Below are 144,179 nucleotides of genomic sequence, written 5' to 3'. Positions count from 1 at the left end.
AGTCCGTTTCGATGGTTGGTATAGCTGAACGACCGAGTTTTCATCTTGCTAAAACTTTCTTCTCTATCGAAAATTGTTCATAACCTGGTTGGTAAAATGAATCTTAAATCATATAGGGATCACCTAAAAATTAATTCTATTCACTCAGTATTTTCTATAAAAATTCACTCCTGAATAATAAATTGGTGCTTTTATTTCATTTTTGTACTTCCTCGAGTTTCACTTGCTCATTTTTTGATCATTTCACATGAAATTTTTGAAAAATTTTGAAAAATAATGCAGGAAGTTTTAATAAGGAAGAATTATGTAAAAATTTTTCAAGATAAAAGCACACCTTAGGTAAATTCATGGCAGTCCGTGATCTAGCTTCTAAATTATTTCTGACTATCTCACCTTATAAAACTATGATTAGGGCAATGAAAAATTACTTTAAAAATGAATATTATCAGTAGGATATTTTTAATATAGAGACTGGTATTACCATAGCTGGCTGCTGACACCAGACACACCCTCTACATGCTCATGAGGGGAACCATTATCTCCATTCCCAGCTCTAACTACAAGCCATAAGTCTTCACACTATTTTTTTCTAATCACTACTTCCTACTGCGGAACGTTTCAACTGTATTAAAGCATTAAAGCAAAAATTTGAAAATATTTTTATATCAATGAAAAGTTGGCTCTTTTCTGTTATTGCCCCCCCACGTCCGTTTGCACCCCCCACTTATACATGTTATAGCATATTGTTTTCATTTCATACACTAACATATACAATTATATACAAACGGCATTTACAATTTAATTGTGCAGCCAAGTTTTGAAATTAAGACGTATACGGTAATCAAACTTTGCTTATAATGTAAGCAGACAAAGAATAATCGTGTTTTTAATATTTTTTGCCTTTCTTTTGCAGGAATAGCTCTATGGTACTAATTTTTTTGACAACCAGAAACAAAAATTCATCCATTCGTCTACCGGTACCGGCAATTTATTATAAATAAAATAAAGGATCTCTAAGGACCAAAAAGAACATATTTGGGAGTGCAAATAGACTGGCTATATAAGGCTGGGGGGGCAATAACAGAAAAGAGCCGAAAAGTTTAACAACTTATCAATTCTATCAAATAGGAAAAAAAGATAATTTGAAGACTTTCGTTAAAACTAAAACGCTTGATTTCTGGATTGGGATTTTTAATGAGAAAAAAAGATAGAGCAAGTTAGTCGACTAAAGGATTATTGAACAAATCCTTTTGCACTATCACGTTGTTGGCTCGGCCAGTCAAATGCACTCAAATTCCCTCTAAAAAATAAACAAGTAAAAACACAAAAAATATATATACTTTTTGGTGATCCAAAACAAATCTATATGAAACACTATAGGAGAACATAGTAATAGGAAGAGACTATAATAAATAGAAGGTAAGAAATAATGCAATTCATAAAAAACACAATGATAATTGTTAAGGCGAACGCAAAGGAAGCCGAAGTGAAAGTAAGCCGACAGAAAAGCAAGCCGAAAGTTATGTAATAGTTATCAGAAATATTAGTAAGTAATCTATCAGAAATATTACATTGTTAGCCGTTACAATCAATACTGCTAGTAGTATTATAGTGCATAATGTATTCCAATGCACCAAAGAAACAAAAATACGTCAATTTTTAGACATCTAGTTGGTACGGGCCTCAGCGGACCGCAGCCCATGGCCATGCCTCTCATCCGCTGTGGGATGTAATCCGGAAACCGCGGGCCGGTTATCGCGGCGAAGCGAAGCGCGCCCACTAGCCCGCCAGGGGCAACTTAAAATACGGGTATACCAAAATTTTTCGGCTTACTTGACCTCATTTTCAAAATTCGGCTAGCTTGCCTATCGGCTTGCTTGACCACCACCAATTCTTAATTCTAATGGCTTAATTAAATAAAGAAAAGTATATAAAAGCTGGTTAACATTTTAGTTAGGCTCCAATTTTTATCAGTTTTTGCTCAACAGGACAACAACCAGTTCATATTGTGCGTACTAAATATGTATTTGTTCTCTATAAATTCAATTAATTTCTAAAAGCCTTTTCTTTCATTCAATTTTCAGCCATTCTGAAGTGGTTCTCGGGAAAATATCTTCATGAGATAAAAAAAAATAACGCCCCAACAAAAAAAAACATCAACAACAACGACAGAGCTCAACGGAAACTTTTCTGTGAAATGGTTATATGCATTTCAAGATATCACGGGGTACTCTTTTTTGCATGAACCTGACAAGAATTTCTTTTCGGCTTCCAAAATGTTTATGTCGTACATTTCTGTAGATGTTCTGTGGAAATACCTTTACATTTGAGGAATATAGAAATGTTTTGTTATAATAAGATCAAACTCAGCGTGCGTCAAATTATAAAAATGAAAGGTCATCAGATTAAATCACGCTAGTTAGTTCTGTAATCTTCTTTGAGTTCAAGTTGAATAGTTTTAATGAAGAAAAATGAATACAAGCAAGCCCAACTGAAACTGAAAAAAATGCTTAAAAATGAAAGAAAGGGGATATTTTTCGTTGGTTTTAATAATAGAGGTATACAAATAAACTATAAATATACCCTGATAACAGAATAGGCCGTTTTGCTTCTATGAACAGGTTATGTAAATAGTAATGACGTTTCCTAATTAACTCGGGCCGCAAATAGGGGGTTCGTGGTAATATTATTAGCTGTTTAATTTAATGTTTGGGTGGTTATACTGCGTGGAACGCTCCTAAGAATGAAGACAAATTAGCGTAAAAATAGATGCTCGTATTTGATTGGATAAAAATGGACGCTTTACTTCCTTAGCTGGAAGTTCCCGACAGAAACTTGATCGGGGGATATTAATCTGTAGGGGGATGGATAAATGTTACATCCTCTCAATTGTCACCAAAAGGAAGAAAAATTAAAGTCCTAACGAAAGCTGCGGGTAATATTGTTATAGTTAAATCGCCCCTTGTTCCCCAACTTTTTAAATGAAAAACCAAGTTTAGGGCCACGGAAGCTGGTTCAATCTTCTGGAAGAAATTTGCAATGGTCATCATTTCTTGATTTCTCTTATGTGTTAAAATGTTTGTTTTCATTTGATAAAGAAACATTCAAATGTATTTTAATATATCAATAGTTCAAATAGATATTTTATAAGTTTGCTCTCTCGGGGCAGAGGAAGACTTATTCTCTCGGGGGAATTAAAAAGTGAAAAATAGAAGAAACCTAATCAAAACTCCACCCATACGAGTTATCCCTCATTCACGCCTTTAAAAGGAAACCTTTAAAGAGCGTTTTTACAAAGATGTTTAGGTCGGCCATTTGAACTAACAAAACCTCTCATTTAAACGCTTCTGTTTACTTCTACCCCCGGATCCCTTACATTAGATTATTTCAGACACTGGCTCAGTACTGACAACCATCTGAAAGATTGTACATGGAAACAGCCAAGTCTCAGCAAAACTTGATAAATGATGCTGCCATTGAATCAATAACTATCTTGTTACTAATATCATCCCAATTGTTATAGCCGAGAATTTAGAGGTGACATGGTGACATTTTCATGGTGATCTAAAATAGACTCAAACATTAAACTGCTGGTCACAGACTCAAGGGAGATTGTGTTTAATATACAGAAAGAGCTGAAATCACTATGTGCACATCGTTATGGTTAACTGAGTTTGACTTGTTTTAAATGGTTAATGTCGTCTTCTAAATTTCTGCTAGGCTCAACAGTGAGGGAACTCTGTCGCCCAGAAGATCGATCAAATAAAATAAACCAAGGGTTTTGAATTGGTGGAGCAAGCGTTACTTTGTTACTCTGCTATTTCCCCTCTTCCACTCTTGTATGCTGTTGCAAATTAGATTGCCTTGAAATAAGTTGTTTCACAATGGGGCTCATATTATCAATTCTAGTTATATGGATAATTAATGTAAAAAAATTACTTGCACCTCAATTGAAAGGACAAACTTAAGACAATTTATAATAGTATAATTAAAATAATAATAAAAACAATATCCACGATTCACTTCCAAATTGAACTAAACCAAAAAGAGCTCACAGTATCCCAACTGGTTAAGCAATTACAAACTTCCTGAGTTCAGTCTCCTCTCTGCTTTTCACACTAGCTTCTAAAGTTTAGTCCCACTAAACCAACCACCTTCTCCCGCTTGTGCGCAAATCTCTCCTGTGTTCAAACTTCTGCTGTGTCTAAACAAATCAATTCGACCCTCTCTGATCTCTCTGCGCGTCATTTCAATTTATGTTTAACCAATACGCTCTTATATTACGTAAACAAACCCTAATCTTTTAAGGAAACATTGCAACCTACACCTGAACTCTGTCACGTTCTGTAGAAGGGCTTTGTCTGCTATGCAAACAAACCAAAATCAAGTTACGCTCTGTCATCCAACTGCGACTAACTATTGTTCAACTTTCTCCTTTTCACAAGTACACGACATTTGGTTTCTTATTGAATGTGGCTCTTTCTTCTTCTCTATTTCCGCTATCAAATTAACTAGCTGCAACCAAACCCTGTCAAAGCTTGTCAAAAATCATGTGATGAAAAAATAACTAAACTCAACCCCAAAGCTAAGAGCAATCGCCATTCTGAGCCTGCTCAACACCTCATGCAATTCCCCAGTTAAAAACTAACAAAAAGTCGAATATTCCTAAAAACCCACAATTTGACCTCTAGGGGTCATTCAGGGCTCAATCATCCAAGATTCGTGGTCAAGTTGATAAAAACTAACTATTGTTATGGAAAATCCTATCACAGTTGCTCCTACCCAAAAAATTTCCAGGCCTAACTCCCACTAGAATACGAGCCATGACCGCGCAGACTTTTCATCTACCTCCCGGATAACCCCAAATTTCAGAACGAAATATCTCGGGAAGTAGTAATCAAAACGTCTTCAGATAAAAATTTCTATTAAATATAGGGTGTCAACAACTTGCCTGCTGAGTGTCATGACTAACGGATCAGCCGTCGCCAGTTGTTTGCAATTTTAATATTTTAAAAGAGAAGTGGTTTCCGAAATCCGAAAAAATCCGAATTACGAAAAAGTGATCGGGGTGGGTATATTTTGTCACTGACTGTCCTGTGTTGTCATATTTTTATCATATCAAACAAATTTGGGGGCTAGAAACTCGTATTTTACAGTTTTCCGCTTTCTGGTTCCCGCATTCTGGTTGTCGGAATCTGGGGTTGAAAATATCAACAATCGAAAGCCCTCGAAAAATTACACTAACTCTCCAAAAAACTTTAAGGCTACTAACAGGACTCCTCGAGCTATTCGAATTTTACGTTCCGCAGAACGGGAATGCACTAGATCCGTGGGAATTGATGTGAGTCAAATTTAAAATTGAAAAGTTACACTAACCCTCCAAAAACCATAAGGCTACGACCAGGACTCCACGAGCAATTCGAATTTTACGTTCCGTAGCCCGGGCGTGCGCTAGTTCCGTGGGGATTGTTGTGGGGTCAAATCTGACATTAAAATCGGATTCCTTGTACCCAAATTAGTCTAACCCCCAAATTTCAGGTCAATCCGAAGTCAACTTTTTGAAAAAAATACTATTTCAATTTAGGTGCTAACTACCTTCCTGTAATAATTATCAATATTCTCAAAAATTGCCATTTTACATCCTAAACCCTTCCCAATATCACGCAAAACCTTAATTCATACTTGCATGTCATTACGACTGATTATTCCCATTATATCTTACCCAAACACTCATATCTCACGGTAACATACCTAAAAACCTTCAAATCACACTACTTCCGGTGTCAATAACGGGAGGGTGGGTGGTCTGATTGGCCTGAAACTTATTCCCGCATTAGAGGACAATTAGGGGTTCCTCCCATCATTGATTGATTATCAACCAATAACTTCTTCCCATCCCAGGGGGGGTTCGGACAAATTTTGTACCCAGGGCATTTCCAAAAAGTGATAAATCGACTTTTGTTATTTCAAAAATAAATTGAATTTTTCGCACAACTTTTGAAACCATTCCCAGGATCACTCAATACATTGCTGCAAAAGTGCATGCTAGTACGACTTGTTTATACTGTTATTTCATCCATTATCTAACAAATTTCTATTTAAAATATCAAAAACCTTCGAATAACATCACTTTCATTGATAATAACTCAATTCAAAAAACTGTAATCGGCCGCGCAACCCTATTATATATGGACAATTGTTAGTAGAACATGCCCACAAATTTTCAGAGTCCAACGATGAAAATAACCTAAATAGTTGAGGGGTACCAGGTTTGTGGGTCCCCATTATTTTTTAAAATCGAAATTGTACTTTTTTAACTTCAAACTGAAATTCCAATTCTGTTCAAAGTATCTAGTTCACTTGATATGTTCGCTCTCTAATTTACTTCTCAAATTCAATCAATAATTTCGACTTTGTCCTAATGCACAAATACAACTTCACAAGCTCTATGCTTTTGTTCATTAATTTGTTTGTTTAAAACATATCTCTCATCTCCCCTCTCTGGCGCCTTCAAAACAGTAACCCTTTAATTACAAAAATCTAAACTCAAATAAATAGCTTAAACTAAATTACTTGACTTAACACATCTATCTTAATCTCCCTCTCCCGTGTCAATTACAAAAATTATGGATTACTACACTCCTTCCTCCTAAATTTTTATTCTCCCGAATATATACAAGTGGTTATTCTGTGACCCCATTATGATACTTCTACCTACTTTAACAATAGCCGACCTAGTGAAGTGAATCACTTTTGTTTAGCTCCACGTTAATATAAACTAACTGCACTAAAATATGAATGGCGGTTTATGAAATCAGATTTGAAAACATTTTCGGCTTTTCACATTTTAAAATTCTACCTAATTCATCAACATTGATTTTTGATCAAACTCTATTGCCTCTGTCAAACATCCTCCCCGGGAAATTCCAAAAATACTAAAGAGAAAGAAAACAGATCTATAAATAGGTCTACCAAAACTACACATTTCCCTATATGATCTTTTTGAAAAAAAATCCTTTTCTTAGGCTCTAGTGATTGATAATTTTGTCCTAATAAACCAAATTAAAACAATGTAAGCAAAAGTTGGGTAGAAAAACTTAGCTGTCAAGCTCCCTCCCATCATACACTTGTGCACCTGTACATGAAAACTTTCTTCCTCTGATGCTTGAATGAATTTCCACCTCTTCTTCCACTGTAGCTGCCATTTCTCCTGTAACCCTGACATGACTGCTGTCTTAATGCTTTCAAACGGCTCCACTTCTATTTCCGGCTCAACGATCAGTTCTCCAGCAATAGCCTTGCAATCTCCGGAAACCGCGATGCAATCCTTCTCTCCACTTTCTGCTCAAATTCCAACGAAAACCCGCAAGAGCCCTACCTCCTAGGCTGTTGATCATCATGAACTCAACAGTGCAACATTGTAGCCGCAGACTTCTGATCGGATTTCCTGGTTCTGTCAATTCCAGCACTTTCCCTTTGATGCTAATCCGTTGGTTCGACCGAAACACTACCATTGAGCCGACTTTCATTCAGTCGCGATTGCACCCATTCCTCCAGCTCTTTTCCCAACTGTGCAAAACTACTTCGGTCACCTGCTACCATGCCGTTTTGACCCTTCTGTGTTTCAGACACTAACTGCCAATCAATTCCTCCTGAAGTTGTCCAATGCTCCAAAGTGTCCACAGTGCACTCAGTTGTACACATTGGTGTCTAATCAGCCACGTGTGTTACATTCCGGAACTTCTGGTCCAATTTTCTTGTCTTTAACTCCATCAAGCGCCAGGCTCCCAACATATCGTTTCTTCTAGCTTTGACACCAACCGCAAAATTTATCGCTATTGCAGTAACATTGTCGCATGCCACTGAGTTCAAACTCACCGCAATACTTGTCTCGCTTCTCGCATCGTTGACATCAAGTTCCTCTACATCCGAAAAGTCTGTATCCGATATATCTTCGAACCAATAGTCATCATCCGACTGTTCACCGCTTAGCTCTTCATTCTCTGGGGACAGTATATAATCGTTTCCCATAGCATGATGCTCATCAGTTCCAAAAGACTCCACACTCCGGTCAATGATTTTATCTTCTGTCGGAAGTTTTCCGAAGCCACTGTGTTCATATTTTCTTAGCGCTGCTCTATAGTTTTCTTGATTCATTTGATCATAAACTTCCTCCGTAAACTCGACCTCAGTTCCAGTTTGCACTTTCTCAGCAATTCTCGAATCTTCCACTTCTCCAAACAGATCTTCACTGAAAGCTCCTTTTCTTAATATACCACAGCTGGACCCAATGCCAAACCCTTCTGAACTCTTGCCATATTGCCAAAATCCGTCCATTAAAGAAACATCAACGCTTCTACTTGTATCAATCACCTGCATTTGAGTACACTGCTGTCACGTTGTTTGATCCACAATATCACTGGTATCCTGATTTCACTCAAAGAAACAAATTGTAGATTCGCTCATAAAAAATTGGATTGTCAGACAATCGTATATCAAACTGATACAGCGTCTCTGTGAGTGTTCATGCTTGCTTCTCTGGAATCGACCGCCAATAACCTCTTGGTAAATCACTTACTGCATTCAAGGCCCACCCACAAAATTTTGTAGGCAACCACTTCATCATCTCTTCTTCCGTCCATCCCAGCTTCATGCCAGTGCTCGAATAATGGTCACGCCAAACTCTCCAAGTTTCGTATCCTGGTGAAGGAAAACGCTTCACCAATTGATAAGCAAATATAATCAAACTATTGGTAACCAAATCAAAAAATTAAGTCGACTTTCGGTGTGTTATCAGCAGCTTCTCCGACGAAAAAAATGCACGTTCTCAAAATAATTGGAAAATAAATCACAGTAAAAAGTAACAAAGAAATGAAGCCCACTCTGGAGCGCTACTGTCGTCTTCAGATTATCTGATAGGCTCAACAATGAGGGGACTCTGTCGCCCAGAAGATCGAACAAATAAATAAATCGAAGGTTTTGAATTGGTGAAGCAAGCATTCTTTGTTACTCTGCTATTTCCCCTCTTCCACTTATGTCTGCTGTTGCAAAAAATTTTGCCTTGAATTAAGTCAATTCACAATGGGGCTTGTAATATCAATTCTTTTTATATGGATAACAAATCTAAGAAAATTATTTGCACATCAATGGAAAGGACAAACTTGAGGCAATTTATAAAAGTTATTGATATAATAAAAACAATATCCACGGTTCACTTCCCAAAAGAACTAAATCAAAAACAATCACAGTATCCCAACCGGTCTTGCTAATACAAACTTCAAGAGTTCAATCTCTTCTCTGCTTTCAACACTAGCTTTAACGCTTAGTCCCACTAAATCAATTACTTTCTCTCGCTTATGCGCAAATCTCTCCTGTGTTCAAACTTTTGCTGTGTCTAAACAAATCAATTCGACCCCCTCTGATCTCAAACATTAAACTGCTGGTCACAGACTGAAGGGAGATTGTGTTTAATATACAGAAAGAGCTGAAATCACTATGTGCACATCGTTATGGTTAACTGAGTTTGACTTGTTTTAAATGGTTAATGTCGTCTTCTAAATTTCTGCTAGGCTCAACAGTGAGGGAACTCTGTCGCCCAGAAGATCGATCAAATAAAATAAACCAAGGGTTTTGAATTGGTGGAGCAAGCGTTACTTTGTTACTCTGCTATTTCCTCTCTTCCACTCTTGTATGCTGTTGCAAATTAGATTGCCTTGAAATAAGTTGTTTCACAATGGGGCTCATATTATCAATTCTAGTTATATGGATAATTAATGTAAAAAAATTACTTGCACCTCAATTGAAAGGACAAACTTAAGACAATTTATAATAGTATGATTAAAAAAATAATAAAAACAATATCCACGATTCACTTCACAATTGAACTAAACCAAAAAACGCTCACAGTATCCCAACTGGTCAAGCAATTACAAACTTCCTGAGTTCAGTCTCCTCTCTGCTTTTCACACTAGTTACTAGCTTCTAAAGTTTAGTCCCACTATACCAACCACCTTCTCCCGCTTGTGCGCAAATCTCTCCTGTGTTCAAACTTCTGCTGTGTCTAAACAAATCAATTCGACCCTCTCTGATCTCTCTGCGTGTCAATTCAATTTATTTTTAACCAATACGCTCTTATATTACGTAAAAAAACCCTAATCTTTTAAGTAAACATTGCAACCTACACCTGAAATCTGTCACGTTCTGTAGAAGGGCTTTGTCTGCTATGAAAATAAACCAATATCAAATTACGCTCTGTCATTCAACTGCTACCAACCCTTGTTCAACTTTCTCCTTATCTTAAGTACACCACCTTTGGACTCTTATGTAAACAAATCTACTCCGCTTTATCTCAAATATGCACTTGACTTGTCAATATTTGTTTGCTTAGTAAACATTGAACGTGGCTCTGAAAAGTTCTTACTTCTCTATTTCCGCTATCAAATTAACTAGCTGCAATCAAACCCTGTCAAAACTTGTCAAAAATCATGTGATCAATAAATAATTAAACTCAACCCCAAAATTAATCGAATGTTCCTAAAAACCCACAATTTGACCTCTAGGGGTCATTCAGTGGTCAATCATCCAAGATTCGTAGTCAAGTTGATAAAAACTAACTTTTGTTATGGAAAATTTTATCAAACTTGCTCCTACCCACAAAATTTTCAGGCCTAATTCCCACTAGAATACGAGCAATGACCGCGCACACTTTTCATCTACCTCCCGGGTAACCCCAAATTTCAGAAAGCAATATCTCGGGAATTAGTAATCAAAACAACTTCGGATAAAAATTTCTAGTAAAAATAAGGTGCCAACAACTTGCCCGCCGATTTTCATGAATAACGGATCAGCCGCCACCAGTTGTTTGCAATTTGAGTCTTTTTAACGAGTCGTGGGTGCCTTCCTGGCCTTCCCAAGATGGGTTGGGTTTATTTTGTCCGGTGTTGTCAAATTTTTACCATATCAAACAATTTTGGGGGCTAGAAATTCGTATTTTTAAGTTTTCGGCTTTCGGGTTGTCCAGCAGATCCGGCGTGCGGTCGGAATTTGGGGTTGAAAATATCACTAATCAAAAGCATTTGAAAAGTTACACTAACCCTCCAAAAAAAATAAGGCTACGACCAGGACTCCACGAGCAATTCGAATTTTACGTTCCGTAGCCCGGGCGTGCGCTAGTTCCGTGGGGATTGTTGTGGGGTCAAATCTGACATTAAAATCGGATTCCTTGTACCCAAATTAGTCTAACCCCCAAATTTCAGGTCAATCCGAAGTCAACTTTTTGAAAAAAATACTATTTCAATTTAGGTGCTAACTACCTTCCTGTAATAATTATCAATATTCTCAAAAATTGCCATTTTACATCCTAAACCCTTCCCAATATCACGCAAAACCTTAATTCATACTTGCATGTCATTACGACTGATTATTCCCATTATATCTTACCCAAACACTCATATCTCACGGTAACATACCTAAAAACCTTCAAATCACACTACTTCCGGTGTCAATAACGGGAGGGTGGGTGGTCTGATTGGCCTGAAACTTATTCACGCAATAAAGGACAATTAGGGGTTCCTCCCATCATTGATTGGTTATCAACCAATAACTCCCTCCCATCCCAGGGGGGGTTCGGACAAATTTTGTACCCAGGGCATTTCCAAAAAGTGATAAATCGACTTTTGTTATTTCAAAAATAAATTGAATTTTTCGCACAACTTTTGAAACCATTCCCATGATCACTCAATACAATACTGCAAAAGTACATGCTAGTACGACTTGTTTATACTGTTATTTCAACCATTAGCTATCAAAGTTCTACTTAAAATATCAAAAACCTTCGAATAACACCAATGTCTTTGCTAATAACTCAGTTCAAGAAACTGTAATCGGCCGCGCATCCCTATTATATGTGGACAATTGTTGAGGGGCACTAAGTTTCGGGGTGCCCATTATTTTGCGAATTCACAATTGTACTTTTATTAACTTCAAATTGAAATTCCGATTTCTAAATTTCTATATATTTATATTTCTCAATATTTAGAAATATATTTTTATTTCTAAACTTAAATCAATCATTTCGACTTTGGCCTGGTGCACAAATACAACTTCACTAGTTAATCAAAATATTTTGACAGGTCAATATGCTTTTGTTCATTAATTTGTTTGTTTAAGATATATCACTCAACTCCCCTCTGTGGCGCCTTCAAAACAATAACCCTTTAATTACAAAAAGCTTAACTCAAATACCTAACTTAACTTAAATTACTTGACTTAACACATCTGTCTTAATCTCCTCTACCATGTCATTTTACAAAAATTAAGGACTACTACAGTTAACTTGTTTTAAACCATCTTTGTAGCGCAACTTTTATGCCTAACATGGCGCTGCAAACAAACCATACACAACAACTACAAATACCCCGATTGATTATATGTTTCAGTCAAGAGCTGAAGAATATTGGGAAAATTTTCCTAGGAGAATATTGAGAAACCTAGCAGAATATTGGGAAAATTTCTGCCGACTAGAACCAGACAGAAAATTGAACACAATGATATCTGGAATCTTGGACGCGGACGATAAGAAAAAAAAACAAGCACAATATTCCATCCAAAAAGAGCATTTTTATGGAATTTTGCCCCAGTAATCACAGAAACACTGTAAACCAGATACTCTGGAGATAAAATGTAAAACAAAATTCTGGGATTTGGACAACAGATTAATGGAAAAAACCCGGACTATTGATATCTAGTTAAGGTGAGAACTATATCTCATGAAAGAAAAAAGGTTTCAGACAGAATTTTGGTATACCAGCAATGAGAAAATAACCATATGCAAATTGATTGAATAGAAGCAAGATGCAAACAAGACAACTTATATCAAACTATAATCCTAAATAGACTAAGAAACAAAACTCAAGTAGAAAATTACCGCAATATGAACAAATCATTCGAAGAAATCCAGGTACACAAACAATATAACATCAACAAGGAGGCTCGGTAATGTGCGTTCGCACATTAAGTTCCGACCCCGCTCAAATACAATTTTCACTTAATTGTCTACCAAATGAGGAAGAGATAAAAAAAAGATTAATATATCAACATATTGTTCAACAAACTACCAAAAGAATAAAACAATCTACTCTAGATGGCCTACGAGACCTGTGGCTACCATAACATGACTACCAGAAAAGACGGCAATAAGAATCAAATAGTTATAAATTTTAATTACGACCAAAACTCCTTGTCCATTTTTTGAGAACTACTAAAAACGAAATCAAAATGGCATCAGATAAAAAATATTTTCAGAAGATTAACCGGTTTTTTTAGGAACAAAATTTGGGACTTTTCCTCAATGTGACGTGGCGACAAGTCGACTAGAACTGAGCAAAAGGCGCAAAGCTTATTCAAACACTGCTTTTTTTTAATAAAAGAAATAAATTCGAACTGATTAGAAACATTACGCATCAAAAGAAATCATTGAGAGAGTCTTTCCGCAGTAGAGGGCGACTGAGGCCTTTAATTATCCAGGATTTGTCATAAGACTACAAAATGAACGACAAATACAAGCAAAAACGAAAAATTTGCACGAAAAATTATGCATAAAAACGATGTCCCCCCAATCAATTAAAAATTAAGCTGATCACTAAAAACAATAAAAAAATCGTTTGCATTTTTTACAATTGACAACATTTGTAATTCAAATGACGCCCATTATTGTGATACTGTGAAAAGAAAACAAAAACCTACAAAAAATGGGCAAATATGCAAAAGTCACGAAAATTGGTTTTCTGAAACCTGGTTCCTCTTAGAAGAAAGACCATTCGAAGAAAATAAACTGTTTTGAAGAGCAAAATTTATTTCAATAGATAAATGATGTGAATTGTATATAGAGATGCTTAGCTCAAATTTAACAGAAATAAAATTGGCAGATCTCAGAAATCTAACTCTTTTTTATTAAAAACAATTATTTACAAAATTCTTAGCCAGCAAAAGCGTTCAACCAAAATAGTAGAAAGTTTGTCTTTCAACTGGTTGGAAAACTAATTGCGACTGTTATTAATGAGACTAAATCATAAGACTATTAAATAACATTAAATACAAGCTGAACTAATAAGTTTCACAAACAACTTTACGAAACCACAGTTTTGAAGCCATTAAATTTATAAGACATTAATCGGGAGAATATAACATCTTCATTTGCGTCTCCTTTAATCATCATAATATCCTTTTGTAAAACGACTATCACAAAATGACACCAAAAAGAACCACAGAAACTGAAAAGTATCTAAACTTCACAAAATTCTTCTGAAACAAATTGTCTAAGCCCTTAAGACATCATTTAAAACTTTTAAACAACAGAAAAATTTTTGTTTGATTCAACAAAGCATTAAAAAGAGCTCTAAATGATGAGGCTAATTTACGAAGATGATACAACATTGTAAAATAAGAAAAAGAAACGCAAAACACTACAAAAAGCTGAAGAAAACTATTACTCTTTTTTTTAATTCGAAAGTCAAAACAGTCATAAGCTGTTTACCAAAATCAGTTATCAATTTCATTTCTTTATCTATAGTTGGCCACTGTGAGTGTTAATTACACAATATTTGGCATATGACAACAAAAATTATCAACAAATGAAGGGAAATAATAAAAAAATTCTAACAATTTCTTCAAGAGAACGGTGTCGCAGCCCTTCAAACCATATGTTAGTAAAACAAAAAATATGTTCAGTTTCAAATGTTACAATTTTTTTTCAGTTAGACTGTTGAATAATGTGAGAATTTACAAAAGAAACAAAAACAACCGCAAAAATGAGCAATTTTGCACAAAAATCAGAAATTATTGTATGAAAACTTGTAGTACCAAAAGCAAGAAAAACTTCTGTCAAAACAATCGGCCACAAAATTATTTTGTGTTCTATAAGGAGGTAGGGTTGACCTGTACATACTGAGAATAAGCAAAATGTTGACTCAAATAATATAAAAAATTGACAAGTTCAAAAAATCACAGAAATTTCCTTAAAACAATCACATTCAATAACATAAGAGACATTAGGTAACAACCAAATGAATAGAAAACCTTCACATGCACCTCTTGAGGAAGAAATTTAGATCTTTAAGTGGTCAACTTTAAAAATCAGTCTGCCAAAAGAATAACAATTGAAGGCAAAAACAAAAATTCAGTTAAATTTTAATAAAACTCTTACTCAAAGCCAAAAAAAACCTTTTGTTCTCTGAAAACAAACTGTATCTTCATTGGGCCTCGAATTTACGTAAATTGGAGCCCTCATTAATGGAGCTGTGAATAAAAAATATTGTCAGTAATTAACATAAAAAAACGAAAAGAAATTATTTTGAAGAAATGCAGCATCAAAATAAAAACTAAAAATTCTCTCCTTCTAAGAATCCATGATGTAAACGAACCTCTCCCTGATTTTGTCGCGCGCCCAGCAAACTGACCAGGTGTTCCAAATGTTTGCGAATTAGACCAATTGTTGAGTGGAATTCTTCAAATATTAAAAAAACAACTATGCATTTTGTATATTTATCGAGTTAAATCTGCAAAAAATGGAATAGTTTTATTTCATTCCAGAAGACTTTCATGCGGCAGCTAATTGCAAGTAGCGCTCTTTTTGAAATTAGAAAATCTGTTTTAAGGTTTCTAGGTCACTAAGTCTGTCAAAGTTTAACTAAGTGGACCAAAAAAGCATATTTTGTGCCATTTTTAATGAAAAAAGTTTGAATTTTGAAAAATTTATCAAAAATTTTAGCCCAAAAAAACTTCAGCAACGCTCTTCTATCTGTAACGGTAACAACAACACTCTGCCGTTAAAAATTTTTAACTTATTTTGAATTATATTAGCGAAATTGTGCCAAAATTCAGCAAAAATTAGTGAAAGTGTGAACAAAAACAGTCGAATGTTCACAAAACTTTAAACCTCGATAACTCGCTATAAAAATAATTCCGTATTCTACGCGGGACGGTAGAATACGTTTTAATGATACCACTCACAATTCTCTACGATGAATATATCGATCGGCCAAAATTGACTGAACAAAAAAAACAGTTGAGTATATAGTTCCTCCCTCCCCACTAAAGTGGGGGTCGGAACAAAAACATCGAGCGAAACCTTGAAACAAAGGAAGCACTGATTGCAAATATTTTTCAACTAGAATACCAGATGCTACAAATCCTTAAAAAATATACTTTTTTTCAGCAACAAAAGGCAGGGGGCGAGAAATGTTCCAAATGCAGAAAGATTGGCAAATTCCGCAGGCTTGCATGAATACCAGAAACTAAACAGACTATGGAAAAAACCAGAAGTAAAAATGAATAATTTGTCCAAGAAGAAAAGGAGACAAAAACAAATCACACACAGACAGCAACACTGAACACACTCGGAACTACAAAGGAAGATATAGACAAGAACAAGTCAACAAAATACATAAAGCTAAAAATAAAGACAAAATCTTCCAATTAGAAGAATTGGAAAACAACAAAAATGAAAACAAAAAGACCCTCTGAAATATTGTACGTGAAGTCGAAATTCAAGTTAAGGGAGGAAAGACAACTTCAGATTGAGCTTATAATAAACGGATTAAATTTAATACCATTTTGGCGACATGAACTCCATTATGCAATTGACCACTGGAGTAAGTGGAAAGTTTTAGCAGTCAATGATACTTCTTTTAACGACACAAAAGCGGACCAAATTTTGTAGTTTCAAACCTTAAACTAACTAAAACTTTAAAACGGCCATCTTCGAAATTACTCTATAAAACCAAAAACTAAAACACTCAAGTGATGGATAATAGACAACAGAGCGACGCGGCTAATAGGCATACAGTATAAAACACTTTTATACAAAAAAGCGGTCCACACAAAATGAATGAACAATAAACCAAAAAGACCGAACGGGGAACTCACCTAGATGATCAGGAGCAAAAATTACAACTAAACCACATTGAGCTTGTTATTGAAAACAGAAACGTACAAGATTTTACTCACATCATAAGACTCAAAGATTAATACCAAAAGTCCAAAAATCAACTAGTACCCGACGTGTGCGCCCTAAGTCCAAAAATCACTTGGTAAATTAGTAGCCGACTGCTTACAACACAAATTAAAAACGAAAAAGACTAACTAATAGATGAGGGACCAGCCATTGGAGAATAAATGATAGAAGTCCGATTTGTAAGCCCATTTGCTATTCGGCAACAAGGTGATGATTCGGTAAGTCTTTCTCTAGACGCAACCAACTTAAACCCTAATATGGTGAGCAGGATTGCACAGATTTATAATCTCAAACATTTAATAGCACATATCTCCATCAAAATCTTAGAAAAAACAAGGAGGAGTACGCACATAATGTTCCGACCCCACTCATCCACATTCTTGACTTAATTGGCTACCAAATGATGAAGAGATGAAAAACTTTCAAAAACATACACATCGTTCAATAAACAACCAATGAAAACCATAATGCCACGCTAGAGGGCCGATGAAAGTTTTTGATAAGAGGACTACTAGAAAGGACAATAAGAACAATCAACAACAAACATTATTTACGACTAAAACTCTAGTAAAATCGAAAATGAAATATAATAACAAAACCTATAATAAAAAAATCATAACAAAATCAAACTCGCATCAGATAAAAACAAAAACAATTTAACGAGGACTTCATTAGAAAAGATATGCGACCTGTCTCCAATGCGACTGGTTAATAGGTAGACAAAAAATGCAAATAGGTGCGAAGTTTAAGAATAAGTTTCCATGTTTGAAAACAATTAATTTCACATTTATTTTTTTCATTAGACATCAACTGAAGCAACTAAACTGTTCATTTACATAAAAAAGGAAGCAATTTAGACATGCCATAATGCAATGTTTGATGTTGTAAAAAATTTAGGCCAATGGCACCAACGCTTATTGTTTTAGCTTAAAAAGAGACCAAAATTTTTTGAAAAGTAAAAATAAATTAAAATCTAACATTTTATGAAATTTCGTAATAGCAATAGATTCAAAGCCGAGAAACAACTGTTTGAAGCTAAAACCGCTAAAAAAATAGCTCATTGGAAACGCGTTGTGACCTGTGTTTACAGAGACTGAGCTATAAATCGACCAAAAAATTATCTAAAAAAACAAAGGAAGTAAATTGGGTCGGTTAATAAAGAGACTAAGTCAAGAGCACCACAAAAAATCAAATTCAAGAAGAAGCCAAAACAATTTTACAACATGACACTGTTTAAAGCACTATAATGATAAGATATTTCTTGCAAGAACTGTAAATCATCATTTTCTTTTCACCTTAACATTAGCGTGTCTTCTTTTTAAAAGGACTACTTAGATATGACAACGAAAAGAAATCCTAAAAATGAACAGTACAGAAATCTCGAAGTTTTTCTTATGAAACTATATGATCGAAGCAATCCGTCACAACGCACAGCCAAGCGTGGAAAAAAATGTTGGAGTCAAAAACGTGATTGACACTCCGAAAGAGTGACATCGAGTTACATTGTGTCGAATATAAGAGCAAAAAATTAACCGATGAAACAAGTCTTTTTTTAACTTAATTTCAAAAATTCGTTAAAACAAACAGCTATAAACTGAAATATTCAACTCGATCGGTTTATACGCCTGGGGAAGCAAATAATGTCTATCGTTATCGGGTATGTGGCGTACAACAACAAAAAGAAAGAAAAACTTAGGCAAAATAAAAAACCCAAAAACTTTATAAGATTTGTGTCTCAGCGCAAAATCATGAACAATTCAACAAAAAAAATAACATATCTAGATACGTTTTTTTTTCCAACGTTGTGCATTTCCACTACATTGGTTTTTCTAATTGGACTCTTCAATAATGTGACCTTTTGACAAGAAAACAAAATGAACTCATTAAAAATGCAGTTTTGATAAAAAAAAGAAATGAAAAACTGAAATCTTGTATTACCAAAATAAAGAAACCATTAACTGAATACAAAATGGTTATCGACATTAATTTGTACATCACAGGAAATCTGTTTTTGCTCAGAATGCGCCCGAGTTTGAGAGAATTAGGAACAAATATTTGCCAAGTTCAAAAACTCACCGATATTTTCTCAAAAAAATATATATTCAAAGTCTTAACAGTCATTAGATAGCAACTCAAAAAAATGTTTGAGTTCTTTTACATTTTCTTAAAATTAATTTGATCAATGATTGGGGACGCTATATCATTGAACTACAAAAATCATAAGAAATGAAAACAAAACGCAAGAATTCCATAAAATTTTTACGAAACCAATTGGTCAGAGCCATAAAAACAATGAGCTTAATTCTGAAATCATAAAATCTCATCGGGTATCGTTTATTGTAAAGAGTATCGGAGCCCTGATTTGAATATTTTGTCCGTAATTTACATAAAAATCCTTTACATAGCGGAAGTTTTTTGAAAAAAAGGTCGCGCCCCAATAAAATCTAAAAAATTTTAATCATAGAAAATCATGGTGAGATCAAAATCAGCTCATATTTTGCTGAGCGTCTAGAAAACACTCAATTGTCGAAACGGTTGCAATATAGATCAATTCTGTACCAAATTTTTCAGTTTCTCAAGAAATAAATAATGCGTTTTGTATAATTATCGACTTTAAATTTGCAAAAAATGGCAGAATTATACTTCCAGAAGACTCTTAATTCCAGCAGGAGTACAACTGGCTGTTTTTTGAGATTAGGATGAATATGGTGGCAGTTTAAAGGTGTGTACTTCCAGCAAATTTAGAGCATGTCGGCTAAAGAGCCATTTTTTCGACGAAAAAAGTCTGAACTTTGAAATATTTAGCATCAATTCTAGCCAAAAAAAACTCGGATCCATCAGTTCAGCAGCCCTCCTCTATCCTTAGAGATAAAATCAATTATATTTAACAATTTTAAAATATTTTAGCAATGTTGACGAAAATTTGGTCAAAATTGATGAAAATTTGGTCAAAAATGTGAAAAAAAAAACAGCTGAATTACTTCTAATATTCACAAAATTTAGACCTCGATTACTCCCAATAAAAAGCAAAAAATGAAAAACACTTTTTAAATTCGATATTCTACGCCAGACGGGCTTTCTAATGATACCACTCACAACTCTACGATTATTATATCGATCGGTCAAAATTGTCTGAACAAAAAAAACCCATCTGAGTATATAGTTCCTCCCCCCTCAGAGAGGGGTCGGAACAAAAAACCTACGCCGATGTTTTTCAGTTAACAAACTGAAATATGCTTTAGGTCAACTAGAACACCCCCCAGACATTGCACAAAAACTTTGAAATTTTGCGACAAAGGATGGCAAGATTACACGGTTGTACAGATACATCACTAGATTTTACGGCCTACCAGCTTTGCTTGTCTTTTTCAAAGGAATCACAGACATGGAGTGAACTTGGGAACAAACAGCAGAAGTTGCCCCGAACAAACATAAAGTGTGAAAATTATCATGACAAAACTAAAGAAAATCAAATAAGCATCAACTGGCTTAGAGTACAATATCGACTCAAACAGAATTAGACCCGAAACCGATTCAGAAAAGGAAAACCTTAGAAATTTCTTCCCAAAAAGCACTTAGGCAAATACTAGAGAAATCAAGCAAAAGATGAGATTGGGGTAAAGAAAACCAGAGGCATTTGAGAATACGAATCACGAGATTAGAGAATTAAAGTAATTTTTCAAACAATATACAGGAAAAAGGTTTCATTGGTTGACTTAAGCAGAATAGGGGTCGGAGCCGAACTGTGGTAGATGGAAAACTTTGTTTTGAGATCGATAGCATTCTGTAGCCGAAGAAATACTGGATGTACACCTCCATCCAATCAGAGACTGAGAAGACACTATTCTCTTTTATATAGAGAGAACTCTACTAACTGTAGACAGTCTATTAAATAGATACACCATGTGTATACTCTTGACTCCCGTGCTGTACTTTATTACCACCGTAATAATAGAAGTTTATCTTCAGTGTTGTACAGAGTCGGTTAATCTGAGAGATACAGGTAACCATACTTCGCGCGCAGAAATAAGTAGCACTAGCTCTTAATACATTAAGGCTGTAAAAGGAACCCTCATCGGGTCTGCCTTAACTGGTGCCACCAGTGAGTTAACAAACTCTAACCGTAAAAAGAACTCACATAAAACACACTATTCTATCTTGAGGGAAAAACTTAGAACTAGATTACATAGCTTTTTAATTTTTGTATACTTAAAATTTCGGAAAAGGGGGAACACATTCCCTATAAAAAAAAACAAATTATTCATATTTAAACACAGAAACATATAATATGGACCATCACGTTGATCAACTTTCTTCTAACGTCCCAACACATTCGGACAAACTACAACTAGCTGTTCTTACACAACAGAACAAATTTCTAACACGTTAACTCTTACCCTCTGAAGATAACCAATATCAACACCAAGATGAATTAAATATACTCTTAAACATAGCAAAACAACACAATTACCACTACTTTGCAGTGAACAACAGCCTATCCTCTCTTTACCAGAAAAAGCATGACAAGTTTCACGAACTGCCTTTCTTTCATATTTGGTTAAAATTAATGGAGCTCAACTCACAAAGGGCTCAGTTCTTCAGTTCTTTTCGTTTGTGAACCACTAACCAACACATATACCTTTCTCATATTTGATAATTTTTTAATTCACTATCGGATTTTCTATCTGATTTCCTTCACGGAGTATGGTCAGAAATACAACCTTCAGACAGAGAAGGTGTGTTTCGAAAATCTTCCTATGAATTTCTTAAACGTCTTGCACCCACCACTAACGTTAATGCATCACAATCACGAACAAAAAGCGTACACAAAATCGATCGACAGGAAACACGAGGCTTTACGCACCATCTTCAAAATAAACATAAACTCTGCAAAAGATGCAGACCTAAACAATCAAGAAATTTTTGACACATTTACGATTTTAATTTGGTATATACACAGATTTTAAAAAGCTTAGTAGGACACATCTTTCCAGCCACGAAGCTGATAGCAAAGCAGTTTTCACAAATAAACCCAAACTACCTGAGACACTCCATTATATTTACGACCCAGATTGGTTTCCACAGATTTTCATAAACATTCTGGAGATACCATCCGAAACTATTCAAAAATTATATATCAATCATCAAAATATAGAAATTAAAAACTATAATGCAGAAACACAACCATTTACTTGTACAAATGTTCCAGAGAACACAACTACTTCTCTCGAATCATCACCAATAGAAAATATGGATACCATAATTTACTCTCAACAAACAGACACTCGTATCAACGAAACCACAGAAACAGATTTTAACTCAACATTATTAGATGATAGATTTATTAGATGATTATTTTTCATCACATACGGTAAACACACTAATCGATCTCGAAAGTAATGATCAAAACAATGTTATAATAATAACAATAATGTTACTAATGATACTACTAATAACACAAAAAATTATCAGAATACCCGAAATAGACAACCTATGCACTCAACTGAATTGACACAAAATTCAGATGCGTTGAACTCAAACCTACCTACTCTACCCAATGTTAACACATCTTTACCAATTTTACACAGACAGAACTCTGTCCATTTAAACACTGAACCAATTATTTCAAATAACTCAACACAACCGACACTGGTTAATAACCAGATTATTCAGATAACTCCACAACAATTAGTAAATATCGTTAGACAACTTATTCCAAAAATTTCTCAAAAGACCACAAAGGTTCCAACTCCTTATTATCTACAGGCGGGGTCCAAACAAACACCATAACTGGTAGTTCGCCGAAACACTCAAATGATATACGCTTATTTAGGCGGATCGGTACCCATGCAGCAGTCCTTAAGACCGTTCGATGGTACTGATCCTACTTATACAACAGAGGATTTTTTAAAAGCTATCACAGCAAACATTATAATGACAGCAAGACCAGAGCTGACTGATTCACCATATCATGAAGCCTGGATTCCCAAACGAATTGCCATGATACAAACGGCCTTAATCGGACCAGCACAACAATGGTACCCACGCCTTCAATTTGAGATAAAAAAGAATTGGCAACCGTTTTGCCGTGAATTTCAGAAACATTTGATAACCAACACAAACACAAGCGAAAAAACTATTAGGAAGCATAACACGTGCCTATGGAGAACAATTTAAAACATCAGCACTTAGAATCGAGCAGATGAATCGAAAATCAAACGTTAACAACGCTCCAGATATGCGTAATGCGCAAATGAATGACGCACTTGTCAAAGCACTTGATCCACAATTAACCAGAATAGCATTAAAAAAGATTGCAAATCACAAAACAACTGCACTGGAACCATAAATTCCAATCGCACATTTGGAAAAAAAACACCAAGAAGATATCACAAGAACACTAATAGATAGACATAAATTAAACATAAATTCTTCTCTTTCTCCTAAATTAATAACTTTTGTTTTGATATTGATCATCTCACAAACAATGATATCCATGTGATGGAACAAGATATTGCATATGGGATCAATGTAGTACGACACAATTGCTCAAATGCATTTCTACATGTCCTGATAAAAGATATAAAAGAACAATCGACAAACCTAGTTTTAAAAAACAAGCATTCAATCAAGCAATGAAAACAAACCAAAACCTTCTAAACAAACAAGTCACATCAAACAATATGACAGGTAAACCACTACCGCTTTCACATCAATCTAGAAGTAACTGTAGAGAACACCGTAATAATTCAAATAAGTTCTCACAATCTAACTCAAAGTTTTATCACGATAACAATCATTTTAAACCACCGAGTAGAAACGGTTCACCGTACCCAAGACCGTCAAACTCTCAGAACAACTCTAATTATAGCTCTAGACCACAATCACGTTATTATAATAGAGATGGAAATCGTTCACGATGACTATTATTACTTAATCGACTTTGCAACGTCAGAAAATATATTAACTTGCTTTTAGACCAAGAACAAACAGACAGCACAGTGTCTAACATTGAAAATACGGACACATAGAATGTCTCTGAGGAAACACTCATCGAATAACAATTTAATTACTTACTTTTAGAACTAAATCAAGACAACAAAGATGAATATTTTAATTGCCAAGAGGAATGTAATACTCTCACAGATGAATACATTCTTTCTACATTATGTAAGAGTAATATCTGGGTACTACCACTAAAAATTTATACACAACAAACACTCAATCACACGACAACAATTTCTCCGCCACCTCTTGAAATCGAGTTTTTCGTAGTTTCCGGTGCAACACTTAACGTAATAAATAATGACACTTTGAATGAAATTATGGAATATCACAAACTACGGTTGAAAGCATCAACATTTGTCCTCTCAGCAGAAAAAAGTTCTCGGTTAAAATCGAACGGTACAGCAAAACTTTCTTTTTATCCAGATGTATCAAAGAATATAAATCCTAGAAATACTTCTTTTAAACTCATTTTCTATGTTTCTAACCCAAAAATTTAATATTCTAGGAACACCCTTCCTGGAAAATAATGTTGATTCAATAAAATGCTCAACTCACACACTTGAAATCAACGACAATGACGAGATTAAATCACTAAAATTTTACGACTCTTCAATAAAACCAGTTCCATATTTTTCACGCTTACTTCCAATCATTAATGATCACTCAATGTACTTTAAATATTTCGAACATAGAATTTTAACTTACTTTTTAACCGCATACGATTGTGAACAAAAATATGCCGACGGTACTATTCTTTATGCATCTAAATTTTATTTATACCACTACGAAAAAATGTTCTTCTCTATAAGGGATATAAACAATCTTGAATATCCTTATCAATCACTTATCCAAAATTTACTCCGAAATCTCTTGAACCAACCTCTCACACTTGTAAAAAGATTAATTGGATATGCGCAACAAGACTTCTCACTTAATGATTTCCAAACAACAAAAATACCGCATTAATGATCTCAGAGAGTTCATGGATGCTTATAAGATACTACAATCGAAGATACTACAACAGACACTATATTGCAAACACTTGATCAATATCACACTATACTTAAACACGAAAATCCTAAAGCCGCTACAGATAAATCTATTTTTTCTGTACTACGTTAAATTTTTAAGACATCAAATACAAAATAATCACATACACCCACTAAAAATCAAAAATTGGCGGATTTCTAAAATTACAACTACCAAAAAATACGAAAGAGATCCAAAACTATGTTTAATTTCTCACATTCATTTCAAAATATATTTATAACTCAATATTATTCTGAGACTTTTCTCTCTCCAACTCCGGGATACATCCGATTTCAAATAGACTCCAGAACTGCAACAAACAATTGGCAGAGTCAAAAAGAACTTACAGACGGATCACTTCTTCTCGCAAATCGTAATTCAGGAAAACCATTTTAAATTCTCTGCGATACCTCTAACTATGGCATTGGAAAAATGGAATTAGTGTTATCAAACTCCCCTTTTATTTTCTACCACAGAACTTAGATTCTCAACCATTCATCGCGAACGGTCAGCGATAGCCTATGCGCTCTCAGTATATGAATTGCTTATTCAAGGATCCAAACACCCTATTATTGTTTACACTGATCACATACCAATTCTTTTTTTCGCACAAAAAAGACCCAACCACGGAGATTATAAATTTCAGCTAATACTAATGAAATTTCACAATTTACACATAGTTTAGAAGGAAGGAAAGAATCCTTCACTTACAGAATCTATTAAGTCGTTCACTGACGACAACAACATAAGACGAACACCGTCTTAGAACAATTGAGATTCCAGATTCCATTAAATTCTTTATGACACACAATCAATATACCCAACCTATACAATGTCACTATGCTGTACCAAAAAATATATTAACACAGTATAAACAGACACTACTGTAGAATCACCACACTTTAAAATTTACCTACAGTTCAAAGACAACTATTTCAAAGTACAACTAGAAAATGATATCTATATTCCTGTCTCGTATAATGAATTTCAAAATAAAGCCCAACTTTTACAACAGATACATCAAAACAAAATACAACAATCTAAACACAACCACTTATTAATAGAAACTTATCCCGTTATACAACATACGGATGTCACAAAAAAACACAAATAGAACACAACCCTTTCTACAAACTACTCAAGATGCAAATTTTGCCGAATTAATAAAGACCATAAAAATCTCACTCCCAGAAATGGATGATATCATACCAAAATCTCCAGACCTTTACAATTATTTCTATAGCGAACAAACGGATCTAAATGACACACTTCTTTTTGAAGCACAACAACAAGACCCAGTTCTTAGGCAACTTCTCCTCTGGAAACGATACAAAAACACCATTCCATTTTTTCAATAAATATCCCGGCAAACAATGGATTGCTACACTATTATTGACGTTTCAAAATTAAAGTATAAACGAAACGAATCATCTCTTGTACTACATACAAGATACACTCCCACCAAAAATTTGTCTACCATTTTTTTCTTCTGTTGGTAATACTTCACGTCGCACATTGTCACGATCTTTCAGGTCACCGTGGTCGTGAAAAAACATACGCTACAACCACAGAAAACTAATTTTTCCCAAATATCCGAACTTGGGTTGCAGTACTTACAAAAGATTGCTTGAATTGCCAAACGAGAAAACCCATGCCAAACCTCCTCATGGCTCCACAACAGCCATTCTTAAAAGTTTCACCATACTTTAATCACCGTATTTCAATGAACACAAAAAGCCCAATTTCCCCGTCTCCGGATGGTCATTTTTACGTCTATGTCATCGTAGACGCATTCACACATTACGTTGTACTTTACCCTTCTCCCAAAAAAATGCCACAAATGCACTCACTGTGTTATTTGAATACTGGATTGTCAAATTTGGAATACCAGGCATTTTAATAACTGATAACGGAAATGAGTATATTACGGAGATTTTTCACACTTTTGCCGCACCTATATTATACAATTTAAACCACGAACGCCATAATTAGCTTGGTCAAATTGACTTGTAGAAAATAGTAATTGCCAATTAAACACATTCCTTTGCACAGTTTTAGACGCACAAAACGATACGTGGTCACCGAAGGTAAAAATTTTTCCTTGTGCATTCTATTCACAAGTCAGATCCAATATGAATCTATCATCATGTAAACTGGTATTTGGACAAAAACCAAAACGGCCCATAATGTTTAACCTATCTTCCACTACAGATAGCTTTTGAAACTGTAAACCTTCACTAAATGCACCCTTTAATTCCTAACCCATGCATACACATACTGATCATCAACCGCAAATTAAAAAATTACAGAAAGGAACCTTTGCACATTGGTTTGTCAATCGTGAAAAGATACACTCAGAAGTCTATAACGAAGTTCACAATTATTTAAACCGAAATAGACATTTACGCACATTAAGAAACCGCTGTTTCGGAACCACTTAAGATTAATACTTATTATTAGTTGTAATAAAGCCACACAAGTATAAAAATCAAAAAATATCCCACCACAAAAAATTGGAGCCTACAAAATAATCGACAACCCACCTTGGTAACATATAAACTAGAAGATTTCTCAGGTAAACAAATCACCTGTCACAGAAGTAACATTGTAGCATATTATCCGAAAGAACTTTTCGTGCAAGATTAAATGGAGAAATATTTCTCGGATAGTTCATTATTAGGACTCTATCCTAAAAAACCGACTATCACTTAGTCGAAACATGTCCCGATCACTCTAGACAACTCAGACATACCATCCACAAATGAGCCTCCCCCCACCACCTTGTAGTTTGTCTGACATATCCGGAAGCCCTTCGGAAAACTACACTACATGACACACTCGTCTTCGACGCCAACCGATGAAACACTACAGAGTCTCTATACCACAGTCAAAATATTCGGCTTCGAGAACGACGAACGTATAAGTACATATAACCACCATTCTTAAAATACATAAAATCAGTTCTCTCGCTTTAGTTAGTCGAATACAATTTAGCTCAATACACTAAATACCTAGTAAAAATAATTCCAATATAAATACAATTCCCTCGTCCTCCTATACGAGAGGGATAATTCGGATAGTTCTTTCACCCCTCTCCCCCGTAATACAATTATATTCACTGGGAAAAGTTATCAAGCTCTTTAATATATCAAACAAAGAACACGAACTAACATTTCAAATCCTACCTTAGCAGAACCACAAAACCCTTCTATCAGGAAATGAAAGGAAGGGGATTACAGGCCATTCCCCACGACAATATTAAAAAGGAAATTAACCAAAAATAAAAATAATAAAAACCGACCCACGGTTCGGTCCGGGAAAAAATTCCCTAATCTCAATTCTTTGCCAAGATATGATTCTGTAACTTTTTCTAACAAACAAAAAGTCGTGAGCAGGCTATATCACATCGTCTAACATCACTTCTCAGTCTACCACTCTCTCAACCTAGTTGCTTCTCAATCTTTGATTCAAACTTCTCTCAACATATCTCAGTTTTCAATACTTAATATCTTTCTTCACTCTAGTCTCTTTAAACTTAGAAAATTTTATTTCTAATTCTCTCCCTCGACTTTAAACTTAGAAAAAAATTTCTTTCGAAGGCTCTCTCCTAACTCTAATCTTCAATTCTTCTCTTCTAATTTCAAGAACTGTTGCACAGTACAGTCCTATTCCAACTAACCTCTTCGACGCTATCTAAAAGACTTCGCTCCACGCAGCACTCCAGCTCACTGCTAACAGAAACACAACTCTACACCTTCATTCTCACAGTACTGAAATCAAACCCTTATCTTCTATAATAATCAGGTATGCAACTTACTTCACAGCACAGACTGGAAGTACTATTTAATAGAACACCATACGCTGATACTTTCCGCTGCATTCCGATTATTAAACCTAAGCAAATTCGTTTTCAAGATATTGTCTACAATATAGATCATGTTTCATATTCACATACTTGCTGTGAATGGGTTGTCTATATTCGACACTTTAACGACGAACGTATTGCTTTTTTCTATCTTCCTATTTTTCCACCACAAACAACACCTAAATAATCCGAACTTCTCTATACAGACATTGTATACATTGTATCTTGTCGCTATCCAAGCCTCGTATCTATGAAGAGATCCTGCGTACCAAATAAGTTCTCACAATCTAACTCCAAACCTTATTACGGTAATAGTAATTTTAAACCACCGAGTAGAAGTGGTTCACCATACCCAAGACCATCAAACTCTCAGAACAACTCTAATTATAGCTCTAGACCACAATCACCTCATCATAATAGAGATGGAAATCGTTCACGACAACCATTCTCACGTAATCGACTTCGTAACGTCAGAAACTGAATCAAATTTTTTTGGACCATGAACAAACAGACAGCACAGTGTCTAACACTGAAAATAAAGACACACAAAATGTCCCTGAGGAAACACTCCTCGAACAACCATTTAATGATTTACTTTTAGAACTAAATCAAGACAACCAAGATGAATATTTTAATTGCCTAGAGGATACATTTTAACTCTCACAGAAGAATACATTTTTTCTACATCATGTAAAAGTAATATCTGGGTACTACCACTAACAATTTAAACACAACCAACACTCAAGCACATGAAAACAATTTCTCCACCAGGTCTTGAAATCAACGTTCTCATAGATTACGGTGCAACACTTAACGTATTAAATAATGAAACTTGGAATTGAATTAGGGAATATTACACACTACAATTGAAAGTATCAACATTTGTCGTCTCAGCAGCAAATAACTCTCGGTTACAATCGAACGGTACAGTAAAGTCTGTTTTATATCCAGATGTATCAGAGATAGAACTCTTAGAAATACTTCTTTTAAACTCACGTTCTATGTTTCTAACAGAAATTTAATATTCTAGGAACACCTTTCCTGGAAAAATATGTTGATTCAGTAAAATGCTCATCTCACACACTTGAGATCATCGACAATGACGAGATTAAATCACTAAAATTTTACAAATCTTCAATAAAACCATCCCCATATTTTTCACGCTTATTTCCAGTCATTATTGATCACTCACTGTAATTTAAACATTTCGAACATAGAATTTTAACTTATTCTTTGACCGCATACGAATGAAAACATAAATATGCCTACGGTACTATTCTTTATGCATCTGATTTTTCATTTATACCACTACAGAAAAATATGTTCTTCTCTATAATGGATAAAAACAACCTTGAATATCCTAATCAATCATTTATCCAAAAATTAATCGAAATCCCTTAAACCACCCTCTCACCCATGTAAAAGAAATAATTGGATATGCACAACAAAACGTCTCACTTAATGATCTCCAAACAACAAAAATACCGCATTAATGATCTCATAGAAATTATGAATGCCTATACCGCAAATAACTTTACACAAGATGAATCGGAAACACTCAATAAGCTTTATTGTCTTAACCTAACTAAACATCAAAAATACGAATACAAATCACAACAAAAAAATCCATATACCATTTGATGTCTCAAAATTTACAGAATTAGATCAAGAATTTCTCACTATGTTCAATTTCGAACATACAAAATTAACACAAACAGAATTTGAAGAATTAGCACAACTTCATACACGATTTAAACAATGCTACGGAACATCTAAAACTGATGTCGGAAAAACTAAAGGAGAAGTAAATCCTCCCTAAAAAGCACAAGCAGTATTCAAAAAACAAAGAGCTACTCGTATTCCACTATAATTACAAGACCGAGTACAAAATTTAGTCGATATATTAACACATTTTGATATCATAGCATCAGTAAACACAGATTCCCTCACCACGGGAAATACTTTCATCAACCCAGTTATTATGCTCAAAAAAGGGGAATCAGTAAAAATCGTTTTGAATGCTGGTCAATTAAAAACAATGATTGACGAAACAAAATGTAGATTGCCCATAGAACCAATTCAAATCATACAAACACGTATTAAAGGACAAATTTACTCCATAGCTGACATGAACAGTGCATACAATCAAAGGCCACTTGATAAATCACCACAAAGACTCACAATTTTTGTAACAGCAGGACAGCAGTACTGCTTCAAACGCTTATTTTATAGTGTTTCAATTGGCCCCGCAGCTTTCTCATCCTTATTGAGCAGTATCTTTATGAAAAAAAATTATCACATACCTCGATGATGTTTTCATCCAAGATACTACAACAGACACAATGTTGCAAACACTTGATCAATACCACACTATATTTAAACACGAAAATCATAAAGCCAGTCCAGATAAATCATTATTTTTCTATACTCCGTTAAGTTTTCAGGATATCGAATACAAAAGAATCACATACACCCACTAAAATCAATAATTGACGGATTTTTAAAGATACAACCACCAAAAAACAAGAAAGAGATCCAAAACTATGTTTAATTTCTCACATTCATTTCAAAATATTTTTATAACTTAATATTATTCTGAGACTTTTCTCTCTCCAACATCGGATTTCAAATAGACTCCAGAACTGCAACAAACAATTGGCAGAGTCAAAAAGAACTTACAGACGGATCACTTCGTCTCGCAAATCGTAATTCAGGAAAACCATTTTAAATTCTCTGCGATACCTCTAACTATGGCATTGGAAAAATGGAATTAGTGTTATCAAACTCCCCTTTTATTTTCTACCACAGAACATAGATTCTCAACCATTCATCGCGAACGGTCAGCGATAGCCTATGCGCTCTCAGTATATGAATTGCTTATTCAAGGATCCAAACACCCTATTATTGTTTACACTGATCACATACCAATTCTTTTTTATTCACACAAAAAATTAAACCCCACCACGGAGATTTTAAATTTCAGCTAATACTAAAGGAATTTCACAATTTACACATAGTTTAGACGGAAGAAAAGAATCTTTCACTTATAGAATCTATTAAATTGTTCACTAACGACAACAACATAAGTCGAGCACCGTCTTAGAACAGTTGAGATTCCAGATTCCATTAAGTTCTTTATGACACACAATCAAAATACCCAACCTATACAGTGTTACTATGCTGTATCAAAAAAATGTATTAACACAGTATATACAGACACTACTGTAGAATCATTTCACTTTCCAATTTACCTACAGATCAAAGACAAGTTTTTCAAAGAGCCACTAGAAAATGATATTTATCTTCCTGTCTGGTATAATGGATTTCGAACTAAAGCCCAACCTTTACAACAGATACACCAAAACAAAATACAACAATTTAAATACAACAACTTCTTACTAGAAATTTATCCTGTTATACAACATACGGATGTCACAAAAAACACAAATAATACACAAACCTTTCTTCAAACTACTCAAGATGCAATTTTTGCCGAATTAATAAAGACCAAAAAAATCTCACACCCAGCAATGGATGATATCATACAAAAATCTCCAGATTTTTACAATTATTTCCATAGTGAACAAACGCAACTAAATGACACACTTCTTTATGAAGCACAACAACAAGACTCAGTTCTTAGACAACTTCTTCTCTGGAAAGGTTACAAAAACACCCCTCCATTCCTTCACTAGATATCCGCGCAAACAGAGGATTGCTACACTATCATAGACATTTCCAAAATTTAAGTATAAACGAAACGAATCATCTCTTGTACTACATACAAGAAACACTCCCGCCAAAAATTGGTCTACCATGTTTTCTTGTGTTGGTAATATTTCGCGTCGCACATTCTCACGATTTTCAGGTCACCGTGGTCGTGGAAAATCACACCCTACAACCACAGAAAACTACTCTTTCCCAAATATTCAAACTTGGATTGCAATACTTACACAAGATTGCTTGAATTGCCAAACGAGCAAATCCATGCCAAACCTCCTCATGGCTCTACAACAGCCATTCTTAGAAGTTTCACCATACTTTAATCACCGTTTTTCAATGGAAACAAAAGGCCCAATTTCTCCGTCTCTGAATGGTCATTTTTACGTCTATGTCATCGTAGACGCATTCACACATTACGTTGTACTTTACCCTTCTCCCAAAAAAATGCCACAAATGCACTCACTGTGTTATTTGAATACTGGATTGTCAAATTTGGAATACCAGGCATTTTAATAACTGATTACGGAAATGAGTATATTACGGAAATTTTTCACACTTTTGCCGCACCTATATTGTACAATTTAAACCACGAACGCCATAATTAGCTTGGTCAAATTGACTTGTAGAAAATAGTAATTGCCAATTAAACACATTCCTTTGCACAGTTTTAGACGCACAAAACGACACGTGGTCACCGAAGGTAAACATTTTTCCTTGTGCATTCTATTCACAAGTCAGATCCAATATGAATCTATCATCATATAAACTGGTATTTGGACAAAAACCAAAACGGCCCATAATGTTTAACCTATCTTCCACTACAGATAGCTTTGAAATTTGTAAACCTTAACTAAATGCACTCTGTAATTCCTTACCCAAGCTTACACATACTGATCATCTCGGTCATCATCCGCAAATTTAAAAAAAACTACAGAAAGGAACCTTTGCATATTGGTTTCTCAATCGTGAAAAGATACACTCTGAAGTTTATAACAAAGATCACAACTATTTAAACCAAAATAGACATTTACATTTACGTACATTCATAAATTGCCGTTTTGGGATGGCGCAACCACTTAAGTTGAATTCTTATGTTCTAGTTGTTAATATGGCCACGCAATTAGGAAAATCAAAAAAAAATCCCACCACAAAAAATTGAACTTTACAAAATATTCGACACCCCTCTCTCACTTTGGTTACTTATAAAGTAGAAAATTTCTCTGGTAAACAAATCACCTGTCACAGGAGTAACATTGTATCATATTATCCGAAAGAGTTTTTCGTTCAAGAACAAATGGAGAAATATTTCTCGGATAGTTCATTATTAGGACTCCATCCTAACAAACCGACTATCACGTAGTCGAAATCTGTCCCGATCACTCTAGACAACTCAGACATACAATCCACAAATGAGCCTCCCCCCACCACCTTGTAGTTTTTCTGACATATCCGGAAGCCCTTCGGAAAACTACACTACAAGAGACACCTGTCTTCGACGCCAACCGATGAATCACTACAGAGTCTCTATACCACAGTTAAAATATTCGGCTTCAAGAACGACGAATGTATAATCACATATAACCACCATTCTTAAAATACACAAAATCAGTCTTCTCGCTTTAGTTAGCCGAATACAATTTAGCTTAACACACTACATACCTAGTTAATATAATTCCAATAAAAATACAATTACCTCGTCCCCATAAACGAGAGGATAATTCGGATAGTTCTTTTTCACCCCTCTTCCCCGTAATACAATTACTTTCAATGGGACAAGTAATCAAGCTTTTTAATATATCAAACAAAGAACACGAACTAACTTTTCACCTCCTACCCTAGCAGAACCACAAAAACGCCTCTATCAGGAAATGAAAGGAAGGGGATTACAGTCTATTCCCCACGAAAAAAATAAAAAGGTAATTAACCAAAAGTTAAAATAATAAAAACTGACCCACGGCTCGGTCCGGGAAAAATTCCTTAATCTCATTTATTTTCCAAAAAATGATTCGGTAAATTTCTTCCCCCGAACAAAAACCGTGATCAGGATATATTACATCGTCTAAAATAAATTCTCAGTCTACTGCTCTCTCAACCTAGTTGCTTCACTCTCTTTGATTCAAACTTCTCTCAATATCTCTCAGCTTTCAATACTTAATATCTTTCTCCACTCTAGTCTCTTTAATTTTAGAGAAAATTCTTTCAAACTCTCTCCCTCCTCAACTTTAAACTTTGAAAAAATTTTCTTTCTAAGCCTCCCTCTCAACTCTAATCTTCACTTCTTCTCTTAGAATTTCAAGAACTGCTGCACTGTAGAGTTCTTTTCGAACTAACCTCTTTTCGACGTTATCTAAAAGACTTCGCTTCACGCAGCACTCCAGCTCACTGCTAACAGAAACCCAACTCTACACTTTCAGTCTCAAAGCACTGAAATCAAACCCCATCTTCTATAATAAACAGGTATGCAAATTACTTCACAGCACATACTGGAAGTACTATTTAAGAGAACACCATACGCCGATACCTTCCGCTACATTCAGAATATTAAACCCAAGCAAATTCGTTTTCAAGATATTTTCTACATCAGTAAGATCATATTTTATGTTCACATACGTGCTGTGAATGGGTTTTCTATATTCGAGAATTTAATGACGAACATATTGCTCTGTTCTATCTTCCAAATTTCTCACCTTAAACAACACCTAAATTATCCGAACTTCTCTATACAAACGGATTTCGACAACAAATGAATCAAGATAACACTAGGAAAGAAGCGGACTCAAAGGTATATTCAATCAAAAATCTAAGTGTCTGTAAAGTAAGTTATAGACAATTGAAACTACACAACCCGCCAGCATGTAAGTAATTGAAATAAAAAAATGTACGGGAGCTATTAATGCGGAGTTTTAAGACAATCAGAATTTTTGACTTTCAATAGATTTACGTTTTGGAGCAGCAATTAGAGATTGAAGAAATGTAAGGAACAGTTTTATGACATCAAAACAGAAATTGCAGAAAATGTCAATTAAATGACTTAGAAAGTGAACAAATCAGAGACGAATTCATATTTAATACTTGTTATCGTGACATTCAGTGGGAGTTACCCAAAGAAATGGCTAGCCGCGAACAAAATCTACAAATACCAAAGAATTTTGGACTGGGTTTTGAAAATCTGAATGCATTAGAAAGTGGCAGAAACAAGTCAATTTGGTAAAAAAAAGTACCTTTTTGAGAAAATCTCACCACGCAAAATGCCAGCTTTGCTAAACATTAGCTTCAATAATTTACAACACCAAACGAGCTCCTCCATTAATAACAGCACGAATTGTGGTCTAAGCTTAGAGAAGAACCACAAACTAAGTTCTCCGGCTATAAGTCAATGGTACAGGATACGCAAAAAGGGCAACCATTGTGCACAGTCATCAGACATTCAAAACAGAGTTTTAAACAAGCATGCCACACGTTTGAAACGCTAATCGAACTAAAAGAACACAAAGAAGGTACCTACCTTTATTTTGAGATGGTGCTAGTTCGTAGAATTTGGCTACAAGGACAATGGACTTTGTAGAAACAAAAATCCCAGTAATTAGTTGATCTGGACCTTTGTCGCCTTACCCCACACTCTGAGGTCCTTTTTACATATATTAAGATACCTTTTGTGGAATTAAAAAGGGAGAATTCTTTGGTGGGGGCGCTGACATAATCGATGGTGGTTTTATTGATTCTGCAGGAAAATATACTATTCAATCTTTATGATCAATGGATTTGTATGTAAACTGTTTACTCAGCTTGTATTTCAGCCCGAGAAATTAACGCAACCAGTGCGGAGGCTAATTTTGTATCTCAGCGCATTTTTGAGTTGATGAATTGTTGCAAAAATACTACTGTTCACCTAATCCAATGGACAGGAAATATATACTGGCTCTAACAATAATGACGGACACAGGAAATATTGGAGAAATAGTATTGTGTCAAATGTCATCCGTCCGTATATGTAATAGCATTTATCCTGTTAATGCCAACCCCAGTCGAGACCAGATGGTTATCTTGCAAGATCTGGCAGAAAAATGGTTATCTTGCAAGATCTGCCAGAAAAATTTGTTATCTTGCAAGATCTGCCAGAAAAATGGTTATCTTGTAAGATCTGCCAGAAAAATGGTTATCTTGCCAAATTCTTGCAAGTTCGTTCCGGTCGAGCTGTCCTCTTATTGGCTCCCATTCATGCAACACATTTCATTTTGACCAGAAATTTACTTAAGAATTAGTTGCGTGTTTTTTTAAGAAAAATAATATATTTAAATAGATTTTGAATCTGGAAACATGAATTATTTGAAGAAAACAAATTAAAATCTGCCTTTGAGAACTGTTAACACAAAATAAATTACTATTATAAACAGTTTTTTTTCAACTTTATTAAAATTTACAAAACTACACGTCTAGATTACCTTTTCTAATGAAAAAATTATGTGATATTCTTCTTTGCATCTTAAACAGTTTCCTTTCATTTAATTCAACTCCTTGCACTTAAGTTTTCTTGCCAATGCCCGAAAAGTGTGGCTTGCCATTTTTTTGAGCTTCAAAGGACTTTAGAACAGCTTTCGTGCAAATCTCTTGCTGTCAACTACTCGCATCAATCAATTCATCTTGTAGGATCTTGTGCAAAAAAGTGGATATATTAGAGGATTCTGACAGAGAAATGATTATTCTGTAAGATTCTGGCAGAAAAATTGCTATCTTGCAAGATTCTGGCAGAATGAATGGTTATCTTGTAAGATTCTGGCAGAAATCTGGCAAGATTATGCATAATCTTGCAAGATTCTGGCAGAATCTGCCGGAATCTTGCAAGATAACCATTCGAAATCGACTGGGGAATCTAATCTGTAGTCGTGTCTTGGGTTGCTCCAAGGGCAAGCTGTCATTTCAAGCAGTATAAAAAAGATAAAAATGGATTCAAAACCAGTCCGAGTTTACCACTATATATGAAAAGTACTATAACCATAAAATGCCATAAAATGTTTAAGTAAGAATATCATAAGTTCTGTTTTAGGTTTAATTAAGATAATTTTAGATTTTCAATTTCATGTTTAAGTTTTGTACCATGTTTTATCCTTTTTATTTTTTAGTAAGATACTATGATGCCCGTTTTTTTTTCAAGTGTGGTGCCATGTTGTCCGTTTAATGTTTAAGTAAGATAACATAAGTTTTATTATTAAATAAGATGATGTCATATTGTCCGTTTTATGTTTAAGTACAGCACCACTTGTTTTATGGTAGATATCTCATATCTATATCATTTATGCTGAGTAAGTTTGGTCAACCCGCGATGAAAATCACACAGTAAAACCTGTTGCTGTGATGTATCGATGGTTGCTGAGAGCAGTTGTGTTAAAGCATTTTTAAAAAGTATATTCCATTTTCAGCTTTTCATCTTATTTTTACTAATGAATTTTTAAAACTCCTGTTAATTTTGTACAGAGAAATAAATGATATTTTATTCTCAGTTAATTTTTTGACACCTCTGATTACCCCGGAAAAGGTGTACTGTGCGATCCAAACCAGCTCTGATCAGACTGACTTGCGTTGTGAAAAGAGGATATTGGACCATCCAGGCCGAAACCAGTTCTGATGAGACCAACTTGAGCCGTGCCCCTGCGGTATCAGACCCATTTGGGTCGCGCACTGGGTTGTCAGACTCCCGGGTCGAGGTTTGGTCAAAAAATAATGTAAGATTAGCGGTGATTAGCGGTGAAAAAAAAGTTTTTTCACCGCAAAGCGCCCGCATCTTTTAGCGTTCAATGCGTTCATAGCGGTGAATTTTTGTAAGATTAGCGATTAATTTAGCGGTGAATTTTTGTAAGATTAGCGATTTTAGCGGTGAAAAAATTTTTTTCACCGCTTCGTGGTAGCGCTGAAAAATTTTTTTTCACCGCATTATGCTAGTAGCGGTGAAAAAATTTTTTTCACCGCTTAAGCGGTGAAAAAAATTTTTTCAGCGCTACGAGCAGAATGCGGTGAAAAAAAAATTTTCAGCGCTACCGTCAGAATGCGGTGAAAAAAAATTTTTAAGCGCTACCACGACTCGGGCGTTTTCAAAGCAACATCATTTTTTTTACATTACCTGAACCAGCACCCCAGCTGGTTTCTTGACAATGACAATCCAGACAGCTGCAGACATGGATTGACAGCTGCAGACAGTCCAGACAGCTGCAGACAATCCAGACAGCTGCAGACAGCTGCGGACATTCTTGGATTGTGTACAGGAGATGCGAGACTAACTTGGGTTGTGCACTGGGGTAGCCCAACTGACTAATCATTATACTAATCATTGTTATAATGTAATGTTTTCAGAAAATTGGACGTCATCTATTGCATGGGATTTTGGAATGCTTCAAAAAAAAATAGTTCCTAAGGAAAAATTTTCAGCGTGGTAACAATCTCTGGGCGTGTTTCTCATCACACCCCCGGACTGAGGTGTACACCCGTATTCCACCGTTATTAAGCGAGAATAAGGGTGTAAAGCCGATTCCACTCCAAATTAGCAGGGATAAGAGTGTAAGAGTGTAATTTTGGGAAAATTACACTATTTTGTACACTCCTTACACCCTTTAATACACCCCTATTACACTCTTAAAAATTACTTTTGATTACACTATTTAGTCCAATTTTTAGCGGGGAAACGAGTGAAAAGTGTAATTTTCACGCGATTACACTCTTAGAAATTACACTCTGAGAAGTACACTACAATTACACTGTTTTGTCCACTTATTTCCTTCTTTTCAACGGGTGTAAATCTTATCCAGGCTCCGCACAAGAAAAAAGTCGAAAAAAGAAAAAGGTTGAATTTCACAAAAAATGCTCGTTATCAAATTTTTGACTATTTGAAGAAGACGAGTTACAAAGTCTATTTTAGGCCTACAGACACTGAAAAAGGATCTGCTAAAACTATACAAATCGTAACACAAAATTATCCAGACTCTAGATCAAACAAAGATCTGGTTTTCCAGACCACATGACTGTAACGGCTGCTCTCCTTGTGTTTCACAAAGAAAGGTTTTCACCGCCCAGTTCGTTCTGAGTGATTACAAAATCTGTCCGGATACTTCGTTGATGCAGTTTGCTTTTGTAACTGTATGTCCGCTCTGCTGTACTTACTGTTGCATTAAATAATTTGACTAACTTAGTTTTCGATGTTTTATCAATTGAACTGGGTCCACAGATCACACAATACGGGATCTCTTTATGTTTACCAGTTCAATCGTTTTGATAAAACAAATCAAAGGTAAAAATATATGCCTAAGAAGTGTTATGAAAAATTGGTTTCTAACTGAATCATGAGTGTGTGTGTGTTGCGATTTTCGCAGAGTACTCACGAGTTGAAGACTGGAAATCAGGACACAGAAAAATGAATTCACTGCTCGAGACGTTTTCGATACAAGACACAATATTTGATAGAATATTGCTCAAAGCAAATCTTTGTTATCAAGACACAGTATAAATTTAACAAATATACTGCTCAAGGGTTTGGTTTTCAGCAAGACACAGTAACAAATATACTGTTCAGGACTATATTATTTCAACAATTTTATTGCTGAGTTTATTTGCTAGCTCAAGTTGCTAGGTTGACAAGATATTGAGATTGTGAGTTCTTATTTTTGTTCAGTTTGTTAACAATTTTTGTGCTGACGTGGCATACGTGGCTGTTTCTGACTTGCTATACACAGTTTCTCGCTAAGGGGATGGATAATCGGGATAAAAATAGAACACAGTAATAATAGTTTTCGGCATACGCAATTTTGTTATTCCTTAAGCTCAGCTCCAACATCGCCGGCCCTGTTTTCCTTCGTGAAAACATCATCGTCAGTTGGTAGCACTGGAGCGAGCTTCACTACGGGCCTCTTGTTGTATACATCCTGTGTTCGGATTTTTGCTGATCGAATCACTCCGTCGAAGCCTTCAAAGGTTTCGGTTATTCGACCCATATTGTTATATCCACGTTTGTCACTGTCTTCCACTAACCACACAAGATCGCCCTGCTGAAGACTTCTGTCCGTTGCGGTCTGCCATTTCTTTCGACTATTCAACGTTGGCAGGTATTCTTTACGGAATCTGTCCCAGATGAGGTCTGCGTAAGCTTGTGTTTGTCGGAAGAGCTTTCTATGATCAACAAATTGCTCTGCAACTAATAGATACGGTAAAAAAAGGTTCTTGTTGCTAAGTAGGAATCGGTTTGGAGTAATAGCTTCTAAATCGGTAGCATCAGAACTGACTTGTGTCAGCGGCCTAGCATTCAGCGTCTGTTCAACAAGACACATCGTGGTTGACAGAACATCCTCCGTGACTGATCGATTGCCCAGCACTGCGTACATTGCCTTCTTGCAACTCCTAACCGGTCTGTCCCACACTCCTCCAAAGTGTGGTGCTGCAGGTGGGTTGAACTTCCATCTGATACCTTGTTGAATCAGATGTTCTTCAATTCGCACCTTGTTCCATACTGCTATATACTCTGCCAGTTCTTTTTCAGCTCCAACGAAGTTTGTCCCGTTATCGCTAATCATTTTAACCGGTTTGCCTCTTCGTGCAATGAATCGCTTAATTGCGTTCAGACAACAATCATTGTCTAGTTTTGGTACAATCTCTATATGTACCGCACATACAGTAAGGCACGTGAATAGACTGCACCAACGCTTTTCGTTTACTTTAATGTGAATGGTCCGAAAGAGTCTACGCCCACATTCGAAAATACTGTTGATGCGACTAATCGTTATTCAGGTAGATCTGCCATTACTGGTGCCGTTGTTTGGGCTCTTCCTTTTCGACATCTAATGCATTTGTTTTTGATCGATCTCAAAGCATTTCATATGCCTAGGATCCAGAATTTCTGCTGAACTATGTTTCTGACATGTTCAGTACCTTCGTGATGATTATTCTTATGTTCATTTTGCAAGAATAATTCAACTACATGGTGCTTCCAATGTAACAGTATTGGATGCTTGGTTTCGAAGTTCAATTGACTTTTACCTATTCTGCCCTGGGCACGAATAAGTCCTGGCTGGTCAATGATTGGTGAAAACTGGAGGATTTTGCTGTTTTTTGGAATTTCCTTTTCAGCCTTGAGAGATTTCATCTCTTCAGCAAACTGTTCTCGCTGCAGTAGTCTGAAGATGCTTGCTTGTGCACCCTCTTGTTCTTCACCATTTAGTGTTTTTGTTGCCGGGTTGTGTTTTATAAATACGCGCTGTACGTATGCCATTGTATTTACTAGTCGATTGAAACTGCTAAATCGTTCCCGCTGAATCATCGGCTTCTTCTCTTCAACCTTTGCTGAGAAGACCATTTCGTCGTTTTGTTCGTCTGAAGCAAATGTTAAATTCAACTGTTCAGGCCAATCGTTCTCTCGTTGCTTCAACCAGGTTGGCCCAGTGAGCCATTCGCTTCTCTTAAGTTCCTCAACATTGATCGCTCGTGTCGCGATGTCAGCTGGATTGTTTATACCACTCACATGATTCCACTGTGAAACATTAGTTGTATCCAAAATCTCAGCCACTGTGTTAGCAACAAACAGCTGTTGCTTACGGTGGGAGCTATTGCAGAACAGTAGTGGAGTCTTTCCAAAAGTTACAACTGTGACTCTTCGATTCGTGTTCCTTCACTATCTGTTCTTTAAGTCTCACCGCCATCACTGCTGCTTGTAGTTCCAAGCATGGTATGGAAAGGTGTCGCATCGGTGCGACTCAGCACTTTCCGATTACAAATACTAAGTCTGCTGAGTATTCTTTGGGCTTTGAACGTAGGTATGCCACAGCGCACATTGTGTCTTCAGATGCGTCGGAAAACAAAAGAAGTTCCCATTTGTCCTTGCCTGTGCTGAAGTATCTTCTATCAGTGCTGGTTTCCGCTACTTCTGGAAGCTGCGCCTTCCACTTCAGAAGCTCTTCTTCTTCTTCGTTAGGTTCTACTGAGTTGTCCCAATGTTGTCCATTTTTGGTCCAGATGCTATTCAGGAGTCGTCTCAAATGGACACTGAATGGTGCAAACAGTCCAAGAGGATCAAACACTGAAGAAACTAGAGATAAGATATTCCTTTGGGTGATTGGGGTCTCAACTTCTTTGCTTGTACCTCTACAAACCTGTAGACTACCATCGGTAATCGTCCACTGAAGCCCAAGCACCGATGACCCTTCCTGGCCGGGTTCTACTGCAACCTGCTTTGTTTTGCTGATTGATCTTCAGTCCTCTGGGATTGCGTTGGTTACCACGTCGCTGTTGGTGATCCACTTCTTCAGTCCAAATCCATGTTTTGAGAAAAGAGGTTGCAGTTGTTTGAAAACCTTGATTGCTTCTTCAGGTGTTTTGACTGACTTGATGAAATCGTCCATGTAGAAGTTGTTTTGGATTGTTTTTGCTGCAATTGGGAACTCGTCTTCGTTATCGATCGCTACTCGCTTCAGAGCGTAGTTGGCACATGTTGGTGAACTCTTTGCTCCAAAAACATGACGCTGATACTCGTAAATTTGCACAGGTTCGTTCATTAATGGTCGCCACAGGAATCTCAAGCAACTTTTATCCCGATCAGGAACTTGCACTTGAAGAAACGTTGATTCAATATCTGCGGTTAAGGCGATTGGTCCTTCTCGAAATCTGAATATTGTTCCGATCAACCCGTGTAGCAGATCGTGTCCGGCTAACAACTTGTCACTTAGGCATACATCCTTGTATTTTGCTGCAGCGTTGCAAACACGGCGAACTTTACCCGGTTTGTTGGCGTTTAGTACTGGACGGTGTGGCAAATACCATTCCTTTCCGAAAGTTCCTTTGACTTCCGATTTGCCCAGGATCTTCACAAATCCCTTTTCAAGATCTGTATCAATTGACTGTTGATACAAGTCCCTTAAATTTGAGTCTCGTTGGAATCTTCGTTCCAGTGAGTAGAGCTGACCAATGGCTGAGCCGTAGTTGTTTGGGAGATTGGGTTCTGGTTCACTCCAGAGCTTGCCCACTTCGTACCGCTCGCCTGTAAACTTTGTCGTGCTCTCAAGAAATTTCTGAGCTTGCTGCTCTTTCTTTGATTGACTTACAACATTTATTTTGGAAGCATAGGTTTCTATGACCCACCATGATTGGATATTTTCTGCCACTTTCACATCTTCTGTGAAGGCAAAATGACAAACATTTTGACTTTTCTTGCCTGTCATGGGACCACTGACTACCCATCCTAATTCTGTTAAGACGGCAAAAGGCTCACTTCGTGTTCTAATCTTATAGTCCAATGGACGTTGAATTTCGTAGGCATCCTGTCCAAGTATGATGCCTACTTCAATCAAGTTGAATGCTCTGTTAGTGAGAACATTAAGGTGCCTGAATTTGTTCTTCAGTTCCTTGTAATCATATGTTGTGTTTCCCAACGAGATTGATGGGTGTGCAAACGCTTCAATCGAATGCACCTTTGAATGTAGTCTTTTTATTGTGATAGGAACCTTCTCTGTCCTCAAATCTTGCGTCCCATGAATGCCAGCTATGTTCAAGGTAACGTCCGTGCCTTTGGCTTGTAGTTGATCCTTAACGCTTTGATCGATGAACGATACTGTTGAACCACTATCGAGGAAAGCGAAGGTAGTCAACCTCTTACCACCACTCTGAACCGATACCGGAACTAATTGAAGAAAACTAGTAACTTGGTTACTCTGTTTGATTGTTGCTGCGCTTACGTTAACTGCGTGACTACCCTCGTCCATTTGGTTTTCTGAGTGTAGCAGTCTGTTGTGCTTTTTAGTACATCCATTTATACCGCACGGGTGGACTTTACAATGTTTGACTGCAAGCCCTTTCCCCAGACATCCATAACATAAGCGTTCTTTTCTCACTGCTGCATAGCGATCGGTGACATTCATATTCCTACATATTGGACAGTTCCATATTTTATGAGTGCCATCCGCTAGTGGACAGTGGTTGTTTTGCGTCTGCTTGGTTTCTTGCAGGTTTGAACTTGCACTGAAGTTCGAGGTCTTCGAGAGTCGTTTTTCTCTATTTGTGTTGCGTCGGTGTTCTTCTTTCTGTTCCCCTTTAAACGATGAAAACCCTTCATGCACGAATGCCATTCGTGATAGCCATTTTTCAAACATGATTAGATCAGGCCAGTCCTCGTCTTTGTCATCGACGTAGAACCACCATTTTTCTTCAAGAACTTGAGGTAGCTTATCAACTGCCATGTACAATGTCGAACTTGATTGCAAATCACCAATATGTTTGTGCTCTTTGAGCACGTTCACGAAGTTGGATACAATAACAGAAAAATTAATCAGGCTGGTTGAATCATGAGGTTTCACTTGATTAGCTTTTCGTAGGCTCTCGAGCTGCGCATCTATAATTACATGCGGTGTTCCAAATTTTCTTTCTAAAATGTTCCAGGCAGCACTATAAAACTGTCCAGAATAGCCCATTCCCGAGATTTCAGATTTTGCTTTGCCTGTTAGCAGTGTCTTCAAATGGCTCATTTTCTCTGAGTCGGGAATCATGCGTTTATCTACTGTTGCTATGAACATGCTAGACCACTCAGGCCACTCCAGCGGTTTTCTGTCAAAACTTTTCAACCTCAATTTTGGTAAACTACCGCCTGAATGTCCAGTGTTGTAGTGCCTTCCAGCTATCGGCGATATATCCCGCTCTTCAGCACTTACTGAGCGTTCACGAGAGTTTGGGTACCATGGGTAATGCCTATGCTTATTTCGTTCAGGGCTGACGTCGAAGCGAGCTCTTGGTCGAATTGGTTTTTGCGTGTTGTTCATCGAATTCGCCCACTCCGAGACATCTCTCCCTTTTGAGGAACAATTGAAAGGTGACTTGTCACGCGCCTTAGTCGATTGAGAACGTAAGTCATCTTTCTCCAATGCTGTTCTTTGCAATTGGCGCTCTAGGTCTCGCTCCTTTTGCCGAAGCTGATGTTGCATCTCTAGTTCTTTCATTTGCATTTCTAGCTCCAACCTCTTTCGATCAAATTGGGCTAGTTCGATTTGCAACTTTCTTTTGAATTCAATTTCAAATTCCTTTATTCGTTCTTCAACCCGACGTTTCACTGAAAATGTTTCCGAAGCGTTTTCTGTATCCTGGTTGATTGTCTGCACGATTCGTGTAACCGTATTCGTCGTTGCATAGCTTGTGCTATCATGGTTTTGGCTAAACTCTGGAGTTCCAACGTTTTGTTCTAACTGATGCACATTATTCGCCGGCGGTTGCTCTTCATTGGCATGAAGAGTTGACTGGTTTTGCTGGCTTGACATGTTTGTCTCTCCGTGGATATACGGTAACCACTCTGCGTTCAAATATTGAAAGTATTTTTCTGTCTCAAGTTTGCGTTGTAAAGAAATATTTGGGTCTCGGAGAGTCTCAGCTTTCTTATTCACGAGTTTTTGAACGCTGTCGTACATTTGCAGTATCTGCTGATAAAGAGTCTTGAGCTTGCTTGGTCGATCTCGATTCTTAAAGAGCTCAAAACCTTCTTCCTGCTTCTCAATCCAGTTGTTTCGCAAGTTGTTGATCTGTCGATCCAAAACGCTTTGACTCTGTGACGGAGTCACTTCTTGTGTACTTCGGGACTGCAGCTTGAATCTCTACAGCTCCTTTGTTTGTTTGCTTTAATTGAGTTATGCTTTTCAACGTTCCTATGTGCTTTGCCTAATTGGTTTTGCGTTGTTGAATTGCTCGGTGAGTTTTGTTCTCGTTCGTCGATGACTTCGTCACTTCGACTGTTGGGTTGGACAGCAGTTTATTCCACTGTCCGGGTCGGCGGACCAAATGTAACGGCTGCTCTCCTTGTGTTTCACAAAGAAAGTTTTTCACCACCCAGTTCGTTCTGAGTGGTTACAAAATCTGTCCGGATACTTCGTTGATGCAGTTTGCTTCTGTAACTGTATATCCGCTCTGCTGTACTTACCGTTGCATTAACTTATTCGATTAACTTAATTTTGGATTTTTTCTCAATTGAACTGGGTCCACAGATCACACAATACGGGATCTCTTTATGTTTACCAGTTCAATCGTTTTGATAAAACAAATCAAAACCAAAAATATATGCCTAAGAAGTGTTATGAAGAATTGGTTTCTACCTTAATCCTGGGTGTGTGTGTGTGTGTGTGTGTGTGTTGCGATTTTCGCAGAGTACTCACGAGTTGAAGACTGGAAATCAGGACACATAAAATTGGATTCACTGCTCGAGACGTTTTCGATACAAGACACAATATTTGATAGGTTATTGCTCAAGGCAAATTTTTGTTATCAAGACACAGTATAAATTTAACAAATTTACTGCTCAAGGGTTTGGTTTTAGCAAGACACAGTAACAAATATACTGCTCAAGACTATATTATTTCAACAATTTTATTGCTGAGTTTTTTTGCTAGCTCGAGTTGCTAGGCTGAGAAGATATTGAGATTGTGAGTTCTTATTTTTGTTCAGTTTGTTAACAATTTTTGCGCTGACGTGGCATACGTGGCTGTTTCTGATTTGCTATACACAGTTTCCTCGCTAAGGGGATGGATAATCGGGATAAAATAGAACACAGTAATAGTTTTCGTCCTACGCAATTTTGGTTTTCCTTAAGCTCAGCTCCAACAATGACCCTGATGAGACCTTCCACTCCTAAATAGTCTGCCAGACTCTGTGGAATAATCGTGGTTTACTCCCTTGCGCGACCCTAGTCGGTCTGATCAGAGCTGGCTAGGGTTGCGCACCGCATCCTGGGTAGTCGTGAATTTCTCCTCAGAGAACATCCCCTCTTAAGGAAAACCGTTCAAGAAAAATTGTTCTGAATGATTTAATACTTTCCGATGCTGAAAAACTTTGCAAACATTTGCCAGGATTTGGTGACAGTGGGATCCTAGTAAACACTAAGCGTAATATTTCACTCTGTATACTTCTTTCTGCAGTATTTTTTTAATGTAACACGTCGTATTATGACTCGCATGTAAAATACCAAATTTCTCAGTTACGACGAAGGACCTCATTCGAGCAAAGAATTCCACCCTGCAGAAATATCAATAATTGTTTTGATTGTTTCTTCAAATCTTTAATACCAGTAAATACGTTCAAACCAATATAAACGAGAACAATTTACGGGGAAAAGTCCTGATAAACACACATGTCTGCATATGTATGAAAACACGCGTAATTTGGGCAAGGAAATAGATGCAGAAACTTTCAATTGACAAAAATCAGTTCAAAATATTTACATCTCTCCTTAAATCTGGAAGTTAGGCTTTTTCTTCAACCGATAAAAAAATGTTTTTTTAAAAATGAGGAATAATGTTTTTGTTCCACCATTTTATTGTCAAATAACAAGTGCGGAAAAAAATTCTATCCCGGTTCGTAAAACTTAAGCAAGCAATCGATTTTATGGAGATTTTCTAAGGCTAAGACTACATTTTGCCAATATATCGTGTATATTTAAAGAAACTTGCAGCTACGATAGCAAACAATTTTTTACACGGATTTAAAGCAATTTAAGAGTTGTCTTATTTTCTCGCGACCGATTTTTAGACAATCTTTTGGCTTTACCATTTTTTCTTTCCAGGTTCAAATCGAGATCAAATTGAGACCATATCGAGACCAAAAGAGCAGAATCGGTTAGTTCAATTTACACTGGCTATAAATTTATTTTTGTTTTGCTTTACAATTTTTTTTCCAGGTCACAATTGAGACCAAATCAAGACCAAATGAGAACCCATCGAGACCAAGAGAGCAAAATCGGTTTGTTCATTTTACATCGGCTATAAATTTTTATTTGTTTGGCTCTACAAATTTTTCTTTCCAGGTGAAAAACTAGACTAAATCGAGACTAAATCGAGATCAAAAAGCAGCCCAAAAATCGAACAGTTCAGTTTGGATTTTTTAAGTTTCAATTTAACTATTTCAATTCTTCGTGATTTCAGGCAAACGATCTCCAAAAAAACATATAGGGTTTTTTTTACTTTTTCTGTTTTCTTAACCTAATGACCTGAGCAATTGCAAGAAATGATGATTTTGAGGGATATATAACACTTCATTTAATCTGAGCTTTCGAGTTTATATAGTTCTTCTGCAGTTCGGTGAGTTCATGTTCAATTCATTTTTTTATTGGTTTGGTCAAATTTTAATATGAAACCTTGTTTAGAGTCGAAAATTAATTTTGAAGAATGAGCAAATTCAATCTACCTTCGACATCTTCTATGCAGGTTTAATTCATTATTTTATTCAAAAGTTTTGCTAATTGATATCGTTTTGAAAATTTTTTTAAGGTTTTGAAGCATATTGTTCTCTATTTTAGATGCAGATATTTGTGTTCTTCATATGAGCACTTGTTGAGCCGAAAGACTTGCTGTTGCGAAGGTACTGCATGGAGTGGATGGACTGAACTTGATGGAAAACTGATGGACTTGAAATTTTCAATTAAAACTTTCAAAATATTTTGAATTGTTAATTTAAACTTAAAACAATATAACGGTTTTCACTGAGCGAAGAAACTATAGTAAAAACAGATTTAATGGAGTTTCGTAGCTCAATTTTCAATCCATTTCAAAGGTTTTTAAGCATTTATAATCCATTTTTTCAACGGAATTAATTCGACTTAAGAGGATTTAAATCTTTAAAATGGTCCCTGATTGAGGCCGTAGAAGGGATTTTGTTGATAACATTTTTTAAAATGAAAACCGCTTTAAAATTGTTTTTTATTCAATTTTTTCATTGCGGGATGCTCTATAACTCTCTCCCGATCTTTGACTTTAAGATAATTAAAAATTCAAGAAACTGAGGGACCAATCAGCTATAAAAATACATCGTTTTTTTTTCTTGATAACATTGTAATTGTTTCTGCATTACTGAAATATTTTTGTGGTAGCGACTCTTCCATCCAATTTTCATAAATCATATCCCAAATGGAGCTTCATTTTTGACGTTGAGTGTGATGTGCGTGTGTATTTGTGTGCAAGTGTGTGTGGGTGTGTGTGTGTCTGTGTGTGTTTGTGTGTGTGGGTGATAGTGCGTGTGTGTGTGTGTGTGTGTGTGTGTGTGTGTGTGTGTGTGTGTGTGTGTGTGTGTGTGTGTGAGGGAGAGAGAGAGAGAGCGTGTGTGATTGTGCGAGAATGTGAGTCCGTGTCTGTGTGTGTGTGTGTGTGTGTGTGTGTGTGCGCCTGTGTGTGTGTGAGTGCGTGTTTTTGTGTGTTTGCGCGTGTGTGCGCTGCGGATGCTGAGAACTGTCAACCCAGTTTTTTTTTGAAAAAAAAGTCCTCAGCTTTTTCTGCCCCCCCCCCCCCCAGTAAATGTGTTTGGAGTGAGTCGTGCTGTGCTATTTCATGGTGTTGACTACTTATGTCTGTTTTCATCAAGTAACACTCGAGTTGATTGTTACTTTTCAAATAATATCCTTAATTGTTGAACAACAACTTCACTTGCAAAGTATATTACAAGTTTGATTTTTTAAATGCGAAGTCAAATCTCTCTATGAAAAGTAAATAATTTTCAACGCATACCTCCAAAAGATCAAAAACGTACATGTGAAAAGAAACGACTGCGTTCTTGTTAGTAATTACTTCTACTTTTTAGTCAGCTGCTATCATAAATTCTTACCGAAACTTTAACTATATTGTAAATATCAATCGTAATAACAAAATTTGAATTCGGTGAGTTTATTGTTTATTACTTTTTCCTGTTGAATTGTTGTGGGGAAGAGTATACCTGGACCCTGGAATTGAAAACCCGGGTCGAGGTGTCACCGCTAAAAATCGGTAAAAGATGTAAGATTTGCGGTGAATTTGAGTAAAAATGTAAGATTTGCGTTTTTAAATGTAAGATTTGCTTAAGCGGTGAAAGAAAATTTTTCACCGCTACCAGCAGAATGCGGTGAAAAAAAATTTCAGCGCTACCAGCAGAATGCGGTGAAAAAAAATTTCACCGCTATCAGCAGAATGCGGTGAAAAAAGTTTTTCACCGCTAAAATCGCAAATCTTACAAATATTTACCGCTAATTTCAACGTTTATCTTAACTTTACAGGAAATTTCAATAAAGTGCGTGACAGATGGCGCAGTGGACGAACAAGTTGATGACATGCAAGAGATGAGAGGTTCGAACCCGTGTAGGGCAGTTTCTTTTTTAAGAAATACGGTGAATGTGGTGAAAGAAATTTTTCACCGGTAAAAGCTCAAAAATTCACCGCATTCAACGTTAAAAGATTCGGGCGCTTTGCGGTGAAAAAAGTTTTTTCATGGCTATTCAACGCTAATCTTACATTATTTTTGGACCAAACCTCGACCCGGGAATTATGTGACCAATCTCGAATGACCTCAATGACCGTATAAACAACAAGGTCAATCCGGAATTTCAGCATATTCATTTCATTTCCCAATATTTTTACTCACTTGATAAAAATTCTGCTAACGAAATTTTGATCGTGCAAGATTTTATAAGGGGAATTTTTATGGTGTTAGATCTGAAGTTCTTACACCATCTCTTAGTAGGCGTCTCATCCAATCGTTTCACACAATACTACTCGCACGATACCCAGGTTGAGGTCCAAGACCGAAAGTCCATATGTCCGGACTGTCCCAGACAAAACATGACTATGTTAAAACTGCCCTAGACGGAACGCACATATTTCCATGCATTCAAAAATATTTCTGCGTTCTTCGTGCGTTCAAGATAAACTATCTCCAGATTGGTCTAAATTTCTAGGCGTGACATTGACAAAAACAAAGAAAAACGTTGAATGCGACTTTTTCTGCGTTCGATGTTTTGCAACTTTTGCACTCAAGTGAGTTTAGGTTTTCTTCGTACAAAGCTTTCACTTGAGTGAGCGCTCTTATAAGAGTATTCAGTCAAACATCGGCTCATCGGTGTTTGGCATTCTTGCTTCCATTCAGAAAATTTTCAAGGGTGCTCACAAGGGTCACTATGATCAGAGTTTTGTTCGTTCAAAGTTGCCTATGTCCAGACCTTCGTGCGTTCAAAGTTGCGTACTTTTGCCCAGAGCATCGTGCGTTCAAATTTACTTATGTCCATACTATCCTCCGTTCATTCGTGTTTCCGGAGCGCGTTATTTTGAAGGCACTACACCCCCTGTGCGTTCATTTCGGTCTGGACATATGGACTTGAAATCTGGGACCTCAACCTGGGTCCTAAATCACTAGGGTTACCAAGATAACCATATCGTTAAAGTCATCAAAATTTTTGCAAAAATGGACTTGTTTTTTTTATTCAAGTCTTAAAGCGCGGATCAAACTACCAAAAAAAACTTAAAAATCGTTTCATTAGATTAATCTTTGTCTAATGGAAAACAATGTAGATCACTCTTGTTATTGAACAAAGAATTCATGTCTGCAATAACCGAATAGAAAACATTGAATTCTGTGTCTTTCAAAAGAATTTTTTGGTTAAAAAACGCTCAAATAAAACGCATTTTTCCGATAAAAATCTTCTACAAAAAACGGTTTTTTTAGGTTTTGAAACACTCCAAAACATAATTTCCTGAAAATAATTGACAAATATGGTAACTAATGCCTATCTACGATTCAAAAATGGTCAGTTTTTATTTTGTTTCGGACAAAAATTCGACTCAGATTGAACCAAATTGAACTCCCAGTAAACTGAAAATTAAAAAACTGTAAAAATTTATGAGAATCGATTTAACGATTGACAGAGAAACTTTTATCACGAAAATCTCTCACTTGATATGTTCATGTTGCGACAAAATGAGAGTCAGAATGTCACAATTTTTTATAAATTTATAACAATAATTCAAGATAAATCTTATATTAAGTATGATTGATGTAGTTATTGTGCGTCTGCGCATAATGTTCCAAACCCGCTCAAACTCATTTTTGACCTAATTATCTGATAAATCAAGAGATTAGATCAGTTGCATACAAGTTATTTGGGTAAAAAAATGTTGCGAACTCAAACTACTAACTGAATTAGAAAAATTTCTGCTGCATTAGAAAATTTACGAGTCTTGCCATTAATGAAACTAGGAGACAATACAAATGACAAAATTTACAAAAAACAAAGGAAACTTTTACGTAAAAACTAAGAAAAAACTTTTTAAAGCATATGGTAACAAAGTTAATATAACATCAGATGAAACCGTAAATGCTCAAAATCTCTTGTGTTTAACTTGAAAGCAGATGCGACCGGTCCATAATAGGACTAAAAAAACGGTGTACAAAAAAACCCGCAGTTTGAAAATTGATCAATCTTTTTAAATCAAACAATATCAAACTCATGAAATACATTACGGACAAAATCTTGGTTTTTCTATTTATAAGTCCACACAAAATTAGGGGGCGGTTTCTTTGTTGATACAGAATTGGAGACGCTTTTAAAAACATTATATTGAATAACAGAGTATTGAAGCTATTAAAATTATCAGCTATTATCTGAATGTTAAACGCTATAATTTCAATAATAATTTCTGTAATTTCAGTTACTTTATAAATGAAAGCATGTATACGTTTGGTTGAGTCTCATCTGAAACTCAATGGAACTTGTAATTAACTCTAATATTCTACGCACACAAAAAGAAGCACAAAAATCACTTATTAAAATTTCTAAGAGAACGCTTAGAGTTCAATTTATAAAACATCGGTTGTATCATAAAACCAATAAGAAAGCTTAAATTTATATCACAAGAATTGCGTCAGATTTCTCATTGATGAGACAGAATTTGCGAAAGTAAAAAGAAGAACAATAAGGTAAATAATGGAAAAATCCTGAAAAAAAGTAAAAGATATAAACGAAATCAACACAATCATTGGCTATTAAGCTATCAGATGACGGCAGTGAATGATTTATTTAACCAAGTAAAAATTGATGCAAAGATTTTGAGATCTGTCATTAATAAAGAAAACTTTTGGCGAAATAAAGAAAATCAATACTAGCCAAAAACCAAAAGTTTAAAAAAAGGAGGGAGTGTCTAAGAATGAGTTTGTCAGTAAAAACTTTTGGCTACTCTGGATAAATTCTCTCCTCAACGACTACTGAATCTCCAAGTTTTGTAATGTAACTTAAACAACGGAAGTTAACTAATACAACTCACTAAATTCTAAAGACCACTCGTAGTATCAGATCTAATAATATCAATAGATTTCATAGTAACACATCAAGCACGTTAATTTATTCCGCAATTGGACGCTAGGGAGATCTTTCATTAATCGGAACAAGTCTTACAACTATTGAAACAACAACAATCACTCGCAAGAGTTGAGAACTCAGTGGAAAGCGTCATCAAGAAACTGTCGAGATCATAAAAAGAAAACGCTATCGTCCGTTAAACTTCTCCTTGATGAGCTCTGAACTTCATCAAGATCTCGTAACGTCAATGGTTATTTTCAATTGTATGACAGCGCGACAAGAAATCAAGAAAGAACAAACGTTGCGAACCAAACTTCAAAAGGCATTCAAAATTTTTTTTAAACTAGTAGCTTCTTTGTCAAAAGCATAAGAACAGAAAATAAAGTCATTGACCACATTAACTTCTTATTTAACTGAGAACATGGGACCTGTCATCAGTGGGTCCGATTTATGAGTCAATAAATGAGATAAAAAAGCAATTTGTTTTTTTTGATAAGAAATTTTCCTTAAAGCATACTGGTTAGCATTCAGTGCTTTAGATTGGTTAACTTATTCTACATTAAGAAGCCAATTGCATTTTTAACAAACAAACAAAGGCATAAGACTGCAAACGTGCAACAGATTCAGGCGAAACACCAGCGAAAAACTACGAAGAACAATAAACTCATGAGCTATGGTTCTCCAAAAAGAAGAAAATGTTTTTCGACCTCATTTGATATATGAATTTTGTCATTATTAAAACCTTGATGAAATTATTGAAATGTATCCGGATGACATAAAAAGACCAAAAAGACTGTAAAACGTATTTAAAAAACAGTTCTACAATATAAATCGAACTCTTTAGATTGTCAGTTCTAGTCCAGACCAAAAGTTCCCGTTAGCGTGTTCATCGCTGCTCGTTTTTTATGAACAATTGAATTGAAAAGGTCCATATGTTATCGTAAAAAAAACATTTTTTAATTAATAATTCAATATAAAGATTCTAAATTTGATTAGAGATGACGCAAAAAATGGATTAAGAATAACACCTAAAAACTGAATGTGAATGTTCAAAAAAATTCAAAACTTAACATTTCCTCGAATAAAAAGAAAATTCAGGAAATATTTTACTTCAAATTTCTACGTAGAATGAGTTTTCTTCATGATACTACTCACGATTAATTACAATGATTATATCGATAGGAAAAAATTGACTGGAAAAAACGGTTTTAGTATATAGTTCCTCCTCCACTAAACGGGATCAGAGGACAAAGAAGAGTCTATGCTGTTTTGCGGTGCTTATTGTAACAAAAAAATTAGAAATTGAGTAATTTTCCTTTAATTTGCTCTCAGTGACAAATAGTTTTAAAAATTAATTCAAGAATATAATTTTATAATTAAAACCTGCACTTTTTTTGAGAGAAGTTCAAAATCTGAGTTTTGAATTAAACTCAGAAAGAAGATGCCGTCAGATTTTATTTCTTATAATTCAAAAAAATTGGAAATGAAACGCATGAAAAATTAGGATACGAAACGCATAAAAATTTTTTGAATGGTTTAGGTGCTGACCAAAAGATAATGGCTGTTCTTCGAGAGTGCAATAAAAACATACCATTGTTTATCGAGAGAGCAAGAAATTGAGACGTGACAAAAATTTCTGGGATCAAGCAAAATTTTTGTTCATGTGTTGCATTCTAAAACAGGTTTTTTAAAGATTTTTGCAGAGAATTTTGTTTTTTTTGTGACTTCCTTCTTTTTGCAAGTAATTCAATGCCCTTATTAGTCTGAATGAATTTGTCTTTTGGCTTTTGTTGTATGTGACCAAAATTGTGCATAGATCTTGCGACGCAAAAATTGTGTAGAGATGTTGCGACGCACGAGAATTTTCAACGGTAGGTTTTGCCTGGTGAAAAAAAATTTTGCTTTTCACAGCAGTATTTGATAAGAGGTTTTGATTAAAATTAATTTAGAAGCTTGTCACAGAGAGCAAAACTCAAGTGAAAGAAGTTATTATACACGTGGCACAGAAACAACGGAAAATGTGGGAAGCTATCATCATATAAACAAAAAAAGCGCATGAAATCTGTCTAGAATTTAGCAGGCAATCTTAAATGGTGCAAATTGAACTAGAATATAATTACCGGTTACATGACAAATTACCCAATTCCATTTTACCCAATGCCATTTTACCCAATGCCATTTTACCCTACACCAATTTACCCAACCTGCCATTTTACCCAATGCCAATTTGAACTCAAATATGAACTCAAATAATCAATTATGAACTCAAATAATCTTATCTATGACCTACGCATCAGAATGTTATTAAAAGTAGACAGTTTAAAAATTTCAAGGAAATCTTTACAAGAAAATTAGTAGTTGTTCACAGGTCAAATTTATGGTAAATTATAAATAACTAAAAATTTTATTTTTTTGTAGTTTTGCATCTATCAGTTAATTATGATCAACTTTATTCGGCTCGGTTTAAAATGCTGAAGTCGATAAAAAAATTGCCCGGTGTCGAAGTTCAAGAATCTTAGATGCACCGGATTTGCGGGTCGGTACGAAAGACTGTTCGAAATGCTCTGTTGTGTAGGAGCGTGTTTCATTCTTTTTTTGAAATGTTGCTTCTTAATTAGTGTGGGATTTTGGATGGCACCTGCTTTCGTCGTATTTTAGGTTGAGGATCGGTTATCATAGGATTGAGCGAGTTGTGAAAACTCCCACAGTAATTCGGACTTTTAAGAACTTATGAAACCTACCATTTTTTGTGCTCCATTATCAGGGTCAGTTAGTTTTGTCGGATATACAGCGGGTAACACTTGCTGAAGGGCTGATGGGGAAGCAGTGTCTGAAATTGGGTGATCTAATTGAGGTGATGTGGTTCGTGCTGCTTATTTGTAGAAGAATTCGCGATGTGAAGAAAATTGTTTTCTTGCGTAGTCTAACTCGTATTGCGTGTGCGATATTCAAAACGCTGGAAAAACGATACTCAGCTCATTGGTTCACGTCTCTTGTCGCTTTCTGCTACGAGTGGACTCTTTAATGTGGCTCTGTATCTTTTCTTCAGTCATCTCACAATCCACCCATTTGTAGTCTGCAAACATTGCTTCGGGAGTAGCTGAGTCCTCCTTTAAATAAATATTAATTATCCTTTCACTAGTTAAGTTGTTAAGTGTGACAGATTAGTTATAGCACATATTGTGCTAAGCCAGGTCTTTGCTTTTCCGCTAAGGAGTGCTTCGATGGGCGAAATCTGTGTAATCTTTTGTTTGCATATTCTTGGTTGCTTTATCAGACTTTAATGGATGTTTCATGTTGAACAACATAGTAAATTTTGTTTCATTTTTAATGCAATAAAATCGCAATTTAAGGCATCGATTATTTTTTTTTTGTAGGGTTACAGGAAATATTAACTTGATTACCAATCAAAGTGTTGGCTTGATCAAGACGACTTTGTTTGATCAAGACGAGGAACGCTGCGCTCTTGCATACTCATATCAAAAGATGTAATTACAATAGAATTAATAGTGTTTTCGAAAAATTATGCATTCGGATAATTAATGGATTCGTCTACGGTGGCTAAGATATAAATTTTGTTTCATTTTTTTAATCAGAAATGGGTCCACCAAAATATAATTGTTTTCCCTGATTGGGTTGAAAGCATGATACGTGTGGTGATGATTGCCTAACCAGCTTAATTGGCATTAAATATTTACGCGATCGCTTCGCAAGTTTTAACTTCCATTAACTTCACTACCATTTTCTGATTCATGTATAGCTTCAGGCAATGTGTGGCCACACAGATCAGAGCCCACCTGCCCGGTTGGCTAGCATGAATATCGTGTACAACAGTTTCTGGCAGGGTGTCAATTTTTTTTTATCCACACAGAGTCAATCTGATCGTACGTGGGGGTCCCCAATGGATTCAAGTATTGATATCCTTCTAAATATTTCTCGGTTTTCTACAGAACACAATCTCGCACTTCTTTATGTGATAGATAAGGACGCCCTATCTCGCGCGTCCTTATCTGTCAAGGATGGTACTTTGCTGAAGACCTTGCCAATTATGTTATCGAAATTTGTTTTTCGGGTGCTCTCTGTCATTGGGACTATGCATGGATGGTGTGAGAATCGCGGTTAGTTGTTAAAAGATGTTCGCTTGGTGTGAGCAAGCTTTCTAAGGTTATAAAATCTTCTAATTTTTAGAAGATTTGGATGATTGAATTGTTAGTTTTTATATGTAGTGATTTCTCGAAGAGATGAGACTGATTTGCGTGACTGGGTCGCGAAAGTGTCAATTGAATTACTTGAATTTGAGTCTGTATTAATTGCGTGTTGATTTCGCGCGGCTGGTGTCTATAACTTAAATATTCTATGTAATTGAGATGCACATTGCTCAGATATCAATTTTAATGAGTTAGCTGTGGCCGCAATCATTTCAATTTTGCTTTTATTTATCCTTCATCATAAGATGAGACTTTTGGGATTGTTGATAATATTGTCGAAAATTATAGTTAACAAGACGGATTTTTGCTCCCGGGAAGCGTTCAATTGAAAACAACCACCTGCGTAAGACGGCTACTACATATTTTTTTCTGAGTGATGTTCTTTTGGATGGAAAGGAAATCTCCCTGATCCGTTATTATGGTCAAATGTTATCAATATAAGTAGTTCTTAAAATTTTTCGATGACCGATTTGCGCCCAAGCAATTCTAGATGTTTGACACTATACCTTTCGAGATGCGAATTTAGAAAACGAGATGCAAATGCTATGGTTTTCCATCCATCCAGAATAAATTGCTCGCGAGCTACTCCTATGTCGAACACGAAACATCACATTCGAACCGAGTGCCACATTGGTGCTGAATTTGCTATTCGGGTTATATTTCTTGAAAATAATTGTTTTAAAATAAGTATTTCTGTTTAATTGACTTTTTTTGATTTACACAGAAGTTGACGAAGTGGGTGACAAATTTTGGCCAGTTTGAGAATGTTCAATTGCAGGAATCAAATGAGATCAATTAAAATTAATTTCAGAAAATACTGCCTTTCTCTTAATAAGAGGGAGGTGTCGTAATTAAGAACACAAACTTCCCCTCTTTTTTCAAAAGTGATTTTTGGTTTTGGAGATGTTTTTCTTGAGTTACTTGGATTTGAAACAAGATGGTGTGAGAAACAGATAGGGGGCAATTTTTGCAATTAGTAATTTTCCGAATTGCCACCTTTTCTAATAAAAGGGCAGGTAATTTTTTTTACAAAATTCCCCTTATTCTTGACAATTATTTGCGTTTTGCATAAGAGTGTTTTCTCAGTTTTTAAAAAGTGCTGAAATTAGAGTCATTAACACTGGTGAGAAAATCAAATATACAGGTTCAGTTTTAAACTTCACAAATTTCCCCGCAAAACAATAATTTCGCAAAATTCTCAAATTAGCTTTAAACTTCCGAGGCTTATATTATAGAGTTCTTTTTTTACAAAAGTTGGATTATCTCAAGAACTTGAGCAAATTTTGATGTGCATAAAAAAAAATATTAAGAAAACAAAACATTCCCCTTGTATATGGAATTGTTAGGCCAAAACATTTGCGGGTCGATGTTGATTTCCTAGCTCATGCTTGGTTACGTAGCTTTTAGTTTCTTAGCAATTTTTTGTACAGCACAGATTTCTTGGAGTCGGTTTTGCATTTAGATTCGTGTTGTTAGTGCTCTAGGGGAACAAAAACAAGATGTAGATACACTCGGGTTGGTAGAATGTTAGATGAAAATTTGTTTGTAAACAAAAATGAAAAAAAGAATATCAAAAAGTGCATATTTAAATTTTACTTTTATTTAATAGTTTCATCATTTATGTGCGAAACTATTACCTTTTCAAAGTTTGAATCAAATGTAAGGGAGCCAAATTTTGCTGCTAATCCAAAAACGCTGTATTTGGTTTTATCTCGATAAAATTTTTGAACTAATTTTGTCGAAATTCGATCTAGTCGCCCCTGATTATATAAATTAACCTCAATTATGGGAGAGTTGATATTTTTGCTTTTAATCATGGATTAAACATGTAAAAATATGTCACAGAAAGTTGCTTCGTATGAAGAACTTTAGTTTTAAAAAGTAACAAGGCGGCTCGGTAATGTGCAGTGGCACATAAGGTTCCGACCCCGCCCATCCACAATTTTGGCATAATTGTCTACCAAATGAGGAACAGATAGAAAAACCCAAAAATTATTTTTTGCGAATCCCAAAAAAGCCCAAGTCTTTTTCAAAAAATTCTGTATGAACGATAAGATAACCTCCAAACCAAATAACTCAGTGGAGTAAAAATTGATGCATTAGATTGCTGTAATATGTCAATATTAAGAAAGCGAGTCAAAACGAACAGCAAAATCAAACAACAACAACAACAAACATTAATTACATCAAAAAATTTATGTCCCTCTTAAAAACTAAATTTAATAACAAATTCAACATACCGTCAGATAAACCTGAAACTAAACAAAAATAACCTATAAATCACCAGAAAACATATGCGACCAGTCCATAAAAAGGTTTGGTAACAATTATACAAAAAAGAACAAAAACAGTAAAGTAAAAAAAAAATTAACTTATTTTTTTGAAACAATTAACTTCAAAGTAATAAATACCATTAGGAAAAAATAATATTACCACAAATTTGCGATTACCACTGCTTCTATAGAAGGGCATTAGGACCTGACCTTATTCATTTTTTATAGCGGCTAAAAAGAACAACAAAGAACAAACAAAATTTCAATTGAAACTTGCCAGAAAACGCTTTCAAAACCGTCAAGCCAAATTTTGGCACTCAAAATATATTTGATTGCGCCTTCTTCAAACAGTTATAATGTAGTACGTGGCCATTCATTAGTAAGACTAGGTAACAAATAGACAAAAAAGCGAAGTGCTAAAGCATGTAATACTTTTAATTTTTTTTTTCGAAACAAAATTACATTCAATGTCATGAAAGGCGTTAATTACAAAAAGAGCTATTTAAATATCGTCGTTTATTCATGAAAAGGAAACCCTCGAGACCTGTAATTATCCAGAATATTTCTTGCATCTACAAAAAGAACGTCAAATATGACAAAAATCAAATTAATTTACTTTTTTTGTGGAAAAGCGGTGTCGAAGCCAGTAAGGTCATAACAAAATCTTTAAAAAAAAGATTTTGGGACACCAATCCTTTTTATTCCCTTGACACCCATAATGTCATATTTGACCTGTAATCAACTAACGAGATTAGTTAACAAAAAGAAACATAAAAAGAACAAAATTGCGAAGTTAAAAAAGTTTTTTTTTTTAATTTTGGAAAACGATGGGTATGAAAGTCATAAAAGCCATCAGCTATCTGCTAATATCAGAATAACGGTTTTTCTATTCTTCCATGAAAAGCCAATGAAAGCTATCACTATACAGGAAATTTCATACGACCGAAACGACAAAGTATAAATGACAGTTAAGACAAAATTAAAAAAATTCAATTGATTTCTTCAAGAAAGAGGCGTCGAGGCCATTAAAACGATGATTTATATCTTTCAGGATTTTAATATGTTCAATTGTGCTGTAATTTGAATGCCAATAAGGTGACATGAGAACTGTCAATAATGTGATAATGTGACAAACTTAGAAAACGTGAAAAACTGGCAAATATCAAAACAAACAAAAATCTAAAATCTTGTAGTATCAAAGCCAGAAAACAATAATTTCAGGCTTAAAACTGCAACCGAGAATAAGTGTTAACTCAGCAGAAAGAAGAAGCAGTCTTTTTTTGCTGACACTAAGCTGGAAGTTGAACAAATTAAGAAAAAAATAGAGGAAAAGTTAATTAAGCCATTATTTATTGAAAAGTCAATTATTTTTAAAAAAGAAACGACCATAAACTTTCAATTAAAAAACTAAATGCATTAGCCTGGAGCTGTTTAGCAAGCGAATTGGTTGGACCTATCACTCCTGAGCTTTGATTTGATGTGTTCTGTTCTTTATTATTAAAAAAAATTCTTTTTTTTTTAAAAAAAAAAGACCGACTGATTACAACCCGATTTTTTTTGGATTGTAACAGTCCAAGAATGGCCCAAAACTACCCCTGTTAATACTTATTGTCCGTTAAGAACAATTGATTTTTCGAATGTTGTAGATATAGATAATTTCTGAGTTGAAACTCAAAATAAATTTTGCATTTTTGATAATCAACGAGTAAAGTTAGCAAAAAACGGCAAAGTTTTAACTACAAGGCACTCTCTGCGGACTCTGAAGTAGAAATAGCCCCCCTCTGAGTCTACAAAGATTGTATGAGTGTTGTTTGGAGGTGTACTGTAGGCAAATTTAATCAAAGTGGACTAAAGTAGCTTATTTCGTGCTGTTGTTGATGAAAAAGGCTAAATTTTGAAATGTTTATCCAGATTTTTTGACCAAAAAATTAAATCAAAACAATCAACAATGCTTGTTCGTCTTCAAAAATAAAATCAACGACACTATTCTTAAAAATTATAATAAATTTTAGCAAAATTGACGAAAATTTAGGCAAAAATTCCGGAAAATGTGAATAAAAACAACGTGAATTCACTCTTCTTTTCTCAGAAGTTTAAGCCTAGATGACTCCCTGTAGAAAACGAAAATTAAAAAAATCTTTTTAATTCTATATTCTACGCTGGACGAGCTTTCTAATGATACCAGTCTCAACTCTCTACGATGAATATATCGAGCGGCGAAAATTCACGGAACAAAAAAAAACCCAGTTGAGTATATAGTTCCTCCCCCCTCAAGAGGGTTGGAACAATAAGATAGAACGTTGCGCAACTCATGAGCGCAAACCGCAATTAAAATTACAAGAAATCATTCAATTCGATCAAGAAATCAATTTACACTAAACAAAATCATCACAATAGCAATTTCAAATGAGAATTACAAAATTTTGTAAATTAACTGAAATTACAAATATCTGAACCCTTTTTTTCGAGATTGCGAAGCTGTGGTTCTATGATGGAAAAGTTGTAGCCGGCTTTAGTCTCCGAAGCTACTTAAATTCATCAGATCTGAATGTTAACAGTTTGTTAATTTAGTCTACAAACTATTCATTTTAATTTTATGCAGGGGAATAATTTAGATTTTTTGTCTATTGCAGATTAATCATATAGCAGTTTTAACTTACGTTACAGATCTTGAAAAATGACATTTAGAGAAAAATTATATTGTGCTTCTAACAATAGAAGCCAAAATGGCAATTGCAATTGCAAATGCGCATAAGACCGATTTGAATTAAATCAAATTTAATTAGCTTTACCTTTGAATTAGTACAGAGAACATATTTAATCAAGTTGTGAATTGGTTTATATGATTATCTGGTTTTTTAACAGCAATTTTCTCATCAAATTGGCTATACAGAACATTCGTTTGTTTATTGTCTGTGGAAAATAAATGGACCGATAAATTAGGCTTCTTAGTTTTTTCATCACATCTTTTCCGCATTGACTTCCAAGGCATTGCAAAGCATAATAATTTTTTCAGCTTTCGTGAGAAGAACCACCGACGTCAGAATTTAGAGAAGAATTGATTTAAGATGTCAGACAGTGATTCCGATGACAACAGGCTTGTCGCTGCTTCCTTTTGACAAAAATAACGACAAGCTTTCCAAAAGTATGGGAACTTTTAACTATCGTAACTGGCGTGTACTTATCAACAGATAAACATATGAACCACTTTTTTACAGACATGAAAAAACCTTGCTCGACACTAATCTGTTATCAAAAGACTGAAGCTCTACTTTAACTAGGAACCTCTACTTGTAATTTAGTCACTATTGCCCCAACCCCCCCCCCCAAAGACTTTCAAAGTCTTTTCATAAGTCGAGGTCTAGACCTGGGGCAGTTACTAGAAACAATGATCAAAGAACTCTCCTTTAATACGTATATCAATTTCAATATTGTAACGAACCAGTTTGTGGTATATCAAGCTAACATGCCTGTTGAATTTTTTAAGACAAAAAACAGACCCATAAAGGCACTTCTCCTCAACTCATTATTTGGGTGAAGCAAAAGTCGATGATCAATTTTCGGTCGGGTCCAGATGAAGTCCAGATTAGGATAAATTTGAGCTAAAGTCTTACATGGTCAAATTGGGTCCAGCATGTTTTTATACCAATTTTTGGTCGAGCTTGGTCTGTTCACAAATCGAGATCTAAACCTGGGAAAATATCTACATAGCAGAGATTTGATGGAATGGTAGCATAAAAGGCCGCGGTTCTGGCTCTAATAATTTATCAGTATATAGAATTACCTTATTCCACGGTTGAGTTGTTACGTCATATCTGCAATTATTATGTCAAAAAAACTGTTAAACAAAAATTTCAGAGGCTTAAAAGAGTGTTGACGGATGCTTCTACAAGTCATAACATTCTGTCTGCTGATAAAACTGCCTATGATCATTTTTCTCTCCGATTTGGATTGAGCAAGTTTGCTTTTTGAGTTCTTAAATGTCTACCTACTGGGTCTTAAAAAAAACTTAAATCTTTGTTGATTTGAGCAAAACTTTAGAAAATATTCAAGTTTGTAAACTTTAGAAAAGTTTCTTGATTTGTTTTTAGACAACTGAGAGCAAGAAAAAAAATTAGAAGTTTGGACAAATTTTTCTCAAATTCATCAATTTGAATTGGTAGCAAATCGTTTTTGATTTTAGCAAGATTTCTGAATATAATCAAGTTTAGAAAAGTCAAGAAAATCTTATTGATTTATTTTAATTAACTGAGAACGTGAGAAAATTTAGAAGCTTCTCAAATTTTAGTCAAAATCATCAGTTGGAATTGTTAGACAATTTTGTGAATTTTGTTCAGAAAAATGTGATTGCCAAAAAAATGTGATATCAAAAGTAAATCTCATACATAATGATCATTGATCATTTATCATGTAGTATATTGATCATACATAATGATCAATATACTACATTGTGATATGTGCTGCTTTCGGATTACATTATGCTATTACCATATCAAAATGACAATCAAATAAGAAGTTGACTGAATAAAATATGTCGGAAGATTTCATACCATTTCCTTTATTAATGGTTACTTGGCCTAATACGAAAACATTACGGGCGTCTACCGGTACAAAATTTTTGAGTAAATTCAATCTTTTTAGTTACACGGTTTCATTTTTCCTATGTTAATACATTGTGCGTGTGAAAAACTTTTGAAATTTGCGGACAAAAAAGCTGTGTCCTGTCTTATATGGAAATTCCAGTCATTTTAATTGGAAGTGAAAACTTGAAGTTGAAAAAATAAAAACTGCTTTTCACCGCAAAATATGTTTGACGGAAGCCAGCGCGTTCCGCAAAGAATTCTGCCTGTAGGTTAATTGCAGTTTGATCCCTCATTTTGAAGCATTAAATTGTAAAATTGAGCGGCAAAACGATTAGAAGAATTAAAATTTTGTGAAGTGTTGTTACAGCCAAACATAAGTACTTTTCACAATATATTTGATCCTATTTTTCGTCTTAAGGCTCTTAATTGTTTCGTGGAAACCACGTTCACAAAAATTTAGGGCTTTCCTCATTTAACAGAAGTTGGCAACTAAAAGCGCCACCCCTTTCTTTGGAACTAGATTTTTCGGTGCCAGTTGAAGCTCGTAATGAAAACCGCAGTTGTTTTCAGTTGAATATAGAAATTGGTTTATGTTTGAAACATTTTTTGTTTTTCTAATTTTCTCAGAATTGCGTTTGAGACTGTTTATTAGTAAATTAAGTTTGACAGTTAGTACATTTTTTTGGAATTCTTATTGCCAACACGAGTTACAATTGTGGTACCATCAGCTTAGATGAAATTTTCCTCCAACATAAATTGAGACCAAAAAGCCTATGGCTCACATTTATTTATCAAATTGGATTAGATTTTTGGATGATTCCATTCCTCGTTGTTCTCCTCATTTTAGAAAACTCTAATCATAACCAAAATGGCTTATTTTTATTAAATCGAGCGCCTTTGCAATGTCGAAATAAACGGTGGTTGGAAGCGCGTTTGTTGAAGTGGGACTGCAACCGCAAAAAAAATAATTTGGAATTCCTCGGTTTGTTTTAAGTGTCAAGTGCGCATTTTGCTTTCCCTTTCGCCGATAGAATAGCATCTGTAGTTTTGTTTTACACCTATATAATTGCTATTTTGTATTTTTAATGGATCGTCCTTAGGGTGGTCTTTTCATGTGCGATTTTGGTCGAAAATGATCATATGTCGTTATGTCTACTCCAACACTTCCGGCCTTGTAGTGTAAAAATGGATTTCAAACTCGTATCTTAAAGGAAGCCGCGTCTTCTCCGGCAGTATTGTGCACACTGTATTGACAAGATTGCAGAAACTATCAACATCCGTGGAGACAGAATACGAACAATGCGACCGACAAGAACAAATATCGAGCGAACTTCAAAAACGAATTAAAGATGGTCATAACAAACTAAGCGCTGCTTCCAGCCCTAGTCGCTCCAGATATGCAACTCTTGAACTCAATAACTGGGGCTATCAGAACGAGCGAAAATTAACAAAACTGGAGAATGAAATCAGAAAATTGAAGCGGTCAGCAACTTGTAGTACAAGTCTTGCCGAATTCGTTGTAACTAACAGAAGTGAGTTCACAAACCACAGTGAAAATGGTCTCAAATTTTACCAGCTCAAAGCGGAGACAGTTTTTGCAGACTATTCCTACAAAACAAGACGGGTCATTGTCGATTCGACCGACGAATGGAAGCAAAAAGGTAAAAATATTAAATTCTCGGATTTAAAAAAAATTGAAAATCAAGCTTCGTGTAATATTATTTTGAGGAATTAAATCTGCCATCTCTTTCAATGTGCTCCTAACTTGCTTAAGAATTTTATAACCAAAGACATTTTATGACATTAGTGGCCTAAATATAACAATTCCATTAATACTAGATTTTTTCAGTATTCTCCATATGTTCTAATGAAAGATGGCAGCTAACACTTAACTTACTGATTATGCTTGTGCATTAGTTTAGTTTCATTTCGGCTTGCTTCTCTTTTCACTTCCAAGTCAATTAACTACATGTTTCAAAATATTCTCATTTTGGTTATTTGTTTTCAACTGTTAATCTTGAATTTGAAGCAAGGAGCTTATGATTCAAGGTGCATAACCAGTGTGCCCTACAAAGGGCTGTATTGAATGGTCCTTCGATTACTCAAAATCATGTCGTTTATGTCGCTTTTTGTAAACCTTAACTTATCAAAAGGCTTTAACAGTCTAGTAGGAGGTTCATTATTGACAATAAGTACACGGTACAGCGTCACGGTTAAAGTGGAAATTATGTTTTTCCATGGGCCACACTTGGTCTTTTTATACCCTTTTATGGTCGATCATGGTCTTTTGATAAGTTGAGGCTTAAACTTGGGGCCTAAACCCGTGTCCTTTTTTGTATTATTCGACTTGAAGCTTGTTTCAAAGCATATGTCTAGAAACAAAGATGGTGTTGTTGGTGGGTGTGACTGGATGTGGTAAGACGCTTTTGCTGAACAATATTGTGAACTACTTCTTTGGGGTGGACTTGGAGGACGAGTGGAGACTGAAATTGGTGGACGAATTGGACGAGATTGAGGAGAGGCAACTGGGACAGGAAGAGGAAGAGGATAATGAAAAAATCCAAGATGAAAATGTGGGTTCAGCTTCTAAGAGCAGATTTGGCACAGAATATGTTAATTGCAATGACGGTGGAAATTTTTCCGAACGGACTAACCGCAGCGAAAGATTCCGAGCAAGTGCCAAAAGCATGACGTCATGGGTTACAGGGTATGAGTTGAGGTGGCAGCAGGGCGCAAGGTTAGCAATTAGAACAAATGTCATCTGTTTACGAAGTCGTATCACGTAGAATGGATGACCGATACTAGTATTGAAAGGTAATGCACAAAACAACCAAGTTAATGACGACATTTAAAACAAATCATAGTTCGTTAATATAAAATCAAATTTGTGCAGAGCTCATAGCTTAAAAAAACGTAGGTGAGTATCTATGAAAGTTTGCTTTATTGCATAGGTGTCCCTGGAACCTGTACTTGGTAGACAGTCCAGGATTTGGCGATGATCGAGGTCTTGAACAAGACGCTTTCATAGCCTCTCAGATGCAAGCTTTCCTGGACAACAATGAAACTTGTATCGTAAACGAAGTGGCATCCGTAGCATTTGTCATGCGTGCATCAACAACCCGACTAACAAAAGAGTACAACTATGTCATTAATGAGGTCCTCAACTTGTTCGCCAAAAACTTGGAACCAAATATGAGCATCATTTACACTTTTGCCGACGCGGCTGATCCCCCTGCATCGCGTGTTGTAGCCGAGAGTGAGATTAAACACAATCATAGTTTCAAACTGAATAACTCTGCTCTTTTTGCAGACAAAAACGAGGAATCGACACGTTACATGTGGAAGTTTGGCTTCACGACCTTGAAATCTTTTTTCGATCATTTGGACACGATTGCAAGTGTGAGTTGGGACGATACAAGGTTTGTGTTAAACGAGCGAGAACGTCTCCAGACTCTTTTGGACGATGTGAGAAATCGGGTGAACGCGTCTATTCAGTTGCTGAGTGCGATGGAGAGGAACATAGACCAAATTAAGAGATTGAGGCAGACTCAAGTGGACTGTGATAGCTACCTGGTGATGGAGACCAGTGCCACCCTCTCTATGGTCGAGGTTGACTTCAATGTCCTCAATTGCAACAGGTTGTGTGTGTATATATATATAATTGTGTGTGGCTGTATCTGTATGTTTGTTGGGTGTCGGTTGAGGGTTTGTAGTGACTCTGAGAGTTGTAGCTCTGTTTTTTCTGAATAAAGAATGCGTGTGATTTGTGTATTGTGTGTGGATATTTTTGGCTGTGTATTGAGTGTGGATATTTGTGGATATTACAGCATTCAAAAACCCTTTTGAAACTTCCCGCCATATTTCTTCCCAGTGCGCCGATTCCTGGAAACCTTACCAATATTCCAAAACAATTCCCGACAAGATATAGGGGAATATCCGAAGAAACTTATCAGGAATCCTACCAGTGATCGTAAGATATGCCAAGTTTGGGCAAGGTCCCGCATCTTCCGCAGAGTTTGCGGGGAACATAAGAGTCCTGGCAGGAAACCAAGGAAAATAACTTTTCTGGCAGGAAACCAAGGAAAATAACTTTTCTGACAGGGAAAGAGGCGAAATTATTGGGAAACTTATCAGGGTATTGCGAGAAAATTAAGATTACCGACGAGGAAACAGGGGAAAACCCAAATCTTATCAGGGTTTACAGGGAAAAAACAAGATAGGACAGGAGAAACGGCAAAAACATGAAACAAAATTGTTGGTCCTGCTGACGTATTCCTGTTTAATTGGAAGCTTTGCCCTTGTGTGCACAGCACACAGTTTCTCTGTAACGAGAAAACTTCAACTGTACCAGAGGTCCGATTCATTCGATTTGCAATGCTGAGTCAGCACCCCAAAATCCTAGCGAAGTTTCCATTAGCGCAAAATAACGCACACGAAGACTATCTGACCGGGGAGTATTAAAAAATTGCAAGTTTCCTACGAAGAAAAAGCATGCTTTGCTGTTTAAAAATAAATTTAACACCAAGAAATGAAAGAGAAAAAAGACCTACAATTTTCTCTAACAAGATTTGCAGGTAAAAAATTTAAATGTATGTTTCCGATTGGCAGTTTTTGGGAATTGTTCCGTCATGAAATATGCAGATAAGAACTTAAGGTTTGCAAGGGTTTTTCAACAAAGATATATTTTAAATGAACATCGGAATCTGAAAAAACGAGTTTTTTTAATTATTAACACTCATTTTGAACAAATTTTACTGAAAAGTCTATTTGACTTGTGTGTTTCCTATCTTTTACTGAGTTTCTAAAAAAATTCCGGGATTTCGCTGCAAAATGTTGAGGGACCCATCTTTCCCGGTACGTGCACCGAAAGAGATAAAATTCTCGGCATTCCGCGCTATTTTTTCAGCTAAAGTTCAACATTCGCAGGTTTACTGCAAAGATTACCCGAAAAGTTACAACTCTCAGGTCTGCTGTCCGCAATACCGGTACAATTTATGATTACCGCGACAAGTTACCTGCCGGTTTTTGAGTGAACTATAATTAGGTAGAACAGAAGCAAAACAAAGAGGCTCGGTTACGTGCCTTCCCACATAAAGTTTCGACAACGCATCATTTGGATTGATGAGTAAGCTGTCTAACAATTGAGAAGAAGTCACGCGCCTTTAAAAAATTTAATTTTATGCAAAACAAGACAGTCAAAAATATCAAATAAAAACAACAATCACGACCTGGCGCAATGTCTATATTCTTTAAAAAAGTTAATGACAACGCCAAATTAGCCGTGGATGAAACCTCAACTGGAAAAAAAATCAACTTGTTCTTAATTTAAAATGATATAGGATTAATTTTAATTGTTAAAGGGACTATATTTTAGATAGAACATTTAAAAAAGAGCCGGAGTAAAAAAAATTACGTATATAATTATGAAATCAAATAATTTTAAAAGTCATTATCAATAGTCTTTAACTTTAAAAAGTGTAGATAGAATAAATTTTGCTCCCCAGGAACCCAATGGAGCCATAAAAACAATTGAGCCGTAAAACTACAAAAAAATGAAGACAGGCGACATTTTCTCATAAACAATGATAACCAAATACAGCGTTGAAGCCATAAAAGTCCGGCCATGATTTTGCTGTTCATTCATTATATTCGATCAAAATTCAGGCGACCAGGTTAGTTGCAAAAGTCCGTGTACCAGAAACAAAAGATGACTTTTGAGTAATTTTCAAGTAAGCCAGGCAGCAAAATTAAAATCCAGAACTCTGTTATAAGAATTGAACATGTTAGCCTTCATTGGAATTTGAGCAGACTGTGTTTGCATTTTTTATGTTTTTTTTTCCTGTAAATTAAAAAAAATGGGGTCCGGAAGCGTACTCGGCGCCATTTTTGAATAAAAAAAGTCTCTTTTTAAAAAGTTTATTCAAAAAATTATGAGTTATGAAATTTGGATGAAACAAATCAGCAACAATCTTCTGTAAACATAAAACAAATAACAACAAATCTTTAACAATTTTAACGTTTTTTTTAAGCAAAAGTGACAAAATTTTTAGCAAAAAACATTTAGTGAAAATAAAAACAGCCTAACTCAGTCAACTGTTCACAAATTTGAAACCTCTATAACTCCATGAAAAAAATACAAAACTAAGAATAATATTAATTGTACTAATGGACGGGGGTTTTAATGATACCACTCTTAACTCTGTACGATTAACATACCGATCTTCCAAAATTGACAGGACAAAAACCAAGTTTAGCATACAGTTCCTTCGCAAGTAATTTGAGTCGGATCAATTTTGGTAGCAAATGTCTCCTGGGAATGAAAAATTGTAGCAGTGTTGTTTCAATATATTTTTTTGATCAGATCGCTAATATTGACTTTTCCGTTATATTCGTACCCCGGTACTCATTACCCAAATTGACCCAGCAAATTGGACCTATTGTGGATTTGCAGAGTCTTGGCCAAGACTTGGATTTAGAATTGCCAAGTCTTAAATCAGACTTGGATTTAGACTTGGCAGGTTTTAAATCAGACTTGAATTTAGACTGCCTAGTGTAAACATTGACATGATCATAGCTCTGAATGAGAAATGAAATGAGCCTTGTCCCGTACTGAAGTTGACTTTGCGTTAGGTACGGTTCCATTTTGGTCTCATGCGGTGAGCAATTGAAAAGATTTTGTTTTGTCATCTAGTTTAATGGCCTCCGCGGAATAAGCAAGCTACCGTAACTAAAATTATGAAAAGTTGGTTTTGGTTATTTAAAACTGCAAACCCCGTGTGCGACCCAAGACGGTATGATAATAGGGCAACGTCTATAAAGCATCGGGTTTAGTAATAGTTTAGTAATCTTTGCTCTAATAATGGATATAGTAACATAGAATGAGCACATTGTAGGCTTGTTTAAGGTGTCAGCATTCGTGCAAGTGGCCCTACAAAAACTACCTTCCCTTCTACTTCCAGGGGGTGTTCGATCGCAAGGGACAATGTACAGTGTGTGATCAAAAGTGTCCCAGACAACAACACGTTATTGAACCCAAACTCTATCAAGTAAAACAAGTTTACGCTTAATTTTAAGAATAGACATCAACATTCGTCTATAATAAAAAGCATCCAAAGTCAGGCTTCAGATTGATAATAGTTCAGGTCATTACCCCACAAGGCGTGCATTTTGTTTGAGTAAAATTGCTCGAATTAGTTTGTGGAGGATGGTGACAGAGCAAATCAGCGTTGAATCCGTCTAATTACGCACCGTTTTTACTGCATGGCAAGTATTCTTTTTTCATGTCCCAATTTACAATGGCTAGTCTTGAATTTTGATTAAAATTTATAGCATGAAAAATAATATGTTCAGCATAACTCGAGCCTACACGTCTTGCTTAATATACGACTCCAACTTCCACAAGGGCACTTATAACAGTTTATTGTTCCGACCCCACTTGTGGGGGGGGAGGAACTATATACTCAAATGGGTTTTTTTTGTTCCGTGAATTTTGGCCGACCGATATATTCATCGTAGAGAAATGTGCGTGGTATCATTAAAAAGCTCGTCCAGCGTAGAATTCGAAATTAAAAAGATTTTTTTGCATTTCGTTTTTTTCGTGGAGTTATCGAGGTTTAAAGTTTCATGTGAACACTGGATATTTGGTTCACTTTTGTTCACTTTTACCGTAATTTTCGTTCGAATTAACGTTTTTTCTACGAAAAATTTTATTCAACACTAGATTTCACGCCAAAAAGTAAGTCAATTTTAGGTTGTTAATAGACGAAAGGAGATAATAAAGACTAGTTCTAGTCTTAGAGGGAAGTTTAATATATAAAAAAAATTCGAACTAGGTTTGAGAGCTCTTTTTTTTAGAAAATTTTGCAATTTTTTTGTTTTTTCAAGTCACCTAGAGACTACTAGACACTTTTAATATCGAAGTTACGTTAATGACAAACCTCTTTTACGATCAAATGAAGCCCAATGAACAAAAAAATTGTTTCGAAGGGATCGCTCATGTTTTTTTTGGATTCGTATCTCAATTTTCGTAATTTCAAATGAAATTTTGATTTATTTTTTGTGGTTTTACTAACGCTTTATAATCCTATGGCATAAAATTTTTGACTAAAGGTGTAATATATTTGCTAATGAGCAATAAGTGAACCTATCTAGTGCTGTGAGTGGACAGCTAATGGCTGTTAAGACTTTGAAAATAAATTTTCGAAATTTTTTGTAAAATTAGTAAATCATAAACTTATTTTTGTGAGCTGTAAGTTCGTCTCAGTAAAACAGGATTGAACTCCTTCAACTCCTTCATGCCAGTGCAACATACGTTAATCTCATTGGCGGCTTTATCAAATAACTATTGGTTATACGTCTTTAATGCCACAAGATTTCAAATTTTTTAAAAAATTTTTTGGACATTTCGTTTTATTGGTCCATTTTGAAATCTTATCACGTCAACCTAATACTGATGGCTACATCTTCCTTTAGTGAAGACGTCCAAAAGATCATAGCTAAAACTTTCTGAGAAAAAAATATGGTTCAAATGGCTTCAACACTTTCTTCTCCCATTTTTCTAAAGAAATTTTTGTTTTTGCCTGTATTTGTTGTTTTTTATAGTAATAAGACATATTGTGATGTCTTATTGATAACCTAGGCATGATAAACATCTTTGTATTCACATAGTGGCATAGCTGAGCGTATTCATTGAATTCCTATGAAAGCTTTTGAGATTAATGGCTGTTAAGACTTTAAAAATATTTTTTTTTTTGAATTTTTTTTGAACATAAATCAATCTTAAGCTTATTTTCGTGGATTGTAAGTCAGTCTCGGTAATGACAGAACCGCTTTTTTTCTGCATCAACAACAATTTATCTAGTTAGCGGTTTTGTCTTCTAACTATTGGTTTTTTTTACTTCGGTGCACGAGTTTTCATAATTTTTATAATATTTGGAGTTTTTTTTAGTAATTTTGGTTCCCTTTGTAATCGTATTACATTATCCTAATATTGATAGCTCCCATTGGCTTAGTGAAGACGTTCTATGGATCGTTGAAAAAATTTTCAGAGAAAAAAGCTTATGGTTTAAATAGCTTCGACACCTTCTTCTCTCAATTTTCTACCGAACTTTTGGATTTTGCCTGTTTTTGTTGTTGTTTTCATAGTCAATGACTTGTTGTAATGTCTTATTGATAAATTTTGAATGACAAACATCCTTGTCGTCACATCATCTAGGTATAATTTAGAGTATTAAATGCCTTCCGTTGAAAGCTGTAGAATTGAATTTGATACTATGGGTTTTCTCAAAAATTTCGTTGTTTTGATGTATTCTTCTTTGCCATACGACTTATTGTGATGAGTTATTGATGTCACATGAATGAAACCTATGACTGCTATTTCATCGAGGCAGAATTTAGTGTGTTTAATTAACTGCGTTGAAAATAATTGAATTTAATGTCTTTGATACTAGGGCTTTTCTCAAAAACTTCGTGGTTTTAATATCTTTGTTTATTTTTGTTGTTTTTCAAGTCATTTTGTAACAAAAGAAACAATCACCTTGCTTATAAAAAACTAATTGAAAAGAGAAGAGTTTATACTGAAAAGTTCATTCTCTAATGGCTTTGAAACTTTTCTCGCTTAATTTTTGTGAGTTTGCGGTTTTTGCTTTTTTTTATTTTTAGGTAGCCGTAAAATCCTGATCGGTCTCATAAACTTTTAATGTTGCCTGTCATGTTGCCCATAAACCTGTAATGAATGATTTTACCCGAATCAGTCAGTTTAAAGCCAATAGTCTTAAAATTTATGATATTATACATCTTCAAAGATTTTTCAAACTTTTCAGTTTTTTTTGTTCTTTTCGTCAACTTATTCTCGTCATTGAGACGTCCACTCCATTTCCTTGAATTTCAAAAAACAACTTATCTACTAATATTATGTCGTAACTGATGTTTTATTTGGTGGACATTATGCGTTTTCATAAAAAATATTGTGAGTGGTGTATTTGTGTTTCATTTTTCTCTTCTTTTAGCTTATTCAGGTAATAACAGATCCCAATGATTTTCAAATTTGGCCAAAATGAAGGAACTTTTTTTCTCTTTTAGTATAATTTTAGCTGAATGAGTATAAATTTAAACTGAAATAAAAATAAATAAAATTCAGATAATAGCTGATGATTTTAATGGCTTCAATAATTTATGTTATTGTTCTTAATTGTTTGAGATTTTCTGCGTCTGTGTGTAAATTGTTCGTTTTTTTTGAGATTTTCTGCGTATTTAGTTTATTCCTATGGTTTAGTCTCAGCAAAGACAGGTCCCATTAGTTTCATATTGACTTTTTTGTAAATTTATCAAGAATTATTTTGTTAAAAATCTAAAGATTTTTTTAGACTTTTGAAATTATTTGGTTTAAGAAATGTTGATTGATCTTTGACTTTAACCTCATTTTTTTCTCTATGTCAACTTTTTTACCTAATCTCATTATGAAAAACATAAATCTGCTGTATAGTTAGCAAAAACTAAATTTGTGGAGTTAAGGTTTTATCTGATTGCATTTTGACGTTGTTACTAGGTGCTTTTAAAATTATATATTGGGTTTCTGCCGTGAAAATTTTGTTTTTGCATATTTTGTTGTTTGCTGTTTTTTCTCGTAGTCTTTTTATTGGTAGATCTCGTGAGCGCTGTAATGAGAAATGGCATTATGTAATTCAATTAGTATTTACGTTTTGTAACGTGTTTTTTAAAGTCAAACATCTATTTTTGTTATCTCTTCATTTGGTTTACAATTAATTCAAAAATGTAGATGAGCTCAGGTCGGAACATCATGTGTAAACGCACATTAACGAGCCGCCTTGTTCGCGTAGAAACTCGTAACTGTTAGCCTTATTTAATACCTAGTAACGTGCTATATAGCAACTCATAATTTGTAAGTGGGTGCGAGAACTGGGGAGAGAGAGAGACCCGGGTCAAATGTCCTCCCTAAAATCCTCCCATTTTGTTGTAAGAGTGGGGGGTAATTCTTCTATGGGGGTAAATAGTGTAAGAATGAGGGGGTAATTTATTCAGAGGGGGTAAAACGATGTAAGAGTTGGTATGCCAAGGGGGGTAAAATGGTGTAAGAGTGAGGGGGTAAAAGACAAATTAACCCCCACTCTTAAATGTTTTTGGTCTGTCAAGGGGGGTAAAACGATGTAAGAGTTCGGGGTAATGGAGAAATTACCCCCGAACTCTTACATCGTTTTACCCCCCTTGATAGACCAAAAAGATGTAAGAGTGGGGGTTAATTTGTCTTTTACCCACTCACTCTTACACAATTTTACCCCCCTTGGAAGCCTAATGCAGCCCAAAAAGATGTAAGAGTTTGGAGCTGCCTTTTCCTAAAAAATCTTCCCATTGCAGCCCCACTCTTACGTCATTTTGGGCGGAAAAATTGAACCCGAGGAGAGAGACAGATCCAAAGTTTTGCTTCAGATGATATCAGAGGCTGAGTTGGTATCCCTGGATGATCTCTACAGCAGGTACAGGGAGACAAATGAAGAACAGATGGACAAGGAGAAGCTACTGGAGAGAATGAAGGAAGCATATGTGGAGATGGAGGAACAACTCAGTTACGTCATCATCAGAGGCACCAGAGTCTATCGCAACCTCGATCTCCTGGCAATGCGCAACTCCAACATCTCTAACGTCGACTATATACGACACCTCATTGCCATCGAGATGAAAAGTTGGAATTTTCAAATATGAAATTAGTTCAACATTGACTATATGGATTGCGTATCAAACATAGCTCCTACACCACATGATTGTTTCCTACCCACAAAGAACGCTTTACTGGTTTCTTGTTCAGTCAGTTTTGGCTGATGAACGCTGAGTGGACTTTTAATTGAGAAAGTTGAGAGTGGTATCATTAGAGAGAGAGAGAGAGTCAAGCGTAGAATAGTTCAATTTTAGTTTTTTTTTCATTCTTTTTCTTCGGGGAATTAAGTAGGATTAAAACTTGCTTAGCTTTTATCTTATTCATCCACTTTTCAATGATTTCCTTTGAAATTTTTCAAAAAATTTTTTGAAATGTTTTCCGAACTGTTTCGTTTTTTTTAAAAAATTTAAAAAGGTGATAAAAGTTGCTGATTTGCTTAGCTTTGCAAAAGCACAGTTTAAAAATACATATCAACTGATTCTATTTATGCAAAAAAAATTGTTTTTCTTCATTCACTGTCTTGCACTGATTATATAATTTGCTCAAGTTTTATAATTTCCTGCTACAAGTGATTATCTTATTTACTTTATTCGAGGATACAGACTCGTTAATTCGAATGTTCAAGAACTTTTCGGTCAAATAGCGGAACTTGAATCAAGGAAAAATCCGCGTTATTTCGATTCACAAAACTGAAGAACAAACGATACATGAAGAAATTCCCGACAAACAGTAACGAATGTTTGCTAAATTATCTCGAAAATTCTGGAAAAACAATCAACTCTGCAAGACTTTTACCTCATGGACGCATTAAATTGAAAAAATGTAACACAAAATTGTAGGAAAAAAATAAAATCTGAAAAACTTTCGTTGATCCCAAAAAAATTAACAAAGTTCCGGGGGAAACGATTCGTAGTCTAAAAGTTTTAAACTCATACTTAAAGGACTCGTGCACGAGTACAAAAAGTTTTATTATTTAAATAATCGAATCCAAATTGGCCTCACAGTAAAAAAAATCACATTCATTTATAGTCGCTATCAGTACAAAAATTTACAGAACCGTCTAATTACAAAGATAAACTGATAATGGTTGGTTAATTTACACCTGAATCATGAATCATGTTTTTGCCCTTGCTGTATTTGGCAAGTATTAGTGCAGTTTTTGCACTTAACACTGTTCTCCTAGCCTGAGAACTTGAAATTGGTATCTACAGGGAAGATCATCGAGTTGGTTTATGATCATCACTCATTATCGGAAGGTCGAATTAATCACTCAAAAAATTGTTTTACGTAACCTGATAAACTTGTGGTATGAACAAATTTGAATGAACGATAAATTAGTGGCCACTATTCAAAAAAACGCTTCACCAACTTCTTGTAAAAAAAGTTTTGTTTATATCGAAGCTTTATCTTCAGACGCTGATCTTTGTTATATAAAACTTCCTCCCTCTTTTTGAATCAAGTTTGTAGTGATGGCTTCTCCAAATCTTTCTGGTTGTTTCTTATTTCTGCTTGAAGTTTTTGTTGCCCCCTGAAGGTTGTTCTCCTTCTGTTCCTTTAGTTTCTTCAGTGGAGGTGGGTGATGCCAATAATGATGCCCTTGTTTTTATTGTCACTATTGGTCTTTGATTGTGAGTCGGTAGATTGCTGATCAGTAGATCCAGTCCTGATGTCACCAAGGGACGGCCGTGCAATCTTGTTGTCACTAACAAGCATTGTCTTGTTTGAATTCTCTGGCTTGATGAATGAGGTGTTCATTCTTTTGCGTAGAATGAATGTAGCAGGAACTGTTTGTGATCTGTTCGTTGGTTTAAAAATAACTGGATCACATAGATGAATGGCGATGACTGCTGCAAGTCTCACTTTCCGTCCTTGCAGTCGTTCCACTGGAGTTTTGCGCCTCGTCTCGGATGTGTTTCTGTGTGTCATCAAAGCCCGCTGTAGGAAAGCGCCGAATGAGAAATTCAGATTTGGACTCCAGGCCTAAATAGCCAGTTTAAGTGTTTGGATCGCTCGCTCAGCAAGTCCATTTGCTCTTGGAGGTTATATGGGTGACCCCATCACTTCAATCCCCAATGATTTACATCTCAGTTTTAGGTCAGTGCTTAAAAACTCGGGAGCATTGTCTGATACAAGCTTTTTGGTATCTCAAATCTTGCAAAAATTTAACTCACGTACGTTAAGGCAGACCTATTGAGAGCTCCTTTTACAGCCTAAAACTATAAAGAGTTGGGGCTACTTATTTCTGCGCGAAGTAACTTTACCTAGATCTCTAAGACTAACCGACTCTACAATACAGCCCTCGAGTCAAGAGTATACAGATAGTGTATCTAAACTAACACACGGACTACAGCTAGTTGAAATATTGTTATATATAAAAGAATAGTGTCTTCTCAGTCTCTGATTGGCTGGAGGTATACATCCAGTATTTCTATTGCTATATCCATCAGAGGTTAAGAGTTTTAAGCCAGAATGTGTGAATGATAGCAGAAATATGTTGGATGTGTCATCCTCGTTGTTTAGTGGATTGACTAATTGTGTTGTTTTCAAAGTAGGGTAGTGACTTGTGCCGTTGTCTGAAGTCCTTCTTAGCAGAGAGCTGATTAATGTCGTCAGTGAGTAGTCCACCTCATGGAGGCATTAAATTTGAAAATTGTAACAAAAAATTGTATAAAAAAAATAAAATCTGAAAAACTTTTGTTGATCCCAAAAAGATGAACAAAGTTCCGGGGAAACGATTCTCATTCTAAAAGTTTTAAACTCATACTTAAAGGACTTGACAAAATTTTTGTCGTGGTCTTGTGCACGAGTAAAAAGAGTTTTATTATTTAAATAATCGAAACCAAACTGACCTCACAGTAAAAAAAATCACATTCATTTATGGTCGCTATCAGTACAAAAATTTACAGAACCGTCTAATTACATAGATAAACTGATAATGGTTAATTTATACCTGTATCATGAATCATGTTTTTCCCCTTGCTGTATGTGGCAAGTATTAGTGCAGTATTTGCACTTAACAATGTTCTCCTAGCCTGAGAACTTGTCATTGGTATCTACAGGGAAGATCATCTAGTTGGTTTATGATCATCACTAATTATCGGAAAGTCGAATTAATCACTCAAAATATTGGTTTACTTAACCTGATAAACTTGTGTTATGAACAAATTGAAAGCAACGATTGATTAGTGGCCAATATTCAAAAAAATGCTTCACCAACTTCTTGTAAAAAAAAGTTTTGTTTATATCGAAGCTTTATCTTCAGACGCTGATCTTTGTTATATAAAACTTCCTCCCTCTTTTTGAAGCAGGTTTGTAGTTATGGCTTCTCCAAATCTTTCTGGTTGTTTTTTTCTGCTTGAAGTTTTCGTTGCCCCCTGAAGGTTGTTCTCCTTCTGTTCCTGAAGTTTCTTCAGTGGAGGTGGGTGATGCCAATAATGATGCCCTTGTATTTATTGTCACCATTGGTCTCTGATTGTGAGTCGGTAGATTTCTGATCAAAAGATCCAGTCCTGATGTCATCAAGTGACGGCCGAGCAATCTGGTTGTCACTAACATGCATTGTCGCGTTTGAATTCTCTGGCTTGATGAATGAGGTGTTCATTTTTTTGCGTAGAATGAAGGTAGCTGGAACTGTTTGTGATCCGTTCGTTGGTTTAATTGATAAACGGCAATGAGTGCTGCAAGTCTCACTTTCCGTCCATACAGTCGTTCTACTGGAGTTTTGCGCCTCCTCTCGGATGTGTTTCTGTGTGTCATCAAAGCCCGCTGTAGGAAAGCGCCAAATGAGACATTCAAATTTGGACTCCAGGCCTAAATAGCCAGATTCAGTGTTTGAATCGCTCGCTCAGCAAGTCCATTTGCTCTTGGAAGCTATATGGGTGACCGCAACACTTCAATCCCCAGTGATTTACACCTCTGTTTTAGGTCAGTGCTTACAAACTCGGGAGCATTGTCTGATAAGCTTTTTGGTATCTCAAATCTTGCAAAGATTTAACTCAAGTACGTTAAGGCAGACCTATTGAGAGCTCTTTTTACAGCCTAAAATTATAAAGAGTTGGGGCTACTTATTTCTGCGCGAAGTAAGTTTACCTAAATCTCTAAGACTAACCGACTCTACAATACAGCACTCGAGTCAAGAGTATACAGATAGTGTATCTAAACTAACACACGGACTACAGCTAGTTGAAATATTGTTATATATAAAAGAATAGTGTCTTCTCAGTCTCTGATTGGCTGGAGGTATACATCCAGTATTTCTATTGCTATATCCATCAGAGGTTGAGAGTTTTAAGCCAGAATTTGTGAATGGTAGCAGAAATATGTTGGATTTGTCATCCTCGTTGTTTAGTGGATTGACTAATTGTGTTGTGTTCAAAGTAGGGCAGTGACTTGTGCCGTTGTCTGAAGTCCTTCTCAGCAGAGAGCTGATTAATGTCGTCAGTGAGTAGTCCACCTCATGGAGGCATTAAATTTGAAAAATGTAACAAAAAATTGTATAAAAAAAAAATCAGAAAAATTTTTGTTGATCCCAAAAAGAAGAACAAAGTTCCGGGGAAACGATTCTCATTCTAAAAGTTTTAAACTCATACTTAAAGGACTTGACAAAATTTTTGTCGCGGTCTCGTGCACGAGTAAAAAGAGTTTTATTATTTAAATAATCGAAACCAAACTGACCTCACAGTAAAAAAAATCACATTCATTTATGGTCGCTATCAGTACAAAAATTTACAGAACCGTCTAATTACATAGATAAACTGATAATGGTTAATTTATACCTGTATCATGAATCATGTTTTTCCCCTTGCTGTATGTGGCAAGTATTAATGCAGTTTTTGCACTTAACACTGTTCTCCTAGCCTGAGAACTTGTCATTGGTATCTACAGGGAAGATCATCTAGTTGGTTTATGATCATCACTCATTATCGGAAAGTCGAATTAATCACTCAAAATATTGGTTTACTTAACCTGATAAACTTGTGTTATGAACAAATTTAAAGCAACGATTAATTAGCGGCCAATGTTCAAAAAAATGCTTCACCAACTTCTTGTAAAAAAGTTTCGTTTATATCGAAGCTTTATCTTCAGACGCTGATCTTTGTTATATAAAACTTCCTCCCTCTTTTTGAAGCAAGTTTGTAGTTATGGCTTCTCCAAATCTTTCTGGTTGTTTTTTTTCTGCTTGAAGTTTTGTTGCCCCCTGAAGGTTGTTCTCCTTCTGTTACTGAAGTTTCTTCAGTGGAGGTGGGTGATGCCAATAATGATGCCCTTGTATTTATTGTCACCATTGGTCTCTGATTGTGAGTCGGTAGATTGCTGATCAAAAGATCCAGTCCTTATGTCATCAAGTGACGGCCGAGCAATCTGGTTGTCACTAACAAGCATTGTCGCGTTTGAATTCTCTGGCTTGATGAATGAGGTGTTCATTTTTTTGCGTAGAATGAAGGTAGCTGGAATTGTTTGCGATCCGTTCGTTGGTTTAATTGATAAACGGCAATGAGTGCTGCAAGTCTCACTTTCAGTCCATGCAGTCGTTCCACTGGAGTTTTGCGCCTCCTCTCGGATGTGTTTCTGTGTGTCATCAAAGCCCGCTGTAGGAAAGCGCCAAATGAGACATTCAAATTTGGACTCCAGGCCTAAATAGCCAGATTCAGTGTTTGAATCGCTCGCTCAGCAAGTCCATTTGCTCTTGGAAGCTAAATGGGTGACCGCAACACTTCAACCCCCAGTGATTTACACCTCTGTTTTAGGTCAGTGCTTACAAACTCGGGAGCATTGTCTGATAAGCTTTTTGGTATCTCAAATCTTGCAAAGATTTAACTCAAATACGTTAAGGCAGACCTATTGAGAGCTCTTTTTACAGCCTAAAGTTATAAAGAGTTGGGGCTACTTATTTCTGCGCGAAGTAAGTTTACCTAAATCTCTAAGACTAACCGACTCTACAATACAGCACTCGAGTCAAGAGTATACAGATAGTATATCTAAACTAACACACGGACTAGAGCTAGTTGAAATATTGTTATTAAAAAAAATAGTGTCTTCTCAGTCTCTGATTGGCTGGAGGTATACATCCAGTATTTCTATTGCTATATCCATCAGAGGTTGAGAGTTTTAAGCCAGAATTTGTGAATGGTAGCAGAAATATGTTGGATTTGTCATCCTCGTTGTTTAGTGGCTTGACTAAATGTGTTGTTTTCAAAACAGGGTAGTGACTTGTGCCGTCATCAGAAGTCCTTCTCAGCAGAGTGCTGATTAGTGTCGTCTGTGAGTAGTCCACTTCCAAGTGTGTTATCAGTAAAGGTACCAGTTAAAGTGTGTGCTGCTGTGAGCTGATTTGACTCAACTTGTGCTTCTGTGAGCTGTATGATTTGTTGCTGTGAATTGTCTTGATACCTATCATTTGGAGAATAAGAACTGTACTGTGAGACCGTTCTTAAATTAGGTAGACAGTGAAAATTGAATATGAAAACTTCGAATTTTTTGAGTTAGAAAGGAAAGAAGTGGGAGAGATAGATTTTACACAGAGAAGGTAAGAAAGCTGAGAGAGTGAGAAGTTTGAAGTTAGTGTTTTAGTCAAAGGCAAAAAGAGAAAGAGAGATAACCAATTTGCAATCTTCTTCGTGAAGAAACAAAGTTCCCGAATCATATGTCGTTAAGTTAATTAGATTGGGGAATTGTTCTCAGACCGATCTAAGGATTAGGTACTAACTTATTTTTTGGTTAATTTACTTCCGTTAAAAGTCGTGGTGAATGGCCTGCAATTCCCTCTCTTTCATTTCTGGGTTGAGGGGTTTTTCGTGGTTCTGCTAGAGTAGCAGGTGGTAAGATAGTCAGGAGGTATGCTTTGTTAGCTCAGTGGAAGATCCTTGTTATCTTTCTCGGTGAAAGTAATTGCATTAGGAAGGAGAGGGTTGAAAGAACTACCCAAATTATCTCTTTTGTGTGGGAGAACTGGGCAAATACATTTTTAATGAATTTCAATTTATGGGGTATATACAGCATTGAGCTACATTGTGTTCGGCTTACTAAAGCAAGAGAAGCCAATTTTTGTGTTATAGTAGTGGTTTATAAATATATGTTCTAGAAGTACGATGTTCGTGAAGTCAAAATTTTCAACTGTGGTATAAAGACTCAATAGTCTTTTGTCGGCTCTTTTCGTAAACGGACATCTCTAGTAGTGTAGTTTTCCGAGTGTGTCTCGGGTAGTCCAGACGGATTACAAGAATGTGATGGGAGGGTTCATTATTTAGTGATTGTTAAATGATATGCCCGGGCTGTCTAGAATAAACGAGACGGACTTTGACTTTCTGAGAGTCGGTTGCTGAGGGTAAAGTCGTAATAGGGAGTTATGGGAGAAGTAACGCTCAATCTTTTCTTGAACGAACGAATCTTTTGGATATTACAAGACAATATTACTTCGATTGCGAGTTGTTTTTTCCCCTGAAGAGTCCTCTAATTTATATGTTAACGTTGTGGGGATAGCAGATGGTTTACAGGGGCCAATTGTCTGTGATTGAATCTTTTTTGAAATTCCAATTTAAGGAGCTTTAGTTACAATTAAAACATAAGTGTTATTCTTTAGTTGTTGGGCCGTTCCAAAACTCAAGTTACAAACAAGTTCTTAAATGCTTTTTTTTGTGGTGGTGACCGAGATTATCAGTGTGTGTGTGTGTGTGTGTGTGTGTGTGTGTGGGTTTTAGAAAAGAATTGCGTAGAGAATAGTGAGATAGATTACAATTCCCAAAACTATCTGTAGCGGAAAATAGATTAAACGTATTTGCTTTTTTGGTTTTATGCCGGACATAAGTTCATATGCTGAGAGATTCATATTTGTTATTACATGTAAACTGAAATCAAAGGGGAAACATTTTACTTTTGGTGATCATGTGTCATACAGTCTGAAATTGTACGAAGAATTGTATTCAGTTGTCTACTTTCTATTAGTCCGTTTAACCAAGGTGCGTACGGTGTGCGTGGTTTCAATTGTAGGTTATTTATGCTGCAAAATTGTTCAAATTCGCCGTTAAATTTTTATTCTTATTGTCAGTTACTAAAATATCAGAGATTCCGAGTTTAACCATCCAATGGTCGAATAATGCATTTAATGCATTTGCTGCGTCATTTCAGGGAGAAAGAACAACATAGTGTGCAAAAATGTCTACTGTAACATAAATGTAGGAGTTTTCATCTGAGGACGAAGAAATTGACCTTTTGTGTCCGATGAACTACGACGATTGAAGTATGGTGGAACTTCTAAAAATGGATGTTCAGGAGCCATAAAGAGTTTGGGCATGCCTTTGTTCATTTGGCAATTCAAACAATCTTGTGTAAGTACTGCTATCCATTTTTGTATTTATGAATTATAATTATTTTCCGTTACTCTAGCATAAATCTTTTCACGACCAGGACGGCCGGAAGGATCGTGGGAGTGTGCGATATCGAAAACTGTTAAAAAAATGGAGAATAATGTTAAACTGATTTTTGGCGATTGTGTTTCTTGTATGTACAAGAAGAATTGATTAGTTTCGTTCACGCTTAGGTCTTGGAAGTGTCTATAGTTATGTAGAAGTCCCTCACTTGCTCAAATTCTTTAAAAAAGGATATTAAGGCGATTTTTGTATTATTTCCAAAAAAGGATTTGACGTAAAACAGGGTCTTGTTGTTGTGTTTCTCGGAAAAATATGTCAGTTATTTCCATTTGTTGACAGTAGAAAATTTTGTATATTTCTGGCGATTTAGGTATGAAATCATCCATTGCGGGGTGTGAACATTTTATGCTATTTTAAGTTCGGCTTAATTTGCATTTTGAGCTTCAAGTGTGAATGGTTCTGTTTCAATCGTGTTTAGTGTAACATCTGTGTGTTGTACTTTTGGATAGCAAACTAGATAAAGTTGATTTTGTTTTAACTGTTAGGTTTTGTGGTGGTGCACATGTTCTAAAGGTTGTTCTTTTGTTTTACACTCGTTGTGCAGGACAGGAAAGTAGAAGTTGTTTTCGAGTAGTACTTCAATATAGTTGTCTCTGATCTGGAGACATACTGGAAAGTGTGTTGATTGTACAGCATTGTCTGTAGTTACTGTGTTAATATATTCCTTTAATACAGCATAATGGCACTGTAAAGGTTGTTTTGCTGTCGTAAAGAATTTTATCGAATCAGGGACGTCTAATGTCCGTAGGCGATGTTGATTCCACTTTTTAGTAGGTCCGAAAGTGAAAAGTTCTTTCCTTCTGTCCAAACTATGTGTAACTTTGGAAAATTCGTTAGTATGAGTCGGAACCTGTAAACTCTGTGATTTGGTTTATTCTTTTGTGTGACCAAAAAAAAATTTTGCTTGTAGTCAGTATATGGAATAATAGAGTGCTGTCATCCTTAAATGAGAAATTCTTATTCCAAAAGTGCATTGATTATGGCAGAGCCTTGCCGAAAAATGGTTAAGAGTTTGAGTTCTGTGGTAGGAAACAAACAAGATTTCGCGGAAACTAGTTCCATTTTCCAAAATTGATTCTTTTGAGAGGGGCAGTTTCGATGCCATATGTTGAGGCGTGACATAGAATATCGGAAAGCTTTTCTGAGTTGAGAATTGCGAGACGTGCTGTTTTGTCTTTAATTTGTTCTTGACTCTATCAATCATTTGTTGCAGTTCTGGTGTCCATTTAAAGTCTACTGTGTGTCTAAGTTGAAGATAGATATGTCTCAAGATTACTTATAAATTGTACATATATTTGGAGATTAATAAAAAAAATCAAACGTAATTTTTTTATTTCTTTTTTGTTTTTAGGCGGTTGTAGCATTAAGAAGCCGTCTATTTTTGATTAAGTGGGTGTAGGTGAATATTTTGGATTTGGTGTCCTAAGAGTTTGACTGATTCCACGAAAAAAGAATTATCTGGAACCGCTTTAAGATTTTCGGTTTTGAGAATTTTGTGACATTTGTCTAATGATTGTAACATTGTGTCTGTTGTGGTATCTCGAAGAAAGACATCGTCAAGATTTGTGATGATCTTAGTCCGTCAAATTATTGGTTCAAACATAATACTCATAAAAGATGAGAAAGCGGTTGGGTCGATAGACATACCGTAAAACAATCGTTTAAAACAGTGTTGTTGTCCGGCAGTAACAAAATTTGTAAGCTCTTGTGAAAATTTATGTAACGGCATTTGGTTATATGCACTGTTCATGTCGGCTATTGAGAAAAACGGTCCTTCTATCCGTGTGAGTTTAATTTGTATGGGCTTTAAATTCGCATTCTTTTTGCTTGGTAAATTTTAAGCAATAGAGTTTCTTAAGTGTTACTGATGCACCGTGTGCAAGGTAATTGTGCAGTATAGGCATCTTTGAAATCAGTGAGTACATTTATGCGATATTTCGTGGTTTGTAGGTTCTATAAGTGAGATATCTTGCTGTGTTTATCCATTTAATCATTTTACAAGTGTTAGTGGGTGGTTTAAAAATGTTGAACAAGAATTTTAATAAAGCATTGAAAAATATATTCCAATTTATTTATGTCCATTATAGAAAAGAACATATCTTCTTTGCGTAGTGCTTCAAATGAGGAAAAAGGATTTACAAATTATAATTACATCTACAGATTTGCTTTTGCATTCGATTGCATTGAGTGAAGAAGTTAATATTCTATGCTCAAGTGGTTGGAAATATAATGTCTGATATCCGATGACGGGAAATAACCGTGAACAATATGGTGCTGATTTTGTAGAGGATTCAAAGATTTTTAAGAAATTTTGTTTGTAATTATATTTGATTTCTAGTGTTTCAGATGAACATTTTATAGATTTTACACATTTTTCTAGGAATGGTGTTCCTAAAATAATAAGTTTAGTATTCGAAACATGGAAGCTTAGTGAAAAGATTGTGTTCTGATAGGCTCTGTGTTCTGTTACGTTTCAGTGGACTGTAACGTCTCAGTGGACGTTTTACAGTTCCGTGTGACCGTAATTTAGAATTATTTGCTGCTGAGAGAACAAAAGTTGATGCTTGTAACTGTAATTTGTGATATTCTTTAATTTTATTCCAAGTATCGTTATTTTTTACGTTAAGTGTGGCCCCCGAGTCAACTAAGAAGTCAATTTCAAGATGTGGTGGTGAAATTGTTTTGGTTTGGTTGGGTGCCTGTTGTGTTAAGACTGTAAGTGGTAGTACCGAAATGTTACTTTTACATGAATGTATGCTTCTGCGATAGTGTTAAAATTTTCCTGACAGTTGAAATATTGATCTTGTAAATTTTGGATTGAGTTCTAAGAGTAAATGGTTAAATTGTTGTTCTAGAAGTTGTTCTTCTGAAACATTTTGCAATTCCGTTTGTTCAGTGTTAGACGTTGTGTCGTCTGTCTGTTCTTGGTCTGAAAAAGAATTAATGTAGGTTCGTAATTTTGAAAGGCGGCTGCGTGAAAATGGTTGTTGTGAACGATTTCCATCTCTATTGTAATTAGGTGATTGTGCTCGAGAATTACTAGAGTAATTTTTGTTATTGTTTTAGTTTGGTTTTTTCTGGAAATTTTGTGGTCTCGGGTACGGTGAACCCGTTCTACATGGGGGTTTAAATCTACTGTTTCCATAGTATGTTTTGGAATTTAAAAATGAAGGTTTATAAGAGCTTACATGCCGAGAAGTAACTCGGTTTTCATTACCAGGGAAATAGTAGTGATTCACCAGTGATTTTATTTGATGTAACTTGTTTATTTGGAAGATTTTGGTTTATTTCATCGCTTTATTAAAGGTTTGCATTTGGATGTCTGGCTTTTCAAGTGATTTCATGTACCTCTTTACGGGGTGGGTGAAAATACTGTGTCCTAATTGTGAACATTTATTACAAAATTTAAGGAAGAGTGGTTTCCGTTTAAAATTTGGAATATTTGTGTACTTGTGTTGTATTACATTGATTCCATATGCAATATCTTGTTCCATAGTGCTTACATCAATTACGCTGAGATTATCTATGTTCATAGATGTATTATTTATGCTTGATGAAAGAGTGGAATTGGTGCTCTTATTTTGTGTCTTTTAGTGTGCGTTCTAGTGATGTCTTTTTGAAGTATTATCTCAACTAACTGTGCAATTGGAAGCTTTGGTTCCAATGCTGTTGACCTATGATTAGCAATTTTTTAAAGTTATTCTAGCTAACAGTGAAAATAGTGCTTTGACAGGTGTGTCATTCATTTGTGCATTTCTCATATCTTGAGGGCTATTAACGTATGCTATTCTAGCCATTTGTACTTTTCTAAGTGCTTATGTGCTTATCTGCTCTCCTGAACCACGTGTTATGATTTTTAGAAATAGTTCGCTCATTTTTGCATGTGTTGGTTATCAAAATTTTTTTGAAATTCTCAGCAAAACAATTGCCAGTTCTTTTTTTCTAGTGGTAAATGTGAAGACTATTTTTGTGCTGGGCCGATTAAAATTGTTTGTATCATAGAGATTCGTTTAAGAATCCAAGCATCATGATACGGTGAATTTACTAGTTTAGATCCTGGTCGCTACCATTTTGGCTGTGATAGCATTTAGTGAAAATTGTATTGTAACTAGAGTCAGTACCATAAATCGGTTTTAAAGACTGCTGCGTGGGTATGAGCTTCCTGAATAAGAGTATATCATTTGTGTATTTCCTTTAACAACTGGTGAAGGTGCTTGTGTAGACGCTGCTTGCAAGTAGTACGGGGTTGAAGCGTTTGTTGTCTATTGAGTACTTTGTGAATTAAATGGCCTGACAAAATTTACTATTTATTTGGGAGTTAAATGAATATTCTGATTGTTGGTTAAAGATGGTTGAGTCAATGTGTTTAAAATAACAGGATCAGTGTTAAAATGCTCTGTATTTTCTCTTTAAAGCGTGGTAGGATGTATTTTTAAAAGAAAATATTGGAAGGGTTTTGTTAAGCGGATCGGATTTTTCTGTCAATTCGGTTGAATTTACAGGTCGTCTTTTTCTATGGTATTCTTTATTATTTGTATTTTTAGTGGTATCATTATTTACCTCGTTTTTTTTGTTGTTATTATCATTTTCAAGATCAATTAGTGGAAGAGTGTGTACAGTTTGAGATGAAAGAAGTCTTCCGTCATCTAGTAGTGTGGAATTAAAGTCTGTTTCTGTAGTTTCATTTAAATGGGAGTCCGTCGTTCGTGAATGAACTATAGTGTCCTTGTTTTCTTTTGGTAATTCTTCGAGCGATGTGCTTGTGTTTTCAGTAAAATTTGCAGATGTAAATGGTTAGTTTTTGGCATTATTAATTTTAATTTCGATTTTTTCGTGATCATTTTTTAGTTTTTGCATAATTTCAAACGGTACTTGTGTAATAATTATAAATTTTTCTGGAAACCAATTTGTGTCATAAATGTAGTGTAGTGTTTCTGGTAGTTAATTCATTAATTGGGGGTATGTCCTTGCTATGAGTTTTGTAGCTGAAATAATGTGTCTCACTAAACTTTATATCTTCATTTCCGGGAGTCTAATTTCTCTTTTTCTGGTAAACCTGCATCTCTTGCAAAACTTAGGTACGTTTTTATAGGGTGAGCAAAATCTTCATTTTCTTGTCTAGCAATAATATTTTTGCTTTCATTTCTGGATTATTAAGCAGCTGTACTTAGTTTTGACGTTAGGCGTTTTAGAGGTTCAAACGACGATATTCTGTTATTCGATATTAATGACGATAAATGCATCAGCCCTTTCAGAAGGTTGTAATTCTGTCCATACTCCATTAAGAAGTTCAAATAGTGTGTCTGATAGTGGACAGAATAAAGTGTCATAGATGTTTGAGGTATAGGTATCAGAAAGAGAGTCACAAATAAAAAGAATTGTGCCTTTCGTGAGTTGAGTTCCGCGGATCTCAGTTTAATATGAAAGAAAAGCTTTCCGAAAGTATTGTGAAGTTTTGATTGGAAATAGGAGAAGAGGTTGTTGCTCTACTGCAAAATAATGGTATTTGAGTTGTTTTGTTGTATTTAGGAGTAGGTTTAATTAATCTTGGTGTTGATAGTGTGTAATTTTAAATGGTAAGATTACATGTTGCGACCTTTGTTGTCAAACCACTTAAGGCACACCTATTGAGGGCTCCATTTACAGCCTTGATGTCGAAAGAGTTATGACCACTTTTTGTGCCAAGTAGGCTTACCAATATCTCTAATACTAGCCGACTCTGTAAAACACTGAAGATGAACTTTTATTAATACGGAGGTAATGCAATTCAGCATAGGAGTCAACACTATACACATGGTGTATCTAAATTAACAGACTGACTATAGCTAGTTGAGTTACAGCTATATATAAAAAAAATAGTGTCTTCTCAGGCTCTGATTGGCTGGGGGTTCAAATCCAGTATTTCTACTGATACAACATCCTCACTGTGTGTGAATTTTTATTTCCGATAACGCGCGCTTCTATCTAGCTGGATCCCGCTTCTACTATTACTAATATTTTTGTCTAGGTCCTTAAGTTAAAATATTCTGTATGAATTTTTTCCCAAACTTCTGCTTCTGGCCATGTTGATAGTTTTCCCCAGGTTAGGCCTGTTTCTTTTTAGCAATCCTTACTTTTGCTAAGATATCGAAGGACAGCTTAAATGAGGCCGGGTCTTCACGCTATTTTTCGGAGTGCTGTTTCAGTTGCATTTTCTTCTGGGTTGGTCTCAGGAGCTTTGGCTATCACCACATGTCTTAGTTTGGTTGGAATGAAAGGCACAATTTCTCGAAAGAAGATTCGGTTGTGGATAGTTAATGCGTCTCTTTGTTGATTGAAACCTTTCTCTGCTTCTGAACACTATCTCCAGTTTTTGCTTTTAATTCTGTTGATGGCATTTTTGAGGAGTCGATTCAATTCCAGTTAGGTTCTGATGTCTGACTCGATCACTAAGTGAGTTTGAGCAAAAAAAAATTTGTTTTGAAAGCACAGCAGACTTGATCATTGTCGTCGTCATTAAAATCTAGTCTGCTCAAAGCATTAGCGTAGGGAATCTGCTCTCCGCGTGTATATTTCAGTTTGAATTGAATCCCATCAGCGATGTTGCCCATATTGTGGTTCTTACTGATGCTATTTTAGATTTTTCCTTGGCTGGTACAAAGAGTTATTTTGGGAGGTTTGTGGTCAGTATGTAGAGTGATGCTTCTTCCAAACAGGAATTGTTTCAATCTGATGACAACCAAGACTACTGCAAGTGCCTTTCGCTCAATTTTTAAATAATTTTGTTAGTCTTGTGACAACTTCCTTGAGACACAGATCACGGGGTGTCCTTTCTTTGATGATCCCTGTCCAATTCGATTTGATAATAAGCTTCAGCTTCTGATATATCAATTTTGCCAAACTAAGAGGCCCCATGAAGATTATGGAGTATGTTCTCCATGCCTGGGGTTGGATAACCCTTGTCCATAAACTTGCCATTAATGTCAACTTTCATGTCCACGCATAGTCTTAGAGCTCAATTTTTCTTCCGCTCCCAAACTAGTGGGGAAGCATTTGTCACCCCAACAGGTTGCACTGGCTCAGGTGCGACCGATTGCCCTGTCGCAAAATCGTCTCCGTTTTTTGACACAGTCTTGTAGAGGTAGAGGTATCTTTCTAGCCTAGCGGAACATCGACTGTGATCCAGTTTTAAGTTTCACATGCGCTTTGTATCCCTCGACTGCCGTTAGTTTTTCATCACACACTGTGTTGATGCTTTTTTGGGGTAGAGTGTCCCTCACATGTAATCCAAATTCTGTTTCGGATTGTACAACTGCAATATGTTGTCGCCTATGCTTTCTTCTGTTCTACTCAATATCACATGTTAATGATCCCAGAAGCTTCAATTGATGACCCTCATAGGCCTAAAGACGTCTGAATTTCCCCATTTAACTTGGGTTTACCAAGCTCAGTTAGGACAAATGACGATATCACAGTGTTATCAGCATTAGTATCAATCTGCATTTTTATTTTATGCTTTTACTGTAATGTACTCCCATGTCGCTGACAGGCTAAACACTTATTTCCGTGTATAGTACATTCCCATCTTTACTACTGAAGATTTTTGAACGGACCTTTCTGGGAGAAAGAACAACATAGTGTGCAAAAATGTCTACTGTAACATAGATGTAGGAGTTTTCATCTGAAGACGAAGAAATTGACTTTTTGTGTCCGATGAATTACGACGATTGAAGTATGGTGGAACTTATAAAAATGGATGTTCAGGAGCCATAAAGAGTTTGGGCATGCCTTTGTTCATTTGGCAATTCAAACAATCTTGTGTAAGTACTGCTATCCATGTTTTTATTTATGAATTATAATTATTTTCCGTTACTCTAGCATAAATCTTTTCACGACCAGGTTGGCCGGAAGGATCGTGGGAGTGTGCGATATGGAAAACGGTTTAAAAAAAAGGAGAATAATGTTAAACTGATTTTTGGCGATTGTGTTTCTTGTATGTACAAGAAGAATTGATTAGTTTCGTTCACGCTTAGGTCTTGGAAGTGTCTATAGTTATGTAGAAGTCCCTCACTTGCTCAAATTGTTTAAAAAAGGATATTAGGGCGATTTTTGTATTATTTCCAAAAAAGGATTTGGCGTAAAACAGGGTCTTGTTGTTGTGTTTCTCGGAAAAATATGTCAGTTATATCCATTTGTTGACCCTAGAAAATTTTGTATATTTCTGGCAATTTAGGTATGAAATCAACCATTGCGGGGTCTGAACATTTTATGCTATTTTAAGTTCCGCTTAATTTGCATTTTGAGCTTCAAGTGTGAATGGTTCTGTTTCAATCGTGTTTAGTGTAACATCTGTGTGTTGTACTTTTGGATAGCAAACTAGATAAAGTTGATTTTGTTTTAACTGTTAGGTTTTGTGGTGGTGCACATGTTCTAAAGGTTGTGCTTTTGTTTTACACTCGTTGTGCGGGACAGGAAAGTAGAGGTTGTTTTCGAGTAGTACTTTAATATAGTTGTCTCTGATCTGGAGACATATTGGAAACTGTGTTGATTGTATAGCATTGTCTGTAGTTACTGTGTTAATATATTCCTTTAATACAGCATAATGGCACTGTAAAGGTTGTTTTGGTGTCGTAATGAATTTTATCGAATCAGGGACGTCTACCGTCCGTAGGCGATGTTGATTCTATATTTTAGTAGGTCCGAAAGTGAAGGGTTCTTTCCTTCTGTCCAAACTATCTGTAACTTTGGAAATTTCGTTAGTATGAGTCGGAACCTGTAAACTCTGTGATTTGGTTTATTCTTTTGTGTGACCAAAAAAAGTTTTGCTTGTAGTCAGTATATGGAATAATAGAGGGCTGTCATCCTTAAATGAGAAATTCTTATTCCAAAAGTGCATTGATTATGGCAGAGCCTTACCGAAAAATGGTTAAGAGTCTGAGGGGCGCAATTTCTGATTCTTTTGAGGGGCGCAATTTCGATGCCATATGTTGAGGCGTCACATAGAATATCGGAAAGCTTTTCTGAGTTGAGAATTGCGAGACGTGCTGTTTTGTCTTTAATTTGTGCTTGACTCTATCAATCAATTGTTGCAGTTCTGGTGTCCATTTAAAATCTACTGTGTGTCTAAGTTGAAGATAGATATGTCTCAAGATTACTTATAAATTGTACATATATTTAGAGATTAATAAAAAAAATCAAACGTAATTTTTTTATTTCTTTTTTGTTTTTAGGCGGTTGTAGCATTAAGAAGCCGTCTATTTTTGATTAAGTGGCTGTAGGTGAATATTTTGGATTTGGTGTCCTAAGAATTTGACTGACTCCACGAAAAAAGAATTATCTGGAACCGCTTTAAGATTTTCGGTTTTGAGAATTTTGTGACATTTGTCTAATGATTGTAAAATTGTGTCTGTTGTGGTATCTCGAAGAAAGACATTGTCAAGATTTGTGATGATCTTAGTCCGTCAAATTATTGGTTCAAATATAATACTCATAAAAGATGAGAAAGCGGTTGGGTCGATAGACATACCGTAAAACAATCGTTTAAAACAGTGTTGTTGTCCGGCAGTAACAAAATTTGTAAGCTGTTGTGAAAATTTATGTAACGGCATTTGGTTATATGCACTGTTCATGTCGGCTATTGAGAAAAACGGTCCTTCTATCCGTGTGAGTTTAATTTGTATGGGCTTTAAATTCGCATTCTTTTTGCTTGGTAAATTTTAAGCAAGAGAGTTTCTTAAGTGTTACTGATGCACCGTGTGCAAGGTAATTGTGCAGTATAGGCATCTTTGAAATCAGTGAGTACATTTATGCGATATTTCGTGGTTTGTAGGTTCTATAAGTGAGATATCTTGCTGTGTTTATCCATTTAATCATTTTACAAGTGTTAGTGGGTGGTTTAAAAATGTTGAACAAGAATTTTAATAAAGCATTGAAAAATATATTCCAATTTATTTATGTCCATTATAGAAAAGAACATATCTTCTTTGCGTAGTGCTTCAAATGAGGAAAAAGGATTTACAAATTATAATTACATCTACAGATTTGCTTTTGCATTCGATTGCAGTGAGTGAAGAAGTTAATATTCTATGCTCAAGTGGTTGGAAATATAATGTCTGATATCCGATGACGGGAAATAACCGTGAACAATATGGTGCTGATTTTGTGGAGGATTCAAAGATTTTTAAGAAATTTTGTTTGTAATTATATTTGATTTCTAGTGCTTCAGATGAACATTTTATAGATTTTTCATATTTTTCTAGGAATGGTGTTCCTAAAATAATAAATTTAGTATTCGAAACATGGAAGGTTAGTGAAAAGATTGTGTTCTGATAGGCTCTGTGTTCTGTTACGTCTCAGTGGACTGTTACGTCTCAGTAGACGTTTTACAGTTCCGTGTGACCGTAATTTAGAATTATTTGCTGCTGAAAGAACAGAAGTTGATGCTTGTAACTGTAATTTGTGATATTCTTTAATTTTATTCCAAGTATCATTATTTTTTACGTTAAGTGTGGCCCCCGAGTCAACTAAGAAGTCAATTTCAAGATGTGGTGGTGAAATTGTTCTGGTTTGGTTGGGTGCCTGTGGTGTTAAGACTGTAAGTGGTAGTACCGAAATGTTACTTTTACATGAATGTATTCTTCTGCGATAGTGTTAAAATTTTCCTGACAGTTGAAATATTGGTCTTGTAAATTTTGATTGAGTTCTAAGAGTAAATGGTTAAATTGTTGTTCTAGAAGTTGTTCTTCTGAAACATTTTGCAATTCCGTTTGTTCAGTGTTAGACGTTGTGTCGTCTGTCTGTTCTTGGTCTGAAAAAGAATTAATGTAGGTTCGTAATTTTGAAAGGCGGCTGCGTGAAAATGGTTGTTGTGAACGATTTCCATCTCTATTGTAATTAGGTGATTGTGCTCGAGAATTACTAGAGTAATTTTTGTTATTGTTTTAGTTTGGTTTTTTCTGGAAATTTTGTGGTCTCGGGTATGGTGAACCCGTTCTACATGGGGGTTTAAATCTATTGTTTCGATAGTATGTTTTGGAAATTAAAAATGAAGGTTTATAAGAGCTTACATGCCGAGAAGTAACTCGGATTTCATTACCAGGGAAATAGTAGTGATTCACCAGTGATTTTATTTGATATAACTTGTTTATTTGGAAGATTTTGGTTTATTTTCATTGCTTTATTAAAGGTTTGCATTTGGATGTCTGGCTTTTCAACTGATTTCATGTACCCCTTTACGGGGTGGGTGAAAATACTGTGTCCTAATTGTGAACATTTATTACAAAATTTAAGGAAGAGTGGTTTCCGTTTAAAATTTGGAATATTTGAGTACTTGTGTTGTATTACATTGATTCCATATGCAATATCTTGTTCCATAGTGCATATATCATTTACGGTGAGATTATCTATGTTCATAGATGTATTATTTATGCTTGATGAAAGAGTGGAATTGGTGCTCTTATTTTGTGTCTATTAGTGTGCGTTCTAGTGATGTCTTCTTGAAGTATTATCTCAACTAAGATCCTGGTCATTACCATGTTGGCTGTGATAGCATTTAGTGAAATTTTGTATTGTATGTAGATTCAGTACCATAAATCGGTTTTAAAGACTACTGCGTGGGTATGAGCTTCCTGAATAAGAGTATATCAATTGTGTATTTCTTTTAACAACTGGTGAAGGTGCTTGTGTAGACGCTGCTTGCAAGTAGTATGGGGTTGAAGCGTTTGTTGTCTGTTGAGTACTTTGTGAATTAAATTGCCTGACAAAATTTACTATTTATTTGGTAGTTAAATGAATATTCTGATTGTTGGTTAAAGATTGTTGAGTCAATGTGTTTAAAATAACAGGATCAGTGTTAAAATGCTCTGTATTTTCTCTTTGTAAGCGTGGTAGGATGTATTTTTAAAAGAGAGTATTGGAAGGGTTTTGTTAAGCGGATCGGATTTTTCTGTCAATTCGGTTGAATTTACAGGTCGTCTTTTTCTATGGTATTCTTAGAAATTATTATTATTTGTATTTTTAGTGGTATCATTATTTACCTCATTTTTTTTTGTTGTTACTATCATTTTCAAGATCAATTAGTGGAAGAGTGTGTACAGTTTGAGATGAAAGAAGTCTTCCGTCATCTAGTAGTGTGGAATTAAAGTCTGTTTCTGTAGTTTCATTTAAATTGGAGTCCGTCGTTCGTGAATGAACTATAGTGTCCTTGTTTTCTTTTGGTGATTCTTCGAGCGATGTACTTGTGTTTTCAGTAATATTTGCAGATGTAAATGGTTAGTTTTTGGCATTATGATTTTTAATTTCGATTTTTTCGTGATCATTTTTTAGTTTTTGCATAATTTCAGACGGTACTTGTGTAATAATAATAAATTTTTCTGGAAACCAATTTGTGTCATAAATGTAGTGTAGTGTTTCTGGTAATTAATTCATTAATTGGGGGTATGTCCTTGCTATGACTTTTGTAGCTGAAATAATGTGTCTCACTAAACTTTTCTAAAATTTGTGTATGAACCAAGATAAAAGAGTGAGGGAGTCTAATATCTCCATTTCTGTTAAACCTGCATCTCTTGCAAAACTTAGGTACGTTTTTATAGGGTGAGAAAAATCTTCAATTTCCTGTCTAGCAATAATATTTTTGCTTTCATTTCTTGATTATTAATCAGCTGTACTTAGTTTTGACGTTAGGCGTTTTAGAGGTTCAAACCACGATATTCTGTTATTCGATATTAATGACGATAAATGCATCAGACCTTTCAGAAGGTTGTAATTCTGTCCATACTCCATTAAGAAGTTCAAATAGTGTGTCTGATAGTGGACAGAATAAAGTGTCATAGATGAGTGAGGTATAGGTATCAGAAAGAGAGTTACAAATAAAAAGAATTGTGCCTTTCGTGAGTTGAGTTCCGCGGATCTCAGTTTAATATGAAAGAAAAGCTATCCGAAAGTATTGTGAAGCTTTGATTGGAAATAAGAGAAGAGGTTGTTGCTCTACTGCAAAATAATGGTATTTGAGTTGTTCTGTTGTATTTAGGAGTAGGTTTAATTAATCTTGGTTTTGATAGTGTGTAATTTTAAATGGTAAGATTACATGCTTGCGACGTTTGTTGTCAAACCACTTAAGGCAGACCCATTGAGGGCTCCTTTTACAGCCTTGAGGTTGAAAGAGTTATGACTACATTTTGTGCCAAGTAGGCTTTCCTATATCTCTAATACTAGCCGACTCTGTAAAACAATGAAGATGAACTTTTATCAATACCGAGGTAATGCAATTCAGCATAGGAGTCAACAGTATACACATGGTGTATCTAAACTAACAGACTGACTATAGCTAGTTGAATTACAGCTATATATAAAGAAAATAATGTCTTCTCAGGCTCTGATTTGCTGGGGGTTCAAATCCAGTATTTCTACTGATACAACATCCTCACTGTGTGTGAATTTTTATTTCCGATAACGCGCGCTTCTATCTAGCTGGATCCCGCTTCTACTATTACTAATATTTTTGTCTAGGTCCTTAAGTTAAAATAGTCTGTATGAATTTTTCCCAAACTTCTGCTTCTGGCCAAATTGATATTTTTCCCCAGGTTAGGCCTGTTTCTTTTTGTCAATCCTTACTTTTGCTAAGATATCGAAGCACAGCTTAAATGAGGCCGGGTCTTCACGCTATTTTTCGGAGTGCTGTTTCAGTTGCATTTTCTTCCGGGTGGGTCTCAGGAGCTTTGGCTATCACCACATGTCTTAGTTTGTTTGGAATGAAAGGCACAATTTCTCGAAAGAAGATTCGGTTGTGGATAGTTAATGCGTCTCTTTGTTGATCGAAACCTTTCTCTGCTTCTGAACACTATCTCCAGTTTTCGCTTTTAATTCTGTTGATGGCATCTTTGAGGAGTCGATTCAATTCCAGTTAGGTTCTGATGTCTAACTCGATCACGAAGTGAGTTTGAGCGAAAAAAAAATTTTTTTGAGAGCACAGCAGACTGGATCATTGTCGTCGTCATCAAAATCTAGTCTGCTCAAAGCATTAGCGTAGGGAATCTGCTCTCCGCGTGTATACTTCAATTTGAAGTTGAATCCCATCAGCGATGTTGCCCATCTTGTGGTTCTTACTGATGCTATTTTAGAATTTTCCTTGGCTGGTACAAAGAGTTATTTTGAGAGGTTTGTGTTCAGTATGTAGAGTGATGCTTCTTCCAAACAGGAATTGTTTCAATCTGAAGACAACCAAGACTACTGCAAGTGCCTTTCGCTCAATATTTAAATAATTTTGTTAGTCTTGTGACAACTTCCTTGAGACACAGATCACGGGGTGTCCTTTCTGTGATGATCCCTGTCCAATTCGATTTGAAAAAAAACTTCAGCTTCTGATATATCAATTTTGCGAAACTAAGAGGCCCCATGAAGATTATGGAGTATGTTCTCCATGCCTGGGATTGGATAACCCTTGTCCATAAACTTGTCCATTAATGTCAACTTTCATGTCCACGCATAGTCTTAGAGCTCAATTTTTCTTCCGCTGCTAAACTAGTGGGGAAGCATTTGTCACCCCAATAGGTTGCACTGGCTCAGGTGCGACGGATTGCCCTGTCGCACAATCGTCTCCAGTTTTTTTGACACAGTCTTGTAGAGGTAGAGGTATCTTTCTAGCCTAGCAGAACATCGACTGTGATCCAGTTTAAGTTTCACATGCGCTTTGTATCCCTCGACTGCCGTTAGTTTTTCATCACACACTGTGTTGATGCTTTTTTGGGGTAGAGTGTCTCTCACATATAATCCAAATTCTGTTTCGGATTGTACAACTGCAATATGTTGTTGCCTATGCTTTCTTCTGTTCTACTCAATATCACATGTTAGTGATCCCAGAAGCTTCAATTGATGACCCTCATAGGCCTAAAGACGTCTGAATTTCCCTTTTAACTTGGGTTTACCAAGCTCAGTTAGGACAAATGACGATATCACAGTGTTATCAGCATTAGTATCAATTTGCATTTTTATTTTATTTTTTTTACTGTATGTCTTTTTTTACTGTATCGCTGACATGTTAAACAATTATTTCCGTGTATAGTACTTTCCCATCTTCACTACTGAAGATTTTTGAACGGACATTTTACCCTCTTCCTCACAGCATTTGTTGTGCTGGTCGGACTTAACTGAACTAGTCTCGGTTTTAGTTCGGCACATTTTTGCAAAGTGCCCAACTTTTTCACTGGCGTTACATTTCTTGTTCGAAGCCTAACACAGCTTGCTTCTGTGAGGCTTACCTCATCATCTATTACACAAGTGACCATGGCTATTTCTACCAGTGAAACTTTGACTTGGCTAACTGAAGTTGTTTTTGAAGTTGTATCTCACTTCTATCTTCACTATAACCGGTTTATTACCTGTTGAAGAGCTCGCAAAAGCCATCGCTTGACAATTGAACTGTAGGTTTTCTGTCTTCTCAAAAAAGTCGTCGTTGGTTTAGTTTTGATGCCATCTAATGTTCATAATTATGCCTCAGGGTCTCTCAAAATTGAGATAAACTTTATCTTTCCCAACTCCTCATCAGGGTTGTTTTTTAGGGTCTGGAAGTCACAATAGCGTGCTTCTTGTCAATGGCGCGCTAGAAAATCGTCGTTGGATTCTCCGAAGAACTGGACAACGGACAGAAATTTAGCCCGTTCTGCCGATTAACTCTCTCTTTGGGAGAAATACAGTTTTGAATTACTGCTCTGATATCCTGAACAGTAGTGTCTAGTAATTTTCTAAGGCTTATAATCCTCCTAAATTTCAAAGAAACACCTTGTCCGCACATATCAAGAAAAAAATTTGTTACCTATAGGTCCAAAATTGTATTGTCGGTGTTGAGTAGGTCTTCTTTCTTCTCTAGGCGACATTTTGCCACAAAAGACACAATCCAGGCAATATAGATTTTAGCACTCTGCAGATCTAAATTTGTCAGTCGGTCGGTGATCTGAACATCATTGCCGTGGTCTCAAGCACCAGTAACAAGAGTTTTATCGTTTCAATAATTGAATTAAAATTTGCCTCAACACGCAAAAAATGACAGATATTTATAGGCGCTATCATTATGAAAATTTACGAAATCGTCTAGATATAAATAAACTAATAAAAGTTAATTTACAACCTAACTGTGAATGAGTTTTCTCTCTTGCCGTATATGGCAAGTAAAAGTGCAGTTTTTTTGCGCATTGTTCTCCTAACCTGAGAAAGTGTCATTGGTATCTACAGGTAGGATCATCGCGTGGGTTTAAATTCATCACTGATGGTGGGCAGGTCGAATTAATCGCTCAAGTTTATGGTTTTTGTACACTGATAAATTTGTGGTATGAACAAATTTGAAGCAACAATTGGGTTCAATTTAGTAGCCATTATCCAAGATTACTATTTCACCAACATCAGGTAAAAATAGTTTTGTTTAAAAGGAACTTTTAACTCTAAGTTCTGACCTTCGCAATATATCACAGTTTTATTTCAAACATCGGGAAAAGGCTCAACCTTGACGAAAATAATGTTTCACGTCCCTGATAGTTCTGTAATGGATCAGAAATATCTCACAAGCCTCATTGATAACTACAAAAAACAAATTTAGTCTTTAATTAAATAAATATCAAACGATAGAAGTGTAGAACTACATTGCAATTGTTTTAATTAATAGCAGAAAGATTTTTTTTCATCAGTGACTTTGAGTTGTATTGCTCTTAACTGTAGGTTTGCTTTGCTTCCATTTAACTTTATAAATTTATACGTTTTCTCCAGCCATGAAGCTCAACGAAAATCGGTTGTTAAAGCGCGCTTTTCAGAGGGAATTAATCTATTCTTAGAGAAAGTTGTTTGAGAACTCGTAGGTATCAAGAATTAGACAATTTAGCAACGATGTCCAAAAATTACTCAAGTTCTTGGCATTATTTGTATCATTGTCAAGTTCTCCGTACTCAAGATGTCAGTAAAAAAATTTTCGTGCCTGGTACTCTGTTTATGCATGTATTGTATTTTGTTGTTAAAATTTTGGTTTTTGGCAATTTGGACTCCCAAAACTGTTTGCGAATTAGTAATTTTTCTTGTTTTTTTTTTTAATTTAATACTTTGACCGCTTCTTATTGCTTCTTATATATCACGCAGGCGGTTTTTTTTTGTTTATAGGCTTTTATACTCGGTAGTCACCACGCGATTCCTATAACTTTATACAATTGGACTGCTATTGTTGTGTTCGTTGAAATTTAAAATTTTGTTTGTGTTTTTGGCTTGTAATGTTCAATTTGTCTACAAATCAAGTCGAGGAGTATTTTGTTTTCCATTCAGTTCTTTAAAATATTTTTCAGGGCTTGTCTCCTTTATTCTCTAATTTTTTGTTTTTTGATCGCATTTTTTTTGTTTTACACCAGCCACAGATTCGATTTCTGAGTTATCTCACTCGAAACCTTCGAATGTATAAGCTGAGTTATGCTTCGATTAAATGGATTTTAGAATTCACTTTTCAAATTTAGGGAAATACGTTCAAGTCATATTAAAAGAATTGGGAAAAACCAATAAAGTGCGAGCACAGATACCTGATGCTTAAAGAATTGACTTTATGCTTTAATTTATCAGTTCCTTAGAGTCCTCAGTAAAGCATACTGCTTACTGGTATTGGCATTGATCTTATTGTCCTCCTATTTAGAGGCAGTTTTCGAATTTGTTGATTATCTTGAAACTGCAGACGAAAGTAGATCAGTCTTGTTATTTAGAAAAAGCTTTAGTCTGTCGTCATTTTTTTCATTTCATTGTCTTTAATTATTTCAAACCAACCTTGAGCAGTGGGCGGCCAGTTTCCGACAATTTGCCGATCATGTGTTGATGGTTAGTATTGGTTGTTTCAATATGAAATCAATGATAGTTTCTAGATTAATTTTTAGTTTTGTTATCTATGAAATTGAACAATAAAAAGTGATTTGTCTTTTGAAGGAATACCGAAAAATGTTAAATTGCGTAATTAATATATCAGCTTAGAACTTAAAAATTCTTTATAATTAATATAAAAAAATAATCAAATTTTTAATTCGGAAAGTTGCCGAGAGTGTTTTAAAAAAATTTTCGGAGCATTCAAAATTCATTTTCTATAAAATCGAAAGAGAAAACAGGGAAATTTTGAAAAAGATTCCCAGAAAACAGTTGCGTTAATGGTGATGTTCTTGACATTCAGTGTTTTCTTATGTCCAGTGCTTGTCAGTGTTAATTAAAACTCAAAATATCTCTTTATCACGTTAAAAAAGCATAATTAGCTGATGATCTTTTTAAAATTCAATAAATCTTGAATTAACAATTAACTTAGTTACCATGACTAAGTTTATAAAACAACAGATCACCAGTTTAATAAATCATTTTTCAGCAGTTCATTGCAGTTTTCTAGATATGACATATATGTTTCTATTCTCTCCACTTTGGTCAGGTAAGAATAAAAACTCATAATTAATTGAATTTGTTACATCAATCATGTTTTCAGTCGGGATAGTAAAACCCTCACAATCGGGTTTTCAACTAGGATAGCTGAAGATTGTGAAGATTGTGAAATTGTCTAAAGATTTTGACATCTTGTACACAATTACAATTTATTAACTGACTTTCAAATCTCGTTTCTCTTAATAATGAGAACAATTGTTCATTATTATCTAATGTTATTTTTCACTGTTATTATTTAATATTTACTATCAGTATTATTATTTATTCTGATAAAATTCTTCTGCCCCAGATTCGAGCGAGGTTAGCAAAGAGGAGCGACTGAAATTGCTGAGAAGTCAAGAAGAATTGGCCACTTGTGCTCTGGAACTCAGCATGGGTAAGAGAGGTGAGCTTCCAGACCGAGTGAGATCACTGGAAGCTACTGTGTACTACAAACTGGCCTCATCACAACTGCTTTTGAATGATGAGGAGCTCGAAACCTTCGAATGTATAAAAGTTGAGAGCGACACAATCCAAGAAAACTGCTTCCATTAGCACTTAGTGTACATGTTGCCCTTTTCCAACACAGCTTTACGCTGCAAAACGTAACCTTACTGCGTAAATTTAATCCCAATTGTCTCAGTTTTTCCAGAATTGCTCATAATAACGTTACAAAATTGAATGAAAGGCTAATTACCAAAGGAAAAATTTCACATTGAAAATAACAAATCAAAATATAGACATTTACATGCAGTTCGTAAACAAAAAATAAAGCTATCAAAACATTATCAAAATAAAGCAAAGTTTTACTAAATTGTAAAAATGCTAAAATTGTAAATCTTACTAAATTAATACCAACTTTTTCAAAATTTTACAAATAATTTACAAAATTTGTTTAAAATGATGCATTACTATATAATGAATTATTATCAAATTTGTAACTTTTATAAGTTATTATGGTGATTTGACTAGAGAATTTGCTTTAAAAATTGCGTAATTAAATGCCCCTGCATTATGAATACTGGATTCAAAAGTGTTGGGTTATGGACTTTCGCAAGCGGAATAAAAAACGTTTTGAACTAAGTAAAAGAATTAATTTCTCAAAAATGAGAGAACAACAAAATGATGTTTTACAGTAGAATTTAGAGATTTACAGGAGAGATCTGATTATTAGATCAAGATGGGGTTTGAATTTGGGGATGAAAAAGGACTCAAAAATCAGCTATATATATACCCATTATCAGTGTGAAAAAGTCAAGATACAAACTAATCTTAGCACCTTAATTTATAGTGGGGGTCGCAAAGGTTACCCAATATGGTTTGCTTCTGCAAATCAGTCGCAAAGGGAACCATAAATGGAATGCATTTGCACTTTTCTAAGAATTCATTCACACTTCCGGAGATATCATCATCATTTAATACATGCTGGGAAGATTTTACATCACTTAATCTAACACTAATAATAGTTTTCTAGATTCACCAATTTGAACCGAATATTGAATCTCAGCACCATTTCTTGACGATTCATTTATATAATTTCTTTGATCGAAGTCATATTGCTTGTCTTTCTAATCTGGTAAGTCAAACTTTCTTTCTAATTCTCACTAAGTTTAAGACTATAGTTTGATCGATATTCTAACACCCCACTCAGACTTGAGCTGATTGCGTAGAGTCTGTTCCAATCAAAACTGCACTGAATGTTTCCACTTTTGAAACGGGTAAGGACTTTGTGAAGATGTCCGCTGCCATTTTGTCTGTGGGAACAAAATGAATTGAAATAGTACCATCTTCCGTCTTGTCACGAATGAAGTGGAACTTTGTCTCGATGTGCTTGCTCCTCTTGTGCATGACTGGGTTTTGGCAAAGTCTGATACAACTTTGGTTGTCCTCTCCAATTGCTATTGGACGTTTCTGTTGGATGCCAAAATCATCTAGTAGTTGTTTCAGGTAGAGTGCTTCCTGAGCTGCTGCTGCCATGCCCTGATATTCTGCTTCTGATGAAGAAAGAGCAACTGTGGCCTGCTTCTTGACACCCCAGCTGAGTGCTGCTCCACGTCCGTTGAGCTTGAAGTGATAGCCCGTTGTTGATTTTCTGTCGTTCACGTCTCCAGACCAGTCTGCATCATTTTCCCCCACTAAATCATAACTAGCCTCTTTTGTGTAAGTAAGTTTTAAACCTTTTGAACCTTGAAGATATCGCAGAAGTCGTTTTCCGCACATCCAGTGTTGATTGGTAGGTGCATTCATGTGTCTGGACAGAATGTTGACTGTGAACATGATGTCTGGCCTCGTCTGTTTGGCCAGATAGAGAAGTGATCCCACCAAGCTTCTGTAGATCCTCTGGTCCACTTCTTCGTCTCCGTTCTTTGCTGTCTGAAGTTTCAAATTCAAATCAGCTGGAGTTCTTGAGGGTTTGCTTTGATCCATTTGAAACCGCTCAAGCATTGTTTCTATGTAGCGTTCTTGGTCGACTGTGACTTTGCCCTCTTCTCGTCTGATTCTTAGACCCAGAAACCAGTGTAGTCTCCCTCTGTCTTCCATGTGAAATGTTGCTTCTAGTGCCTTCTTGACATCAGAGACCACTGTCATACTTCTTGATGCTACTATGATGTCGTCAACCCAGACCAAGATGAAGGTGTGATCCACTGCCTCTGATCCTGCAAACAAGCAGTGATCGTTCCTGCTTCTGGTGAACCCCTGTCTTAGTAGGAAGTTTGCCAGCTCTTTGTACCAGTTGTTAGCAGCCTGTTTCAAAACATAAATTGATTTATTTAGTCGACATACTAACTTCTCCCAATCTGATCCGCGTTTTACAAACTCCTGTGGCTGTTCCAGATACACTTCTTCCTCGATTGGTGAGTGCAGGAAAGCAGTCTTGACATCAAATTGGTGCATCACATGGCCCTGCTTTGCTGATAGCTGAAGTAGAATCCTGAATGTCTCCGGCTTACAGGTAGGCGCAAAAGTCTCAAAGTAGTCCAGTCCTTCCACTTGTTTGAAGCCTGTGGCCACATAGCGCGCTTTGTATTTGTTCACTTGACCACTGGGTCCCAATTTCAATTTGTAGACCCATTTGCCCGGTATGACGTCCCTGTCTGTGGGTGGTCTCACTAGGTTCCAAGTCTCGTTGTCTTGGAGTGCCTTGACCTCGTCCTTCATTGCCCGGTGCCACTGGTCCCAATCGTCACCTTGCTTGGCTTCGTAGACTGTTTTGGGTTCCACATAGTTGCCCTCAGTCACAGCAAGATGGGTCCTGACTTCTCCAAAAAATTGCGGAACATTCCTTGCTCGTGTCCCTCGTCTGGGCTCTGCTCTGTCCGCGTGTTCCAGTGCATCTTCATTGAAGCCAACTGTCTCTAACTGTGAGAAGTCTTCTGTGTCACTGTCTTCCAGTGAATCTGAGTCTCTGTGACTCCCTCTTGTTGCAGTAGATTCTTCATCTAGTGCTGTTTCTCCAATATCCGAGGCCTCTTGTCTCAGTGTTGTTTCTTGAGTATTCACGCTCCCTGCGTCATGCCACTCCTCCTTTTTTGCAGTAGATGTGTCCTGTCGTTCTCTGTTGTCATCGCCTTGATGACCATCATCTGGGTGCCAGATTCCCAGTTCAGACCCATCATCTAGTAGGTCAGCCGTTTCTTTGTTGTCAGGAATTGAGCCCACTACAGACTCCTTGATGATCACATCTCGAACTGCCATCACCTTGCGTGTGTTGTGTATGTACACCAGGTATCCGTTTTCTCCTTCAGTGTAACCCACAAACTTTCCTTCCAGTGCCTTGGGTTCAAGTTTGCTGACTTCTCTCTCCCTCTTCCTCATGAAGACTGTGCAAACAAAAATAGATAATTTACTAATTGGAAGCTTAGGTTTTATACTTCTCATCAGCTCTGCTGGGCATTTTTCTTCTCCTCGTCTCACAACCAAGTTTCTTATCCTTGCTGCGTGAAGAATTGCTGCTCCCCACATCATCTTGGGAAGTCCTGAGTCAATGAGCAAACATCTTGCCATCTCCAGCAGTATTCTGTTGCACCTCTCAGCTAACCCATTTTGTTGTGGCGTCTCTGGTATGGTCTTCTCCTGTAGAATGCCTGCATCTAAACAGTACGTCTTGAACTGCTCTGAGAGAAACTCCTTCGCATTGTCTTGCCTCAGCTTCTTGGGCGTCCCCAAACTGAGAAAAAATTTCTTCAGGCTGGCCAGTGCTTCACTCTTTGCCTTAAGCAAGTCCACAAACACAAACTTCGTGTACTGGTCTGCAAAGACGATGCAGAACCGGAAGCCTGACAGTGACTCTACTCTGAAAAGTCCCATCACGTCTGTGAACACCCTCTCCAGCTTCTCTTCTATTTGGGTCTCTGCCACTCTTGGTACTGGAGTCTTTGTGATCTTGGCCAATGCACACACATTGCATACATCATCGAGTTCCCCCACTGTCTCTGGTGCATTCTTGACCACATCAGCTTGATTCAAATGACCCAATCGTCTGTGCCACTTCCTTGCACTGTCAAGTTTCACGCTGTTGGAACTCATCTTGAATTCTAGAACGCTGCAGGGTAAGTAAAACAAATTATTTTCTTGTGTTAGTTTTACCCGAGTTCCCTTCTGGAGTTTCATGCAGCTGTTTCCACTCTCGAAAGTGAAGCTATGTCCCCACTCCGTGCATCTTGAGACTGATAGGAGGTTTGAAGAATAGTCCGGCACACACAGAACATTTTTGAGTTCGCATTGAAGTTCCCCTTTGTTTTAGGGTGTGCTGATCCTCACACAGCCTCTGCCCACCACTCTGGAAGCCTCTCCGTTGGGATTTCTGACCACTGATTGAATGGGCACAAAGTCCAGAAACGCATCGATGTTCGTCACTATGTGATCCGTAAAACCACTGTCCACTAGCATGCCTGCTGTCTTCCACTGGGAAAGAGCTGCCCAGCATTCGTCGTCTGGTGTAGCCATTGTTGGACCCATTGCCACTGACTCATGTTTGCCTCCATCTCTTTGTCTCTTGCCTGCCCTGTCTAGGTGACCCTTCTCACCACACTTGCTGCATTGTGCTGTCTCCTTCTTCCTGCAGTCCTTGGCAAAGTGTCCAGGGATCCCACACACAAAGCAGTTTCCTTTCTTGGGTCCCTTTTTGAAGTCACGCTTCACTGCCAGTGCCACTGAAACACTTTGTCCCTTGTGTCTCTGCACCGTGCTCTCATGAAAATTCTGCAGCCTTTTCCTCAACTCTGTGAAGTTCGTTGCCGGGTTGAAGCTTTCCTGTATAACAAAACTTTCATACCTCATTGGCAGACCATTGAGGACCAAGGCGTTGAAGAGGGTCTCTGAGACTGCTTCCCCTGTTTCTTGTAGCCTTGTGAGCAACTCCTGTCCTCGGATGAAGAAACTGTCCAAATCCTCAGAATCCTCGAGCTGCAGTCGAGCAAGCTGTGCCACTAAAGTCACCACTATCGGCGTCTCCACATTCTGAAACCTCTCTTGCAAAAGCTTCAAAGCCTTTGCTCCATCTCCAATGCCATCATCTCCCACACAGTCATGTCTCATCAGCATGAGGGTTGTTGCATCTAGAGTCAGTGCCAGATGGCACCTCACATTGTTCCGTTTCTCCTTGATGTCTGCAACTTCCTTCTCATATGCATCCTTCAACACCTTGTTCTCATCATTGGTTGCCCCATTGGCCAGTGGCGCAGGCTCATTGGGTTGCTCCTCTGTCCCCAGTAGTGATTTGTAGAGTCCCTTCGTCTGCATCATCGCCACAAATCTTGTGCTCCAGATTGGAAAGTCCTGTGCCTTTCCTGTGTAGGTCAGCAGCTTCACTGTCTGTTGATCCATTGATATTCGAGCAAGCAAAACAATTGTGAAAAGAAAAGGTACTAAGCAGAAAAGGATTATGACTGTCAACAACAAATTGGTTTTGTTTTGGAAATCATTTTTATGACTTAGAAAATTGCTGGGTCCATAACCTGTTGGGTTATGGACTTTCGCAAGCGGAATAAAAAGCGTTTTTAACTAAGTAAAAGAATTAATTTATCAAAAATGAGAGAATAACAAAACGATATTTTACAGTAGAATTTAGAGATTTACAGGAGAGATCTGATTATTAGATCAAGATGGTCATTTGATTTTGGGGATGAAAAAGGACTCAAAAATCAGCTGTATCTATACCCATTATCAGTGTGAAAAAGTCAAGATACAAGCTAATCTTAGCACCTTGATTTAAAGTGGGGGTCGCAAAAGTTACCCAATATGGTTTGCCTCTGCAAATCAGTCGCAAAGGGAACCATAAATGGAATGCATTTGCACTTTTCCAAGAATTCATTCACACTTCCGGAGATATCATCATCATTTAATACATGCTGGGAAGATTTTACAACACTTAATCTAACTCTAATAATAGTTATCTAGATTCACCAATTTGAACCGAATATTGATTCTCAGCACCATTTCTTGACGATTCATTTATATAATTTCTTTGATCGAAGTCAAATTGCTTGTCTTTCTAATCTGGTAAGTCAAACTTTCTTTCTAATTCTCACTAAGTTTAAGACTATAGTTTGATCGATATTCTAACAAAAAGACAAAAGAGTCCCAGACGAAACAGTCCCGGACAAAACAGTCCCAAATAGCAAAATAATCCCAGACAAAATAGTACCAGACAAAATACACCCAAGAAAACAGACAAAACAGTCCCAAACAAAATAGTCCGAACTAAAGATAGAGTCAAACATGTGCACATCAACTAATAAAGAAACCCCTTAAGGTATTTATATGATTGTATTTCTTTGAACAAAAATTAAGCTGATTACAACATAGTTTTTGATAAAAAATGTATTTTTAAACAAGTTTTTGGTTTAGTCCTAATTCATATCAATTGAAAACAATGCATTCAGAAGCTTATCTTATAGATTATGTTTGTTAATTGTTTGTAGATTTTATTTACAATTGTTTCAATATTTTGTCTGGGACTTTTGTCTGTTTTATTGGGACTGTTTTGTCTGGGACTGTTTTGTCCGGACACGGATTAAAACAGTTGTCACTGATGTCTCTACAGAGCATTAAAATTTACAATTTGAGGCGTAAGATGTTCAGGAGGGGATGAAAAATCCCCAAAATATATCATACGATTGAATTTTTACCATAGTAAATACCATTTTTAGAATAATAGATAATTGTGAAACACCTTTTTTTGTAATTTGGTCTCAAAATAGTTTACTTTATGATTATGGTCAGTGAATAGGTCGACTCCTTGTTATTAGACAAAAAATAATTTTAAAAACTATCCATTGTTAACCATTCCAATTAACACAGCGCATATTATTTTCAATTTATAATTTACTCCATGCACCAAAGGAACAAAAACAGGTCAATTTTTAGACGCCTAGTGATTGGCAGCCTAATCAATGGCCAAACCTCTCATCCGCTGCGGGTTTTAATATTGAAACAGCGGACCTGTTATTGCGGCTATTCACACCCAACAGACCACGAGGGACAAAGTAAGATACTGCTATCTCTAAAAGTTTCGTTAGTCTCCTAATGAAAATTTAGCTTCCTTGCATAACGGTTTACAGGGCAACCGCCTGTTATACACAATTGCAACGTGCCAACATTCCATAATGCCTGATATGTAAACAATCATCCAATAAATTCTTTGAACATTTACGTTGAGTAATCCGATTTCAAATGATCATTTCAAATTACAAGCATATTCTATCGTATATTGCTTGAAACCTAATACAGATTCGACTGTCAATAAAAATGTTTATCGGTGCTGTGACAAAACAGTTTCTAGTTTTAATGGACTATACCGACTTTGCGGTCCTCTAAAAAAGCGCTCTAACAAAATTTCAATAAAAATTTGCATCAAAATTTGATTAATTTAGTTGAGAGTTTAAATCTTCATTATTGACTTGAGATTTTGTTTAATAGTATTGTTAACTTGCGCTATCCAATTCGGGGTTTTGTGGTTGTTTACTTTTCAATGTTTCTTACCGGGAAAATCAGTAAAATAGTCGATCTGTTTGATCAGTTACTAATTAAAATTTTATAAATTTTTCCTCCATATCTGCAAATCTTCTAATTGTGCATATTAAAGACGATGATATAAAATGCAAATTTAAGAAACAAAATAAAAAAGGTTTTGTTGTGATCTCGAATAAAATTGATTGCAAGGAAACTGCCAGTTCATGCTTTTAAATAAGTGGTATAAAACAATTAGAGAACTACTTCTGAAGCATCTTTGATCAGCGTCGGGATTCGTTTCAACTTGATTTTGCCTATTCTCAATTCCGCTCGGAACACTATTCAATTCGTTTAAACAACAGTAGTTAACAAACTATTTCTTTTTTAACAGAAAAAAATTGATGACGGTCTGATCTAGATTTTAATGTTTTATGCTCATTTTTTATTTCCTTTAATTTTGTTACTTCATATGGAAATGCATAACACGGAACTTTTCCTTCAGAAATCTGTTTTAGTTGGTAAAAATTAAACAACGTTTCAACCATTAGAAAGTTTTCGGTGGACATTATATGAGAAAATCTTTAGATGGCTTATTAATTGTTCTCAAACGAAGTTTGTAGCAATTATAATAGTCCTGTGGTCTTTCTTTTTTAAATGAGATTTTTTATTTGACCGATTTTTTGTACTCGAAAACGGAGCAAACAGATAGTTCTCTTACAGCCTTTTAGCTCGCTGGTCTCCAAGTATGCAATTCAAAGAAACTGTTTGAGAGACGTATACTCGAAGTGTGAAGATCGGTACTTACAATTTGACGCCCCACACAAATTTGACGCTCCACACAATTTTACACACGCACACACACACAAACACACACACACACACACACATACAGGCGACCCCCTTAACCCTTCACGCACATTAATTCCCTCACTTCAACCCGCCCCCAATCCCCAGCCCTGCAAAATGTTTAGAACGTAAGGACGTGGCCCGGTGCAGCCAAAGACCCCCTCCCACCGTTGCTCACCCCACTTCATCAACCCCCCCCCCCCCGCCGCTGCGCTCACCTCACGCCCATTCCTTTAAGATAAAACTAGCCTCAGCAAACCGTGGCTAGGTACTGACGAAGCCAACCGCTCGCTGTCGTTTGAGAGCAATTTGCCCGACGTTAGTTGGTTATGTTTTCGTGTTTCGCCCCTTTGAGAAATGGAATGAAAATTTCATTTTCATCTTTGAAAAATGATCTCTCAACAAAAGGGTAAGTCTTGAGTAAAAATCCCAACGCTGGCGAAAATTGTGCTTTGATCATGTTGGTGAATAGCGTAAAGAGTATATTTATTATAGATCACACTCAAAAGTATAGGCCATAGATTTGTCATGAATATAAGTTTTTTTAATACTTTTCTAAATCTTTCTTCTAAATTTTTCAGAGACCCATTTTGTGAGTATGAGTGTTGCTCTTTCGCCTCATTTTTCTAACGATCATCTTGATACTCAATATTTAAAATCAAAATAATGAAACGAAAGAGAAAGTTAAGCTGTTTTGCAACGTTCGATGGGAAATTGAAATCAAGTATTCTATGTTAACGGAAATAATATATAGATCAGCAAAATGTCTTAATCAGTAAGCATCAGGCTGACAGGTGTTTTTCAATGAATTCTGCCGCAGTCTGATAGCATAGCCACAATTGTCCGCTATTCTGTTCACGCGACTTAGAAGATCCCGCACGCTTCTGGCCCCACTCGCTTGTCCACAGCTAAGTTCCGACTTTGCAATAGCATCTAAGATATCTATCTTTTCTCCCCTTTCAAGGTCATTCTCTATTCATAGGGCAACTGTTTCATTTAGTTCCGCATTTGACAAGAAAAAAACTGTACTTGAATTTTTTGCAAACAAAGGTACTGTCTTCAGAGCCCTTTTGCCCCTCACCCGCAGAGCCCATGCTAAAGTGTGTAAAATATTATTTTCAGACAGACCATAATTACATTGTCTAAAGAAAAATTGTTCTCAGAAATGTCTTTCTCAATTGAGAGTTGAAACTCAATATAGCTTTACACTTGACGAAGAATGGAAATCAAGTGTGAAGGATATATATCAGAGCTTTGAGCTCGATACCCAGTTGGAGGTTTCAGCGCTGAAAAACCGCAAACATATGTAAGATTGACTGTGAATGCGTTGAGTTTACTTATGATCAACGTTGAGTACGCTTAAAACAAAACATCACTATTTTCTAGCGTTACTCCTTTATAATTTAGCGTTTTATAATGTTCATTTAATTGTAACATTTTCTAGCGTTAGTGTTACATAATTTTAGCGTTTCCGAGCGTTGATCTTAAAAAAAGACCTTTTCTATTTTTGATTTAAATTAATTAGGTGTTAAAAATAACATTTGTCTTCAGTCTATTCATATTTTTATAGTGCATCATTTGAATAAGCTCTTTTTTTGACAAAAATACTTCTAAAAACAACCAACATTCGATGCAACCACCACCATCTAAGATTCGTGTTGTTACAGTCCGTTGTTTAAAGAATACAGGTGACACGTTTGCAGACGAGGCGACAAGCATGCAGAAAGTCGGAGTTTCGAGTTACAGAGGCAGAGGCCTACGAGTTGATCTTACATATTTAATAGTTTTTAGCGCTAATTCATTCATAATTGTGCGTTTTGTGGTGTTGATATTTAAAAATTTTAACACTTTCACTGCATTTGCCGCAAAATTGTATAAAGACACTCCGTAAATTAGTGTCGCAAAATTATCTAACCTTTCAACGAATGATATTATTTGGGCGGCTCAATTATTTTTTCAATGGATCAATTATTTTTTCATGGATCATCAGGAAAATTTTAAAAAGATTCCCTTTGAAATTCAATCAAAGTTTATTTTGATTCTGATTTCAACTTACTAACAAATATTTAGAATTTCATGCTTCATGGACGAAAAACCGGGAAAATTTGCCAAGAAAAGAGCGATGTTGTTTGAACCTGAAATTTTGTCTAAATTGTAAAAATTGACAGTTATCAAACACAAATGGATGGCCTCCTAACGAACATTGGGAAAAAATTGTTATAAGTACATAACTTATCCTTACTTACAATTCAAAAGGTTCTTTTGTAATGTCATGTGTTGGCGATTCTGTCGATGAAGTCAGTGAAATCTGCACATTCGGGTGTATTTTAGTTTAAATTGCAATATAATTTAATATGTTTTTTGATCAAAATTTCTCCAAATTAACCACCTTTATTCCATCATTGATGTATAGCTACAACGTTCAAAATATTGAACTTATTATGTTTTTTGAAAATTTTTCCAAATTAACCAACATTATTGCATCATTGATGTAGTAAAATATCGAGATTTAAGAACGTGTTCACTTGAGTTGGCGCAGAAGAAATTTTATTAAGTGCATAGGCACCAGAACGCTTCATTTTGTTTCTAGGAAATGTTTGCATTTAGCCTTATTGTGATGTGAAAAGGAGACAAAACCAACGAGAACCTGTAACTATTCTGATGTTCAAACACAAAAAATGATATTCAACTTATTTTTGAAGGTCGTACTGTTCAATTCAGAGGTTTACGCAACATAGGTTTGGTCATGCATAAACAATTATTTGTTCCCACCCCTCTTGAGGGGGTGAACTATATACTCAAATGGGTTTTTTTTGTTCAGACAATTTTTGCCGATCGATAAATTCATCGTAGAGAGTTGAGACTAGTATCTTTAGAAAGCTCGTCCAGCATAGAATATGGAAACAAAGATTTTTCTTTTCGTTTTTTACAGGGAGTTATCGATGTTTAAACTTTTGAGAAAAGTAGAGTGAATTCCGTTGTTTTTATTCACATATTCCAGAATTTTTGCCTAAAGTTTCGTCAATTTTGCTGAAATAAGTAAAAATTGGTAACAACAGTACTGTTGATTTTTTTAAAGACACAAAAGTACTGTTGACTATTTTGATTTAATTTTTTGGCCAAAAATTTGGCTAAACATTTCAAAATTCAGGCGTTTTCATCAAAAATTGCCCGAAGTAAGCTTGCTTAGTGCACTTTGATTAACTTTGCCGGAGGTGCACACCGAAAAACTATTTACGCAATCTTTGTAAACTACAAAGGGAGTCTTTCCTACGTCCATTTCACTTGAGAGTAGTCTGGAATTCATTCAAATTTTACCGTTTTTGATCCCTTTAGGATTATCAAAATCGCAGAATTTATTTTTGATCTTTTAACTAACAAATTATCTAGATAAATAACATTCGAAACAATTGTGTGTTCTTAACATTTTCAAGAATAGAGTTGTTGATTTCATTTTTAAAGACAAAAAACATCAGCAATTTTTTAAATTTATTTTTTTTGTCAAAAATTTAGGCTAAATATTTAAAATTCAGCCTTTTTCATCAAAAACAGCACGAAATAAGCTCTTTTAGTCCACTTTGGTTAGTTTTGCCGGAAGTAAACAACCAAACAACGCAAATACTACTTTGTGGACTCAAAAAGGGGGAAATTTGTTACTTCATTTTCCGTTGAGAGTGCTCAGTAATTAAGTTTTGGCCGTTTTTGCTAACTTTACTCGTTGATTATCAAAAATGCAGATTTTTTTTATTTTTCAACTATCAAATTATCTATATCTATAACATTCGAAAAATTAAGTGTTCCTAACAGATGAAATGATTTTGCAGGGCTAGTTTTGGACCAATCTTGGACTGTTACAGTTCAAAAAGAACTAGGATTGTAACCAGCCTTTTTTAATATTATTTAGTCTTTTTGTAATCAGTCTCTTTTTTTAAAAAACTGATCTTTTTTATGTACTAAAAATTCAAATCCAAGCTCAGTAGTGATAGATCCAACTGGACTCCTTAGCAGTTCGATTCTGATATATCGTTTTTTTACTTGAAAGCTTATGGTCATTTTGACTTTTGAACTTAGTTTTTTAAATAAATAATGGTTTATTGAACTTTGTCTCTACCTTTTTTCTTAATTTGGTCAACTTGTAGATTAGTATCAGCATCAAAAACGCTTTTTCTTTCTACTGATTTAAATTTAAAACCTGTTGCGGTTTTACTCCTTAAGTTATGGTTTTCTGGTTTTGATACTAATAGATTTCACATTTTCTTTATTTTTAGATATTTGCGCATTTTTAACTTTTTCCAGTACAGTCACAGTATCACATTATTAACAGTTTACATATCACAATATTGGGGAAAAAAATTTGAACATGTTAAAGTCTTGAAAGACATAGATCAAGGTTTTAACGGCTTCGATATTACTTTTTTGAATAATTTGATTCATTTTTTAAATTTTGTCTTTATCTGTCGTTTTAGACGCAAAAAATTTCCTGCACAAAAACAGGTTTCTTTTGTTTTTCATAAAAAATTGATGAGTCGATTTTCCGATATAAGTAGATACCTGATGGCTTTCATGTCTTTGAAAACAATTGTTTTCTAAAATAAAAAAACTCTTTTTAACTTCGCAATTTTTTTATTTTCATTGTCTTTTTGTTACCTAGTTTCATTTAAGGCTAAATACAATATTAATGTTGTTATGGACAGGTGTCAAAAGGTGTTGGTGTCACAAAATCTATTTTGTTAAAGAATTCGTTATGACTTCACTGGCTTCGACACGGGTTTTTCACAAAAAATGTAATTTAATTTTTGATTTTTGTCATAATTGACGTTATTTCTGTAGACGTAAGATATATATTCTGGATAATTGCAAGTCTCAAAGGCTTCTTTTAGGCAAATAAACGAAACTATTTATATACTAAATATTTCATTTTGTAATTAATCTCTTTCATGACTTTGGAAGTAATTTTTTTTTGTAAAAAGAATCAACAGTATTACTTAATTTACCTTTTTTTTCTACTTGTTACCTAGTCTCATTTATAGGAGGTCACAAACAAAATCATTTTTTTTCAAAGGAAGCGCAATCGATTATTTTGAGGGCCAAAAAATATCTTTACGGCTTCGACAGAGTTTTCTAGCAAGTTTTAATTTTGTTTGTTGTCTTTTTGTTGTTTTTCTTTAACCGTATACCAAATTGAATAATGACAGGTCTTAATGTCCATCTAAAAAAACATTGGTGATCGTGAATCTATGTGACATTTTAGTTGATTTCTAATGGCTTTCATTACTTTGAAATTAATTTAAAACAAAACTGATCGAGTTTTTTAAATTAACTATTTTTGTTCTTTTTTGTCTAATTTGTACTAAGGCTTACTATGGACTGGTCTCATATCTTCTCTGGTGCGTTACAAGTTATTTTGTGTAGTTTCAGTTTATCTGACGCTATGTTGGCTTGGTTATGAACTTTTGTTTTTTAAAACGGACATAGATTTTTTGATGTAATTAATGTTTGTTGTTGTTGTTTGATTTTGTTGTTCGTTTTAACTCGCTTTTTTAGTTTTGGCATATCTGATCAATGTAGTGCGTTATTGTTGACTACACTCAGTTGTTTGCTTTGGAGGCTATCTTTTCGTTCATACACTCTTTTGTTGAAAAATACTTGAATTTTTGGGTTTTTCTATCTGTTCCTCATTTGGTAGACAATTATGCCAAAATTGTGGATGAGCGGGGTCGGAACCTTATGTGCGATCGCACATTACCACGCGTCTTTGTTTTATTTTACAATGATTATTCGTCATAGTAGATAACTTTCTTCCACAGTTGGAAGGCGAAGAGTCGATTTTTTGTAATCAGAAACTGAGGTGAGCTACGATCATTGAATACAATGCAAAATCCGTAACAAACTGAAAGTTAATTTTACGATAACAATACTGCTATTGCATGAAGTTCATGACAATAGTTTTAAACTAATTATTTGCACTTTTATTTAATATCCGAGAATGTTCCAATTTTAACAATTTTTTTGTTATCAACTTTTTACTTAGAAAATGCACTACGAAGATGTCATTAACTTGTCAATATCCTTTCAAAAATGAAAATGTTGCCGGCTCGAAAAGATAAATGCGGAACTGTGAAACTATTGAGAAGTACTGTGCAAATGCAATTCCTATAGACAATTCCTATCGTCTTAGTGTTGGTCAACTTTTTGATATTTCAGTTTATTTGCTTGAAAAGAAATTAATATTCTAGAACTTATTTTCTCAGAAAACTTTTTTTGGAGTTTTTACAGAATGCATACCAATTTCTCATGATGTTTTTCGCTGTTGCCTTGCTTTGTTTCCTAGTGTTTCATTGTTAGACCTACCTTATTGTTAAAAAAAGGAAACTTCAGAAATTTAGTCAAGTGTTGGTGTAAGTGATAGTCTTTTACGCCTGTTAAAGATATGAACTTGATACTTTGCTGTACGAGTTTTGTACAAGTTAGTAATAATTGAGTTTGAGTTATTTGCACAAACTCATTGTGTTTAAGCATATTTCGCTTTTCAGTGAGTTGATTGGTCAGTCGAAGCAATCTGTCGTTCAGTAAACCCAAACTAAGAGTTACATCATTCAATTGAATATCTAGTGATACAAGGGTAACTCTGGGGTATATCACGGATATACGATCAAAAAAGTAAAATCCCAAAAATTGTTCCCAAAAAATGTAAAATCCAGACACGTGAAACTGGTGAAACGAACTGAGCCGTGCTTTCCTTGTCACAAGCTGGCGAGCCGCCGTTACAAACAAAAAGTTTCGTTAGCTTATAAGTTTGAGAAGAGACGCTTTAAAATTGTCCAAAGGAATGCCTGTAAAGAGACTTTTTCATGTAAAGTTTGACGTGCTTATATAAGTGCAGCTTGATGGCTCAATCATTGATACAGTAATTTAGAAATGCGCTCACTACAAATCAGTAGCCGTGATCGTGTAGATACTTTTCCTCAATAACACAAACAATGCGCAAAACTGAAAGTGGTATGGTTTACATGAATAACTAAAACACCCGTCTATAATAGGGAAGATCTGATCTGATTTTAATGAAACAGTTGCCCGTTGTGTTTTTGAAATTCATTGAAAAAATGTTGGCGGCCACGTGAGCATTTAGATGGACATTTGACACAGCTATCTGGGTAGGTTGTTGCGATGTTGAGCTTGGGTCATCTAATACATGGATACCTTTGAACAGGAGATTGCTAACTGAAGTCTCGCTCAACTGGAAATAGTTGTTGAACACTTTCGGATCACAATTCAATGATCCAAAATGTGGTACTGCTTTGAATTTCGTTCCAAACAGTTCTGACGTGGCTAAGGATCGAACCAACTTCTGCAGGGACTCTTTAGGCAGGAAAGAGTTTCCGTACATAAAGACGGACCAATCAGTTTTATATGTCTGGGCAACTTTCATAGCGTAAGATTTAGCTTCGTTCAAGTTGAGAACATTGTCAAATGCAAACTTCGGCTTCACTCCACAATTCGGCACGTGGAACACCAGTTGTTCATACCCAGCCAGCGTTCGCTCGATATTTTTCATCTCCGATGTGTAATTATACATGCAATCAACAACCCAGACTGAAGTGAGACAATCACGTGACCTTCGAACTTCAATTTCATTGTGTAAAATATGTTTGAGGGTTTTTGTAAGGACACTCGGGTCGCGAAGAGGGTAAACCGTGGGTCCAATAACCCTAACTAGGGTAATATTTTTGTTCAATAACCGTTTCTGCGATTTCAAAATCTGACATGTTGTTTCCTCTTTCCCGACAGTGTTCACTCCTTTGCTTTTGAAAAGAAGCGCTGGCAGGTTTTTGGTAGCGAACTCAAGTAGATTTGGGTCCAGAAAATTAAGCAGCAATATGATTAGTATCAAAAGGAGAGACCATCGAATTGAGTTATAGTTGGATCTGATAACTTTCAGGCATTTAGTATAGCACATAGTTCAAACTATCACATAGATAACTTATGTGTGTGTATGTTTATGATGTATTTAGAGTCTCTCTCTCTCTCTCTCTCTCTCTCTCACACCACGTGATAAGCAAAAGCAAAGACCGATTGAATTGCAGAACACGCGCAGGTGATGGAAAAACAACTTTTAAATATTAATGATACCATTTATTCGCATCATAGTACCCCTAATGTTTTAAAAAAGGAAAATAGTTAGCGCAAAAACGCATAAATGGAAAAGGTAAAAACGCACAGCTTTAAAATCAATGAGAAAATTTGCTGCATTTATTTTGCTGGGAGGCCCTTAATGATTACGTAAAATAAGAGGCAATATATTAATTTCTATTCGTACAAGCAACACTGCCAAAGAAGTAGCATGTTTTTGAAGTGACGAGTAATTTTTCCTAATTTTGTAATATATATCAATTTACGTATATTTGTTCGGTAGTTCCAGTGTAAACACAGTCATGGATTTGTTCAAACATACAAAAGCTGCGTGAGAGTGAATGCTTAAAACTCTACTTTTACTCCACAATTTTGAGCATTGAAACATAAGTTCAAAGTAATAAGCACAATTTGCCAAATGAATCGATACCGATGTAAAATATGTTTTCGTTCAGAATAATAAAAATAACAATAATGATATAATAATAATATAATAATAATATAATAGTGAAGCAACAATCTAATAAAACTATTATAATAATACAAATAAAAATAATAATAATAATAATAATAATAATAAAAATAATAATAATAATAATAATAATAATAATAATAATAATAATAACAATAATAAAAATAATAATAATAATAATAATAATAATAATAATAATAATGATAATAATAATATTAAAGATAAAAATAATAAGAATATTAATCATAATAATAGTAATAAAAAAAATAAAAATAAAAATAATAATGATAATAGTAATATTAATAATAATAAAAATAACAATAATAATAATAATAATAATCACAATAATAATAATAATAATAATAATAATAATAACAATATTAATAATAATAATAATAATATTAATAATAATAATAATAATAATAATAATAATAAAAATAATAATAAAAATATTAATGATAAAAATAATAATATTATTAATCATAATAATAGTAATAAAAAAAACAATAATAATAAAAATAAAAATGATAATAGTAATAATACTAATATTAGTAATAATAATTATAATAATAATATAAATAATAATACTAATAATAGTACCACGCAGGCTGAAAAATTTTTTGACTTGATTGTCAGATGAGGAAGAGATAAAAAAACTTTCGAAAACTCACACAACAAATAACTAAGTGAAAAACTAACGGTGGGTTAGAGTGCCGATAAAACTTGCCATTAATGAGAGAACTACAAAAGAAAAACACAAAAATCAGTAATTGCAATTAAAAATTACGATCAAAGTTCGCAGTCCATATTTTAGAAAAATACCCAATGGCAAATGAAAATGGAATCAGATAAAATTTGAACCAAACAAAAACAACCTGTACTTCATTAGAAAAGATATGAGATTCGGCAACAGGTCGAAAAAGACCCGAAAAACGGCAAAGTTGAAAAATACGCTTCGAACTTTGAAAAAAATTGAGCTATAAATTGATTCAAAAACCATTAAGTATCAAGTAGGCTCATTCAGAAGGTTCGATTATACCTCATAGAAAGCAATTGAGACCTGTCATTATCTTTAATATGCCAGACGACTACAAAAAAAACGGCAAAAACGAAAAAAAAACCAATTAACTTTAACAAGAAAGAATTGTTGCAACCATTTAAATTAAGCTATTTATGAAGAATAAAAGATATTTTCAATTGCACATTTTTCAGTGTCATTTGGAAACTGTAGTTTGATAATGTGACAAGTAAATAAAAAAACAGCAATGGGGAAAATATCCAAAAATTCACACTTTTCCTATAAAAATGCGTCGTGCCAAAGCCAAGAGACCATTAGTTGTAGTTGAATATAAAAGACATTGTGAAGATTGAATATTGTGCATCAGAAAGAAGACGCCACCTGTCGTAACTAAGACCAATCTAAAAAAAAATGACGGAAAAAAATATAAATTTGACAAAGTTCAAAAATTCAATGACTTTGTAAAAAGCATTTGCAAAAATTCAAACAAACCATGAGCTTTCAACATACAACCGAAGTAGATTAACCTGCAGTTGCTCAGGAGACCGTCTAATGAGTGAGGTCGAATTATAGGACAACAGGAGGTACAATAAATTTAGAACAAAAAAATCCTAAACAAATCATCAAAACCACTAATTATCAAATCCATTAATATTATAAGACGTTAAAAACCATTCAGAAGTTTAAATTGACAAAAACGGGTTTGAATAATAGGTTGGGTTCCCTTTCGACTCCAAATGCGTCTTCTTTGTAAAGACTCTTTCTGAGAAAGAAAACCAAAGAACAAAAACTACGGACAATTAAAGAAAAGACAAGTAAAATAAAAGCAATTTTATAAGCTCTGAAGACATTGGTCTAAAAATAAACAGCACCAAAAATACTGTTGGCAGCAATTGAAAATTAATGAGGTCTATCACTAATGAGACCTTGTTACCTGCTGACGAAATTGAGAACAAAATTGGGAAGTACAGAAATATCTTTTATAAAAAATGAATTAAAATTCATCAAAACCGTAAGCAAGGACTTAAAATCAATAAATAGAAGCATTTTTACATTCATAGCTGCAATCAAGATATTTGATAGTCAATTATCTGCTGTACACCACTATAAAGAGTATAACTGATTTCACTTGTAATTGGTTTTCCCCTGTACATATATATTGAGACAAAGCTACATGCAGACAGAAGTAAGATAATAAACGTCAAATTTTCAAAGAAAATTTACAGAAAAATAACATTAACGTCATAAAAGGCGTTAGATAACGACTGAAACCTTGTGATAAGTTGATCTATAGCTGTATAATCAATTGTATCTTTAACAGATAAAACGAAGTCATCTGGCTGCAAAAACAGTGCTAAATGAACACAAAACAAAAAAGACAAAGTGGGATTTAATAAACGCCCATTTGAAGCCACTTTTGATATGGAAAGTCTCAAATTTGATATAGAAAATCTCAAATTTGAAAAAAAAAAATAAGAAAAAAAATCAACCCAAAGACCCCAATAGAACCAATCGGCAAGCCTTGTCTATCCTCAAAAGTAAACCAATAGCACTTTAATAACAAATTTAACAAATTTTAACAAAATTGTCTAAAAATTCTGTCAAAATACTGAAAATAAAAAAACAGCGACTTTTTTTGATATTCAAAAAATTTTCAACTCTCAATAAATGCCAGTGAAAAAAAAGGAAACTGAAAAAAAGTTTAACCGTTCTACGCTTAACAGACTGTATATCGATACCAGTCTCAACTCTCTACGACGAATAAATCTATCGATTAAAATTGACCTAGCAAGAAAATGATTTGAAGTTATAGATCCTCCACCCACAAATGGGTTGGAATAATAATAATAATAATAATAATAATAATAATAATAACAATATTATTATTAATAATAATAATAATAATAATAATAATAATAATAATATTAATAATAATAATAATAATAATAATAACAATAATAATAATAATAATGATAATAATAGTAATAATTATAAAAATAATAATAATAATAATAATAATAATAATAATAATAATAATAATAATAATAATAATAATAATAATAATAATAATAATAATAATAATAATAATAATACTAATAATAATAATAATAATAATAATAATAATAATAATAATAATAGTATTAACAATAGTTATATCATCAACAAAAACAGTAACAATAATAAAATTAATAATCATAATAATAATAATAATAATAATAATAATAATAATAATAATAATAATATTATTAACAATAGTTATATCAACAACAAAAACAGTAACAATAATAAAATTAATAATCATACTAATAATAATAATAATAATAATAATAATAATAATAATAATAATAATAATGATAATAATAATAATAATAATAATAATAATAATAATAATAATAATATTATTAACAATAGTTATATCAACAACAAAAACAGTAACAATAATAAAATTAATAATCATACTAATAATAATAATAATAATAATAATAATAATAATAATAATAATAATAATGATAATAATAATAATAATAATAATAATAATAATAATAATAATAATAATAATAAATAATCAAGCTAAAAGCTAAAAAAAATTGCAATGGAAACCGTTGCAAAATGATACCCAAAAAATACCTAAGCTATAATGTTTCCGTTAACACTAAAAGATCTTTAAACCAACTGGTTCAATTCTAAGGTTCTAGAATATTGGATTGAAAGCAACAATTGGGACAACAGATCGAAAATGAAAATCGAATTGCACATTGGTCAATCAAATTTAAGCATTCACTTTCTCTACAGCCAGCGTAAAACATGCTCGGCCGTGACAATAACTGAAATTGTGATAGATTCATATCAAGTCCCGCTGGCCATATTGAGGCTATGGTCATGGCTTGAGAAACATGGTCAAATGTAGTTATCGCAAATTACGCTTAATTTCAGCTAATGAGGATAGAGATTAGATTAAGATCCGATTTACGGTCCCAGTTTTACTGTTTTCGATATTGTCCGCTCACCTGTTTCCAGCGCCTACGGGAGATGATGTACCATCAATTAGAGAATCTTGATATTTAAGATAAAATTTAATACCCTTGTTAATAATTTGCATGATAACTGCAAAATATAACCACATCAGCTCAGAGAAAGTGCTGAACTGCAAGTGTGTAGGATATAAAACAGTTTTTTGCACCCAGGAGCACATACTACCTTCTTAGCGTCTCATAAAGACACTGAACTTCCTGTGATAGTCTGATCTGTAACTCCAGGTTGTGTGTCATGAAGCGACTCACAATTTTCAGCGGGTTCAGATCGGATAAAACAAAATCGTAAAAAGATTTTCAAAAGTAGTTGTTACGCTTGTAATAAAATCTCAGTGCTAACTCGGCTGATTCGCGTTTACAACACTTATGCATTTTACAAAATTAGTGTGGTACCAGATGAAAACTGTTGAAATTATTATAGGGACACATCTTCAAAATACAACACGCTATACATATAAACCAAAAACCTAGTTGTTCCGACCCCTCTTGAGGGGGGAGGAACTATATACTCAAATAGGTTTTTTTTGTTCAGACAATTTTGGCCGATCGATATATTCATCGTAGAGAGGTGAAACTGGTATCATTAAAAAACTTGTCCAGCGTAAAATATGGAGTTAATAAGATTTTTTTATTTTCGTTTTTTACAGGGAATTATCGATGTTTAAACTTCTGAGAAAAGTAGAGTGAAATCCGTTATCTTTATCCACATTTTCAGAAATTTATTACTAAAATTTTGCTAATTTTGCCAAAATTTATTAAATTCTTTCAAGAAAGTGTTGTTGATTTTCAAAGACAAATAATATTGTCGGCTATTTTTATTTAATTTTTGTTAAAGATTCTGGCTAAATATTTTAAGTTCAGACTTTTTCATCAGAAACAGCACGAAATAAGTTTCTTTAGTCCACTTTGATTAAATTTGCAGAATTTAACATCCAAACACCACTAACACAATCTTTGTAGACTCAATGGGGGCTATTTTTACTTCAAATTCCGTTGCGAGTGCTCCGTAATTAAAACTTTGCCGTTTTTTGCTAACTTTACTCGTTGATTGTCAAAAACGCAGCATTTATTTTTGATTTTTTAACTAACAAAATATCTATATCTATAACACTAAAAAATTAAGTTTTCTTAATATACGAATAACATTAACAGCGCTAGCTTTGGACCAATCTTGCACTGTTACGATCCAAAAATAATTCGGATTGTAATCAGTCGGTCTTTTGATCTTTTTTATAATGATTAATGTACAGAACGATTCATATCAAAGCTCACTGGTGATAGGTCCAATTGGCTTTCTAAGCAGCTTTAAATTTGTCCTATGCAATTTTAAACGTGCTTCAAATCAAAGTGTCTATTTTTACTTGAAAGGTTATTGTCGTTTTGACTTATAAATATATTTGTTTTTTAAATGAATAATGGCGTATTGAACTTTGCCTCCATTGTTCTCTTAATTCCGTCAATTTGTAGCTGAGTGTCTGCAATGAAAGACTGCCTCTTCTTACAACTGATTTTAAATTTAATTCTTATTGCGGCTTTACACCTTAGGTTATGGTTATTTGGCTTTGATACTTCTAGATATCACATTTTTTTGTTTTTTAAATAAATAATGGCTTATTGAACTTTGCCTCCATTTGTCTCTTAATTCTGTCAATTTGTAGCTGAGTGTCAGCAATGAAAGATTGCTTCTTTTTTCTACTGATTTTAATTTTAATTTTTATTGCGGCTTTACACCTTAGGTTATGATTTTCTGGCTTTGATACTTCTAGATATCACATTTTTTTTCTGTTTAATTGTTTATATATCACTTTTTTATTTGTTTTTGAAATAAATAATGGCTTATTGAACTTTGCCTCCATTTTTCTCTTAGTTCCGTCATTTTGTAGCTGAGTGTCAGCAATGAAAGATTGCTTCTTCTTTCTACTGATTTTAAATTTAAATTTTATTGCAGCTTTACACCTTAGGCTATGATTTTCTAGCTTTGATACTTCTAGATATCGTATTTTTTTCTGTTTAATTGTTTATATATCACTTTTTTATTTGTTTTTTAAATAAATAATGGCTTATTGAACTTTGCCTCCATTTTTCTCTTAGTTCCCTCAATTTGTAGCTGAGTGTCAGCAATGAAAGATTGCTTCTTCTTTCTACTGATTTTAAATTTAAATTTTATTGCGGCTTTACACCTTAGGTTATGGTTTTTTGGCTTTGATAGTTCTAGATATCACGTTTTTTTGTTTACAGGTATTCTTCCTTTTTCTAATTTTTCTAAGGTTTTCTAATTTTGTCACATTATCACGTTATTGACAGTTCATATATCACATTAATCGTGCTTAAAATAAAACACAACCGATAATATTAAAATTCTTGAGGATATAGACTCAGGTTTTAACGGTTTCGAATAATTTATTTAATTTTTTTACTTTTGTCTTCGACTGTCGTTTTTACTTTTACTATGAAATTTCCTTACAATGACCCAGTTTCATTGGCTTTTCATAATACAATGGACGGGTCGATGTTCTGATATTAGCAGATAGCTGATGGCTTTCATGACTTTGAAAACAATTGTTTTACAAAAGAAAAAAACTCTTTTTAACTTCGCAATGTTGTTCCTTTTGTTGTCTGTTTTTTTATCTGGTTTCGTTAATTAGAGACCAAATATGGCAATGTCTTTGTCAAGGAAGGGGGTGTAAATGGGATTGATATTTCAAAATCTAATGTTTTTAAAGAATTCGCTAGGATTTTACTGACTTCCACTTGGAATTTTCACAAAAAAAATGTAAATTAATTTTTGATTTTTGTCATTTTTAAGTTTTTTTTACATGTAAGATATATTATTGATAATTGCAGGTCTCAAGGGCTTCCTTTGGAAGAATAAAGGAACCTATTTTATTATTTCGTTTTGCAATTAATGGCTTTCAAGTCATTAAAAATAGCTTTTTCGAAAGCGTTTTCTGGCAAAACTTGACTGATTTTTTGTTGTTGTCTATTTTTTGTTCTTTTTGTAACCGCGTAAAAATTGAATAACGACAGTTCCTAATTCTCATCTTTAGAAACACTGGTAATCGTAAACCTTTGGGAGTTTTAGTTGATTTCTAATGGTTTTCTTTACTTTGAAATTAATTGTTTTAAAAAAAGCGAATTTTTTTAATTTATTGTTTTTGTTCTTTATTGTCTAATTGTTACCAAGCTTTATCATGGACTGGTCCGATATCTTTTCTGGTTAATTACAAGTAATTTTGTTTAGTTGCAGTTTTATCTGACGCTATTTCGACTTTGTTATTAAGTTTTAATTTTAAAACTGACATAAATTTTTTGATGTAATTAATATTTGTTGTTGTTTGGTTTTGCTGTTCGTCTTAACTCCCTTTCTTAATATTCGCATATCTCATCAATCTAATGCATCGTTTTTTTTACTCCAATGATTTCTTTGCTTTGGAGGCTATCTTTTTGTTCAAACACCAATTTTTTCTAAAGAATACTTGAGTTTTTGGGGTATTCTATCTGTTCCTCATTTGGTAGACAATTATGCCAAAATTGTGGATGAGCGGGGTCCAAACCTTATTTGCAATTGCACATTACCAAGCCTCCTTGTTGCTTTTTATGCTCAATAAAGCTTAATTTATACTCAAAAGCATTTCTCAGTTGAAAGACAAAGCCAGTAATAGAGACGACATCTCGATTATGGGGCTCCCTTTTAGGGGATATGAAACCCCTTCTTGGCAAAAAGTGGCGAAGTAATTTTTTAGGATAGAATTTTTTAAAAATCATTTGCAAATGCAGAGAATTCAAGCGCTCAAATTAAAACTTTAAGTGAGTATAAGTGTTCAATTGGATCTCTAAAGCCGGCATAATGGACAAGTTTTAAGGATATGTCAACTTTCACCTTTATGAAAACAAAATACTGGATTTTATCTATTGGTTATAAGCGCGGAATAATCAATTGTTCGGTTAAAGAAGAAAAAAATGGGAATAAATATCTCTCTGATTCGAAAAAATTGAAAAAATTATTTTTAAAGGAAAATTTATTTTAAGAAAAACGAATAATTTTACCGACAAATTTGGAAATTTATTAAATTTATTAGAAGCAAGTACAAACATTTTTGTCAAGAGTTTCTAAAAAGAAAATTTGTTTGCTCCATTTACTTTTTTCCGGATGTTTGCGCCTATTTCATAAGTGAAAATTAAATAATTATTTTAAGTTACAAGGAACTTTATAGTGAAAATGACAAAACAATTCTCAGGGATACCAAACAACAAAAATTTATTGTTGTAGTAAGTTTGCTGTTTTAATAAGTTTCAGAAATCGAGCAGTTCATTTTTTCAATTATAGAATTTCCTAACCTGAAGCATTCAGGTTATATACGGACCAAAAAAGTTGAACTTCATTTTTAAACTGTCAAATGTAACAATTGATACGTCATATGATACTGTCCTTTGTTTTTTAATTTTCAAAGAATTGTGTTATCTAAAGCAAAAATTCCATACAATAATGGAACATAGCTGGCAGATTGCCAGAAAATAGCCGCAATAGACTGGCAGATTGGCAGTCTCAAAAAAAAACAGTAAAAAAGACAGACCAAAAAAATTTGTCTTTTCATTGGAGGCTGATCTGTTATATTTTGATTAAAAATCTGAATAAGTTATTGCTGCCTCTATTAGCTGATCTCAATTAACCTTCATTTAGAGTGACACACACTCATTTGACATTATCTCTTTGAATTAAAGTAAATAAAAGTCAATTTCAAAGTGAGGAAGTCATTTTTGAGAGTGAGGTAAGTCAAGTGTGATCAAAAATTTAATCACACGATGAACAAAAAAACTCGCTCTACTAAGAGCGAAAAATGACGTCACGCATGCAATTCAGTTGAAATTGCATGAACGAATGAACAAAAAGTGACAAAAAGTCATATGGTCGTAACAAAAATCATGACGACGAAATAAAAAAAATAGCAGGACAAGTCCTGACGTACAATTCAAAGAGTTTTCATTGACTAAACAGAACAACTAGACGTAGAATGGACTATGAGTGGATTGAGAAAACCATTTTGGAAAATCAGAAAAAAAAATAAGAAAAAAAACAGAAAATCAATGCCAAAATGCCGCATGTGAACAAAAAAAACCACTAGCGAGAAATGAAAATTTAATTCAAACAAAAAACTAGGCCTAGAATGAGCTGTGAATGGATTGGCAAAACCATTTAGAAAAAACCCGATCCAAAAAATCGAAGAAAGAGTAAAAATTAGAGTGAAATTGCCGCATGTGAACAAAAAACCACTAGCGAGAAAGCGAATTTTTGTTCAAACACCGTTTTCTCACTCTACTTAAAATTTGGACCAAAAAAATTTCCCGCCGCAAAACCACTCGCTTTTTCGCTCCACTTCCTGTTTCGGCGTGACCAAAATCACTACTCCAATTTGACTTCACAAATCATGAAAATGTGTGAACAGATCCTAAAAAAAAGACAGCGCCCCAATACAATTCAAATTCTTTGAATTGCAAAAAAACCAAGAGAAGGCCAATAATAGCCCATCTATCTCTGTGCAGCTAATAATAAACCTTTCGCAGAGTTATACATTCTGTGATTTCCTCAATTGAATCAAGGTGAAAAAATAGAGAGCAAGTGGATGAAACATATGCCGTTTTTATCAAAAATATTAGACAGTGCGTTGCAAATTGATATAAGTAGAAAAAATGAGGAAAATTGAGAAAGGTTTTTAACAAAATAAAGAACCCATCAATTTTCCGATCATATTTTTTTACCATAATATTTTAAAAATTCAAATACTTACTGCTTTGAGCACTGTAAATATAAAAATATTTGAACCTTTGGCTTGATTGCGATGCTTTCGAATGAAAATTTGAGGATGCTTCCATCACTATTTTTTCTTCAATATTGGTGCAATTGTACAAGGCGTGAATCAGTGAAAATTCAAATTATCAATGCATAAAAGCTGTTGAAAATTGCATATGCTGCTGGAAAAAGTATTGGCATCACTTTAAGTGTTCAATGATTTTCATTTTTTAACAGTACAGTTAACATAAAACCAAAAATAAAACAACCTCAAAACTGAGAAAACTTGAACTTTAAACAATATTTTAATGTGCCTTACAACGGATCAAAACCATGGTGAAAACTCACTTTTTATTGCTTTTAAAGGGTCAACTTGAGTGTGCCGTTTAGGGAAAGAAATTGAAACAGGGGAGACTTCTGGCAAACAAAAAGGGGATCTTTTCTGTTTTTTCCCCCATAAACCAGTCCGTTTGCACCCCAAATTAAATACTTTTTCATCCTTAGAGACCTTTCAGTTTAGTCACAAAAAATTGTCGGTATCGGTAGACGATTGGATGGATTTTTGTTTCGGGTTGTCAAAAAATTAGTACCAAAAAGTCAACCCTATGAAAGATAAGCGCAAAAAAATGGAAAAAAAATACGCATTATTCTCTGTCTGCCTATATTATAAGCAAAGTTGAATTATTTTGAATGTGGTAATTTTAGAACTTCGCTACATCGTCAAACTGTAAATGCTGTTTGTGCATAATTGTATCCGTAAGTGTATGAAAAGCAAACAATATGCTATAACATGCATAAGTGGGGGGTGCAAGTGGACGGGGGGGCAAAAACAGAGAAGATCCCAAAAAACGGAGGGTCTAAATGAATTAATGAAAAGAAATGGTGATTGGCATTCACATTTACAACCCGTTGATCAAAAAAAAATTCTAAATTACAATACAGTCTTTTGTCGCAGATGCGTGAGGTGAGTTCTGAATTGATTATAAAGATGCCTAAAAATCCCACCGCTTGATTGCGATGCTTTCGAATGAAAATTTGAGGATGCTTTTATCAATGTTTTTCTTCAATATTGGTGCAATTGTACAAGGCGTGAATCAGTGAAAATTCAAATTATCAATGCATAAAGGCTGTTGAAAATTGCATATGCTGCTGGAAAAAGTATTGGCATCACTTTAAGTGTTCAATGATTTTCATTTTTAACAGTACAGTTAACATAAAACCAAAAAAAAAACAACCTCAAAACTGAGAAAACTTGAACTTTAAACAACATTTTAATGTGCCTTACAACGGATCAAAACCATGGTGAAAACTCACTTTTTATTGCTTTTAAAGGGTCAACTTGAGTGTGCCGTTTAGGGAAAGAAATCGAAACAGGGGAGACTTCAGGCAAACAAAAAGCGGATCTTTTCTGTTTTTGCCCCCATAAACCAGTCCGTTTGCACCCCAAATTAAATACTTTTTGATCCTTAGAGACCTTTCAGTTTAGTCACAAAAAATTGTCGGTATCGGTAGACGATTGAATGGATTTTTGTTTCGGGTTGTCAAAAAATTAGTACCAAAAATTCAACCCTATGAAAGATAAGCGCAAAAAAATGGAAAAAAATACGCATTATTCGTTGTCTGCCTATATTATAAGCAAAGTTGAATTATTTTGAATGTGGTAATTTTAGAACTTCGCTACATCGTCAAACTGTAAATGCTGTTTGTGCATAATTGAATCCGTAAGTGTATGAAAAGCAAACAATATGCTATAACATGCATAAGTGGGGGGTGCAAGTGGACGGGGGGGCAAAACAGAGAAGATCCCAAAAAACGGAGGGTCTAAATGAATTAATGAAAAGAAATGGTGATTGGCATTCACATTTATAACCCGTTGATCAAAAAAAATTCTAAATTACAATACAGTCTTTTGTCGCAGATGCGTGAGGTGAGTTCTGAATTGATTATAAAGATGCCTAAAAATCCCACCGCTTGATTGCGATGCTTTCGAATGAAAATTTGAGGATGCTTTTATCAATGTTTTTTCTTCAATATTGGTGCAATTGTACAAGGCGTGAATCAGTGAAAATTCAAATTATCAATGCATAAAGGCTGTTGAAAATTGCATATGCTGCTGGAAAAAGTATTGGCATCACTTTAAGTGTTCAATGATTTTCATTTTTTAACAGTACAGTTAACATAAAACCAAAAATAAAACAACCTCAAAACTGAGAAAACTTGAACTTTAAATAACATTTGAATGTGCCTTACAACGGATCAAAACCATGGTGAAAACTCACTTTTTATTGCTTTTAAAGGGTCAACTTGAGTGTGCCGTTTAGGGAAAGAAATCGAAACAGGGGAGACTTCAGGCAAACAAAAAGCGGATCTTTTCTGTTTTTGCCCCCATAAACCAGTCCGTTTGCAACCCAAATTAAGTACTTTTTCATCCTTAGAGACCTTTCAGTTTAGTCACAAAAAATTGTCGGTATCGGTAGACGATTGGATGGATTTTTGTTTCCGGTTGTCAAAAAATTAGTACCAAAAAGTCAACCCTATGAAAGATAAGCGCAAAAAATTGGAAAAAAATACGCATTATTCGTTGTCTGCCTATATTATAAGCAAAGTTGAATTATTTTGAATGTGGTAATTTTAGAACTTCGCTACATCGTCAAACTGTAAATGCTGTTTGTGCATAATTGTATACGTAAGTGTATGAAAAGCAAACAAAATGCTATAACATGCATAAGTGGGGGGTGCAAGGGGACGGGGGGGGCAAAAACAGAGAAGATCCCAAAAAACGGAGGGTCTAAATGAATTAATGAAAAGAAATGTTGATTGTCATTCACATTTATAACCCGTTGATCAAAAAAATTCTAAATTACAATACAGTCTTTTGTCGCAGATGCGTGAGGTGAGTTCTGAATTGATTATAAAGATGCCTAATAATCCCACCGCTTGATTGCGATGCTTTCGAATGAAAATTTGAGGATGCTTTTATCAATGTTTTTTCTTCAATATTGGTGCAATTGTACAAGGCGTGAATCAGTGAAAATTCAAATTATCAATGCATAAAGGCTGTTGAAAATTGCATATGCTGCTGGAAAAAGTATTGGCATCACTTTAAGTGTTCAATGATTTTCATTTTTAACAGTACAGTTAACATAAAACCAAAAATAAAACAACCTCAAAACTGAGAAAACTTGAACTTTAAACAACATTTTAATGTGCCTTACAACGGATCAAAACCATGGTGAAAACTCACTTTTTATTGCTTTTAAAGGGTCAACTTGAGTGTGCCGTTTAGGGAAAGAAATCGAAACAGAGGAGACTTCAGGCAAACAAAAAACGGATCTTTTCTGTTTTTGCCCCCATAAACCAGTCAGTTTGCACCCCAAATTAAGTACTTTTTCATCCTTAGAGACCTTTCAATTTAGTCACAAAAAATTGTCGGTATCGGTAGACGATTGGATGGATTTTTGCTTCGGGTTGTCAAAATATTAGTACCAAAAAGTCAACCCTATGAATGATAAGCGCAAAAAATTGGAAAAAAATACGCATTATTCGTTGTGTGCCTATATTATAAGCAAAGTTGAGTTAATTTAAAGCAAAGTAATTTTAGAACTTCGGTACATCGTCAAACTGTAAATGCTGTTTGTGCATAATTGTATACGTAAGTGTATGAAAAGCAAACAATATGCTATAACATGTATAAGTGGGGGTGCAAGTGGACGGGGGGGCAAAAACAGAGAAGATCCCAAAAAACGGACGGTCTAAATGAATTAATGAAAAGAAATGGTGATTGGCATTCACATTTATAACCCGTTGATCAAAAAAAATTATAAATTACAATACAGTCTTTTGTCGCAGATGCGTGAGGTGAGTTGTGAATTGATTATAAAGATGCCTAAAAATCCCACCGCTAAAGATGAGAACTACAGCTGCATTTTTTCTGTAAAAACTTAAAAATGGGAGTTGCGAAACGTTTCGAAGGAGAAACTTAATTCTATTGCAAATTTAAGCCAATCGTTGCTTTGCGGTCTTCAAATTTGATTTTCGATACGTTACAGTAAAATAATTAGAAAAAAACATATATTAGAAAAAGAGGTAAGGTCTACGCTCTAAAAATAAGACAGTTGTGCAGAGATTATTTTCGTATAGACAGAAACGACAAAAATTGCTAACCTTATTCAATTACTCGGGAGTACAATAACACAATTCTGTCAAATGATCTTCCAATTGTAAAAGAAATGTCCTATATGAAATTAGAATTATATTTGATGAAAGATAACAAGTATAAAAATGTTTCCTTAAGACAGCCTATCCCAAGTTGATGTATGTGCTCTAAATTGTCCTCCTGATCAGACCATTTCTAGTGCGTACCTGATCAATTTGCGCATGAAATTACAAGGCAATTTCAAGCGCACGAGCGCGTTTGAGTCTGATCAGAGGTTGATTCGAGCGCAATTCAGTCTGACCGTAAGCAGTTCGAACGCAACCATTCGACTGAAATGTTTTGTTTTTTTTAGAGTTGTTGGCTCTGCCAACAGTAAAAAAAAAAGCAGCGGTTTGGTCAGAGACTAATATAGTGACCCTGATCAGAACCCACGAGTTCAGCTGATAGCAGTCGCTTGTTCCCTTTACAGAGTCCTAATTAACTGTAGGTCAAGGGGTTTCTTATGAAAATCTGTATAAGTCCATCTATTGAGTCAGAATTATGCACTAACGGCATACAGAACAAACTCGTTTCTTAACAGCTGGGTTTTTTCCCTTAGCAACACTTGATGCTTTCACAGTTGAGTATGTTACTGCATACATCAGTTTTTATGATATCAATAAGTTATAGCAAAACAGGAGATTTGTTCATAAATAAAATCATTCTCTGATCAGACTAATTCGAGCGCACTTGAGTCTGCTTAGAACTGTTTTCGAGCGCTCTTGAGTCTGATCATAAACGAATTCGAGTGCAACTCGGTCTGATCATAAGCGGCATTAGGTGGAATTGTCTCTGGTCATAATTGGCTCAAGCGCAACTGAATCTGATCATATACGGTTGGAGCGAAATATAGTCAATAATCCTCGAGGCCGTTCGATCAGACAGAATTTCAAATGCAACTGAGTAGCTAAGATTTGGGGTGATTTTAGCAATGAATTTCTGTAAGATTTTTGGTTTTTACAAGGTGAATTTTTTAAACGCATTCACCGCAAATCTTAAACGTTTTAGAGATTTTTAGCGGTAACTTCTCATTCCGGGAGTCTGATCAGAATTACATTTGAGCACAGGCTGGTCTGATCAGGAATGCAGGTCTTTTTGGGCGCAAATAAACTGTCAAGCGCGCTTGAGTCTGATCAGAGACGAATTCGAACGCACATCGATTGCTCAGAAACTGTCGAGCACGCTGGAGTCTGATCAGACGCATTTTGGTCTGGGATGTTGTGATCAGAGACACTTTCGATCTGGGACGGTCAATGCAATTTTGAGTGCACACCTCAGCCTGGTTACTTAAGAGTTGTCTTTAAACAATGCTCTCTTTTGTTGATTTTGTAAAGCTAAGCCTTTTGAATCCGACAATCAGTTAGATCGTTTTGATTTCAAAAAATTATTATCAACAACACTAATTTATAGACAGTTGCACATATAGAAACGCAGGCATGTGAAGAAAAACTACAAAATGTATCGGTAAAAGGAGCAAATTTTGAACGAAACAATACTTTTATTCTTTCAGAATGAGAATTTTCAGGATAAAAAAGTAAAGAAGTTTTATATTGACTTTAAATGCTTTGTTTAGATGCTGCAAATTTTCATCGCACCGCAACATGTAAATAATGAAAATTAAGTTCTAGAGCGTTATAGACTAGCAACCCACCAAATGGACCTTGAACTAGATAATCACAAAATCCACAAAATGGCTTTTGTGGAATGTGCCGACAAATTTTGTTGTCATATTCCGCAATCTGTGTCTTTTGAAAAGGGGAGAGCTAAGACAGTGGAATGTCATGACAAACCCTGATAAAGTGAGCAAATTCGTTGATTATTTTAAATTCACTATTTGGCGTTGATTTTGATGAAGCGTACTAATCAATCCTTATAACTAAATTATAATTTTCTTTATATTGGCTATGAAAATATTCAAAAAAAAGTCTGCAAATATTTTTCGTCATAATTTATAAATATAAACAATATATTCAACCCTCAATTAATAATCATGACTTTGTTGAAAATGACGTACACAACCGTTTTATGTAATATCTAGGATCTGAAAAAAATTGTTGCAATAAAACTGCCTAAATTAATAACAACTTAAATAAAAAAAAGTTCAATCAAAGTTGCTAACTAATATGTATGATATGTGTGATGCAACAGTAACTAAGTAGTTTTTTTTAGATTTATTTAAGAAAAAACTGGAGAACTTTTGGTTTAAAAATTTGTACTTTTTTGATTTGACGCACTGTTTCACTGTAAGCGTCACATTTGAACGAAAAAGTGCTGTAATAGACAATTTTAATTACAAACCAAAAAACACTAAAGCAATAATTCCTTAGGTAGTTTGGATTTTTATGCACTGTCGGATCAGTTTGTTATTATCAAATTTTCTCTGAAGACGAGTTATTAGCTAATTAACCGAACATTTATTACTTGCTTATTTGTGGATTCTAAGAAAGATATTGTGTGGAAATTGAATAACGCAAACTGTAGAATATCGCAGTCTTCAAGTGCGGAATGTGAGTGACAAACTGTGTCACAAATTTCCACAAAATGGAGAATTTGGCCATAATAAGCTAATTTGGTGAGAAAAATTGGAAGCAATTTCCGGACAATTTTTTCCTAACCATATATCCCATTTGAGGCAATTTTACAGTTTTAGGATAAACTTTGTGGAAAACGATGGGAGAAATGGATCGAATGGTTTGTCCTATTTTGACAAAGGCGCTAGTTTGTAATGTGATAACATCAGAGAAAGCAGCTAATTTAGCATATTTTTTTAAAAACATTTAAAAAAGAAAAAAAGGACATTTAAGTCAAAATTGTTAAATGGTTCTAATTGGATCCCCATTTGCCGAGATCATATTGAAAACTGATAATGCTTCTGTTTTAACTCAACTCACAGTTGGACTCTTTATATACCCTCTGTTCTTTTAAATTTGATAGCGGCGACAAAACCCAAAAAAAGATCGAGTGGCTACAAGACAAACAAAAATTCGCGAGCTACAAGAAGCTCCATAGCGCCAATGGTGTTGTATTAAATCATTAGCACATTCACTGCAACATTGGAACAGTTAGAAAGGGCGAATTAAACAACAATTTTTGTATTATCTCAACTCAAATTTTTCTTCATACTTTTTGATTTACGTTCAACTTATCATCTATTTAACTTCGGCTGATACATTCGCAGCCGATAAATACATTTTTGGGACGACCAGATAGTCTAAACAGTTTTTCTTGCTACTTCATGTTAGATTTTTTTGCTATTTTATGCTGCAATGGATGAGCGACCCATTCTGATTTTTTAAAGGGAAATGTTTTGTAATTTTTCAGAAAATTTCTTGAATCTAATTTATTAGACTTTTCATGTGAGACATTTTTGCTATTTTCTGCTGCAATGGATGAGCGACCCATTCTGATTTTTTAAAGGAAATTGTTTTGTAGTTTTTCAGAAAATTACTTTAATCAAATTACTTTAATTTTTGCAATTTTCTGGACCATCTTACCTACTTTTTAAACAGTTTATTGGGTGTAAATAGGTGAGAAAAGTAAGATCATTCCAACACCCGAAATTTCAAGTGTTGGAACGATTTACAGGTATACTTCGCGCGGAAAATAAAACATCGCCTTTTAACAGAAAGTAAGTAACGTAAACTTAAGGCGTAAAAAAGAACCAAAACGATACAATCCTGGCTGGTTTAGGGGGCATAAACATCCCTGCCCGGGTCGAGGCTTGGTGGTGAAATTTCGTAAGAAATGCGTTGAAATGCGGTGAAAAAGAAAATGTTCACCAGGTATTTCTTACATCTTTTTGCGGTGAATCGCGGTGAATTATTTATTTTCACCGCGTTCTCGGTATTCTTACAAAAAAAAGAAACTTCCATACACGGTTTCGAACCTCTCAACTACTGCATGCTCTCAACTTCTTATTCCAGCCGTCTGTCACGTACTTCTATGCTCTTTCTTGTAATTTCAAATCAGATTCAATAAACGTCGGAAAACAAATGCGGTGAATTTTTGTTAGAAATGCGGTGAAATGCGGTGAAAAGTTAGCGAGGGTCTTAAATTACTTTTATTCATATCAACCGCCAATTGTTTTTCAAACTCAAACTGATCACAGAAACATTCCGATTGTTCGACCATGTTTGATGTCTTAGTATTAAGCCTATCCTTATCAACTTTTGAACGTGTCATTGCATTCAGTTTTGAAAATGTCATCTTCCACTTCACCAGTCTTCGAATTACAGTCATAAAATTTTCGAGTTGAACTTATGGCTGTTTTGCTAGTAATTGTAAAAATTTAAAACAACTTGTCTTATTACCGGTCTTTTATTCTCAGATACAAATTTACTGGCATTGACGACATGGAGGAGTACATAACGCGTTACAATAGCTAGTTCGCGTTTTCTGTATTATATAATTTTTGTCACATGTTGAGCTGAAAGTTTTTTTTCCGCTTGATCAAACGAAGAACTAAAATGTAGTTTCATTGATGAAATTTGATAATGTAAAGTTTGATTTACTTAATCGCATTTATAAATATAAATATAAACTAGTTCATCCAAAAGTTGGTGCATGACAAATACTATTTATGAGTTACTTTTTGCGTCAATTTTGATCTAAAGGTCTTGAAAATGCTCAAATAGGCCACACGAAGTTGGCACTGTTCAATTAGCTCTGCTGATTAAAAATTTTGTAGCAAAAGTGGTTATTTTGTACATTATTTGAAGGCTTTTTGCATTCAACTCTGTGTGAAATCAAATTATGCATCTTGAACGCATTGTTCTTTCAAATAGATTTGAACTGAATTTGGTTTTAAACACAAAGAAAAGGACAAAATCCAAAATCATTTGCTGAAAACCTGTTCTCTGAGTTACAATTGCTCGTTTGTCAAGGCTTTTTTTTTACTTTTTCTTTGATTTTTAATCCATCTCTTGTCGTGCATACTCGTGAACTAAATAAATATAAAAGCAATGACCATATATAGAAGCGCGTTTACATTAGTGTTGACTATGGTCATGGCGACGGGGAGGTCACGTGCAGATCCGACAGATGTGTGTCATCGAGGTGACATTCCCAGGTGTGGATCCCTTCAGCCCTGTACCCTCAGAAACAAATGTAGCGACGTATCACACGTGTGTTGTGACGGACTATGCCTTCCAAAAGATGGTCAGGTTGATTGCTCCAACACTGTTATCATGTATGTAATAGCCCAATAATCCAAGTCACCAAACTGGTTGAGATCCCAGACCTAAACGAATTCTGATCAGACAAACATCGAGCTCAAATCTATGAATTGCGAGCACAGACTACATATAGTCGGGCAAGGCGTTTGAACGCAAGGACAATGGACACGGTCTGACAAGAGGTCGTTTTGGTTTGAGACCTCAAAATGCAAAACTAATCGACAGCCGGCGTAGATAAAGCGAGCTCGCAATTGTTTCGTCTTCTCAGGTACTGCAACGGGCCGCTGAAAGATTTATCAACACTAAAACATGTCGCATTTTTTAACCAGACAGCCTTTTTAACCAGAAAAAAATAAGTAATTAAATAGATGCCAGATATTAGCATGATAAGATGAAACCCAATTTTTATTTTTTTTAAAATCATGAATATTATGCACCAACTTGCTTCTTTTTGCAAAATTTACATCGGAAGTGGTGATAACGGCGAGCTCAGTAGCTTCCATTGTTGCGGAGACAGTAAACAAATTTGCGTATTTGGTGCAGCCGTATTTTAGTGGATTACAAACTTGCGGTTTTCAGCAAAAAAAACTAAAACCAAACGCAACTTTTCATTTAAACTTTGAAAATGCACTCTTAAAGCACAAAAGGTGGTTACCGAACTTGTCTGTATAGATTTAAGCGAAATCCAAAACATATGCTATCCGTTTTACGGTGATCGATGACCACCAAAAGACTGTTCAACGCTATAGGGCTATTAAAAACATAATTTTGACTTTTTTTTTCGTTTTCTGTCTATTTTTCAAAAAGTAGTTCTTTATTAAAGATAAGTAACTGAGAAATTTTCTTTGGCATGCTCCATATTTAGAAACAGATTAATATCGTCTTCAATCTCACAAATCCAAAAACCTTCCGTTCTCGAAAAATTGCTAAATTGTCTGTTTTCGTATCCTGTCTATCTAACTTTTAATAGTTATGCCAAGTATCGTTATACTAAAGTTTTATTCACTGTCAATCAAGATTTATCATTAGTTTACAAGGCAGAAAGAAATAAACTTTAACTGTAGAACGCAGGGAATTGTCATAAGTAGAAACTGCGAGTAAGTTAGATAATTAATGTCAACTTAGACAAGTTAATTAGATATTTGAAAAAAGCGTTCTTTCTCAAAGGGTTATAGTTTCGAAGGCGCTAGAGAGGGGAGTTGATGAACAAATGCATATTGAGCTGTCGATATATTTCACTTAATTAGCAAAATTGTTTTTGTGCATCACGCCAAAGTCGCAATGAGTGATTTAAATTTAGAAAAAAAACGAGAGAGCGAACATTTGAAGTGAATTAGATACTTCGAACAGAATTGTAATTTCAATTTAAAGTAACTATAAAAGCGATTTTGAATTTGCGAAATATTGAGCACCCAAAACTTGGTACAACTCAACTCTTTAAGTTATTTTCATTATTGGACGCTGAAAATTTGTGTGGATGTTCCCCTAATGATTGTCCATACGTAATAGGAATCCGCGGCCAGTTACACCTTTTTGATCTGAGTTAGTTAAGTAAAATTTTGTTAATTTACAGTAAATAAAAGGGCAATTTATCAGTTTTTCAAAATACCACCAAGCAGATCTAAACCAACCCCCCCCCCCATGGAGGTTATATTCAGCGGAGGTTTGGCAAATATTAATCTTAGGTATACCCAATGGTCCCTTCAGGCTGGTATACTTTTTGGGCCAATCCGACCACCCATTCCCAAGCTATTAGCACTGGTAGTGGTGTGATTTGAAGGTTTTTAATATTTTGGATATAAATGACTGTTTGGGTATGATATAAGGCTAATTAAGTGTTGCAATGGGTATTAAGTCCAGAGTGATGTATGAGATGATCATGACAAAAGGTTATGATAACTTTTTGGATCTTCTGCGGTAAATAGACTGTTTTTGCCGGAAGATTTTCAGCACTTAATTTGAAATAGTAATTTCTCTAAAATTTGAAGTCGGATTGACCTGAAATTTGGGGGATAGACTAATATGGGAACGAGGAATCCGATGTTAATGTCAGATTTGACCCCAGATGGGACTAGCACAGGCCCGTGCTGCGGGATGTAAAATTTGAATTGCTCGAGGATTATTAATAGCAGCCTTATGATTTTTGGATGGTTAGTGTAACTTTTCAGGTTCTTTTTATTGACGCTTTTTTTAACTTCCGGGTGCAACCGGAAGCTGGTGCTTCGGGATAACCCGATTGCCGATAACCGAAAATTAGTCTTTTTGAGTGGGCGAATAATATGATAACCTGAGACAGTAAGTGACAAAAAAATACCCACTCTGGTCAATTTTGACGATCTCGGATTTTTTGTGTTTTGGTCGACACGACTCGTTGAAAATACTCTAATTGCAAACGAATTGCAACGAATGATCCGTTGGTCATGAAATTTGATAGGCCAGTTGGTGGAACTCTATATCCACTAAAAAAATCTACCCAAACACTTTTTGAACACTACTCCGCGAGTTATTAAGTTTGGATTTTTGGGATCATCCGGGAGGTCGATGAAAAGTTTGCGCGGTCATTGCTCGTGTTCTAGTGGGAGTCTGTATGTAAGGTCAACTATGAGAGAACTTTCCGTTACAATAGTTAGTTTTATCATTTTGACTCCTCATTTGGGACGGGTAACCTTTGATTGACCCCTAGAGCTCAAATTGTGAGCATTTAGGAATATTAGATATTCGGCAGTTTTTAACTGGGGAAATGCATGAAATCTTGTGAAAACTCAGAATAACAATTGCTTTCAGCTCTGGGGTTGAGTTTAGTTATTTGTTCATCACATGATTTTGTACAGGTATTGATTGCAGCTAATTAATTTGATAACGGAAATAGAGGAATGAGAACTTTCAGAGCAAAGTTCAATGTTTACTAGGCAAACACTGATTGATTTGTCAAGTGCATATATGAGATAAATTGGAGTGGATTTGTTGACATAAGAGTCCAAAGGTCGTGTACTTAAGATAACGAGAAAGTTGAACAATGGTTGGTAGCAGTTGAATGACAATCATAGTATCAAACAAAGCCTCGCATAGCATAGCAAACAAAGCTACAGAATCCTACAGAATCTGACAGATTTCAATTGTAAGTTGCAATGTTTACTTAAGAGATTAAGGTTTGTTTGCTTAAGATAAGAGCGTATTGATTAAGTACAAATTGAAGTTTCACGCATAGAGAAGAGAGGGCGTCTGAGAGATTTGTTTAGACACAGCACAAGCGAGAGAAAATGTTTGGTTTAGTGGTCTAAACTTTAGAAGCTAGTGTGAAAAGCAGAGAGGAGACTGAACTTTGAAAGTTTGTTATTGCAATACCAGGTGGGATACTGTGAGGCTTTTTTTATTTTGTTCATTTGGGAATTGAACCGCGGATATTGTTTTTTTTTATTTTAATTACTATTATAAATTTTGTTAAGTTTGTCCATTCCATTGATGTGCAAGTAATATTCATACTTTTGTTATCCATATAACGAGAATTGATAGTAAGAGCCCCATTGTGAATTAAGTTTATTCAAGGCAATCTAATTTGCAACAGCATGCAAGAGTGGAAGAGGGGAAATTGCAGAGTAACAAAGTAACGCTTGTTTCACCAATTCAAAACTTCTTTTTTATTTTATTTTATCGATCTTCTGGGCGGCAGAGTCCGCTCACTGCTGAGCCTAGTTAGAAATTCAGAAGACGACATTGCGCATGGCTTGAAAAACTAATGCTCGTTAGTTGGAGATTAACGAAGTTTCATGAGTTTATCTTCATCAGCATCACATGAATGTCAAAAATTATATTTAAAAATTTTTGCATTATTAGTTTTTTTTCTTAAATCATATCAGGACATCTTATAACTCAGTACTATACAATCCATTGATCAGGTTAAGTCAAGATTACAAAGCATACAAATTTCCAACGACACGTTTTGAATGTATCTACCTACGCTTCATGTTCTGCAAAATATTATTTGTTGTTCGCTTTAAATGCATGCTTAAATCAGTTTGGAATTTTTTGCCTTCCAAAAGCAATTGACTCAAATGGTTTATTCGGAAGTCACTGAAAAAATTTGCCACTGGATAAGTCAACAGCTTCCATAAATGGTCTAAAAAAGATTTAGACCAACTTTGAACGCTGAGTGTTACGCTTTGTTTCACGTCGGCTTCTTCTCATCTGAACTCTGGCTAATCAAAACATAACTGTAAAACTAGTTCTCTAACAGTACCGTTCATTATGCGTGAGAACACAAAAAAGTGATAGTCTTTTTGAGTCTTCTCATCCAGTGTC

General features: G+C 35.0%; 3 protein-coding genes across 5 annotated transcripts in view; 2 read left to right on the top strand and 1 right to left on the bottom strand.

Moving 5' to 3' along the window:
• Positions 1-50,105: 50,105 nt before the first annotated feature.
• LOC142335283 (uncharacterized) lies at positions 50,106-103,926 on the top strand. 3 transcript variants are annotated; one of them, XM_075383717.1, is made up of 8 exons: positions 50,106-50,176; positions 63,219-63,299; positions 66,019-66,446; positions 67,162-67,522; positions 67,737-68,423; positions 71,690-71,831; positions 76,231-76,483; positions 103,583-103,926. In XM_075383717.1, the coding sequence occupies exons 2-8, from the start codon at positions 63,271-63,273 to the stop codon at positions 103,825-103,827; spliced, it is 2,145 nt and encodes a 714-aa protein (XP_075239832.1). In that variant the 5' UTR covers positions 50,106-50,176; positions 63,219-63,270; the 3' UTR covers positions 103,828-103,926. The 3 variants fall into 3 exon arrangements, with proteins under 3 accessions (XP_075239832.1, XP_075239831.1, XP_075239833.1); XM_075383716.1 differs by lacking the exon at positions 50,106-50,176 and adding an exon at positions 50,187-50,278; XM_075383718.1 differs by lacking the exon at positions 50,106-50,176 and adding an exon at positions 58,180-58,272.
• An 8,809-nt stretch (positions 103,927-112,735) lies between these two features.
• LOC142335282 (uncharacterized) lies at positions 112,736-120,336 on the bottom strand. Its single transcript, XM_075383715.1, has 2 exons — positions 119,146-120,336; positions 112,736-113,043 (listed from the first exon to the last, which is right to left on the bottom strand). The coding sequence occupies exons 1-2, from the start codon at positions 120,026-120,028 to the stop codon at positions 112,844-112,846; spliced, it is 1,083 nt and encodes a 360-aa protein (XP_075239830.1). The 5' UTR covers positions 120,029-120,336; the 3' UTR covers positions 112,736-112,843.
• A 19,115-nt stretch (positions 120,337-139,451) lies between these two features.
• Positions 139,452-144,179, top strand: part of LOC142335281 (uncharacterized) — a 17,332-nt gene continuing 12,604 nt past the window's right edge. Inside the window, exon 1 of the mRNA XM_075383713.1 lies at positions 139,452-139,894. Within this exon, the coding sequence (XP_075239828.1) occupies positions 139,668-139,894 (227 nt within the window). The 5' untranslated portion in view covers positions 139,452-139,667. The remainder of the gene's footprint in view (positions 139,895-144,179) is intronic.

This window comes from Convolutriloba macropyga, chromosome 2 (genome assembly GCF_964194025.1).
Source record: "Convolutriloba macropyga chromosome 2, txConMacr16.3, whole genome shotgun sequence".
Lineage (NCBI taxonomy): Eukaryota > Metazoa > Xenacoelomorpha > Acoela > Convolutidae > Convolutriloba > Convolutriloba macropyga.
The sequence above is the reverse complement of the archived record's forward strand: the minus strand, read 5'-3'. Positions and strand labels throughout refer to the sequence as shown.

Excerpts from the sequence above, each read along its gene's own strand:
- LOC142335283 (XM_075383717.1), top strand. The coding sequence starts at position 63,271 with ATGTCAGACAGTGATTCCGATGACAACAG. Across the intron at positions 63,300-66,018 it reads AGTGATTCCGATGACAACAG|TATTGTGCACACTGTATTGA; the intron begins GCTTGTCGCTGC and ends CTTCTCCGGCAG. Across the intron at positions 66,447-67,161 it reads CGACGAATGGAAGCAAAAAG|AAACAAAGATGGTGTTGTTG; the intron begins GTAAAAATATTA and ends GCATATGTCTAG.
- LOC142335282 (XM_075383715.1), bottom strand. The coding sequence starts at position 120,028 with ATGTGCTATACTAAATGCCTGAAAGTTATCAGATCCAACTATAACTCA. Across the intron at positions 113,044-119,145 it reads GAATTTCAAAAACACAACGG|AGAATGACCTTGAAAGGGGA; the intron begins GCAACTGTTTCA and ends CCCTATGAATAG.